A 144,179-nucleotide genomic window follows, 5' to 3' on the forward strand; every position below is an offset into this window, starting at 1 on the left:
AAATGAAACCATACAATATATGGTCTTTTATGTCTGGCTTCTTTCACTTAGCATGTTTTCAAGGTTCATGCATGTTGTAGCACATATCACTACTTCATTCCCTTCTATGTTTATCCATTCATCAGCTAATGGACATTTAGCTTTCCACTTTTTGACTATTAGGAATAAAGCTGCTATGAACATTTGTGTACAAGTTTTTGTGTAGACATATGTTTTCAGTTCTCTTGGATGTATACCAGGTAGTGGAATTTCTGGGTCATATGTTTAACTTTCTGAGGAACTGCCAGACTATTTTGCAAAGAGGCTACACCATTTTACATTCCCACCAGCAACATATGAATATTCCAATTTCTTCACATCCTGGCCAATACCTGTTATTGTCTTTTTTATAATAGTCACGCTAGTGGGTGTGAAGTGGTGTCTCACTGTGGTTTTTTTGTTTTTGTTTTTGTTTTTTTTGCAGTACATGGGCCTCTCACTGTTGTGGCCTCTCCCGTTGCAGAGCACAGGCTCCAGACGCGCAGGGTCAGCGGCCATGGTTCACGGCCCCAGCCGCTCTGCGGCATGTAGGATCTTCCTGGACTGGGGCACGAACCCGCGCCCCCTGCATCGGCAGGCAGACTCTCAACCACTGCGCCACCAGGGAAGCCCCTCACTGTGGTTTTGATTTGCATTTTCCTGATGGCTAATGATGTTGAGCATCCTTTCATGTGCTTATTGGCCATTTGTATATCTTTTTGAAGAATTGTCTATTCAAATTCTTTGCCCATTTTTTAATTGGGTTATCTTTCCATTGTTGAGTTGTAAGAATTCTTTATATATTCTGGATGCTAAATCCTTATCAGATATATAATTTGCAAATATGTTCTCCCATTCTGTGAGTTGTGTCCTCACTTTCTTGATGGTATCATTTGAAGGATAAAAGTTTTAAATTTTGATGAAGTCCAATTTGCCTTCTTTTTTTTTGTCAATGACTGATTTTTGCAAAGATTCAAAAAGTAGTCCCCTTGTGTCAACTCCAGACAGTACTGAAAGGCTATCCCAGCTCCAGAGTTCCCCAGGTGATGGACTGAGGCCTCTGCTGCAACCGCATTATAGTTCAACTCTCCCTCTGCCTCTTACTGCTTCCCTCTCTCCTTCACGGGGCTTATAGCTAAGAGCACTTGCCAAAAACATTCTGCATGAATATCTCAGCATTTAGGAGTATGTTTTGGGGATAATACTTCCAATGTTTTCCCACTGACCTCAAGAAAGAGAATTACCTCCTCCCCATGGTTTCAAGTCCTTTGTGACATGGCTCCTACCCACCTCTCCAGCCCATTCTTGCGTGTTCCCCTTATGCTCTGTGATCCAGCCATACTGAACTACTTATGCTTTCTCAGAAAGGCCATCTCTGTAGCCTCTGGGCCTCTACGCTTGCTATTCCTTCTTCCTCCCTCCCCCACACTTCCATCTATCCTTTCACCTGGCTATCATCCATCACCCATTCAAAGTAGAACCTTAGCTGCCCATCACTTCCACCAGGATGATTTCCCTGACCCTTCTGGGTACATCCACAGGCCCCTTTACTCACCCCACCCTTATGCGTACCACACTGATTCTAATGCCTTCTTTATTACTTTGTCAGCATGACCAACATGAACCCCACAAGGGCAGGGACCCTCTCATTTACCCCCTGGTGTAGAGCCTAACATCCAAGAAGAGCTCAGTAGACATGCATTGAATGAATAAATACGTATTGAATACATACAAAGTACAGAAGCAGCACAGAGAATGCAGTGAGTAACTAGGGACTGTCTCATGAAGGGACAGGGAAGCTCCTGCACAGGGTTCAGAGGGCACAGGAGCCCCCAGGCCAACAGTGGGAGGGCTCCAGTGAAGCCACTCCAGAGTCTGCAGCCCACTGGGCATCCCTGTATTGTGTAGTCAGCACCACAGCAGACCCCAGTTCTCTTGCTCATCCCGCCGTCTCTACCCGGGCCTCCTGAATCCCCCCAGGGCAAGCCCTCCTGCATTCACAGGATCCCGGTGCCTAGCATTCTCACAAGTCCACACAAAAAAATTCTACTAGAAGCTTCTAGAAATCAAACCACCCTTTCTGAGACATTTATAAAACCTCCTCTGGCTGCCTGGAGAGGGTTTTATGGGTTGCCTTATCAGGGTACTGCAGAAGTCACAGGCACCAGGACAGACCATTCTTTAGTTAATCATTCAATAAGAGGCTGGGGAACATTAAAATGATGGTTCCGTGCCTGAAAAATACATTTGGAATGCTCTCTGTAGCCTCAGCCTTTCCCCCCCAGATCCCCTCCTCTCAGGTCCAGGCTGCAGCTTGAAGGTGAAGATGAGGCCCAGAACCAGAGGAAAGCCCTCAAGGGGACCACTAACTCCCAAGAGTACAGGCTCCCTCCAGACTGGGGTGCAATGCCTGTCTGTCCTTGACCTCAGAAGGCCTGCAGCTGGGCCTGGTTTTATTACCAGGGTCCCCCTGCTAGCAGTTGGTGAGCATGGGTTTAAACCCACACTGTCCAGCTCAGAGCCTTAGCTCTTAACCACTATGCTACATTGTCAAACTCTACTTTGTGACTAGATCATCCAGTTCTTCCATGGCCCTCTCCATGCTGCCACACAACCTCCTCACAGGTTCAGGGAAGGCCCAGGCCTCTCCAGCTCAGATAGGACCCCTCCCACTCCATGGCCAGGGCTGAAGCAGCAGCCTCACTTGGCGAGAACAGCCCTAGGACAGCCCCTTGGCAGCCAGACTGTGCACATCATTTTCTTGACCTCCTTTAACTTAGCACAGCTCAGACACCACTCGATGGGCCACCATTAAATGTGAGGATGTCCTGGAGTACAGGACGACAAGGGAGTTGGGGAAATGCCTCCAAAAAGCCAACACCAAATCTCACCCACCTCCACCTCCCAGTTTGCGGCTCAGAAAGACTTACGGTGCTGCACACATGGGTCATTCTTGAGATAAACGTCATAGATCTTGCAGCTGACAGGCCTCCTCAATCAGAGCTTCAGGAAAGCATCCACGGCTGTTAAAGGAGCTGTCCCTAAAGCCTCAGCGACAGGCTCCTAAAGGTCTCCATTGTTTAGAATGTCTCATTCATCCTGCAAGAGGGACATCCGCCCTTGATGCCAACACAGCAAGGAAGATGGCTGAGTGAGGCTGGAGAGGAAGACTTCCCCACCCATCCCTGTCCCAGAGCCCCACTCTGTACCTCCTCAGCAGATGCCAAGCACACAGGGAGCATCATTATCCCTCACTGACAAGGGGCCCTGCATATGGTCAGTATCCAGCCAAACTAACTGCAGGGACAGATGCTAGACTATGGACCAGAATGATGTGTACTTTGGATCCAAGAAGGCTGACCCCTGGAGAGGGAGCCACATGGCACTTGGAGTCAGAAGGCTAATAGGAGCCTTGACTGGGGCCAACATTGCTAATTACCCACCTAATGTCCATTCTCCCCTTCTTTTTCCCAGGCAGAACTCTGAGTTTGTTTGGAGCAGCAATGGGCTCAGTTAAAAGCATTCATCTCCTCTGACTCTCTCGCAGCTGGTGGCACCGCAAGGAATTCTGTTAGGAGTTTCTGGAAAGGTTTTACTTTCCTATTACAGGTAGTGCTCCTTCTGCCTCCCCCTCCCTTCTTTTTCATGCCTTTTGCAGATGTGAAAACAGCTGTGAAGCCTCTATCTTGCAACATGCTAAGGATGGAAGAGCAGAAAGACAGAAGGACCTAGGGTCCCAGTGACACCATGGAACTGCTTGTGCCAGCTCTGGAATGCTTACCTGTAGACTTGTGGTTATCTGGGTAAAAAACCCACTCTTTGGTTAAAGCCACTATTGTCATTTTGCTGTCACACGGAGCCAAACACAATCTTGGTGATAAAGTCCAAGCCCTTACTAACTGGGAATTTGAGTGAGTTGCTTCACCTATTTCTAGCCTCAGTTTCCCCATCTGTATAAAGGGAACAATGAGAGTAATAACTGCTACCACTAATAAACCACCCACTATGTGCAGGCACCATGCAGTGTTTCAAATGCCCCACCCACTGCACTGAGAAAGTGACCATCGTATATAATAGGTAGAGACACGCTGCACAAAATAATACCTGCCTTGGCTACCTCACTGAGCTTTTCTGAGAATCAAATGAGACCACGTTTGAAATTCCTTAGCAATAAAGAGTTATACAAGTGCCTACTAAATCCCACATTCTCTGCAGTCGATGGGATCAAATCCAGGGAGATGCTCTACTCCTGGAGCAGGAAGTAAACTCATGAGACAAGCCCCCATCACCACCCAGAGGAAAGGAGAAAACACAAGGGATTGAAACACAGTTGCGTCAAATAGAAAGAAGCCACATGGTTGCCGGGTGAAAGCAGGCCCCAAGTGCATGGCTTCCCTTAGGGACCTCCTTCAGAAATTAAGCCCTGGATGAATCCCCAGCGCAGACAAGACCCTGGGCAGAGAACTTGCCTCCTTTCTCATGTCTGTCTTCCCTCTGCTCATATGCCTGGTGTGGTGATCGCATGCGGTCAGGATGTTCTCTGCGCTGTCACTGCAGAGATTAGGTTTCTCATTCCAGAGGTTGTTCTGCCGGGCCCAGCCTCCCCAGGGCCCTGAGTGGCTGCCTTCTACGTTTTAGGGTCCTCTCATGCAGTCTTCTGCATACGCTCACAAAATTGAGGGCACTGTTGCTGAGAGGCAAAGAGACCGGCTCAAAACCACAAGACCGCCTGACTGAGGTCACATTTGAACCTGCATCTCCGGTCTCGGAAGCTTCTGATCTGAAGCTCTAGGCTGACCTGTCTCCTGTCACTTAAAGAAATAACACTGGCTCTGTCTGGCTTGCTCTAGGTCTCTGCCCATGTATTTCTATGAGTGGCACCTTGACTGCTACGGGTGCATCTGTGTGTGTGTGTGTGTGTGTGTGTGTGTGTGTGTCTTGCTCATTGTGTTTCTGTCTCCCTCTGATTCTGTCTCTGCGTGTCTCAGTCTCTCTCTCTTGGTCTCTGTCTCTCTTGCTTTGTGTGCATCTCACACCCTTTCCCCAGGTCTCTGTGAGCTTGTCCCTCTCTGGGTGCGTGTGTTTCTCTGTCCTCCCCACCCCCACCCCCCACCAGCACATCATACAGTACCTGCTGTTTACCAACTGTGTCCCTCATGGAACTCCAACCTCCAGGTCCACAGGGATGTTGGCAGTTACATTTCAAGTACCCACCACAATGTGCAGCGTAGATGCTGAATGTATTTCTGTTGAATGAATAACTGTTTGTTGAACATACTGTGAAGGGAGAATAAAAGGTCCCCAACCCTGGAAAGATGGGGGGAGGGTATCTCAGAGGCAGCTGGGAACTGAGAATAGGAAGGGAAGGAAAACAAAGGGAAGGAAAGAGGTCTAAAGCCAACTTTTCCAGTCCTTACAAAACTCACAGTTAGAGGACTCGTCAAACCATCTTGATCATGCGTGATTACTGGCAGGGCCCAGTGGCCTAAGAGCTTAAAAACATGTGGGGCATAGTCGTCCAAAACTACTTCCACGGAAGATGTGGGTTTGGAACCTAGCTCCCCACTGTCACTTGGCCTCCTGAGCCTCATCTCCTCCCCGGTCAGGTGGGAGCAAGAACAAGACCCTGCAAGTAGAGTAAATGCTCCCATGGATACAAGAGCCCTCTGTTTACAGATGAGGAACAGAGCTCCAGAGAGGGGGAGGGGTTCCCTGCAGGCCACACAGCTGTGAACAAGGCCTCCTCCCACCTGAGGCCGGGGTAGGACTCAGACACCTGAGGAGGGGTTGGGCCCTCCATCCACCTGGGAGTTTGGAGCAGCCCTCGAAGCCAGAGTGACCACAGGACAGGAGTCTCAGAAAGACCAGGCCCACTGCAACAGGACCACCTCTCCTCTGTCCACCCCAGAAAGGGTGGTGGCTCTCAAGCTTGTGGTCACTCCCTTTCCTCAGCCCCAGCACAACCTCAGGTGCAGGCAGGCAGACAGGCAGCTCCAGGCGGGCCCTGGAGCCTCCGCTGGCCTCCTGGGGGACCCGGCTCTGCCTCAGGTGCTCTGGCCTGTCTGCAGCTCCAAGCCCCAGTCCCCACATCTGCAAGCACAGGGGCTGGAGTGGACGATGTCGAGGGTCCCAGCCAGGTGCCCCACCCCCTGGGCCCTGATATAGAGCATTACAGGGAAAGCCGCCTGGGCAGAAAGGAATGGCCAGTGGAGAACGCAGACTGCTCATAGAAAACCTCATGAGGCAGGCAGAAACAACAGATTTCATACCAAAATAGACTAGCTAAGTAGGGTCGAAAGACCCTATTTGTAAACTGTAGAAGAATAAGTTGGTAGAAAAACCACCAAATATGATTTCACTCTGGAACTTCTGGGTAAGGTAAGGGGAAACCAGGCCAAAGGGTCAAGGGGAGGGCAGGGTGTGTGTGCTTGGGCAAGCACTCATTTGCTCATCTGTCCCTCCCCAGGGCCCTCTCAGCGGGGGTGACAAGGTCCCAGGTGGGTGGGCCCACGGCAGGGTGGCGGCGGAGCAGGTCTCCGGCCTGGCGCTGGGCTCTGCCTCGCTGCCTGTCCTGGAGGGCCAGACACTGGCAACCTCCTCACTCTAGAATGTGCCCATGAGGTACAGCCCCTCTGGGATCAGGTGTGCCACAGTTCAACAATCAGCCTCAGCAGGAGGATGGGGACTGCATCGCTTCTCAAGGTTACGTATGATGATGAGCCAGTTAATTAGGCCCTGCGATCCTGCGAATTGGGCACCACCTGCCTCTATGAGGTGTTGTGGGCATTAAAGCACAGGGCCTGGTGCGTGGTAAGTGCACAATAAACGCTAGCCACTGTGATGACGGAAACAAGTGCATCCTAAGCCCTCTTCTCAGGCTGATTCTCAAACTCAGTCGTGAGCCAAAAGAGCTAGTAATTTCCATCTGGGTCTGCTCCACTGCTCACTTATAACACACCCTCAGACAAACGGATTCACCTCTCTGGGCCTCCTCTGTCCCAGGACGGATGCAACGAATAGTGAGTGGTTACTGCTACTATCACCACGGTAACAAACGTGATTATTTGCCAATAGTGTAAGATTGGGACATTGTTGGTCCAACTGGCCTGAAAACTTGGGCTTCAGTATTCTTCTTGAGCCAAGTTTGCACTTCCCAGCGACCCTTAGGGCCTCCCTCTCCTTGGTGCTTCTCAGCATGCCCTGCTCCCATCATCACCGCCTCACTGCTGGAGTGAGACGGCTAAGGACACAGACTCTGGAGTGCAACCAATATCCTGCAGCACTGCTACCATAGGCAAGTTGCTTAACCCCTGTGCATCTCACATCTTCATCTGTAAAACAAAGATAATAATAGTAACTCAGAAGACCATGATAAGGATTAAATGTATTGATATAAGTAAAGCACTTAGAAGAATGCTGGCACATAGTAAACACTCAATAAATGAGTGTTTATTATTTCATATGTGTTGATATTTTATAAGTCAGCATATTTAATAGTTGTATATATTTAATCAATGTAATTAATATTTGCATTTTTAATGGTTCAAACATAACAACATATCTATAAAAATCTCTAGGTATTGTAACAAACTTTTATTTATTTATTTATTTATTTATTTGCGGTACGCGGGCCTCTCACTGTTGTGGCCTCTCCTGTTGCGGAGCACAGTCTCCGGACGTGCAGGCTCAGTGGCCATGGCTCACGGGCCCAGCCGCTCCGCGGCATGTGGGATCTTCCCGGACCGGGGCACGAACCCATGTCCCCTGCATCGGCAGATGGACTTTCAACCACTGCGCCACCAGGGAAGCCCTGTAACAAACTTTTAAAAGTCAATGTTTAGTTACAACCAAATCTCTACCTCCTCCTCCCATGCCGGGACCATCTCACCCACCTCACGGTGATCACCAGGCAGTTGTCCACACAACCGAACACACACTGGAGAGACTGGCCTCTCTGGGCCTCACTGAAGATCTTTGTGAGTCTGGCACTGTGTCAGATAATAGAGACCAAAGGAACCCAGACTCTGTCCAGCAGATCTCGAAGAGAAAATCTTTTGAATCTGAAGACATGCAGGAGTTAAGTCTGCCCTTTTCATGTCTGAGATTGAGTAAAGAGACTGGACTATAGAAATGAAATACTGAGAAAGGTTCTCACAGTTCAGCTTTTATTAAAGTTAAAGGAACATAAAGTATGGGAACCTAGAACACAATTCCTGTTAAAAGAATACATGTGAGGAACTGTTTCTTCAGCTAGCGCTGTAACTAATGGAGCACGTGACAAGTCTTCTTTTACAAACTCTGTGCTCCCTACTGTCCAAGCAGAGACCCCCAGATCAAGGACCCGACCTACGCAGTGTGGTGTACAGGGTGTCAGGGATCAAGTCTGCCTGCCTATGGACAACCACATGGACATGGCACCCACACAGACATATAAATTCAGTGTCTTGAATTTTCTTTCAAAGAAAGTATTTTACACATCACATATGAATTAAACAAGAAGTCCAACAAGGGTCCTTATTGCCACTAAAAAGGGGGGGAAATAATTTGAAATCTCATAACCAAAGGCAAGAACACTGCACTAGGGCACTTTGTTGCTCCAAATGCCACTGTCCCATGCATTACTGCCTTGGCAGATGCTGTAGCTACAAGTCACTGAGCCCCACGATGGAGGCTGCACAGGGGCTCTGAGGTTGTGATTATCCACTACAGAAGAGGCCTCAGGCACTCCCAAACGTCAGAAGTGCTGCTGGCTCTCCTGCTTGGTCAGTAGATACGCAGCACAGCTGAATATGAGGGGCTTAGGACTCTAAATAGTGCAAACACTTAAAAAAAAAAAAAAAACACATTCCAACCTCCTCGCTTCTCCAGGCAAACAGAGAACCTCCAGCTAACTGGATTATGAATTTGCTCAACTTCCCAATTTGATCTGTCAAGGTGCAAATGGGGAGCGAGCGTGGAGGCAATTCAAATGGTACCTGTCCCAATAATAATAAAAATAAAGATTTTTAAAAATGAGACTAATTGGCAGATAAATACACAAAACAGAGCCTGGAGTGTAGACACAGCTCAAGAAACAAGTAAGCTGTAAGTGTAGGTATGAACATCTGCAAAGCACATGCCGATCACATTCTTAGTGGGAATCACGAGGAGTGACGCCTCTTTTAAAGTTCATCGACAAGATGCTTCCAAAAGGGACATCATCCAGCAGCAAAAGCCTTAAGCCTGAAGCTCCGAAGAACAAGGAGACAGAAAAGAATGAAGACTAGTCAGCTCGATCTAGGAAAACTCCCGGGACTATGCCCTGAAGGGCAGGCCTTTCCCTGGGCTTCTCCATGCCACAGCATGCCAGGCTCCATGCCAGGCCATGAGAGATGCCAGGAGATGGGCCAACCAGACTCCCCCCTGCCTCACCCTACCAAAAACAGACTCCAAAAAAAGCAGATAGGCAACATAGATGTGTAAGTGCTGAGTCAGGCTTAATGTTAGTCCCTAAACAATTCAATAAACACCAGTGATTGTGTTTTTTCAGCAATCTCCCTTGAATGTGGTGTAAGAAAGAAGCTTCCAAGTCAACCTGGAGCTACTGAAGTTTGGGGAGAGTGAGAAACAAAGGGAAGACAGCTACAGGCATGGACGATGTTTGAGAGTGAGTGATGCATAGAACATAACATTTCATTATCATGGACAATAAAAAGCAATTCAAATATCGTGAAAAACTACTTTATAAAAATATCTACATTAAAACTTTAGCCTGAAAGTTGTAGCTTCAGTTTTATAAAAAGGCAATCTTTGAAAGGATCTGGCTCAAGAATATACAAACATTATACAACAGATATCAAAGTAAGACAGCTCAAAAAGCATCTTAGGGGATATTGCAACTGGTCCGTCATGAAATAGAATTACGTATTCTTATTGCATAGCAGAAAATGAGGTCACTTTCATTTGCATAATACTGCAACTTATTAGATGGAGAGATGCCATTGAGTACTTATGAGAAAGAACTTTGGAATTCAGAGTCTGACTTCTCTGTTGTCCAAATCAGAATCCAAGTGGTGTCTAAGCTGCTTCTAACCTTGGGCTGCAATTCCATTTCATCGCTGTGATCAGACTTCAGATATCCCACTGGCAAAGCTGCATTCACAAGCAGGTGTGGCCACCAGAAGAGGGGATGCAGGGGGGTTCACCTACCACATGACCAGCACAGACTTGAAAATAAGTCTGTTGTGCCCACTGTGGAGAGAGAATTGTACCTGGTGATAAAGGGACAGCAGGTTTTGGATGGCATCTGTGGGCAGCTAGAGCAGATTGGCTATTTGGTGATGACGTACCAGTGTTCTAGTCCCCGTGAGAAAGGACACATGTGGCTAAAACGAACATGGCCTCAGCAGCACTACCAGCAGGGGCAGTGCTTCCTGGGAAGGGAGACGTGAGGTGGGGTCAATAGCAAAAATCCAAAAGCAGGAAAAACAGCTGGCTAGCTCTCAAGGAGGGGATCCTTTCTGGGAAGATGACACACAAATAGCCTCCCCCCACATAAGCATGATAAGCCTGGAAGTTCAGCTTCCAGGTGTTGGGGGGGAACTTCACCTTTCGTCTGAAATCAGGAGCTGTGTGATGGCACACATCAGACCCCAACCTCATCCTCCCCCCACCACACACACACACCCTGAAACAAAGTCCCAAACCTTCCTCAGAGAGGGAGGAAGAACATTTGGAACAGAAAGAGCATTCCATCAGCTTCCGATCCAGAGGCAGGCAGAGCTTTGAGACCACAGTCACCTCCATGCCAGGTAAGAGCAGAACAAACCAGCTAACAGCATGTCTTGATCCCTTTGGAGCTCTTCTTCCAGGTCCACCAAAGCTGGATATTTCAGCCTCTGCCCAAGGTTACTAAAAATTCTAGGTACCTTGGTATTCTCCAAATGTCTCACTGAAATAACATCTGCTCAACATCAGAAGATGTTTCCCCTTCAGGGGAGTTGAGTGGTTCACGCACAATAAATATACAGTAAATACACAAAGTGTCCAACTTGCTGGGGAAAATCCTGGGTTTATAACTTCAGGGTGAAGTGGGGAGAATGACAGTCTCCTATAAAATCTGCTTGGAAGTTGCCCAGTTGTATGAGAAGTCCAACATCAGAGTTCATAAAGCTCCTTGGCTCCCTAAAGGTAGACCTTGACATCAGGAAGGGTAAATTCCAGCCCCCAAGTTGTGAGACTCTTCTCCAGACACAAGACTTCCCCTCCTCATGCTGGAAATTCCAATATAAGCAACTTGCTAGTTTAGTAACAGTACAGCTTTAAGGTTCTTTTTTTTTTTTTTAATGCAAATGACTCCCTGAGCCCTCAGATACCCTCCTCCGGATGCCTGAAGTTCTGTCATTAATCATTTTTATCTGTGAATTAGCAAAGCTTTCATCAAGCTCTTCTCTCAAAATCCAAGTACTCCTGAGAGAGATCACACATTCAGGGCCCACCACCATGTCCTCCCTCACGGGGGAAGCTAGGAGGGGGATGTTCTGAGGATTGGTGAGAGGGTACAGGCCTGGAATGGGGGAAGAGCACAAGGCAAGGAAGACAAGGATGTGAGACAGACTGGACCAACTGCCGAGGGCCAGGCCCAGGGTGCCAAGTATACACGCCTTTGAAGTCATCCATGTCCGTGTAAATCACACGGGACCCCATCCAGTGCAGGGACAAACCTATCTTTGGGTTTGGAGGTATGGTGACTTTTTACTTAGCCTCCAAACCAGAACACTTTTGAGAGTAAAACGGGATGCTCTGAAAAATTAAACCTGGATAATAAGTATAAACAGGGACTGTCCTATCCCAGGAAAACTCAGAAGTAGGATCCTCTCTGGGACCACTATGGACAAGGACTGAAGCCTTACCACTTTGTTTTCTTGTGTTTTTGTTTTTCATGTATTTTTTTCCTCCAGTGTGTTACTCAGTGCTTCTCTGAAGAGCTAGTTTTCCCAGCTGAAGAGACACAAAATCTCCCAAACCTGGAATCCTTGACCTCAAAGACCAGTAGCCCAGAGACTAGGCAGTTCTGATAAGAAGTTCCAGGAGGAGAGCCCAAGGAAGAGCACCCAGCTGAGGGGCTAGAGAACCTGTGGTCCTAGTTCTAGCACACAGAGGACACGGGGCAGCTTTGAGAACACCCCACTCTTCTGCAGACAATGCCAGTAGTCTAGGTTGGTGCATGGGCCTGGTCATTTCTGGACATTCCCGGTATGTCCAACTGCACTTCCAGTAGACAGCAGCTCTAGTAGTCTCAAGGTCCTCATGGGGCAAATCCATAAGAGAGGTTTCTGTGATTTGATTTTTAGCATAGCGGAAGGATCAGTAGTATAGAAATGGAGCAGACCATCACCACCCCCCAATTTAGTGAATCACCACGTTCTGCGCACACACACACACACACACACACACACACACACACAGGTTCCAGGTTCTCTGATGTCCCTGTAGAAACACACAAAAGAACGTTCAAAGGTGCAGCCGGAGCTATCAGGAACCCACTGCTCAGGGCAGAGGACGAAACACCTTGCGGGAGCAGGAGGTGGGTCACTGTCTTCCCACCCTGACGACACTGCCAAGTTGGAGGAGGGCGACCCCCGCTCCTCTGCAGACTTTGGCAGCGAGTGGCCCCCAGCCAGCGTGGTCCCACTGTGCCGAGTCACAGGCAGCACCCCTCCCTTCCTCCACCTCCTGGCAGCGGGAGTTGGGGTCACAAGGGCTTGTGAATCACAGCAACACCTAAGATGAAAGGGGGAGAAAGTTACCATCTTAGCTTCTCCGAACTTATTCAGAGTCACAAGGAGTTCATGACCCACAACATCCCAAGCCATAGCCAAGGGAAATGGGCATGATTTGTACCCAAATACTGAAGGGCCTGTGGACTCAGGCTGCCAGCAGCTGGCTGTTTCCCGCTCTAACAGCCAAGTCTCCACAAGATGTTTAAACACAGAGCACAGTCCCTCAACACCACAGGTGAGTGATCTCACCCCGCATCATCACACCGACTCACATCATATCGTAGTGACTCCCCTTCCCAACCCCAGCACTCACTGTAATTGACACTCAGCACCCACACTGGAAACCTCACAGCTCTAAATCTGTATCACTTTAAGAGAAGTGATGAGTGATACATGTCTCCTTTTAGAAGACACTGAAATGAAGTAGAAAGAACAATAGACTGACTTCATGGCAGCAAGAACAACTGAACTCCCATCCTAGCTCTGCCACCAGTCAAGCTGCACTGTGGCTTCAGGCAAGTCCATGTACCTCTTCAGGCTCCATTCCCATATATTCAATGTCATCTAACTGAAAGACCCCTCCAATGCTAAATCCTATACTTGGATAAACATTCTCGACATGTCTGTATGTGTTACTGTTTTGGCCAGGTTGAACCATACTCAACAGCTAACTTATGAGCCTAAAATCTTGCTTGTAATGGGTTACAGTTATGCAGCAGATACTATAGGCTGATTCATCCAACATCCCTTCTACTTGCTGTCCTCTGCTATAGAGACCAGCAAGTTATAGCTCAGCTTCCCAGACTACTTCGCAGCTGGAGGTGCTATGTGACCCAATCCTGGCCCATGAGATTGTAACTACAAGTCTGCCAGTGCTGCAACTTTGGTTTTCTTCCTCGTCCTGCCTGGAAGAACCTCACGCAAGGTGCAAGGGGCAGCAGCAGCAGCTATTCATAAAGCTGGCAGAACAGAAAACACAAGAGAAAACTGATTCTTCAGTGACACTCTGAGGCACCAGGCCAGCCCTGGACTCCTTTCTGCCTGGGACAAATACATACATACAAAAAAAGATACTTCCTTACCTAAGCAAGTATTTGTCAGTTTTTCTGGTACCTGCAGCTGAACCAAATTCTAACTTATAGTTAAGGTGTAACTAGGAGCCTTATTTTAACATATTACCACCACTATCAAATCTTCTGGTTGAAGATGAGATTGAGAGAACATTGCTAAGAGAAAGCCCAGGACACCCCAATGATGACATTCTGCTAAGACATGCATTTCATGTTAATTCCTGGATAAAGCCACAGACATAAAAGATTAGAAGTGGAGAGAACCCAAGTCCTCAGACCCAGATGTGCTGCCTGACCTTGAGAACATCTTGCCTGCACCTGAGGCTCCTCTTTCTCAAGGGTGCCTGTCTTTAAAAAGCAGGCTCCTGTATTGCTTTTTATATAAACTTTCTCTTCTGATTCTAAAAATAAAATATTCTCATTATGGAAATTTTGGAAAACACAGAAGAACACTAAGAAAAAGAACTTTAATCCCTACATAAAAAGAGAATCACCATTATCTTTTCTGGAATATTTCCTGGCTTACTAATAATAACCACAATCATTGACTGAGTGGTTTCTACGTGCCAGGCAGGCACTGTGCTAAGTGCTTTCCATGTATTATCACGTTTCATTCTCACAACAGCCCTAAGAGGCTTGATATGATTTTATTCTCATTTTACAAATGAGAAAACAGAGGTTTAGTCAGACTGACTACCTTGCCCAGAGTTCCAGGGCTAGTGGTAGAGCTGGGACTCAAATTCAGATGTGACTCCATTATCCATTTCTGTAAGCAGGAGCTACTCTAACCCCCATGACCCAGGACTGCTCGACTGAGCTCACGCGGTACATACATTTTGCATCATCCTTTTCTCAACCAGTCTGTCACAAACATCTTCTCATATTAAAAACACGTCCACTGTATAAATATTCCACAACTTATTTAGCTATTTCCCTCATGTCAGACATTAATTCTCAGTTTTTTGCTCCAGTAAATAACTTTGTCCATAAATCTTTGCATTTTAGGCCATATCCATAGATTCTAAGATAAGAGATTCACTCAGTCAATGGGTTTGAACACAAATCACACCTCTGTTCATCTCTTTCCCACCTACTTATGGGGTGGGCAAACAGTAAAGAAATGGACATGAAATATTCAGCACTTACACAAAATTCTAACTACTCACACCTGCACCTTCCCCTCTCATTAAGGCTCATGTGGAGCCAAGGTGGGATCGCTCACTGGCCTCACTGCCTCATACAGGAAAATGCCCTGTACTTCCCACTTCAGCTTTGGAGAAAAAATGACAGTGCTGGTTTTTAATAATTAACCATGAGAACGGAATCACTCTAGGACCAAAATGCCTCTAAACTCTTTTCTATTTAGTTGAGAAAAATCCTAAATGAGAAAAAAAAATTTTTTTTTTTTTGAGAAAAAAAATTTTAAATAAGTTCATTAATTGAAGCCTTGGGCAGACAGAATGCAATACAAACCCCTTTAAGCCTGCATGGTATAATCTTCCTTCGCACTGAAATCCAAACAAGATGGAAAACAGAATAAGAATACCATTGGAGTTATGATGGAGATTATACATGATAATGGTCATAAATACTTAGGATGATGCCTGCCACATTGTCCATGCTCAATAAATATATGTTAGCTCTAATTCTTCCAGTTTCTGGAGAACCAAATACAAGGAGCTGAGTTCTTGGGTTGGCCAAAGAGTTCCTTCAGTTTCCAAGTTAAATAAAAGATACATTTTTCATTTTTACCAAGAACTTTATTGAACAACGTATTCACCATTTTGTTCCACTACCTTCTGACATTTTTCAGACAACTTCATAATTCCACCTTCTCAAAACCTTGTATCTTTTGAGCAAAAAACTATTCCAGGTGCCTTTTACAGTCTTCCAGGAAATTGAATTTTTTTCCATTAAGAGAATTTTGTAAAGACCTAAATAAATGGAAATCCGAAGGTGCAATGTCTGGTGAATATAGCGGATGAATCGGAATTTCCCAGCCAAGCTGTAACAGTTTTTGCCTGGTCACCAAAGAAACATGCAGTCTTGCGTTATCCTCATGGAAGGTTATGCATTTTGTGTTGACTAATTCCGGACACTTTTCATCGAGTGCTGCTTTCAGTTGGTCTAATTGGGAGCAGTACTTGTGGGAATTAATTGTTCGGTTTTCCAGAGGAGCTCATAATATAGGACTCCCTTCCAATCCCACCATATACACAACATCACCTTCTTCGGATGAAGACCGGCCTTTGGTGTGGTAGGTGGTGTTCATTTCGCTTGCCCCACAATCTCTTCCGTTCCACATTATTGTACAGTATCCACTTTTCATCACCCATCACTATTTGTTTTAAAAACAGAATGTTTTTGTTATGTTTAAGTAGAGAATCGCACGCGGAAATACGATCAAGAAGGGTTTTTTTCCGCTTAATTTATGTGGAACCCAAACATCAAAGCGATTTACATAACCAAGCTGGTGCAAATGATTTTCAGCGCTTGATTTGGGTATTTTGAGTATGTCAGCTATCTCCCACGTGGTATAACATTGCTTGTTCTCAGTTAATGTCTCAATTTGATTGCTATCTGCTTCAACTGGTCTACCCGGTCATGGAGCATTGTCCAGTGAGAAATCCCCAGCACAAAACTTCGCAAACCACTTTTGACACATTCGATGAGTCACAGCACCTTCTCCATACACTGCACAAATCTTTTTTTGCGTTTCAGTTGTGTTTTTACCTTTCTTGAAATAATAAAGCATAACATGCCAAAAATGTTGTTTTTCTTCCATCAATATTATAAAATGGCTACACAAAAATTCACCAATTTTGATAAGTTTTTTTAAAACTACACGCTGATACGACAGCTGTCACAATACAATCTAACAAAATTGTTTCAAATGATATTAAAGACAATTAAGCGCTACTAGAGCCATCTTACGGGGAAAAAACGAACAAACTTTTTGGCCAAACCAATACCTCATAGATATCTATGTTTGCTTGTCTCCCTATAGATCCTCAACCTCAGCCCCACTGACTCTGATCCTGTCCCCCACACCTCATCAAAACCATCACACACCCCACCAGGAATAAGCCTCTACAGCCACCTCATTCCTCCCTCTTCCCTCCAGCCTCTTGCTTGGAATGCTTTTTCCCCCAACCCTGAGCTAGAGTAGCACAAAAGGCATGGGCCTGGGACTCAGACCTGGGTTTGAATGCTGACTTTGACATTTTTTTTAGCCACATGGTCTTGGGCAGATTACTTAAACATTCCAAACCTCCGTTTCATCATCTATAAAATGGAATGGAGTCTCATTCAACCAGAGGGTTGTTGAAAAGACAAGAGTGTATGTATACACTGTACCTAACAGACTGCTTTGTGGCCCAGGGAGTGGGCACCTGGCAAAGGGCAGCTACCTCTATGACTGTGACCCACCCTCAAAGTTTAATCAGGCTCCACCTCTTCCAGGAAGTGTTCCCTGACTCTGCCAGTTCTCGCATGTCATGTCCTAAAGCCTGTGCAGTACATTTCATTTAGAACTTACATGTACATCATCTTGTATTTCCTATTTTTGTAGGCAGGTCTTATCTTTCCAATTTAATTTCTGGAAAGCAAGAACTGTATCTTATTCAACCTAGGGGCCCAGCACAGAACAAATCAGGAGGGGCAATGAAATTCTAAAACCTCTTAGGACAATTCAGATCAGTCGGAAGTGGCTCCCTGGAACACTGTGTCAAGAAGAATTCTACGGCTACATTCAGCTTCGCTGGGGAAGAGTGCTAATTATGGGTATCTGTCGTGGGCGCAGAATGAAGGAGTGGTGACATGTGACAATCATCTGCCATGCCTGAAGGAGGCACTCAGCCCCAAGTTAAGCAAGCTAACCTAGCCCCCACCTGCCCCACCCCACCTGGGCCCCAGGATGGGGGTGGAGCACACTGACCTGCGTAGCTCCGCCCTGTGCTCATGTTGCTTGGCAGCAGCGTCCACTTGTCAGCGACAGGATTGTAGTACTCCACCGAAGCCAGGTTACAGGATCCATCATCCCCTCCAACCACATATAGGAGCCCATTCACTGCACAGACCCCTGGGAATCAAACAGAGGCCAGAGAAGGCATGACAGCAGGAGCAGCAAGGGGATGGACCAGAGACAAGTCTGGATTGCCCTGGAGGCGCTCTTCCTCCCCTTCCTGCTAGAATAACAGACAATTGGCTCCTAGGGTTTAAGTTTGCTCAAGGGACGAACACACAACAGCCACTGGGATCTGAGGATCCTCCTTCCTAACAAGGTCATGTCTCTGACGAGGGAGCTTTCACGACGACATAGCCCCACAGATATTCCCTGCCCTTGACCCTATAAATAGGCAGAGCACTGTAGGTACAGACCCCATTCTACTGCAGCATTGCCCACTGGTGCATGCAGGCCTCCCACGCCCAGTCTGAGCTACGTGTGGAAGGAGACAACTCAGGGGATCTCACGTACACTACTTCTACTCTGCTTGTTAGCTGTTCCCTAATAAACCATTTTATCCACACTGTGGGGCACTAATGGTTGTGTCTGTGATCCCTTTACACAATTGGGGTCTGAATCCACATACAGTTCCCAGGGAAAAGGTTTCCTACCCACCCTGATCTCAGAGTGAGCTGGTTTGGAGGCATGGTCTCATGTAGCAGGGACTCAAGAGTAGGAAAATGTAAGTACTGCTCATCAAGATTTAAAAGGCTGTAGTCCAATATACTGTGTATTTTTTCAAAATTAGACTCAGGGATTAACGATGCTCAAAAAGTAGTAATTATCAGTGTTGGTGAACATACTCTCAAATACTGGTGAGTATAAAATGCATCACCTTCCTGGGTGGTGTCAAAAGTACATATACTCCCTCTGATTCAAAAGTTTCACTTCTGGCCTTTTATTCTAAAGAAATAATTTTAAATGTGTGCATTAATTAGCTATAAAGACTATTTATAATAACCAAAGCATTACTTAGAGAAAAGATGGAAATGACCTAAAAGTCCAATAGTAGCTTGGTTATTTAAATTATGTTATAGCCATTTAGAATAATATTATGTAAATATGTTTAGTGTTATAATAAGATATTCATAAAAGATTGTAAAGTGGATTAAAAAGGCAGGTTATAAACCAGTATTACAGTATGATTCCATTTTTGTTATAAAAAATAGAAATATCTATATGTGAATGTGTATATACACATGCATTTACATCTAAACCTAATTCTTGAATTAGCTGCTTGAAGGCTCTATAATTCCTCACTCGTGTGGCTCAAGGTCAAATGCCAGGTTATATCACAGCAGGCTTAGACAATGAGCAAATTAATAAACTCCCCTCTTTTTCTTGTTTACGCTTTCAACAGTCAGCTGCAAATGGGTTTAGCAAGCAGGTAATTTGAGTATAAAGGAAATAAGTCTGCCTGAAAGTCACCTGCTTGTATTTCCAGCCTGGGAAATTGGGCTAAGTCAACACTATTACAGAGTAAGAAGGCATAAAGCAAGATATACCAACATAGGACACACCCATAGGGCAAAGTTCTAAAAGGAAATGGTTTAATAGGGGTGTCAGGCTCCAGGCATAAAAAACCTAAACACTCTAAGGAAAATCATTCCTACAGGAAGGAAAAGGGGAAGGGAAGGGAAGGAGAGACAGAAAATACAAAGAAGGGAATAAGGAAAGTGGTCCTATTGGAGAATGGATCACGAATCCTTCCATGGATACCCCTGAAAGGAGGGAAATTGGTTTCTGGTGGGAGGTGAGAGGTTCTCATAGCCAGACACTGGCAAAGAAAAGACAGAACCAAGTGTGATTGTCTGACACTGTCCACACAGTCCTATGTTTAGCTACCCAACAAAGCCACTGGGCCGGGGGCACAGATGGCAACCAGAGGCTCTTCTGGGTCTGTGTCCATCTATGTGCAGTGAAAGTCATCATCCTTCACTGGGAGGGAAGGAACCCTCTGCATCTAAGAGGGGGCCCTGTGAGGTGCCCCGTGGCTAGCTTTGTGTGTTCCAAGCGCTCCCTTGCCCAGCAAATGGACACTCCCTACTCAGTGTACAAGCTCAGCCCCAGGCCCTGGGAGCCTCTCCTCTCTGCCTCTCTTTTAGAGCTAGTGTTTGCAGGGAGAAAACACCCACAACCTCCCCCGGAAGGAGAGAAGGAGGGAGCAGTCATATTACCTGCATTGCGCCGGCACATGTTCATGTCTGCCACCTGCTTCCAGGTGTTTGTTCCAGGATCGTAAACCTCGACACTCTTCCTCACCAAGGGCCCATCGTGCCCACCTGTGGCATACAGCTGCCCGCTGAGGACCCCAACCCCTGAAAGGCAGAGCACAGAGTCCCAGCCTCAGGCTGGCTGCAGCAACCAGAAACCAGGAGGCCTAGTGTCCAGTCCTGGACAGCCATCACCAGCAGGGTGATGGGGGAGTGCTGTTTTGTCTCCCTGGAACTCAGGTTCCTCGTCTATAAAACAAATATAATGACACCTACCTGCCTCATAAAATCAACTTGAAAACCGCCAAATATAAAGCAAATATAACCTCATTTCTATTCAGACACATAAAAATAAATATATATATAATATATATAGGTGTGTGTTTGTGTGTGCGTGTAGTAAAAAGGGTTGAAATGGAAACTACACAGCAGGTGTGCTGAGATCATTATTGCTGAGGCCTCCCTGCTTGTCTTGAAGCAGAAGCTGTTCTTTCTGCCCCCGTGCTCTCCTCCCTAGATGGCAGAGGGGCACTGAATCACTCACGATGGTGGTAAGCCTGAGCTGAGGGCCAGGACTGCATCATTTACAGGTTTTAGCATAACCTTTTAACATCCTCTAATACAAGTCAAGGAAATAAAATCCAGAAAGCCTGAGTGCCTAAAAAGAGCAGCTGACGTGGTGGCCGGGACACCTGGGTTCTGGACCTGTGTCTCTAACCTGCCCGCCAGGTGGTGCTTCCCTTTTGGGGCCTCAGTATTCCAACTGCATAGTGAGGGAGCTGGACTAGATCGGTAGTTCCAGTGGACCACAGACTACTCCACTGCGTGGACAGCTCAATTAGCTGGGGAATTTTTGAAAACACAGATTCCACAACCTCACTCCCAGAGACACTGGTCAGGTATCAGCAAAAGTACCTCAGGTGATTGGAATGTGCAGCCAGGTTTCAGACCCAAGGACTAGATTTCCAGAATATAAACTTCATATGGACAAGAAGCATGTTTGTCTTATCATGACTGTTTCCCTGTGCGTGACGGTACGTAGTAGGTTCTCAACAAATACTGTCTGAATGACAAGATGTGTAAAATCCCACCAGCAATTATGCAGGTGTGCAAATGGCTCCTCGCAGTTGCCCTAAACTGACAGCAGATGGTGGTGGTGTATCGACAGTGGCTATCTTACGGACTTGAGTTAAATAAAATTCAGTGTGTTCCCAAGCTGCCTCACCTTCCTCACCTCCATGAGCAGGAGGAACTAGCACATGCTGGGACCCAGAAATGGCCTCTTTTCCTCACAGCCATCCGCTAGCACTGCCCACACCCTGCTGAGGAAGTGAGCAGCCTTCCAGGCATTCGGGGGCACCAGTGCCCTTCTGCGGCCTCCTCTCCCAATGCTCACACTGAGCTTTCCTGGACCTAGAGCCACAGGGGCCCCTGCTGCCAGGGTCTCTGGGCCTTTAGCCACCAAAGAACACCTACCAGGACGAGTATGTGGGTTCCCAACTCCAGATGTGAGGCTTCTCCAAATCCTAGGGATGTGAAGCACTAAAAAGCTGCCCTGGGAGCCTGAGGCCAGAGCACTGACAGTGACCTGAGGAAAGAACCCACCTCCGGGAGAGATACCACCCCTTAAATCAAGGTCACTGTGCCTCGTGAGAGGCATGAGCAGCCCCAGTGATCTCCACGCAGTGATAACCCCTGGGCAGCCTGACAGAGAGCAGCAAGGCCTCCGAAGTCAGCTCCGTCCACAAGGTGAGCCTGAACTTTCTAAGGTGGGTCTGTGCTCGTGGCTCTGTCCGGAGCTGGCCCTCCACGCTTTCTGCTGGAGGCACTCCTAGAAACAGCCACAGACCTCAGTGTGCTGCTCCACTCCCGCTGAGCTGTCCCTGCCTCCTTGGGCTTTGAACACTTTCTTGCACACCTCAAGTCACACACAGGGTTTCCAGGAAATACAAAGAAGACTCTACCAGTACCGTAAACCAAAACTACTAAAAGAGCCCTATGATGGCAGGAGAACCAGAGGATCTGTGAATTGAACTGGGCCCTAGGGAACACCTATTGCAACCCACTCATTTCACATCTGAGGAATCAGAGGCCAAGACCACAGGGACATTCGAGCAGACCCAGAACCAAGATCCAGCCCTCCTGACTTCCATGCATTTGCTGCACGTTCAGGAAGGGCCAACCTGTTGGGATCAGCAGAGACGAGCTCCCTAAAAATAGCCTTCCAAACACAAATGTTTCTTAAATGGAATCATACAGCATTTTCTTTTCTAACCAGTGAGCATACAGTGGTTCTTGAAAAATATTAAAATAGCATAATTTTTCAGGAATACTAAGGAAGTGGTCATGTGTTTGGTTGTATAAAATGAGATCACAACTCAATCTTCAAAAATACAAAAAAAAAAAAAAAAAGATAAAGTAATAACATGGTGGGGAAAAGCTCCCAGTTGTGGCTTCCCTTCCCTTCCCAGAAGTCACATGGCCTCCCTGCCAGCCAGGTTGGTCATCAGTCACCACTCCCACAGGAACCGGGAGCAGAGCCAGTGCCCAGCCTCCAGCACCTCCATCTGCCCTCCCAGACCCTTTCCTCTGGGCCCCTAGATGATGGGGCAGACAAAGCAGGGAAGAAGGGGCTGTTGCTCCACTTCCTGGAAAATCCCAAAGGACCACACAGCTCCTGGCCTTCCCACAGGAGGCGGAAGTGGGCCCCATGTGGGGATTTATTCCCCTCCCATGCGGGGGAGGGGGCTGAAGTGAAGAAAAGTTGGGGGGAGACATAAGTTTATCTCCAAATATTAACACTAATAGCTTGGCTTTCAGCCCCCAAGACAGAGACAGGCAAGTTCAGCTCTTCCAAGGACGACTGGGACAGCCATGCTTGTCACACTACTTCATGAGAATGAGACTCTGATAATCTGGGGTCCAAAAAATCTAACTTCAAAACGCAACAAACCTGAGTAGGAATCCCAACTCTGCCAGTGACTAATGATACGACCTTGGGCTAATTATTCAACCCCTGGTTGACTTACTCTCTAAATCTGTTAAGTGGAGTTACATCGTGTCTACCTTGCAGGGCTGTGAAGAGGATTAAATAAAATGAGGCATAGAAAGTGCTTATTCGGACAGCACCTGGCACATAGCAAGCTTCACTTTTCAAGAGGTGCAGACACCTCCAAAGAAATGGAAGAGATGACGATGAAGGGAATATGATCTCATCTGTTCTCTACCAAAGGGATCCCCCCGAGAAGGGTTAACTCCTAAGTGCTTGTGTCAGCTGCAAAGATGCAAGTGGGATTATATACACTGGAAGGAGAGAAGAGGGAGGGAAAATAAGGTAGGATGTTAAGCTCTTGGCCTCCAGACCCACCTGTGAGATCAGACACAGCCTGCCCCCTGGCCTTCCCCCTTCCCCCGTACCTGCACCGCTGCGACGAGTGCTCATGTCTGCCACGTATGTCCACTCATTGGTCGCTGGGTTGTACTGCTCCACGGTGCTCAGGCACTGGCGGGAAGCCCCATCATAACCCCCAACGGCATATAGCTTCCCTGGAACAGACAAAGTGGCTGAGGGTGGTGCTTCAGACTCGCATAGAACTGGAGCATGGCTGAAACTCCACTTGTAACCCACTGGGGCACCCTCACCTCCATCAGGGTTCAGGACCCCCTCCCCCAGGAAGACCACAACTTCCTCCCCAACCAGGGTAAGCATGCTTCACGACTCTGTCTCCTACTTCCTCTTAAGCCCTGAGTTCTTCCTCAAAGCAGTACTGACTGAACCTCTTTCTCAAAAAGCACCCCAAACACCCAGTGCAAAGCGATGGCCTGCTGTCACTGGGGCTCAACATATTCTTCCTAGTGAACTCATTAGATCTTCTCCAGTACAAGGCACCAGAGAGATGGAAAGCTTGAGGGCCCCAGGTGCAGCCAGGCAGGCAGACTTTCTGGGTAAAAGCTCACAACAGCAGACAGAACAAATAAGGAACAATATTCTCCAACAAGAACCCAAACATTGTCTCCTCCATGTTTTGTACTCTGTCCACAACCCGGGTAGGCAGAACGTGTGAATGGAGTGCTCTGTGTGCACTGTGGGCTGGGCTGGCTGGAATTTATCTGCAGACCCCCTTGCAATCTCTGAGCCATGCACAAGACCCCTGAAACACCATCACCTATTTTAAAAATAAAATACCATAAACGGCTACCAAAGAGCAACAGTTTGTTCTGAGGATGGCGGTGAGGGTGGGCAAGGGGGCAGGAAATTGGTATCTGAATGACCTCAGAGAGAGATTCAAACATTTGGGTTTAACATGTAGTCTTAGAATACAGTGGGAAGGTCTCGTGTGTGTGTGGTGTGTGGGGTGTGTGTGTGTGTGTGTGTGTGTTGGGTGTGAGTCTATGGGGTCCCACCTGGGGGTCTCAGTCCTATGGGGGACCCTGGAATTATAATAAGGATCTTAAACACTAGCTACAGACTAAATAAACACCACCAGATGCAAATCTACTTAACAGGGTTACTCAATCAAAAGATTTTTTTGGTCACTATGTGCTTTCTTAATGGAGAGATACCAAGAGTACAACCAGTATGTGAAAAATCTACAATCATTTTAAGCTAGAAAGAGATTCTCAGGCTCAGAACTATGTTGTACCATCAGGACGTTTGCTGCATCAGATGTAAAATTATTTCTTCTTCTATCATTGAGCCTGGGTTTGTGTTCTGCCCCCACAGCCCTCTCAACCAGTCCTTTTAGAAGAAAAGGACACCTCCTCCTGACTCTGCCCTCACCTAAGCCGGAGGGCAAAATCCTGACTCAGAGCTCCTCCAGGACCCAGGCTACTCTCGTGGTGTGTGCTGGCTCAGAGGTAACCACCTGCCCAGCCAGTTGTCCATCACTAAGGATGAGACAGGCCTGGGGTGTGGAAGAGAAGAGAAGCTCCTGAGGGCAACCCCAGTCTCTGTAACACACGATCTCCGCTCTGCGGGGAGCTTCTGCCTAATCTCCCAGCCTCACTGTCCCTCTTCCTACGTAGAGATTCTTCAAGGCGGCCAGTAGCAGATGATCCTGATTTTCTTTCTTTTTTCCCCAGTGTTATTTAGGCTATGTAGCCATGGTAAGGAGACGATGAGAGGGAGACGGGTTCTGTGCAGACAGTGCGGAGAGCTGTATCTTCAGGGCCACGGGGAAGGAGTGTCCACTTAAGATCCTCCCTGGACATTCTCACCAAAGCTGTCCATTGGACTCTGCTGCCCCAGGGTGACTCTCAGCCGAAAGAGCTTCAGATTCAGGTTGGACAAGATCAATAAATCCCCAGTCTGTCCTCCGGGTCAACAGGGCGTGCTACCACACAGCACTTCTGCCACACAGAACATGCTCGCAGAAGGCTCTGTCAAGGGGAGTATTTCAAATGAGTACCAGGAAGGTATCTCCTCTAACCCCCATCAACCATTCCAACTCTGCATCAGCTGAAAAAATACCCACTCAAGGTTTCTCCTTTCAGGGATACGCTATTTTTAACCCCAACTCTATTGTTTGATATTCCTGGCTAAGGAAAAAGGGGGGAAATGGGAAGGTGGCTAGACAAAGCACTTGCATTTGGCAGACAAATCAACTTCTGTTCCAACGGGAGGATGAGATTGCAAGAAACAATTTTATCTCGGTAGGAGGACAAAAATCCTTGCACTCACTAAGGTGACTCATTCAGTATGTTAGAACAATATACTTTTAAATTAAAATTTAAACTACATAATACTGGTATGGACCAAGAAATGCAGCGAGAGAAAAGAATCCTTATATTAATGTCTAACTCACCGCACGTTACACTCTCCCCGAAGCACGTGTATGTGTTGTGTGTGCACGTGACATAGAAAATGCCTGTGTACATGTGTGAATGCACAGATTTCCAGCTAAATTCCCACTTCAGGACAGGCTAATGAATCAGTGTTGTCCTGCAAAGTATAGCGTTTTAGTCCAAATAATACTCTATGCTTTAATACATTGAATTCATACATATTTCTAAAATGTCTCTCTATTAGCATTTGCTAATGGTCTGAGTTGGGAGTTAGAAGACCTGGGTTCAAGGAGTGGCTGTGCTATTTATTAGCATGGGGCACAATAATTACCCCTCTGGGACCAGTTTCCCCTTCTGGAGAAAGGAGAAAATCTAAGTCCTGCCCATCTCCTTCAGGAGAGTTTTAGGAACAAAATGAGAAGTTGGAGATGAAAAGCATTTAAAAACTACAGTGCACTGTCTAAACAGGCCCCAGACCTCACCATTCGCTCCTGTCTGACCGCACACACCTTTCCTGACTAGAGCAGGACCCACCAACCTGCCTTGCAGTGACTAATCAGAACTGGGGAAAGGTGCCCACCTCACTCGGGGCTCTGTTAATAATGCTTAACATGTGAACATGAGGACAAAATTAAACAAACAATTGATTCTCACCCCCTCCACATTATAGTCCTGGGTTATATTTTGACTCTGGATTCCCCAACTCGTAATAGAGACAAGTGGCCAAAGCAACAGGCCAGCATCTCCCCTCTAGGCTCCTCCCACGCCCCCCAACCCAGCTCACCCACTTTCTAGCCTTGGGCCAGTAGCTTTACCTTTCTGAGTCTCCATTTTTCTCATCCACTCATCAGGATACTAGTACCAGACTCAGCAGTAACGGGAGGAATAGAGTCAGGACACCAGGAGAAGGCCCAGGGGCCAGGTCAGGAACGGGCCACCACCCACTGCCGCTCCTTACCCTCTACGACACCCACACCCACACTGCTCCGCCGTGTGTTCATTGGGGCCACGAAGAACCACTCGTTGGTCTTGTAGCTATAGGCTTCCACTGATGCCAGGCCTGGGAGACAAGAGACTCGTGAGGTTTCTATGGTGCCAGGCCTCACCCTGCTGTGCGAACAGTGAGGATGGGGGAACAGTGCAGACCTGGGGGCTGGAAACCTGGGTGTATGACTCAGCACCACCTCTGCCTCACTGTGCAGCCCGTGGCACCTCCCTAAACACATTTGCACTGTGTCTGCCTGAGGGGACCACTAAGACCTGACCTAGAGGGTGGGCTGTGAGAGGCCCAGGGGTGTAACGTAAATCATAAAACCGACAGAATGGAATAAATACCTGAGGGTGCCTCGCTGAACACCTATTCTATCCCTCTTTTCCCTTGTCTTCCTCTATTTTAGAGGCTGGAAAGCTGAAAACTTGCCTTTCCAGAATCCCTTGGAGCTGTGGGTGACCAAGTCAATGCAATCTAAGCAGGATTTCTGAAACAGCCTTTGCTTTTCTGATAAGCCCCCACCCCCCTTCCTGCTTCTTGCTACCTGGAACACAAATGTGTTGGCTGGATATAACAGCCACCTTGTGACCATGAGGATAAGTCCAAAAGACTCTTCAGGAACTTGGCCCCAGTATCCTTGAGCAACTGGACGAAGGTGGCAACTGCCAACCTCTGAATTTCTTGTTTCACGGACAAAACAAAAGCTCTCATTTGTTTAAGCCACAGTTTAATCAGGTTTTCTACTAGCAGCCAAAAGCAATGCCTAAAAGAAACAATGCCCCACTATCCTTTGTTCTCTTTATTCCCAGTTCCCACTCACTAGAAGCAGCCTCTGGAGGGGCTACAGATCTTGGAATTAATGAAACAGGCAAAGAGAAGGCTGAAAAAGGTTACCAATTGGTGAAGACAGAAATGAAATTTCAGAGAGGTAAAATATATTGTTTTTCATGTCACTGGGGGCTAAAAGATATCACTTTAGTTTAACAGAGTTGCTGTCAACAGAGACATCCACCTGGAGATAATCTCTCCAAGTCCATGTCCACTAGTAGTTTCTGCTTCTCACTTTGGAGCTAGATGAAAGCCAGGAGCAAGGGGACGCTTCTGCAGTGGCACAACCTTGCACAGCTTTGGTGGGGCAGTAGAAAGGGCAATGGGCAAAGACTGTGTGACCTGAGCCAGGTCTCTTCCCATAGCTGAACCTTAGCTCCCTCATCTGTTCAGAGGAGGGTTCAGACCACAGTTCTGAGACACCCGCCAGCTGAACTTACTCTAAGTCTCATCTCCAGAATAAATGGGTTAACAGACACTGGAAAGGAGAAAAGGGCCTCTTCTGAGGGTGGGGTCCTTCTTCGAGCCCTAGAAATGACAGCACGTAGGCAGTTACATATTCTGTGTGTAGGAAGGTGTGCCTCTGACACACAAGCTGGGAGAGGAGGAAGGATGGGTATGTTCTTAGGGCAGTAGCTACAGAGGGACCAGCAGTTGGCCCAAGAAGTGGCTGACCAAACCAGGGTTGCATGGAAGGTGTGTCCTAGGCTGGATGGGGACTGAGTCCGGGACCTACCAGTACTGCCATCAAAGCCCCCGACGGCGTAGAGCAGGTCGTTGAGCACAGCTGCTCCCAGCGTGCTCCGGCGCTCCTGCATGCTGGCGATGGACGTCCACTGGTCCTTCACCCCGTCGTACACGTCCACTGTCCGCACACGCAGTGAGCCATTGAACCCGCCCACGGCGTACACGTGGCCAGCCATGAACACCACACCTGAGGCACAGGAAACCAAGGCATCAAGGTGATCTCAGACAGCTGATGACTCACGTTAATGAGTGACAATGGGGGAACGAGGCAGGCATGTAAATAATTCACCACAGAAGGTGATCTCCAACTTTAGATATTTGGAAGTCACTATGGGACTCACTGGATTTCTTCTCACATTTGCATTTCTAGTTTTGTTTGATTCAAGCAAGTACTTGGATTAGCCTGAAGTCCCTAAGCACATGAGAACTGACCCCAGAAGGTGCAGCTAGAAACTGTGCAGGTGGGGAAGGGAAAGGAAGGGAGTGTGGAATGCACAGATGTTTTTGGAAACAAGGAGCAGGACTGTGGCACCCAGTAGAGACCTGCGGTGGCAGCAGTGGTGGGGCGGAGTGGAAAGGCAGCCTGCACACCGGGAGGCAGTGCGGCTCACCTGCTCTGCATCTCCTGGAGGGGAGCTCAGCAATCTGATCCCACCGGTCCTCCTCAAAATCATAGCACTCCACACTGCGGATGGCCTTGGGTGCCTGGCCGCCAACCACGATCATGACCTCCAGAAAGACAAGTGGACATTAGCTGGGTCTCCCCAACATCCAGATTCACGGGTCATCAATCCTTGTTACGTCCACATGCTCACTGCCCAGGGTCCGTGGATGATCTGAGATGCCAGTTTACAGAGCTACATACATGAAGGTGCTGCCCCTAATCACCAACAGGTCTGAACATTCAAGAAAAGTCTAACGAGCATCTTCCCACAGAAAAACAACCATAAAGTCTACGTTTCCCAAGTGCCCCTGCTCAGGGCTGTGTTGGGGGTATAGCCACTTGGGGCATCTTCTGCAATCTGAGTGTCCTTAAGCACTGGGGGCAAGGGGACTAAATTTTAAATCAAAATAAAATATTCCCATATATATATCAAACTATGAATATATTTTGGAATAGAATACAGAATTTGGATGCATTTTTAAGATAAAATTAATTCAAAAATATTTCTGAATGCGTAGATTATAGGGAGCACTTATTCACTGCAGTATGGGGAAAAATTTGCAAAACACCACTTTGTGGTGGTCACCACAAAAATGCATGTAACTGATGATGTTCTGAAAAAACAGTGTTATAGTATTATTTCCACAAGTAAGGTAGTAGCTACCACTGCCAGTCATCTTGTGAAGTATGTTGTCATCTGTTTGTCACCACAACACTGCAAGGTAGATATTATCATCCACATTGACAGGTCAGGAAAGTAAAGCTCAGAGAACATAGGTAAATTGCCCAAGGTCACACAGCTAAGAGCAGCAGAAGAGAGACTGAGAGCCAAGTGCACCTAACACGGGGGTGAGTGCAGCCCCACCTCTCTCCTGCTCCAGAGACAGGGTCTATGCCAGGACAGCTCACTACACAGTGTTTTTCAAACTGCAGGTCACATTTCATTGGTGGGTCACTAGATCAATTTAACAGGTTTCAACCAGCATACTTTTTAATAGTACAGCACAGAAAATATAGTAAGGATGTTATTTCATGAAATATTTGTTCTGGTTATACACACATATATATATCTCCTAGAGAGCAATTTAAACATATTTCTTAGCGTAGGATGTAGTATTTAAAAAAAAACAATGACAGCCACTGTTCTGGCTGCAGCAACAGAACTTCAGCAGTTCACTGTGGTATCCCCATTGCTGTGACTTTTGTCATGTGTTATTAATAAATAAAAATTAAAGCACCAAAGTTAACGATAGTTTACATATGTCAGTAAGTCTACAAATTCATGGCTGTCCCCACAATGACTTCACTCTCACTCACTCATTCCAAGTTGCCTTTAGTGGAGAGAAAGGGATAAAGTCACAGGCAGACAATCAATATAAGTCACAGGATCTTCTCATTATCTGTGGCTTGTCTATTTACCACAATGTTTCTCAAAGTTCAGTGCGCATCAGAATCCCCTTGAGGGCTTGTTGAGACACAAATTGCTGGGCCCTACCCCACAGAGTTTCTGATTCAGTAGGTCTGAAGCGGGACTGAAAATACGCATTCTAACAAGTTCCCAGTTGATGCTGATGCTGCATTTCCAAGAGTCATACTTTGACAACCCCTGTTTTAACCCACAAACATAGAGAGATTTCCTGATGATGTGCCATCAACCATTTCTGCCGTTATAATTATCATAGTGCTCTTTGCTTCCCTGCAAAGCATATTTGGGGAGAAAAGTGATCATCAAATCTGTGAGCGTGGGCTTCCCTGGTGGCGCAGTGGTTGAGAGTCCGCCTGCAGATGCAGGGGACACGGGTTCGTGCCCTGGTCCGGGAAGATCCCACATGCCGCGGAGCGGCTAGGCCCGTGAGCCATGGCCGCTGAGCCTGTGCGTCCGAAGCCTGTGCTCCGCAACGGGTGAGGCCACAACAGTGAGAGGCCCGCGTTCCGCAAAAAAAAAAAAAAAAAAAATCTGTGAGTGCATAGGAGTACACCCCTCAGCTGAACATTATCCATCATATAGGGAGACAGGTATAGGGCTGACAATCATTGCTCAAGATCAATTACTTATGACCCAAAATTCTAGATTCAGCCTCACCTACTGCCCATGTGGGTGGTAACTGGTCATCAGAGTTATGGGCGGTCACTGGTCATCAGAGTTAGTCTACAGCGCTTCTGTGACCGAATGTAAGTGACCAATGTTTAAAAACTCAGAATTCCGTTCTGACTTCTGGAACATGCCAAAGGAACCCAGGACACATAGTCCAGACTTAGAGCTGTTGTTGCCTCCATAAATAAATGTTCTGCATTTGACTTTCCTCTGCTCAGAAGGTCCACTGCTCTGTGTCAAGAGCAGCCCTTTTCAGAGAGATGCAGAATTCTACATTCCCTCCCATTTGTAATTCTTTGCTTAGATAGGCATCCATGAACAGTTCAAGGGGGATGTTAATGAACACAGCCTCTTGGCAAACTTCAGACAATGCCCAACTTATTCCTCCAGGGCTGAATGACCCGCTTTCATAAACATACCTAGAACTTGTACTGTCTTTCTGGTTTTGAGTTGGTAAAGTTGAAATGAAGTCAAACCATTACAAGGATTTTCTTTGAAATCTGATTTTGGGGTTAACTGAGAATAAAACTAGTTTTTAGTTTTCTTTCTGCGGTGACATCAAGTACCCGACACCCTCTCCTTGAAACACTCTTCCCCCATCTGATCCACGCCCTCCCAACACCTGCTTATCTTTCAGGTCTCAGTTTACACGTCACTTCCTCCAAGAGGACCTCTCTGACCTCCAAAGCTGAGTTACAGGTCGTTCTCTGAGATCACATATGCCCTGGGGTCTCCCACTAAAAGTGCTCCACGTTGTGTTGTAACTGTCCAGTAACCTTGTCTCCCTTCTAGACAGTGAGCCCTGCCAGCGCAGAAAAATGTACCTGCCTCAATCACCAAGATAACCCTAGGGCCCTAGGGTACCAGGTAAAAGTGACGACTCAAATATTTATTTGGAATAAAGAATAAATGAATAGTAAAGACCACATGCAAAGAGTTAAATGAAAAAATACACAGTTACGGGGCTTCCCTGGTGGCACAGTGGTTAAAAATCTGCCTGCCAACGCAGGGGACTCGGGTTCAAGCCCTGGTCCAGGAAGATCCCACATGCCGTGAAGCAACTAAGCTCGTGCGCCACAACCACTGAGCCTGTGCTCTAGAGCCCATGAGCCACAACTACTGAACACATGTGCCACAACTACTGAAGCCCACGTGCCTAGAGCCCGTGCTCCTCAACAAGAGAAGCCACCGCAATGAGAAGCCTGCACACCTCAACGAGAAGCCTGCACACCTCAATGAAGAGTGGCCCCCACTCGCCGCAACTAGAGAAAGCCCACATGCAGCAACAAAGACCCAACACAGCCAAAAATAAATAAATTAAATAAATTTTTTAAATTAAAAAAAACACAGTTAAATTTAAAAAAAACACACACACACAAGCTAGAATGTCTCTTTCTTGGGTTAAAACATGTTAGACACCAGATTACAATTCCGGGGACAGAATTTGAGGAAAACAAAAAGAGAAAGAGAGAGCTTTTCCCATCTTTTGACTCAACCACCAGAAGCCTGTTTATTCTTTGCATAAGCTATCAAGGCTTCTTCTATAAACAAAAAAGGCAAAGCTTCAGGGGACTTAACCATGTCCCAGAAACCATCTTCCGCCAGGGTAGGGAGGTACATTCATATTGGAGAAAATCCAGCACTCATCTCCGAGAATTTTCATAGTAACACAGAAGCGATATTATAGAAATGCAAAAAATTTAATGTTAAAGTAAAACCTGCATAGAAAGACAAAAAAGTTACAGAACAAGGTTTTCAAAATAAACTTGCCTTTGAGCTTATAAAACCACTGGTGAGAGACGACTTTTAAAATTCCAAACTTGTACAATAATCTGGGAAGAGCAAATATGAGGTTTCGTGGGAGTAGGACCATTGGTTTCTGAAAATGTGGAGGTAGCTCAAGACAGAGGGAGGAGTAGGTATACTTTCTCATTCTCTCGTAGACATAAGAAGTCCAATTTCTATGGCAGGTCTTACAAAAAGCCATCATACAAGGAGCACTACGGTCATCACTGTGTAATTGTACAGCATAAAAAGAATAAATTTCCTATCTTGACTACTAACAGATGGTTGTTTCCATAGATACCTGATTTTAGCAACCAATCAGACAAAAACGAGTATTCCCCAAAGTCTACATGTATTACGTCTCTGAAACTGTAAACCTCCAGCTACTCAAGTCTCTTCTTGTCAGGGCAAGAAGAGACTTGAACCTTTCTTTCTTGCAAGCCCACATTTGACATTTCCAGAAAAACTCAGGCCCAGAGACTTCAATAGGCATATTTCTTTCTTCCCCTGACACCTCTAAGTCCCACTTTACTAAAGATGTGTAATGTCTTTAATAGAAATTACTGAATCAAATCAGCTTATTAAATGATCACTATGTTTAACATTTATCCTTCAAGGTAACCCTGAGTAAGAACTACCGGTGGTCATATGGGAATCATAAAATACTAAAGAACTAGTTCCAGGCTAACAATTATGCTAGACCAAACATAACCTCATCACACTCAAGGACAGCAATGTACTTGGGAGCCCTGCAGGGCACCCAGGGTCCTGACCCCAAGTCTCAGTCATCACTGTGTTAAAGGCTGCAGACCTCTTGGTGAGTGGAGAGTTCTGGGTGACACAACACTGGTGAGCCAGACTCGACTGTGCGGGGCATGGCTACTGGACCACTCCCAAGTAAAACACTCTCATTTTAGAAAGTCAAATGGCCATTTACTTTAGGGACATTAGTGAGACCATGTAAAGACTACCTGATTCCTTGGGAAGGAAATTTCACTCCCAGCATAACGAGATGGTTTTTTAAAAACATTTAACACTGTTTCTTTCACTTGGATGAGTCTGAACTCCACCAGTGTGACTGTGGCAGTGCAGGCATGTTGGTCCCTTCTCACAACATGACAATTGCTCTGTGTCTGAGAGCCATCAGGTAGCAGAGACTAGCCAGGGGAAGGGCAGGAAGTGAACAGCGCAGAGCTTTCCAGCCCATTTGTGCATCAGGAGCCTAACCCTAAGTCATTAGACTCTGCACTCAGGGGAGTGGAATGACCCAGGCTCTGCACACCTTGTTCATCAGGCAAGAGTAGAGTGTGTGTCCAAACTCTCTTCCATGACCGGTGAGCTGGGCAGAAGGCAGGCCCAGCCAGTCGGTCCCTCGGGCCAGGGCAGGAAGCGAGAGTCTCTCTTACCCTGGTGCGTGGGGCCGCAGGGCTAACACCAAAAATTCATCCGAAGGAGCATGTCGAGGTCGAGGCAGAAGACTTGTCCCAGCAGGTTCTGAGCAACAGGTGCTCCAGGCAAGGACTGACAGCCAAGGTGTATGGACCATGAGGGGTGAAGAAGCAGCAGTGCGGGAGCAAGACCCAGGGAGGAGAGCGGGAGTGGGAAACGGACTTTGGAGTCAGACACACCTGCGCTCAAATACCAGCCCCGTCACTAACTAGCTGTGTGAACCTGGGCAGGCACTTAACCTTGCCAAGCTCGCATCCATCACCTAAAATATCAGGATAATAGGATGTTTCTCCCATGGGTGTCAGGAGACTTAAATGATATAAAGCATTTAGCACAGCGTTCGGTAAACAGCACACACTAAATGTTAACTTCTATTATTAGATCAACACCAGCATCATTACTACAGTTTAAAGCAGCTGCTAAAACAGATTCCCAACAAACGGTAGAAAAGGACGCTTATGATCTGTGAACAGGAAAGTGAGCACCAGTAATTCCAGGTATAATGACGGGGTTTTTTCAGGACCCCAAGGTGTTTCCCAGGGTCTTGCCTGGGTCCATTTAAAGGACCGAGATGTGGGAGGAGCAGTGTCCATCCACGGGCCTGGCCCAGGTGAGAAGTCATCCTACCCACCCTGCCAACAGCCTTGTTTCCAACACTGTCTTCTGAAAGCAGGACAGACCAACTCAGGAGGAAGCCACCCACTTCCAGCCCAAATGGCTTTTTGGTGTCATTTTAAAGAGTTGAATAAAGATGTCAACTGCACTGAAATGACAGTGAAAAGTGCCAGATTCAGTACCTCTCCAAAGGGTTTATTTGCATCTTCCTGGAACCTCATTTCTCTGCTGCCATCTGCAGCACAAGGTAACGCAGGAGTATCGTGAGTGGCTGGGAGACAGCCCCTGGTTGTCCATGGCAACCCAGCCTCAGGGAAAGTGCTGGGTGGTGAATGTGTGGGAGCCCAGATGATGCTATTAGCTGTTCTGGCTTGAATATGTCAGTATGATCAATGCATATATGGCACAAGAAAAAAACACCCTTCTTAGCCTCTGCAGCTATCTCAAGGTAGAGTCTTGTTTCTTTCAGGGAGGAGGTTTGGCTGGCAAACAGATTCTCTGCTGAGAATTGCTGAGAACAATGTGCAAATCTCTCCCCACCCCTTTGTTTCTCAAAGTCAGCTCTGTCAGAAAGCCAACTTGGACTGAATTCATGAAAGCACAAGCCAGCTGGCCCTTGGAATTCCTGTGGCCACTCCTCCAAGTAGCCCCATTGTCTCTCTCAACTTCTCTTCTTCCTCCTTTTATTTGACCACTTGTATATTTCTACCTTACTTTCTCAGGGGGACTTCTTAAAAGTCCTCAGAGGGTAGGAATCAGGTTTCTTTCTACCCAGTACTCAGCTAAAATGCTTTTGTGAAATGTGGAGGCAAGGTCTGAAGTCAGTCAGCCTGGACTTAAAACTCAGCTTAGCTATTTACTAGCTGTGCTTCCAGATACATCGCAAATTCTTTGATATTCCTCCACTCAAGACATGGAACTTAATAACCACCCCCTCCCTTGAGTGTGGGGTAGACTTGCTGACTCGCACCCAGGAAATAAAATACAGCAGATGTGATGGGACATCACTTTGAGAGAAGGTTATTTAAAGACTACAGCTTCTGTCATGGGCGTGCTCTCTCATTCTTTTGCTGTAGAATCACTCACTCTGGGGAAGCCAGCTGCCATGTCATGAGGACACCCGAGCAGCTTATGGAAAGGCCTGTGGGGTGGGGAACTGATACCTTACAAGCAACCACAAGAGTAAGCTTAGAATCAGATCCTCCCCAAAGAAGCCTGGGGGTGACTGCAGTCACAACCAGCAGCTCGACTACAACCCCACGAGAGGCCCTGGGCCAGGACGACCCAGCTAAGCCTCTCCAGGATCCCTGCCCACAGAAACTAAGATAAGAAACGTTTGCTGTGTTAAGCCACCAAGGTTAGGGTAATCTGAAATGCAGAAATTGATAACTAATACACAGCGAGTAGATGACATAACCTGAGATCCAATTTCCCCACGTGTAAAAGGGGGATAATGACAATTTTGAAAATCCTATTAGATAATAAATGTAAATCACTCAGCTTAGCACTTGGCACGTGCTCAGCAATTAGACCTGCTACTATCATCTTTGTGGGGTTAGTATCATGTCATGGTCAAAAGCAAAGACTTTGAGTTGGCCAGACCTATAAAGAACTCTTACAACTCAATAATTAGAAAATAATTTTTTAAATGGGGAAAGATTTGAACAAAGACTTCACCAAAGAAGACAAACAAATGGCAAATAAGCACACGAAAAGATACTCAACATCATTAATCATTAGAGAAATGCACATTAAAACCACAGTGAGATACAACCACATACCTACTAGAATGGCCAAATATTTTTTGAATAGATAATACAAGGAGTGGTGAGACAGTGGAGTAACAAGAACTCTCATACATTGCTGATGGGAAAGCACAATGGCACAGTCATCTTGAAAGACAGTTTAGCAATTTCTTAAAAAGTTAAACTTACAGTTACCATTCAGCCCAACAATCCTACTCCCAAGAGAATTTAAAGTATTTACCCAAGAGAAATTAAAATACATGTCCACACAAAAATCTGTAAGTGAATGTTCAAAGCAGCTTTATTTGTAATAGCCAAAAACTGAACACCCAAACGTCCATCAGCTAGTAAATGGATAAACAAATTACAGTAAATCCATACAATGGAATATTCCTTAGCAATATAAAGGAATTAACTCTCAATACATGCAACAACATGGATAAATCTCAAAAACATGATGTTAAGAGAAATAAGGCAAGCTCAAAAGGCTACATGTGGCATAATTACAATACATTTATGACATTCTAGAAAAGAGAAGACTGTAAGGACAGAAATCAGATCAGTAGCTGTCAGGAGCTGGGGGTGGGAGAAGGCGCTTGACTACAAAGCAGCACAAGGGAACTTTTTGGAGTGATTAAAATATTCTATATTTTGATGAGGATGGTGGATATATGACTGCATGCATTTGTCAAAATTCATCAAACTGCATCCCTTTTTAAAAAGAGCAAATTTTACTGTGAATAAATTATTGTACCTCAATAAACAGGAATTTAAAAAAATATGGGATGTTGATAATGAGGAAAGCTACGCATATGCGGGGGCAGAAGGTATATGGGGAATCTCTGTACCTTCCCCTCAATTTTTAAAAAAATATTTATTTATTTACTTATTTATTTGGCTGTGCCGGGTCTTAGTTGCAGCCCACGGGATCTTTGTTGCTGCATGCAGGATCTTCATTGTGGCACAGGAGATCTTTAGTTGCAGCATGTAGGCTCTTAGTTGCGGCATGCGGGACCTAGTTCCCTGACCAGGGATTGAACCCAGGCCCCCTGCACTGGGAGCGTAGAGTCTTAACCACGGGACCACCAGGGAAGTCCCCCCCTCAAATTTGCTATGAATCTAAAACTGCTCTAAAAATATAAAGTCCTAACTTAAAAAAAAAGAAGTAAATGTATTAGAAATGCATCTCAATGAGATGAATGAGATATTATAGAGCTTTAATTAAAGAATATTTTGATGCGAAAGAAAAAAAAAGAAAGATGAAGGGAAGGAAGGGAGGGAGGGAGGGAGGGAGGAAGGAAAAATAGGGGGAGGGAAGGGAAAAGGAAAAGAGAAAAGAAAAGGAAGAGAAAGAAAAGAATCTTTTTTTATCTGCCACCAAAACGTGAAAACCTGTCCCTGAAGGCAGTTTGGTACAAGACTTTGGAGTGGAACAGACCTTGTTCAAACCCCAGCTCTGCACTTACTAGCTGTATTACTGGGCAAGTTACTTAACCTCTCTGATTAAACTCTGTAAAGTAGGGATATGACTAGCACTGACCTATTATTATCATGATTTAATGAGATAAGGCACTGTCCATAATCCTCAAAGTGACACTTCCCCTCAGCACACCCCACTCCTCAAACCCACAGTGGAGATCTTGTTAATTCAAGTGCCCACAGAATGGTGACAGGAGTAGAGTTTGAGAAGCAGCGTGGACAATATAACCTTAAATCATTTAAGGATTAAAGCTGGGGGAACAATGAGGCAGAGAGCAGCAACGCCTTTTTTTAAATTCCTTCAACAGATTCAAAGGAAATCATGGTTCCAGTCGCCTGCAGAAGGCCATGTGCTCAGAAACCTAAACATTTTCATTTGGGAAATAAATGGTCCCTAAGGAGTAGAGGCAACAGGGGGACAGCTTTGGCCTCCTGAAACAGGGGGTGGACTCTTCTCAATTATAGACTCAATATCTGGGAAGGGACACAAGGTATGTTGCAGAGGTGGGGAGCGGGGGGGTGGGGGGGTGGGGGAGGGTTGTCTCAAGCATGCTTAGTCCAGGCTCGGATACAAACTTGGCTTTGATTTTCAAAACTGTCTTTTCTTGGGTGTATGCGGTAAAAGCCAGACATGGAGCCTAGAAAAGGAGAGGCCACTGGGTAGGGTCACCACACAAAGAAAATGGGCCAGCTCTGCACCATTCCCTTAGCTCCAGAATACACTCCCCAGGAAAAGACGTCATTAACCTGATATTAGATAGGATGAGAACCTCAGTTTTCAAAGAGAAAAGTCACAGACAAGCAATAAGGCCAGCTGAAAACCCGGGATATAAAAAAACCGCCTGCACACAAAACAACAGTGCACCTTAGAATCAATATTCTCCAGACACAAAGTTGGTAGAAATTTAGATCATAATGAAGGTGATATTCAAGTCCATGGGAGAGAGAGATTATTTAATAAGATAACTTTGAGGCAACAGCCTCATGACCTGCAATACAAATAAACCTGAATTCCTACCCTCACTCTTTACACCAAAACAAATTCTAAGTGCATCAAAGATTCAAACATAAAACAGAAATCATAAAAGTACTTGAAGAAAACACAGAGTATTTTTTTTTTAAATCTCAGAGCAGGGAAAACATTTCTAAGTAAAACCTAAGCTATAAAGCAGAAGATAGATTAATTTGACTACTTATTATTTTTCGGGATTCAAAATGTTACAAACAAGTTTAGAGACAAACTACAAACTAAGAAAAAAATATGTAAAACACATACAAGGGCCTAAACTCTTTAAAAAGAGCATGTAAAAACCATTAATAAAAAAATACAGTCTAACAGAAAAATGGGCAAAGGACATGAACAGGGAATTTCCACACACCCCAAATATACAAATGCCAATAATCCTTTGAAACCAAGATTAATCTTACTCACAATTAAAGAAATGCAAACCAAAACAAGATGCCATCTTTTAAAGGATATTTGACACATATATGTTTAGATATTTTTAAAAATGGAAATTATTGCAAGGCCCATCAATAGATGACAGTTACATAAATAATAGCACATAAATATAATTAAATGCCATGCACCTATTAACAATTTAAATGCTGTTTTTACCCACAGTGATAACATTGAATGCAGTCTGTAGCATCTGGTTGAGTAGGAGAAAAAGATTTCAATCTGCGTAGCAAAAGTCCATTTATCTAAAAGTGTGCAGTTTGACCTATTTGTGAATAAGTGCACAGAGATATGTCTGGAAGAAAATTCATCGAAATGATAGCAGTGACTGTCCCTGGGTGGAGGGATTTCAGGTGATTTTTACTTTATTTTGAAATCCTTTTAATAATCTATAATGAGCATACATTTCTATAATCAAAGAAAGCTAAGTTATTTTCATTTTGAAAAATATGAAGAAGTTTTGATGCAATGTTCCAACAAAACAAAACGCATCAACATGCAATAAGGCAAATGGTCCCAAGGCTGAGACCCATGCCCTGTGGCTGCCCCTCCTAGCTGGCACTGTGCAACAGGAGGCAGACAGGTAGGTAAAAATCAGGTTTACAGGGCCTCCCTGGTGGCGCAGTGGTTGATAGTCCGCCTGCCGATGCAGGGGATACGGGTTCGTGCCCCGGTCCGGGAGGATCCCATGTGCCGCGGAGTGGCTGGGCCCGTGAGCCATGGCCGCTGGGCCTGCGCGTCCGGAGCCTGTGCTCCGCAACGGGAGAGGCCACAGCGGTGAGAGGCCCGCGTACCGCAAAAAAAAAAAAAAAAAAAATCAGGTTTACAAAGGTGGAGCAGGTACAGGATGGTAAGGGTTCAAGACCAGGTTTGGAGCGGGAGAAAGACTCAATTCAAAACCTGGTTCCAGGGAGCTTCCCTGGTAGCACACTGGGTAAGAATCCGCCTGCCAATGTAGGGGACAGTGGTTCGAGCCCTGGTCTGGGAAGATCCCACATGCCATGGAGCAACTAAGCCCATGTGCCACAACTACTGAGCCCACGTGCCACAACTACTGAAGCACGTGCACCTAGAGCCCATGCTCTGCAACAAGAAAAGCCACCACAATGAGAAGCTCACGCACCATAACAAAGAGTAGCCCCCGCTCACCGCAACTAGAGAAAGCCCGCACGCAGCAGTGAAGACCCAACGCAGCCAAAAATAAATAAATAAAATAAATAAATTTATTAAAACAAAACAAAAAAAACCCTGGTTCCACCACATTAGCTGTGTTGACTTTGGGCAAGTCAGTTAATCTCTCTGACCCTCAGTTTCCTCCTTCCTGAACTAGGATAACTGCCTCTACTTTCTATGCGATATCTTCAGCTCACTGCTTGGTACACAGTAAGTACTCAATAAATGTCAGCTGCTTATATTATTATCTGGGACATTTGTAACCTTTGTTCACATTGCAACCACTATGTTCTCCATGATCTGGGGTCACAGAGCAGAGTGGAGAGAAGCAAACCTCGGAAAATCCAAATATCTGGTCTTGGGCAACATGCTTCTCCAGCCCCGTGAAACCCTTCCTGGAAGCAGCAGGCGAGGAGTAAGGCAGCCAACCACAAAGAGCAAGAGAAGGACAAGGCAAGGACCTAGGTAATTCCTGGGTGCTGCCTACTTGTAGTGGATGAGCCAACACGACTCATTCCTCTCCTCTACCCTTCCTCCTGGGTTGGCTGGGACCTCCCCCTAGACTTCATGTTAGGATCCTGGAAAGATGACTCGAATGCCAAGGTAGAAAGGCCTTTAGAGACCATCTAGTGCAGCATCCTTCATTCTACATGTGAGGAACCTGAGGACCACGGAGGGGAGGGGACTTGCAGGGAACCAGAGAGCCAGTACCCAGCACAGACCTTCCATCATGGTGTTGCCTCCTACGCTCATCCTTCCCTCCCCCTGCATGCCCCCTCACACGCTCTCATTTCCCCCATATCTTTCCCCCACTTCCTTACCTGTAGGACTCCTTAAGGTCCCCTTTCTCCTCTGGCAGCCCTAATTGTCCCTTATGGCTCTGTGGTGAGGGGAGAAACCAGACTAGGACTGTTCTGACTCAAAGAATGGCCTAGAAAGAGGACTGCTGTGGCCATCACTACATCAAGACCCACCCAGCTACTCCTCTGCTTCCAAAAGAAACAGAGCCCAAACCATGGTGTAAAACAGGAAGGGAAGAAGAAAGAGACCTGAGTTATTCACAAACCTCCCTGGTGACAGTGAAGGTTACCTTGAAACTCTTAGGAAAGGAAGACCCCAGAAGAGAGGGGTACCAGCAGATTCATGAGGAACCAGCAGACTCCATCTCCTAGGTGGTAAATACAACCGAGATGCAGGGCAGCCATGGGTGAGGAGAGACGTGGAGACAGGAGTACAAGGCCATTTTCCCAGATCACAGTTCTAACTCTTGGCAGTGACTGGGCTGGGGCTTACCTTGGGCAGGCTAACTGGAGTCCTGGGCTTCGTCCTTGGGTTTTTAATCAAGAGCCTCTGATCCAGAGGGAGCAGATGATATTTCATGGCCTCGATGAGGAAGTCCTTACAGGTGTTGTTATTCTTTATCAAAGCTTCTTCTTCAACTGTCTAGAGGTAATAACCCATAGGTGATCCTGGTGCAGAACTCGGCCCCATTTCCCAAGCCATCTCCCTGGGCTGAGTCATTCCTGTACTCTCACACTCATTCGTTCCCACACCGCACCATCTCAGACCCTAAGACAAAGGTCCACAGAGTTACAGCTTAGTGCCCACCTCCTGCATCTCAAGAGCACAATGGAGTAAGTGATTAAGCTCTGGCATCAAGCAGATAGGGATACAAATCCCAGCTCTACCATTTAACTCCTCTGATCCTCAGTTTCCTCATCTGTAAGATGTAAGATGGGTGTATTAAAGTCCCCCACAACCTCACAGGTTGTGTTTGTTTGTTTGTTTACAGGCTTAATGAGATTATGCAAAACAAAGACAACTGATTGTCCCTAAAGCTTCTTTCCACATGCCTTCTGGTTGGAACATATTATAATGTTTAAGGCAAATGGTCAGATATTTGAGAGAAGGAGAGGGAGGGAAAGAGGAAAATGGTGGGATGCATCAGCCAACCCTTGGAGGCACTGGGTATAATAAGGTGATATTCAAGAAGAGGAATTCATATTCATTATCTTACAGTGCAAGCCTCAGAGAGAAGTGTCCAGTGAGGCACCCTCCAACAGAGCAGTGGTATCAGAGCAGAAAGAATGTCCTGCACAAAAGTCCCACCAACTGACCTCCACTTGGACCCCATCTAAGCTGGGGCTGTGGCTTCTTCATGCCTTATTCTAGAGCCAAGGACTTAAGCAGGTGCTCAGCAAGTGTGGGCCTAAATATTTCACAAGCAAAGCTAAGGGTGAACCATGCTGGTATCTCCACGCTTGGGCACAGGTCAGATTGCTACGTGGCATATCGTAAGGGGTAGTGTGGTCTTTGGAGGCTACTTCATGTCTTCTTTGCTGGAGTGTTTGGGAGCTGTTGGCAAGGTCACTTCCATTCAGCAGCTAACAGTGATTGAATGTCTCCTGGTTGGGCAGCTCTGTGCTGGACCCCGGGGAGAAAATGATGCACAAGGCAAAGGTTCTGACCCAGAGGCCCTCAGGTCCAGTCAGAGAATGAGAAGGGCCTCCCCACCTCAATTATCTCAGCCCTCAAGCTGTCATGCACAGGCCTGGCTGAGCTGCTCCTGGGTCTCCCACCTGTAACTAGGAATGGGAATGTGGCCAGGGCCATCACCTGCTGGGCAGTGTTGGAGATGGCAGGAAAAGAAGGATCAGTGAGGGCGCCTCTGTTATCTCTGTACACCTCCTTCCCCACAGACTATCCCCAGGGACACTCCGTTTTCTTGGAACGTTTTTCTCTCTCCTACTGAGGGATTGAGGCAGGTAGGGACAAATCATGAACGTTTGGGGTCAGTTAAAAATGAAAAAGGGTGGGAGAGAATCTCTTTAAAAGCTTGGGAAGAAGGAAAAATGCATGAATAGCTACTTCTCCCAAAGAACTCATTTGGCTTGAATGAAAAGCTCCCTGAGAGAGTTAGTACTTCATGGGTACAGAGTTTCAATTTGGGATGATGAAAAAGTTTTAGAAATGGATATGGTGATGGTTGTACAGCACAGTGAATGCAATTAATGCCACTGAACTGTACATTTAAAATGGTTACAATGATGAAGTTTATATTGTACATATTTTATCACAAGGACAAATTTTTTTTTTTTTTGCGGTACGCGGGCCTCTCACTGCTGTGGCCTCTCCCGGCTCGGAGCACAGGCTCCGGACGCTCAGGCTCAGCAGCCATGGCTCACGGGCCCAGCCGCTCCGCGGCATGTGGGATCCTCCCGGACCGGGGCACGAACCCGTGTCCCCTGCATCGGCAGGCAGACTCTCAACCACTGCACCACCAGGGAAGCCCACAAGGACAAATTTTTAAATAAGATATGGCATGTTATACACTTGGTACAAGATTTGTAAATATTTAATAAAAGCCTAATAAATGTTAGCTATTAAAAGAAAACAACAACAAAACAACTCCCCCAGAAGTCAGTGTTGGTACAGGTCTGCCCAGAGCTTTCCTTTCTCTCAGCCTCCTCCTCTACCATCAGCCATCCCCAGTGGTTAGACTAGTTTGACGTTTCAAGGTCAAATGAGTGTTTTTTTTGGGGGGAGGGGGGTTGTTGGTTTTTTTTGGGTTTTTTTAACATCTTTATTGGAGAAAATGAGTGTTAATGAAACATCTCCTTCCAGAGGTGTTCTGAAAAAAAAAAAAAAAAAGGGCTTCCCTGGTGGTGCAGTAGTTCAGAGTCCGCCTGCCGATGCAGGGGACACAGGTTCGTGCCCCGGTCCGGGAAGATCCCACATGCCGCAGAGCGGCTGGGCCCGTGAGCCATGGCCGCTGAGCCTGCGCGTCCAGAGCCTGTACTCCGCAACGGGAGAGGCCACAACAGTGAGAGGCCCACGTACCACAAAAAAAAAAAAAAAGTCCCACACAACAGTTCTCATGCACATTGTCTCTGACCTCCTTCTTCTCCAGATCTAAACCTGACCTTGCCCTAATAACCCAGGAACTATTTCCTAAAGTCTTCATTAAATTTCCATTGTGGGCACCTGATGGAGGTTGTGCGTAGGGGTATCTAAAGCCCCTTTAGCTTTCTCCAGAACCCAAGTCCACAAGCCGCCCTTCCTCCTTGTGAAAGTGAGACTGTGCTGGAGGCCAGGTGTCTGCCTTCACCGGTGGTCAGGCACCACTCAGGATAGTGGGAGGTTTGGCTCTGACATGGGGAGCTCAGGTGGGTTCGGTGCCTCTGCTTAGGGGGCCTCTCCTACACAAAGGATGTGCGGCCACCAGGTGGCAGTGGTGCCATCCAAAGTGTAAAACGCAGGGCACATATGAAGGCTTGAGAATATACGCCCTGGCCCCTGAGAAGAGGGCTACGGTTCAGAGATTCAGAAAACATTCCACTGACTCCTAAGGCCTGTGATCAACAGCATCACAAGCTGAGGGCTTTATAAGTGCTGGTAAGGATACTCTCTCCCGCTACTACCAATGGTAGCAGTGGTCGTGAAGACAATAGAGATATCACCGAACACAGGGTTGTAGGCTTTACATGGTTTATCTCATTCTACCCCCAGATGACCCTATAAGGGCAGGGGCTATTTTCTCCAGATGAGAAGACAGAGGCTTAGCAAGGTTGAGGATTCGCCCCGTGTCTTACGGTCAAGAAGTGACAGAGCTCGGCTGCTGGGCTGCTGAACCTACTCTTATCCTGGCTTCACATCTGCCATTCCTCCCAGAGACTTCTTGAGGACGGCTGAGGGCTGGCCTACTGCCTTGGTACTTGTTATTTATCTATTTAAGTTTTATCCTCTACCTGCCTGGAAAACACCTAATGCCATTGACACTACAAAGTCAAGTCATGTAAAATATACAAACAGAAGAGAAAGTACTAAAGGTGGCGCCTGCTTAGGGAAGGTGGGTGGTCTAGAGCCAGATAGACTTGGATTTGAATCCTAACCCTGCCACCTACTAGCTGGTGACTCCAGATAAATCCCAACCTCCATAAGCCTCAAAACCCACATTTGTAAAAAGGGGATTTTAACCTCTGCTCACAGGGTTGTTACAAGGATTCAATGAGAAAATATGTGGCACCATGCTTTAGAGGAAGCAGATGCAGTATGTATTCCAGGCACTTGTGAAGAGCTGGTTTTTACAGTCCTGAATTGGGTCCCAAGTTGCCCAACACGAAGGCAAAAAGGGAGCATAGAAACATGATGGAAATGACCCTTCTTGCTTCAGTCCTGTACAACAAAAGCAGCTAATAACTTCTGTTGAACATGTGCTATCCCCAGCTCCATGCTAACACCTGAACCGCATCCTTACAACTCCTCTGGTCCTCACAACAACCCTGCTGGGCTCTAGTATAATTTCCCTTCTAGAGAAAAAGAAACTGAGGCTTAAAGCTAAGTAGAAGAGGAGGAACTAAACCTAAGTGTCTCATTCTCAAACCTATGCTCTTAAACCTTACACTACCATGCCTCACACTGAACCCAGTGGGTTGGTGCCCTCACTCCACAGAAAAGACCCATGAAACTCTCCACACCATACAACCGGGGTTGCCCGCTGCTACTCCTAGGAGGCCTGGGTGAGTAGGGAAGCGCTTGGTTCTTCACATAGCACTCACCTGGACAAGGTAATCCCTCGGTAAGAGAGGGAGACGGACGTGTTCCATCAGCTTTGCCATGTGCTCTAAACGGGTTTCTTTCTCGTAATTGATCCATGAAATCACAGCTTCAAATACCTGTAAGGAAAATCAACACAGGTAACTTTTGCAAACAGACAATAACTTTAAACAGCTTTCAAACAACTTCCTCAACCTGAAAAAAGAAAGAAAAGTTACAAGTCATCCACAAAGGTGTTTAAGCTAATTTAAACACCTTTAAATTTAATACTTAAAATAAAACAAAAACACCAAGTCTCTACTCTCTGACGTCAGAGAGTGCTCTCTCTCTCTCACACACACACACAGGTACGCTAAGAAAAACCTGCAACCCCAAACACAGAATCATCAAGGTTCATCGCAAAACAAAAATCAATTCCAATAGTTACCTCAGGGTAGAAATACAGAGCAGTAACTCTGAACCAAATTTTACAAAGACTGTCCAAGAGGACCAGAAGCCCTGGGGGCAATGTCATCATCCCCATCACACACCCCCGTCTCTTCATCTATCTCCTATGTTCATTTAATGCAGAATAAAAACAATAAAGATATCCTCTGCAAAAGCTGGCTGTAATGGTGAATGTGACACTGAATGACAGAAAATGGCAAAAATTTCTCCTTGTGTCAGACCTCTCCTTTGAGGAGAGATTTCATTTCTATACAAATCAAAATGGGGCTTGGAACCAAAGAGGGGAATCTACGGTTTGGATGTTTGCCTTACTCAAGGTTAAGTTCAAATTCAAATTCTGCACCACCAGATACACAGAGACACATAAACTTCAATGTTGGTAAGACAGTGGGGAAACCACCACTGTTAATGGTGGCACAGTGTTTGAGAGTCCGCCTGCCGATGCAGGGGACACGGGTTCGTGCCCCAGTCCAGGAAGATCCCACACGCTGCGGAGCGGCTGGGCCCGTGAGCCATGGCCGCTGAGCCTGCGCGTCCGGAGCCTGTGCTCCGCAACGGGAGAGGCCACAACAGTGAGAGGCCCACTTACCACAATAAAAAAAAAAAAGAAGGGAAGGAAGAATTTGGCAATATCAATCAAAAATTCAAATGTGCATATCTTTGATGTAGAAATATCACTTCTAGAGCTCTAGTCAACAAAAACATTCACAAAAGTGGTGCAAGAATACGTGTTCCAAGATGTTTGCTGCAGCGTTTTTGTAACAGGATAAAAAAGGAAACAATCCAAAATCCACTAGTGGAGAAATTATTAAACTAGTATCAATACCATGGGATATTTTCAGCTGTTAAAAAACAATAATAACAATAACAACTAGTAATAAGACAAAACACTTTTTGCGCCAGAAAGCAAGAAAGTGCTCAAAGATTAAGGGGGACACAACGAACAGACACAGAGCGAGCTAGATGGTGCTTTTTCATTGCTGACGTTTGGGACAATTTAAACATCAAAAATAATAATGAAGAAATCAGTTCTGCGCTGACTGGGAAGGGGCCAAAGGAAACTTCTTCTGGTAATGGATATGTTCTTTATCTTGATAGGGCGGGAGCTATGTAAGCATATGCATTTGTCAAAATGAATCTAATTTTACACTTAATATCTAAACATTTCACTGTGTGTAAATTGTACCTCAATTTAAAATACTTTTAGTTAAAAGAAAAGGATAGTAATGAATCATAATCCAAAGAATAAAAAAAGAATCCATGAGTCCGTAAGGACACTTTAAAAAGTGTGGGAAGGGCTGCTCTTCCCAGAAAAATGTTTTCTAATAAGGTAAAAAGGATGACAGAATAAGAATAACATTGTTTTGCAACCACCAATGTAATAACTGATTCAGCAAAGATCGTCCATAGATGCTGAAATCATTGGGTGAAAAGTTGTTGGGAAAAAAGATATTCAAGGTTCTCAAATTGTCACCTGACAGATTACTTATTCACTACATGGGGAGAGTGGGGGAGCTTCAAACGGGTATATCTGACAGATATCACCTTTAACAAGTGGTCAAAGTCAGCACCACTAATAAATAGGACAAATTTATATTATTGTGTTAGCCAAAAAGTGCCTTCGGTTTTTAAGTAAAAATAAAAGACACATTTTTCATTTTCACCAACAACTTTATTGAACAACATATTCACCATTTTGTTCCACTACCTTCTGACATTTTCCAGGCAACTTCATAATTGTATCTTCCCAAAACTTTGTATCTTTTTGAGCACAGAACTGTTCCAGGTGCCTTTTACAGTCTTCCAGGGAATTGAATTTTTTTCCATTAAGAGAATTTTGTAAAGACCTAAATAAATGGAAATCCGAAGGTGCACTGTCTGGTGAATACGGCTGATGAATCAGAACTTGCCAGCCAAGCTGTGACAGGTTTTGCCTGGTCATCAAAGAAACATGTGGTCCTGCGTTATCCTGATGGGAGATTATGCATTTTCTGTTGACTAATTCTGGAGGCTTTTCGTTGAATGCTGTTTTCAGTTGGTCTAATTGGGAGCAGTACTTGTGGGAATTAATTGTTTGGTTCTTCCGGAAGGAGCTCATAATAGAGGACTCCCTTCCAGTCCCACCATATACACAACATCACCTTCTTTGGATGAAGACCGGCCTTTGGTGTGGTTGGTGGTGGTTCATTTCGCTTGCCCCACGATCACTTCCATTCCACGTTATTGTACAGTACCCACTTTTCATCGCCCATCACAATTTGCTTTAAAAACAGAAAGTTTTCATTACGTTGAAGTGGAGAATCACATGCAGAAATGTGGTCAAGAAGGTTTTTTTCGCTTATGTGGAACCCAAACATCAAAGCGATGAACACAACCAAGCTCATGCAAATGATTTTCAACACTTGATTTGGGTATTTGAATAAGTCAGCTCTCTCCCACGTAATACAATGTTGATTGTTCTCAATTAATGTCTCAATTTGATCACTATCAACTTCAACTGGTCTACCCAACCGTGGAGCATCGTCCAGCGAGAAATCTCCAGCACAAAACTTCACAAGCCACTTTTGACATGTTCGATCAGTCATAACACCTTCTCCATACACTGCACAAACCTTTTCTTGAATTTCAGTTGGATTTTACCTTTCTTGAAATAAGAAAGCATAATATGCCGAAAATGTTGCTTTTTTCCTTCCATCTTCAATATTAAAATGACTACACAAAAATTCACCAATTTTTTTTTTTTTTTTTTTTTTTTTTTTTTTTTTGCGGTACGCGGGCCTCTCACTGTTGTGGCCTCTCCCGTTGCGGAGCAGAGGCTCCGGATGCGCAGGCTCAGCGGCCGTGGCTCATGGGCCCAGCCGCTCCGCGGCATGTAGGATCCTCCCAGACTGGGTCACGAACCCGTGTCCCCTGCATCGGCAGGCGGACTCCCAACCACTGCGCCACCAGGGAAGCCCAATTCACCAATTTTGATGTCTTTTTTTTTAATGCATGCAAATATGCATGCTGTCACAATACAATCTAACAAAATTGTTTCAAATGAAGTTAAAGACAACTAAGTGGGACTTCCCTGGTGGTCCAGTGGTAAAGAATCCGCCTTCCAATGCAGGGAATGTGGGTTCAATCCCTGGTCAGGGAACTAAGATTCCACATGCCGCAGGGCAACTAAGCCTGCGTGTCACAATTACTGAGCTTGCGCGCCTCAACTGGAGAGCCTGCGTGCCACAAACTACAGAGCCCACATGCTCTGGAGCCCGAACGCCACAACTACAGAGCCCATGCACCTTGGAGCCCATGCACCACAACTAGAGAGAGAAAAAAATCCACATGCCACAACTAGAGAGAAGCCCACGCGCTGCAGCAAAGAGCCCTCATGCTGCAACGAAAGATCCTGCATGCCTCAACAAACATGCCATGGGCCGCTACCAAGATCCAATGCAGCCAAAAATAAATTTTAAAAATAAACAAATAATAAATCTTAAAAAAAAAGAAAAACAAAAAACTAAGTGCTACTAGAACCATCTTATGGAAAAAAACAAAAGAACCTTTTGGCCAACCCAATACATTCCTGAATGTGATTTAATGAGAGGGAAACAGCATCCCCTAGGTAGTATTCTTTCTAAAATGTTTAACCTGAATCTTATAGTGAGGAAACAATCAGACAATTCCATGTGTGGGACACTCTACAACACAGGTGTCCTGGATTCTTCAAAACTGTTAGCATTATGAAAAACACTTAAAAAAGAAAGAGGCAGGGAGACAGTTCTAGATTAAGGGGATTTAGAGACATGAGAACTAAATGGGAGGCATGATCCTTGTTTGAATCATGTATTAAAAAGAAACAACCATGAAAGACTTCTTCTGAGACTGTTAGGAAATCTGAATGCTGACTAGATATTTCTTTGGTATGATAATGGTTTATGGCTAGAAAAGGGAATTTCCTTGTTCTTAGGTGGTGCAAGCTAAAATACTTAGGGGTAAAGTGTCATGATGTCTGCAATTTACTGTCAAATGGTTCAGCAAAATAAAAGATTAAATAGAGAGAGAGAGAAAGAGAAAGCAAGTGAAGCACAACGTTAACAAATGGTGAATCTAGGGAAAGAGTATATGAATGTTCATTCTTTCCAACTTTAGTATAGGTTTGGAATTTTTCAAAATAAAAAGTGGAAGGGAGTAGAAAAGAACACAACCAAACTGGTGTAAATGATTTTCAGTGCTTGATTTGGATATTTTGAGTATGTCAGCTATCTCCCACGTGGTATAACGTTGATTGTTCTCAATTAATTTCTCGATTTGATCTCAATCCTACAACAAAATTTACAATTTCAAAATTCAAAGTTGAAAGCTGTATCTCCCGGGGTGGGTAAAAAAACTCCAATTTTTCTTACCCTAACTATATTTTTGTGTGTATTGATATGTTAATAATGCTTTGGCCCTATTTCCTAAACATATACTTAAGTCAGGCTAAGCATACTCAGATTGAACAAGATATCAGGAAGGAATCTATCAGAAAGGAAAGGGAAGGGAAGGGAAGAGAGATGAGTGGAATGGAACAGAAGGGAAAGAGCAGTATGTATGTATAGTTTGCTACCATTTCTAAATAAAATAACCTATATGTGTACAAACATAGACACACACACACAACATGGAAATTCTCCTTGTCTAGTTCATTTTTTTTTAATTATTAACTGTCACAGACCTATGCGTCTCACCCTTATCACATTATTTTGTAAACAGTTGTGTGTTTCTTCAAGTAGCCCTTAAGATCCCTGAGAACAGGGACCTTGTCTTACTTGCTGGCGCATAACACACACTCAAGTATGTTTTAATGAATGAATGGACAAATGAGTTCAGAATAAGCATGTAAGCAGGCTGGAACAGACAGCAGGATTGGGGAAGCAGAGGCTGGTACCTTGGTGGGGAGGGCAGAGCCAGGCCACAGACCAAAGGATGCTGGAGACTCCTTGCTTTTGCTGTGTTAGGAGGTGGGCAGCCATGGTCCTGTTCTGCCCTGCACTGTGGTTACCCACACTTCCTTCCACTTCCCTTTACTGGACTGTAACGCCTGCAGGGTGAGAAGTGTACCAGCTCTGTCTCTGCACTTCCTGCCACTGAGCACAATGCCAGGCACAGAGCTGGTGACTGGTTCAGAAAGCTTTCACGAAGAATGAGCTGCAAGGCCTTGAGTAGGTGGGATTTACTGATCACGCCCTTCCCTGTCAACCAGCTTAGTCTTTGTTATAAAAGCTGCAAAGCAGGCTGAGTCTAATGACGTTGATATTTAACCTTATCTTTATTTTTGGCTTGACTTGTCTAACTGGTTCCACTCAGTTGCACTGTTTACCTACTCAGCTGTGAAAGCCACAGCACTCGGCAGCAACGGTGACCTTCTCAGCAGCTAGAGAAGGCCGCCTATTTTTTTCATTTAGACATCATGCTTGGAAAATAAGCAAATAAACTTCCAAATAGCCTATGTGCCTAAAATCTCTCCCAACGGCCCCTGCCATCAAAGGACTGGCCAAGGCAAAGGGGCAACAGGTAGCAGCAGCAGCAGTTCATGTCCATGCTGTGTCAGGCCCTGTGCCACACTCCCCAGAGACACCGTAACCATGGACTCTCCTGACGGCCACTGAGTAGACACTCCTGCCCCTTACTGACTGACTCATCCAAGTCCAGAGCCAGAAAGCAGCAGGGCTGGGCCCACACAAGCCCATCTCCAGTGCTCAGGCTCTTACCCGTTATTCTTAGCAGCTACCCAGCTGGCAAACCTCAGCCAACAGGCCACATGCACCTGTTTTTGTAAATAAAATTTCCTTGGAACACAACCACACTCATGCATGACAAACTGTCTATGGCTGCTTTCACACTTCAACAGCAGAGCTGAATTGAGACTCTGTGGCCCACAAAGCCTAAAATATTTACTATCTGGCCCTTTAAAGGAAAACTGTGTCAACCCCTGGTCTGTAAAATCTAAGCAGAGACCCTGTGGCCTCAATCATGGGACAGGGTGATGTCTACTCAGATGAAAATACTTTTCATGGGTCCCGCGATGAAATACTTGGCTGCCCACATGGCACGCTTAGGGTTTCACTTTTAGACAAAGAAATAGCATCATTTCCTCACTGCTTCATGTTCCAGAACCAATTTCTTGAGTGCTACGAGGTTGCTATGTGGAGAGGAGATGGAGGAAATTGGATTTCATCGTCCTCGGCTCACACCTCCAACATAAGCACAAGCCTTGGCCAGAAAATACCAGATGAACCCGATCCTTCTACCCCACCCACTAAGTTACTGAGGCAGCCAAGCCAGATGTTCCTGCACACTGAGTAAAGGGGGGAGCCCTTTACTGGCAAGGGGAAAGGTCCAACAGCTCGCAGGATCCCAACCAGGGATTCAACCTGGGCCATGGCAGTGAAAGCCTGGAGTCCTAACCACTAGGCCACCAGGGAACTCCCAACAAGCTCTTGAATAGTAATGAGTAAGGGTCTCCCCATCGGGGTGGGGGTTCATTAATAAAGACCAGGGGCCTGGGTGGCAGGCACAGTCAGCTTCAAATCACAGAGCTGTCTATTGTCAATAAGCCTTAGTCTCCTCCTCTCCAAATGGCCTTGAGAGCTGTTGTAAGCGTTAGAAATGATATGCAGAACAGTATGCTGGGTAAAAGAAGTCAGGCACAAAAGCATGAACACACCAGGATTCCATTTACACAAAGTTCAAAAACTGGCAAAACTGATCTACTGAGAAGTCAGAATAGTAGTTTGGCTTCTCGGGATGGGGGGCAGTGACTGGAAGGAAGGCCTGGAGGTCTGTTTCTTGATAGGGATGCTGGCTTTGTGGGTGTTGCACTTTGTAAAAAGTTGAACCGTGCACTTTGTATTTGCTCATGTCTCTGAGTTGACTCCAAGCTCACTTACTCTGAGCTTTTTTTTTTCAACGATGTGTGAAATAGTCACAGTGAGCAGCCAAGATAGATCTTTGGTCCTAGTGGGGTGGTACTCCCGTCACAGGCACTTACTGAACTGCACTCTCCAAAGGAGAGCAGTAAGAAGAGTAACACTGACTCAGGGGCCCAGGCCACATCATTGTGTGCAGGCTGAGGATTTGGCAACTCGAATGCTGACCTAAGAGTGTGGCGGGGCTACCAACAGCTCGGCCTAAGCACAGGATGTACTTCTTTGAGCGCTGGATGATGCCTCAGCAGCAAGCACTAAAGCCCAGCCTACTGGCTGAGGAGCTCCTGCCCACACCCCAGACCGACCACCGGTGCTGGCGGGAGAGGCTAGGAATTCAGACAGGAGAGCCTGTAACACTAATGATCCCAGGTGACAAGGTCCAATCCCTTCCAGGAGATAAAATATCAGAATTTGTCCCCTGATGAGAGTTTTAGGAGATAAAAGTACATAAAAATGTGATCATGCAGAGAGAAACTAACCTGTTCTTCTCATTATAACACATACTTGGCACTAATTTAATTTTTTGAAGAAACTCAACCAATTTCTTCCTGACCTGTATCTAACATGTGGCCATTTCCCCGTTAGTTCTTACTCTGAGAAGCCTCAATAGTGTTTCATAGGAAGGCATGGAATCCTTGAGAAGTAGAAAGATATTTACCAGCTAGGAAAGCAAAGATTCCGAAAAGTCCAATAACCAGCAACTCAGTGGCAAAACTGCAGTAGAACTCAGGAGTCATATCTCTTCTCCTTGCAGTGTGTTTGTCCTGGAAGGTTGCTTACCCTGCCCCTGGGTCAATGAGGCTGCCCGTGGTGACAGCTGAACTTCGTGTCTCAAAGGGTATGCAAAAAACAGGCTTTCTGCTCACAGGGTTAGCTCTAACCCTGCGACACCTCCCATAGGAAAGAATCAGGTGCCTGGGAGGGGCTTGCTTCTCTGTGTTTTCCCTCTCACTGGGCAGGGGTAAGCAGGGGAGAGGGGAGGAAAGTCCTAACCAAAGAACTAGTGATTTTGTGATTCCTACCACACCCACTTGTCCTCTCTCAAATAACAGGAATTTTAAAACAAAAACCACACGGAGGAAAAACAGGAGAGAAAATGGCAAAGATCCATGCCTCCCTCTGACCTCTAGTTCCCAAATTTCTCCTTATTCTCTGGAAAAATATTAAAATTATCCCCATAATATCGGCTGGCTCAGGGCAGAGTCCAGCCCCAGTCTGCCTCTTCACTCCCTTGGGGGACATCTGCTGAGCACCTCCTAGTGCTTCCCAGGGCTCTGGGTCAGGACTGTGTGTGACACAGAGATGGCTAAGGTACCCTTACAGCCCTTGAGGAGCTTGAGCGTAGTGAAGGGGATGAGTCGTGGGCAAAAGCAAGTGCTCTTGGAGGAAGAACAGCACCTGAGCCCTCAGAGAGGCCCAGATGGTGCTGGGGGGGCTGGCGACCCAGAGACAGCTATCACCCTCAGCTCCTGCCTGGCACAGAGCCGCAGGTCACGCCAACCACCCAGACCCATATGGGGCCCGGGAAGAGCTTCCCCTTGAGAAAGGCCCCAGTCAATGGTTACACGTATCACCTCATTTCATCCTCAGAGCAGCTCTATAAGATAGATACTAGACTATCATTACCCGCCTTCACAGATGAGAAAACTGAGACTTAGGTTCTTTTATTTATTCCTTCAACAAATATTTTTTGGTATCTACTATGCACCTGACACCACTCTAGAAGCCACCATAAGATAGTCAAAATTCCTGACTATACATGGTGTATACATTCTGGTAGGAGATAAATAACTGGCCCAAGATCACTCAGCTTGTTAAAGTAGTGAAGCCAGGATTGAATTCAGTTATTCTGGCTGCAGAACCTATACTTTCAAACTTCCAACAAGCAAGCTGCCTGGGCCCAGCCACAGACACTTAAAATCATCATTAATAGTAAGATATCACATTTCCTCTATTTTAAGATGCATAGTTTTAAGATGCATCTGAAACCTGGCTGCATTTTATAATATATGTTGAAAGAAACCTGTGAGCTGCTGGTAGAGAAGTAAGTCATAATATAACAGATACTGTGGTTCAAGTGTCAATTTTGCTGAATACAGGTCATTTGACTGCCGACGCAATTGAATTTTCTGCAAATGTTAACATTAAATCAGTTGGATTTTAACTTAAATGAAATTGGATTTTAACTTAAATCAGTTGGATTTTAACTTAAATGAAGATCCCTGATACTACTTCAAAAAATTTCACTATATCGCAAGAAAAAGCTATTGTGCATGCAAGCGATTATGCCTATCACACGCAATGTAATTAAAGGGAGTAGAAATCACCAAACCTCTTGGAACAGATCACAGAATTTTCAAAGCCTTAAGGGCTAGCGTTCAAATGACAAACATCTAATTGTCAAAAGCTTCCAGCTATTTAACTTCCAGCAATATGTGAGCAATTAAGGGGAAAAAAAAATATATGGGTTTTGCCAAAGAGAAAATGCAGGCCAAACCCCACTATTCATTAATAAGACTCAAAATTACATAGCTAACCTTAAACATACCAAAGGGCTCAAGATCATGAGTAATATACTTTCTGAAAAGCATCACATAACTCTGAAGTTACACATAACTTCTGAGAACCACATATGATACACAACATCAATAATGTGAAAAATACCTACACTCCAAACTGATTCTACAGAAAGAGGAACCCATATGTAAGCAAATGAATAAATGAAAGTCACTATAGACAAGTTTTAAGAGTGTATATCTATTGTCATGTTTCTTTGTTTCTGGAAAGATGCAATTAACACCACGCTTTGTTTCACCATTACCAATGGCAAATCAATACCATTACCATTATCACTGGTACCTCCAAATAGAGAACTGTGATAATTACAATGATAGCTGCCATTTATTGAGCACCTATCAAACACCGTATTTGACTACTTTTCACCCATTATCTCTAATCCTCGTGACAACTCTATAAGGGAGGCACTCTTAGTATTTCAGTTTTACATGTAAGTAAATTATGGTTCAAAGAAACCAGTGACTTCTCAAGGTCATACAGTCAGTAAGCATCAAGCTGAGCGTGGTACCAGTTCTGTCCAAGTCCAAAACCCAAGTGGTTTCCAGGGCACTATAATGTCCCTCCCTACTAACAACCCACCTCCACCCCTGTCCTGGCATAGCACGCATAGATAAGCCCTCACCTAAAACTTACTATGATCTCAGAGAAGGATGGGCCAGGATGAATTTAAGATAGAAGGGTCTCCCTCTCAATCCAACACCCTAAGTTGATTCAAATCCTGCTACTTATGTGCCTGCTTCCATTTTCTCAAACTACACTTGAGGACATGATCAAGCAGACCCTAAACTGGCCAACAGCCCAACATTCACAGAGCCAAATGACTGGTTCATTCCATCAAATTGTGCCAATTTGGTAGCACAGTCCAGAGAAGAAAGTACACAAGCTTAGCAAGAAGCGAGGAAAGCCTCTCCATTTCTGAGGCTGGGGGAGGAAGGGGCCTGTGGCCTGGCCAGAAGCATTCCTTCCCCTGGAGGTGCTGTTTCACATCAGCTAATGGAAGCAGAGACCTCCCTAAGCCTACGGGAGAGTCCAGCTTGTGCCACTCACCTTCTGGGGATCCCCCTGAAGTCTTAGGACAGCCCATAGTTCCAACTGACAACTGCTTTTCTTCTTGATCAAACTTTTGCAGGACAACAGGCAGGGGCTTGTGAATTTCACACCCATTCTCTGGACATGTACCTTTGGATGCAGTCTCATCTCCAACATAAAATCCTTCTCAAGGGCTTTTCCTTGAATATTCCCTCAGGAAAGGGCCTCAAGCTTGGATGCTAAGATTGGACTAGGACAATTCAAGAAACATTTACTGAGCATCTCTGAGGCTGCAGAGGTGAGTAAGGTGTGGTCCCTACCATCAGGGAACTCACAAGTGAGTGGAGGAGGTAAGACCAGCTCCGAACTAACTACAATATAAAGCAGAACAAGGTTAAGTGTTATCCCAGAGGAAAAAGGGATTAATTCCAGATGCACAGTCAATAATCAATTCAGCTAACACTGACTAGGCACCCACTAGGTAGCATGTACTATACTAGGCATTTTATATACCTTATCCCATTCAATCCCCACAACCACCCTGTGGAACATGTTCTATTACTACCCACACTTTACAAATGAGGAAATAGATGGAGAAGCAAAATATCTTGCCCAAGGTCACATAACTGATTTGTAAATACTAGAGATGAGATTTGGACCCCAGTGGCCAACATGGAAGTGTATGTTATTTCCAGTATAGTAGACTGAATATCCTGGAGTAAAGATATTCTTCCTGGTAGAAGAAAAATCTGAAATGTTTGGGAATTCAACCAGGTGAAGAGGGAAGTAGAGAATATTCCTAGCATAAGGTCAAAGATAAGGAAGGCTGGGAAGTAGGACAGATCAGCAGTCACAGGTCAGCTAAAGCAGGGGCAGAAGCCAAGCTTCTAGCACAGAGGAAGACGTGTGTGGTCAATGAGTCAGGGGACTAGGGTCAGGAGACCTGGGTTCTAGTCCTGGCTTGGCCACCGAAAAACTGTGTGTGACCTTCAGCAGTTTCTATCCCCTCTCTGGGGCTCGGTTTCCTCATCAGTAAAAATTCCAATTCCCTATTGGAGTAGATGTTCCCCAAAGGTCTGCTCTGGCTTAAATGCTCAGTGATACACAAAAGAGGCTGTGTGGGACTGTGGTTAAGACCAGATGACATGCAAACCAGCTGAGTGACCTTGAACAAGCTAATTAAATCCTCTGAGTCTGTTTCCTCATCTGTAATGTGAGGACAACAGCGATGCCTGCTTCACAGGGCTGAGGTGAAGGCTGAGTGAACTGAAGAACATCCAGCACTTAGCACAGGGCTTGGCAAACTATAAACGTTTAAGAAACGGAAGCAAAAAAAAAAAAAAAAAAAAAGGGAGGCAGCTTTGTCGCCATCATCATCATCACCATCACTCCTTCTTTAAAGGGTCCATAAAGTGAATGTAGTGGTCGTGGGCCAGAAAGCTGTTTTTTTTTTTTTAAAAAAAAAAAAAAAAAGGGGACAAAAAAATAAGATCTTTTTTTTATTTGAAAAAGAAAAGGTCTCATTGAACCACAAGTCCTTCCCATGACGAGAGAGGCTCCTGTTTCAAAGAAGGGCCATGTCATACCTTCTCTTCTGAAGAAACGGTCAGCTTGTCACTGGATATCAAGCTGCACACCTGGTCCAGACTTAGGCTAAGAAATTCTTCCCCCAGCATCACCTCTGGAAAGTGCTGCTCTGTTCCAAAAAAAAGCAGAAGTTCAGAAAACAAAGTTATAACACACTCCTGCCCTTCCATGAACCAAGGCCATGACAATCTGTGGGATTCAGAGCAGAGTCCTGGGAGCTCTGGGGGAGGTAAGAGGCAGAGAGAAAGGCAGACATCCTGGCTGGAGGGAAACCAGCCTCTTAATGCAGCACCAAAGGCATCCCCCTGTGTGACCCTCTGTCCTGAACATCATCACAGAGGAAAATGGGGCAGAGAGATGCGAGGTTATATTTTTTTCCATGCTCCATGAGATTAATAATGGTGTTGCAGAGAAGCCTCACAGGGGCCTGCCTACTTAATTGAGCTCATTTCCCCTCAAGGCACAGGCTGGCAGAGTTGCAGACGGTGCCCCCTGCAGCTCAGCCAAACAAAAGTGGGTCAGAACTGCTGTGTGGCTCAGAGTCTCTGGGGGTTCTGGTAGGAAGTCAACATTAGAAGGCTGGCAGAAGGGTTCATCCCATCTTGCCCAAGTCAAGCCTGCTATAGTGAGAATCTGGTTCACAAGAAGGCTCAACTAAGCTTTTGTCCAGGTGTGGCGCCAACACAGCTGGCACCACCACCACTGGGAACAGTCCACAGCGGCTGAGCCTATAGAGGCTCTAAGGTGGAGGGGAGTTCGGGGACAACTAGAACAAGATAAAACTCACAGGCCCAAGGACCACACAAGGGAAATGCCAAGGACAATTCCTACCCTGACATTTGCCCAGGCCACCATCCTGCTATTACAGAGGCATTTGCCAGTGAAAGAGCATGCACTTCAGAAAGAAGGACCTAGATTCACGTCCCGGCTTTGTCATTTATGAGTTGTGTCTTTGAGCCAATGGCATCACCTCCCTGGGTCTCATTATCCCCATCTGTACAATGGAGGTAAAAACCACGTCTCACTCCCTCCCATGCTCTGATGAGAGAGGAATTGAGAACGTGTTTTGCAAGCTCCTTCAAGGTGAACCAGCCCAAGGGCTGACAATTCCTGGTGTAGCAGGCTCTGGAGGTCACAGCGTCCTTTGTCATTTGCCCCAGACTTTGCTCCTTCCTCGGTTCTCATAACCCTGCACCATCGCCCCAGGAGCATCTGTGCTCCTTGCCCTCCAGGCCTCTCCCCTTCCTTCTGTGGTGGCCCCGCTCTGCCCTGAGAGCTTCTTGGATAATTCCAGAAGCTCCCCACCCCCCACTTGGCCTGGCTGGCCCCTGGAGTGAGATTCTGAGTCCCTCCAGCCTGGGAGGCTGCTGAAACATCAACTCTGCCGCAGCTGCACAATGAAAAGGAAAATCAGAGCATGCTAATCACACTCATCAACTTCTTAAAAACCAAACAAATGAAGAACTTAAGGTTTAAATAATTTCTTGCAAAACTCATCTTTAACTTTTTATGTTGTAAGAATTTCAGATCCAAAGAATTCCCGTATGCCTTCATCCATATTCCCTAAATGTTAATACTTTACTCTCAATGACTGAGTTATAAATAATCTTTTCCATCTTTCACCGGACAAAAAGGGCTCCCCATTTGCTCCCCACCAGCCTAATGATATAACTGAAACCACAGTTAAAGCTCACCCATCCTGAGGCTCAGGGATGCTTGTACAAGACAAGACAAATTTAAAAGTCAGATCTTTTACAAATGGAAGCAGCTGTCAAAACGTAAGAAGCTGGTCTTACTTCTCTATATGTCAACAGAAAAAAGCCTTTAGTTAAAGCATAGATTTTAAGTATGACATTCAAAACACCTCCCTAGCTATGGGAATATTTAAGACTAGATAGTCATTTTTAAAGTGTCCGTTCCTAAAGATTTTTAAATAAAAGCAAGTAAACAATTTTCTTTGGACAATGGGAATTCATTCTTGGCCCGGAGGCTTGGAAAGTAACAGGATTCTCCCTATACACTCTTTCTAGTCCAAGAAGTCTTAGGACCAGAGTCTCCCAATGTGTTGGCAACACCCAAGAAACAGCAGAGAGAAAACTGACAAAGTATAGGACAGGGAGGCTCTGTGGACCAGCCTTGGCTGAGCTCAGCAGGTGAGTCAGGCAAACCAGTGCCTACATCCCGGTGGCCCAGAGCCATACCTGGTCTTCCCACCTTTATCTTTGGTTGACTGAAAAACCTAGCATTTGGAAGAGTGAAAAGAACAGGAGGAGGTGAGAAAGTAAAATTCTGAGCTGTAAGGAATTCTTCCTCAGAGCTCAGAAAGCCAAAAGTAGAAGAGCTTGGGTTTTGAAAAGGAGGAAAATAGAAGTGCAGTGATGTGTATCCTAGGTGACTTGGTGAACAAACCAGAAGTCCTCAAACATAAACCAAGGCAGGAAGTAGTCAGCCCCCCCACACCTCCCCATCTCTCACACTCTGGGGCATTGCAGGATGTGAATCTGGGTCCCTTCTCTCTGAAGTCAGCTGCTTATTTGCCCATCAGGAACCTCCCACTGAAAACCTTCAGAAATCCTCCCAGGAAGGAGCATCTGGTGGGGAGGAGGCAACAAGGGAGGTATTGGGCAGGAGCTTCTCACCCAGGGCTGGCACCCCGAGATCCAGGAGGTTTGCGAGGCATGAGCAGGAGGACACAAAGAAGGGGCCCAGACAAAAACTCCTTCCCTTTCCCCTTTGGTCTGAGGACACAGGGCCCAGAGTCTGGGGACCAGAGCCCCCTTTCTGTTAGCAACACTCAAGACACAACAGGATAGAAAAAACAGGAACAGGATGCTCTGGCTAACTCAATTTCCTGGGAGACAGGAGTTCCCCAGAAGACTTTGTACTCAAGTCAGCATTCTTCCCACCCTCTTCCTGGAAAGAACCCACTATGCTACCAGAAGATACCGCCCTGAGAATCAGCTTCTACCTTTAACACTTGTTTGTTTGTTTGTTTGGAGATTTTTTAAAATTTGTTTTGCTTTGCTGTGAATGTATTAAGGGAGAATGTAGTGACAAACTAACAATCAGAAGACCTGGGTTCAAGTCCCAGCTCCACCTCTTACTGTCACTTCTTTCCAGGCTTTGGCTTCATGAATCATAAAATGGGATGGTAATGCCTGACCTCAGTCTCCAGGTTGTTTTGAAGTTCAAAAATGAGAATACGTATTAGCCCATTTTGAGATCTCTAAGAAACTCTTTAGAAATGAAGGAGGAATATTATGCGCCCATGTTCCTGAGTCATGAAGTCCAGTTCTGTGGGCAGCACTGCTCTCCAACAGAGAAGCGTTTCCACAGCATCAGAGTCATCCTTTGAGACTGCAGGTCCTGCAGGCAAGGCTGTGGACCTCAAAGGTCTGAAGAGACCCACTTTATTCCAATGAGTTCCACAAACTTTCTAGTGATATAAGTTACTCAATTTCTTCAGATGAGAATACTGAAGGCTTCAGTATTCTCATCTATTAAATAGAGCGAATAATAGCACCTATTTCATAGAGGTGTTATGGGCATTAGATAAGCAAATATACGTAACTCACATTTCCTGAGACCACTGTAAGTGCTCAATAACTGTTCATACATGATGTGCCAAATACAGTGTTTCTTCAAAAATGAAGAAAGCAGAGCCGATGCCTACAAGGAGGCCACTGGCTTACAAAAGGGTAAAACGAGGCACCAGCAACTTCAACCCAAAGTCCACAGGGCCATGACTGGGAGAGGCACTCCAAGTTAAATAAAAGCAGGCAAATTCAGAGCATGACTAGAGAACAGCAATAGCTCAGTCTATCTAGAGGCTAGGCTGTGTCTTCATTCATCTAACACATATGTATAGAGCATCCTGTGCCAGGCTCCCAGAGATGCAGGAGAGGCAGGCAAGGCTCAATCTTGGGGGATGGGTGAAATATGCAGGGCATAGTATCTTTCAACCATGGGCTAGCCGCTTGAAGGGGGACTCTCCAAAATAAACTCTAACTTTTCTTGTCTTTTTGCTTTATTTTCCTTTAGGGAGGAGTGTGAACAGGAAAAAAAAAAAAAGTCAATTAATTAACCATTCTGACTGAGAGTCCCAATTAACCAGGCTTCACTATAAGTAGCAAACACTGTTTAGGATCCAAATTTTGGAATGGAAATAGTGCGTTGTTTAAGTTATTGGGTATTTAATTTTTCTCTTCATTTGACTAATTTTTTGCTTATGGAATATAAAGAGGGAAAACATGATTTAAGAGATTATAATAATAACAAAAAATCATAACATTAAGAGAAAATGCAGAATACAAATTTATAGATACTGTTTGATCACAAATATGTAAGTCTAGAATTTCAGGATTAAAAGATGGTTCTTTACTTCCCCTCTGTACTCAAATAAAAAGTATTATTATAAATATTTTAAAAATCCAAGTTTTGGAAACACTGCTTTGGGAAAGATTTCCAGGGTTCTCCCTACTTGCTGCAAATAATAATAAAGCCTTCCTTCTCCAAAAAAAAAAAAAAAATCCAAGTTTTGATTAATGAAACATTAATGGATCTGTTCCTGTCCATTTGGATGAGAAATTTTGGAGAAGGGGAGGGGCACCAGACAACTGCAAATCCTTTCCCTGGCAAGCAACACACACATATGGTGAAAGGATGAGGAAATTGGGTGGCACATTCCTAGGAAAGGGGGCATAATTGGGTCTTTTCAAGGAAGTAGGCCTGGAGAAAGTTAATGCCTTTTCCTAAAAACAGCTAACACTGTACTAAGTATTTTACATATATTATGTCACTTATATCTTCCAAAAGCCCAGCTGAAGTGAATATCAATATCTCCATTTTACAGATGGAGAAATGGAGGCTTGGAAAGCCTAAGTTATGAGCTTAGTATCATACGGCAGTAAAGTGGTAGAGCCAGGTTTTGAAATTAAGGCTGTCTGAATATAATAACAAACATTCTGTTAAGTATTATAGTCCTCAAGATAATAAAAACTTGTCCTGAGCAAGCCATTTTGGTAAAATTCAATATAGACATCAGAGTACCCTAAGAATCCCTCTTAGGGATACTGCAGAGAAAGAAAGAAACAGGAATCTAAAGATATTTCTTTAAAAAAAAATCTTAGAGTAGTAGTGTTCTAAACATTTTGGCATCAGACCTGGATTCAAATCTCAGACCCAACCCTTGGATTGAAATCTTTCTCTAATCCACCTGTCTTCCAGGCTAGATGCTGTGATATTCTTCTGTGTTCCCAAAGCCACCCAAATAGGAAATTAAAATTTTCATACTGCTAGTCAACCTGTCTTACCACCTGAGGTCTTCCTCTCATACTGGGACTATGAGTCCCATTAGGGTAGGGTCTGTCTTATTTGAGTCTGTCTGTGTGAATGTGAATCCTCAGTGTCCAGGACAATGTCTGCAGATATTGAGCTCTGCAGTTACTGTGCTTCCTTGTCCATTCTTCAGGACTGCCTAGGGCTCAGGCAACCTCTCAAGCAAGTCCCAAGTCCATTCCTCCCTCTTGATGGGATGAAATAAACCTAAGCCTTTGATCAGGTTCATCTAAACTACAAGCCCAGACAATAACCCATCTATGACTTCTTTGACCTGCAGAGACGAAATGAATCCAGTTATTCCAGGGCCAGTGGCCCCAGAAAAAAAGGTATGAGTGCCTCTGAATGGAACCACTGATCATGCCCCCAGGAAAGAATGGCTGACACAGGTGGACACACAAACAGAATCAAAACACTTTAGCAGGGTAAAAAAGAGAAAACAGCTGATTTAAATTTCTCTCTCCATTATCCTATTTTGGGAGGGCAGAGGTAAGCTTTCTTGAATCAATATTTGGCTTTCAGGGCCCACAGTTTCCTTGCTCCAGGGAGAAGGCTCAGCTCCCACAGAGAAGTAACACAGATCTACCTTGACCTCTTCCCACAAGGGGTCATGACCACCAGCCCTCAGACTCTAAATTTCACTGACTCCACTCTCCCTGGGATGGTGGGATACAATCTCTCTTTCCATGTCCACCTAATTCCAGAAGTATATATGTTGTACCTCCCCTTTCTCTCTATCACACACACACAGAGCAAAGGGCTATATCAAAACTACCCAGTTATCAGTGCTACTGATTCAACACAAAAAAGTTTCCTGTTCTCCAGAGTATGGAAGGAACAGGGAAGTTTCCTAAAATTCCAACAAGGAGAACAACTAACAACAAAAAATACCTGTGTCTGCACTAATGCTTCACTTGCCACCTTCAAGGTAGAAGCAGAGGTAGGAGTGAGGCAACCACCATGGACAGAGAGGCTGAACTGGCCTGGGAAGATGTGAAAATAAACAGTGGGCTCAGAGCACAGGCCCTGGAGACAGACAGCCTCATCATGAATCTTGGCATTGCCACTCACAAACTATGTGATCTGGAGCAAGTTACTAAACTTCTCTGGGGTTTCCATTTCTTCATCTATAAGTTGGGAAAGTAATAACTACTTCTGATAGTTATGTGGCCACTTATAGTTATGAAGTGTGTAGCACCATGCCTGGCACCTTGCAAGTGTTCAGAAACGGTAGAAACTCCCACCATGATCATCACCACCATTATTACTTTAGGATGCCAAGTTGGAGGCAGCAATTTCACAAGATGACCCTCAGTGAGTCAGAGGTTCATGTGTTTTAAAATGCTTTGTCAAAATTTTTTGCTGCCCTTAGTTTAATTACTTCATTCCATGGTCTCAAATGACTCCATCAATCGAAAAAAAAGGCCATTTCTCTCCACAAACACGTGAAATTCGATGGCTTTTCCATCCCATGGCTGGAGGGTTTCAGCTCAGCTTTGGCAGACTGATGTGAACAAAATGTCCAAAGAATTTTAATTGCCATTTCATTAACAGGGTCCCATTAATATCCCTCCCAACCAGCTCTGCTGATGGTCCAGTGCATGGCCATCCAATTACCAAACAACAAAGTCCCCATAAACCCGGGCCCAAGCCTCTGAAGTTAAATATTAAGCAGTCCCTGGAAAGAATAACAGTGAGATATAAGAAGTCGCAGGATACAAAATACACAGAAATCTCCTGCATTCTTATACAATAACAACAAAAGATCAGAAACACAAATTAAGGAAACAATCCCATTTACCACTGCAACAAAAAGACTAAAATACCTAGGAATAAACCTACCTAGGGAGACAAAAGACCTGTATGCAGAAAACTATAAGATACTGATAAAAGAAATCAAAGATGACACAAACAGACGGCGAGATATACCATGTTCTTGAATTGGAAGAATCAATACTGTGAAAATGACTACACCACCCAAAGCAATCTTCAGATTCAATGCAATCCCTATCAAATTACCAATGGCATTTTTCACAGAACTAGAACAAAAAATTTTACAATTTGTATGGAAACACAAAAGACTCTGAATAGCCAAAGCAATCTTGAGAAAGGAAAACAGAGCTGGAAGAATCAGGCTCCCTGACTTCAGACTATACTACAAAGCTACAGTAATCAAGACAATATGGTACTGGCACAAAAACAAAAATATAGATCAATGGAACAGGACAGAAAGTCCAGAGATAAACCCACACACATATGGTCACCTAATTTATGACAAAGGAGGCCAGAATATACAATGCAGCAAAGACAGCCTCTTCAATAAGTGGCACTGGGAAAACTGAACAGCTACATGTAAAAGAATGAAATTAGAACACTCCCTAACACCACACACAAAAATAAACTCAAAATGGATTAAAGACCTAAATGGAAGGCCAGACACTATAAAACTCTTAGAGGAAAACACAGGCAGAACACTCTTTGACATAAATTGCAGCAAGATCTTTTTTGACCCACCTCCTAGAGGAATGAGAATAAAAACAAAAATAAACAAATGCAAAAAAAAATTAAACTTAAAAGCTTTTGCACAGCAAAGGAAACCATAAACAAGATGAAAAGACAACCTTCAGAATGGGAGAAAATATTTGCAAATGAAGCAAGTGACAAAGGATTAATCTCCAAAAATATACAAACAGCTCATGCAGTTCAATATCAAAAAAACAAGCAACCCAATCAAAACATGGGCATACGATCCAAATAGACATTTTTCCAAAGAAGACATACAGATGGCCAAGAGGCACATGAAAAGATGCTCAACATCACTAATTATTAGAGAAATGCAAATCAAAACTACAATGAGATATCACCTCACACTGGTCAGAATGGCCATCATCACAAAATCTACAAACAATAAATGCTGGAGAGGGTGTGGAGAAAAAGGAACCTTCTTTCACTGTTGGTGGGAATGTAAACTGATACAGCCATTGTGGCAAACAGTATGGAGCTTCCTTAAAAAGCTAAAAATAGAATTACCATACGACCCAGCAATCCCACAACTGGGCATATACCCAGAGAAAACCATAATTCAAAAAGACACATGCACCCCAGTGTTCATTGCAGTACTATTTATAATAGCCAGGACATGGAAACAACCTAAATGTCCACTGACAGAGAAATGGATAAAGAAGATGTGGTACATATATATACAATGCAATATCACGCAACCATAAAAAAGGAACGAAATTGGGTCATTTGTAGAGATGTGGATGGACCTAGAGACTGTCATACAGAATGAAGTCAGTCAGAAAGAGAAAAACAAATATTGTATATTAATGCATACTTGGAATCTGAAAAAATTGGTATAGACAATCTTATTTACAAATCAGAAATAGAGACACAGACGTAGAGAACAAACGTATGGATACCAAGGGGGAGGGGGTGGGATGAATTGGGAGATTGGGATTGACATATATACACTATTGATACTATGTATAAAATAGATAACTAATGAGAACCTGCTGTATAGCACAGGGACCTCTACTCAATGCTCTGTGGTGACCTAAGTAGGAAGGAAATCCAAAAAAGAGGGGATATGAGTATACATATACCTGATTCACTTTGCTATACAGTAGAAACACAACATTGTAAAGCAACTATACTCCATAAAAATTTTTTTAAAAAGAAAAAGAAACAGGCTGTGCAAAACACTAGGGTCCTTTTCCCAGTTACCCAGGAGAACTATGATACCATCAGCTGGGGGCAAGGGTCTAAGCAGTCAGCTTCTAACTATGGGGCTCACCCTCCCCCAGCCCAGAATAATATATATCACAGCAAAAATCTGGGGGCATAACCCTGAAGGGGAAACTGGACCCAGAGGAAGCAGAAGGGACTGCCACAGCAGGAAGAAAAAGGCCCATTCCAAACAGGAAATCAAATAGAGTGGAAAGAGGTCATGCTCCAGCCTGGCAGAGCCATGCTGTGTCCACCTTCGCCAGGGGTATGAAGACTTATCAGAAGGCCATCATCGACCTTAAAAGTAGTTCCTCTTTTAGAGAGCAATTTGGCAGTATCTTTTTTTAATGCTCACTCTCTTTCAGGTACTTTATGCTGCTAAGATGGTACTCTACAGGTACAAGCTCACTATTACTTACAAAGCAGCAAGTTTACTCCAAAATATTACATAAAATAATTCTTGCTAAAGTATTTTATGTAAAAGAAAAAAGCTGGTAACATTAATGTTCATCAAGAGAGGACTAGTTAAATAAATTGTAGTTCATTACAGTTCATCCCTATGATGCAGTAGACAAAAACAGTAAGATGTAGCCATACACAAGGGTCTGCGAAGAACTCCAAGATATTGTATTAAGTAAAAAAAAAAAAAAAATTTTAAGTATAATGAGTACAGAAGGCTTCTATTTGTGTAAGTTAAAAAGCATAATATATACATATTTTGTAGGGATACCCAAGAGAGTCCCCTGCTCCCTTAAGAGGGGCTGGGAGAAGATCAGCTGAGCATTTTATACTTTGTGTCCTGTTTGAAACTTTTATCATGGGTACAAGTTGCTTTTATTGAATGCATTCTCTAAAGTTTTAAAATAATGGTATAGAAATATGTCTGCTAATATGGAAAGTTGTTCAGAATATACTGCTAAGATTTTTTTAGGCTGGAAAACATACACGTGGAATGAAAAAGACTGGGAAAGCTATATACCAGGGCGCTGCCCGTGACTCCCTCTGGGTAGGATTGTGGCGCTTTTCCTGCTCTTTCTGCCTGTCGGCTGCTTCTGTAATAATCACAGGTGGTTTTGTATTAAGATAGCAATAACAATAGCAATAATAATAAAAACAGAAAAAGAAAGCTCATCTTAGAGAAGGAAGAGGAACAGAATTGAGGCGCAGCTTGGGGCTATGGACAGGTGAAGGCAGAGGCCAGCTGGCCAGAGACTAGGGAAGAGGGGGAGGCAGGACATACCCAGCTGTGTATCTGCATACAGAGGAACCACAATCAGAAGCTCTGGAAATGGTCCTCCTCCCCCAAAGTACACGCAGTCTGCAGCAGGGACAGTGGTGGTGACCCGAGGAGTCCCATCTCTCCACCAGGTCCCAGCTCTGAGGCTCTCTTCCTACAGACGGCGTGAGTGGCAAGGAGGATCCAGAGCACGGCCCTGGGTGGCACCTACTTCTGCAGGGGGCTCTCCTCCCTGTCCCCCCAACCCCAAAACCATCCTGGAAACAAGGCAGGATGAACTACCCCCATCAGAGAGAGAAGAAAACAGGCCCAGGGCCACTCAGCTCCAAAGTGTTGGCTGGTGTGACCCCTGGTTCTGATCTGTGGGCTAAAATACCTCCTAACTCGAGGCATCGGCGGGCCAGGGAAGCCTGTGACCGCAGGGCCTGACACTGCCCCTTGTGTGTGACTCTGGCCAGTACCCACACCCCCACAGTTAAAATGGGACGAGGTGGTTGCTCTGTCTCAGCAGGTAGCAATGGCAGAGCCACCAGGTTCCATCTCAAGTCAATAGGTGCAAGATCAAAGACACAGAGCAGGCCCACAGCAGTGGGTGGGTGCAAGGGAGTGAGCACAGATAATAATTTTTTTTTTTTTTTCGGTACGCGGGCCTCTCACTGCTGTGGCCTCTCCCGCTGCGGAGCACAGGTTCCGGACGCGCAGGCTCAGCGGCCATGGCTCACGGGCCCAGCCGCTCCGCGGCATGTGGGATCTTCCTGGACCAGGGCACGAACCCGTGTCCCCTGCATCAGCAGGCGGACTCTCAACCACTGCGCCACCAGGGAAGCCCAGATAATCATTTTTTATTTCCTTCTCTAAGCACTGCACCGTGTGAAGTCTTACCTTCACACTGCTTCTTCTGTCTTCTCATCATGGTCTTATCAACCTCTGCGTTACCACACTACCTTAAAAATATGATTTTTATTTTCCCTGCTGCGCACAGCTGACGGCTGCAAAGAAAACTATCCAGGAGCTGGTCCCAGGCTCCACAGAAGGCCTGAACAACAGGCAGAAGGCTCTCAGCCCTAGGTCATGCTGACCGAGACAGGGAAAGGAGGAGGACTCACACAGGCAGTGAGGGGGCTGCCTCCACGTGCTCCTGGGAGGCAGCCTCCCAAGGGGGAAGAGAAGATATCCACGTCTCACTTCTCCACCCCAAGATGACTAAACACCCCACATCTAGCAGAGACAGCTGGCCGTCTGTCTACACTGCTTGGTTGTTGGGATTTGGTAACTGCATGGCACAGACTTCGAGGCTCACACTTCCAATGGAAAATGCCAGCTCTAGCCACCAACACTCCACAGTTACTGATTCACAGAGCCACCCTACGTCCAAACTGGGCCTGGAAGCCACAGAATGCAGCAATTAAAAACGTGGCTCTGGGGCTTCCCTGGTGGCGCAGTGGTTGAGAGTCCGCCTGCTGATGCAGGGGACGCGGGTTCGTGCCCTGGTCCAGGAAGATCCCACATGCTGCGGAGCAGCTGGGCCCATGAGCCATGGCTTCTGAGCCTATGCGTCCGGAGCCTGTGCTCCGCAACGGGAGAGGCCACAACAGTGAGACGCCCGCGTACTGAAAAAAAAAAACATGGCTCTGGAGTAAACACTGTCTGGGTTTGAATCCTGTCTCTGTCTCTTCCAGATGACCTCAACAAATTACTTTGCCCCTCTGTGCCTTAGTTTCCTCAGCTGTTGTATGCATTAAATGCACATAAAATGCTTAGCCTAGAACGTGACCCGAAGTAGAGCTCAGTAAACGCTAGCTAAAAGTAATTCACCAGGACACTGCCTACACACACCCACAATGCTGCAGACCCCAATCACCATGCCCAGATCAGGACCCAGGAGCACCAAGACCACGATATGTTCCCAACTGCATCCTCCCCACTCTCCCACAGGTGAGTCTCACCATCAGACAGTGAAAAGGGCAAAGGGAGAAAACACATATTTTGAAAGTAGGGGAGAGCCAAGTCAGAAGAACCTGGGAGGCTTTGTTAAAGGTGGGGTTCGGTACATGGCCCAAACCTCAGATGACCTTGTAAGCCAACTACAAAAGGATGTGATACCTGCTGTGTGCATGTAAGCACGTGCACTCTATAGAAGGAGAGGGCTGGGGAGGGGAGATCAGGAAGAGAGACAGAGACCTTCTGGCGTCTAAGCACTCTCCCTTTGCCACTGCACCAGCAGATGTCCACACGCTGACCTGGGCCTGGGCCACGCTCTCAGCTCCTGCTGAAGCAAAGTCTGAACACATCCCTCAAGAAAGTGGCTGGACTAGAGAGGGCTGGACTAGCGACGGCTCCCTGAGAACAGAAAGGAAGTGGGGTACAACGCTGGGAAAGGCAGACACAGGAGGGACAGCAGAGAAACAGGAGAGTCAAGGATTAGGGCCAGGAAGAGTCAGAGGAATTCAGAATTGGGGTGACTGGGGAATATCCTTCACAAAAATCATCATCACTGACATCATCCTAACAGCTGGTCCCGTTTGTGTCCTCAGAAACAGACCTCGGGAAGAAATGAGAGTCTGTGTAGGCTCCTGGGGTCTGGGGCTTGATGAGAGCAAAAAAGGATGCTGAAGAACAGAAGAAATGCTTGTTGACTTGTGGATCAAGGGGCTAACACAGCACAGGGAGCTGGCCGGTGGGCAGCCAGCAGGTTCTCAGTTAACTTCCAGACATTAGCTGGACAAGAGACACAGAACAGACAGCAGCGACGCTGGCAGTTGTTTGGGCAGGGGGAAGAATGAGAGGCTTTACTGCAAGGGAAGGAGGTGGCCGTGACTGAATCTATTGATTCATATGACCAGATCTGTTTCCTAGGTCACTCATGACCTTCATCCTCAAGTTGAAATAAATACCAATGAAGACTTCTTTCCAGCTAAACATGGTGGGCTGAACATTCATGTTCACCACTACTCCCTCCAAAAACCCCATTAAAATAGCAAGATGACAAGCTCTAGCAGGGAGAATGTCGCCAAGAAAAATAAAATGGACTCAACAGATTATCTGATATACTGAGAAGACTGTTCAGTGTATCTGTCTTACAAGAGTTAGCGGTTGTAGCAGTGACTGTGTAAAAGAAAAAGCATTTTATTAACTGCCTTACTGAATAAAAAGTTTTCTGATAAAAAACTAATTATAACTTATCTCAGCTGTAGAAATGATGTTAGAAGAATAAAGAGAGGGGAACAGTGTATGTATATGAGGGGGACGTCTATGAAAGCACAATTATTCTCCTGTGAGAAGTCAACAGATAACATCTAAAACTAGTAAATCCAAAAATAGTGGTACAAACATTTTATTTAGGTAAATAGAGGTAAATATCAGACAAATCAGCTTTTAGCTAAATCAGCACATGTATTTTAATTCTTTTAGAATTGCAAGTGAGTGGCTCTAGAGAGCAAGACTTCATGTGGAAAAGCAGAGCAGGAGACTCTTACTTATCATTATAAGCCTTGCAATAGTATTTGACTTTTCCAAATCGTGGTCATAGAACACATTGATCAAAATAGAAATTTTCCTAAATGACAAAGATTTATTTCAAGACCTAGCTCAAATTACTCTTCCCTACGAAGTCTTCTCAGATCTCCTTCCTCTTCTCTCGTGAAAATCACTGTCTGTACCATTCATCTGACAATTAATCACATTCCACTTGGCAATGAGCTGAACTGTTCTATTGTTAATTATCCTTCCACCTGTGTCTTGTCTCCCTGACTAAATTATAACTTGTTCATAGCAGAGCGCACTTCTCATCAACTTTGAGGAGTCCACCACAGACCAGGTTATTAAATCCACAAGCCCAGAGAGGTACAGCCACCCCGCTCCCCATTACCTGCATAAGCGTTGGCCTGCTGCAGGAGGTCAGTACAGGTGTGCACGTCTGCAAACGCGCGGATACCCAGGCAATTGGTGGGATGCAATTGAGATTGCAGGAAGTCACAGCAGTTCTGGCGAACATCCATGAGCTGCAGCAAGCTGGCTGCTGGGAGCAGCACCTGGAAGAGAAGGTGACATTCTGACTTGCAGGATCCCACCGCCAGGGTCTCATCTCCCCAAAGCAGTGTTCTAATCAGACCACACCCAAGCTCAAGGTCTTTGCACAGCTCTCCACTACCTGCCCAAGTAAGTCCAAACTTCTCGGCCTAGACTTTGAGGCAAGCCCACCCTTAGTCCCCACTACTCTCCACTTCATGGACCCTAAGCACCAACAGATTCTCTGTCTCCCTACAGCCCAGCAGTGCCTCCCAGTGGCTAATGTGTATATGAATTCACCTTGGGATCTTATTAACATGCAGATTCTGACTCAGTAGCTTTAGGGTGGGGCCCAAGAGCCTCCATTTTGAATGAGTACCCAGGATATGCTTGCAGCTGCTTGTCCATAAACCACACTTTGAGTAACAAGATCCTTATAGGCTGAGTGTTTGTGTCCCCCGCAAAAGTTTATACGTTGAATCCCTAACCCCAAATTTGGGCAGTATTTGAAGATAGGTTAAACGCGGTCAGAAGGGTGGGGCCCTAATCCAGCAGGGCTGGTGCCCTTATAAGAAGAGAAATAGATAACCAGAATTCTTTCTCTCTCTACCATGCAAGGACACAAGGAGAAGGTGGCCTTCTGCAAGCAAGTAAGAAAGTCCTCACTAGAAACTCAATCAGCTGGAACCTTGATCTTGTACTTCTAACTTCTAACACTGTGAGAAAATTAATTTCTGCTGTGTAAGCCATCCACTCTGTGGTATTTTGTTACAGCAGCCCAAGTTAAGACAAATTGGTCCTCCTACCTGGAGAATCACCTGGAGAACTTTAAAAATACTGATGCCTGGGTCTCACCCCCAAAGATTCAACTTAATAGGAATGGGGTGTAGCCTGGACAGTGAGATATTGCTAAAGTTCCCCAGGTGCTTCTAATGTATAGCCAAGTTTGAGAACCACTGCCCTACAGCCTTTAGCTACTGTCTTCACTCAGAGGTCTTTATTGACTTGTTCACAAGCTCATTCACCATTTAATTACTGAACACCTGTGGGCCAGCCTTTGTGATTCAGTGGTAGGTAAGCAAGAGAAATCAGACCTCCGATCTTACAGAGTTTATCATCTACTGGAACAAGAGCATCATCCCCAAATCCACTGGGACTCAAAAGACACACTCTACTCTCCCATCCAACAGATAAATAATAAAGAACATTTCTGAGTAGATTCTCAGCAAAAGGAGAGCTAACTTTCCTTTTAAAAGGTCATGAGACACATGGGTATTTATACCATATCCTGGAAGACAGAAATAGTTCCTGCTCAGGTGTGTGTACATGTGTTTTTCCTAAAAGCCAGGGAAGACTAGCTTGAACAGGCCAGATGGGTGCTCAGACTGTCAACCCTGGTCAAGCTCTCTAGGACTTTGCCACAGCTGCCGAAGCCTGCCCTCGGATCAAAAACCATGATCATTGCCAGAGTCCTTCTTGACACCAGCTCTGCTACCCCTCCCTCCCCAACCCTGTGGGAGGGGTAGATGTTCTGAGAGTGACTTAACAAAAAGAAATTCAGAAAAAAAAAAATCAGAGCAGAACAGTTTGACTTGAGACTGCATCACTCAGGGACCCCCAGCATCCATTTCACCCCAAAACAACCCCCGTGTCCTGGGCCTTTGCTCTCAGCTGCCCCCCTGACTCTCAGGGAGAGTGTCTGGGCCAGCCAGACTCCAGGTATTCCTATCCACACAGGCTTGCCCAGGAAGACAAGGGCTGCTAATGCATTTGATTTCTTGACTCAGGGCACTACAGAAGTTTTTTGTTTGTTTGTTTGTTTGTTTGAGTGATTTAAATTCTGGAGGTTGATTGTCTCCCAAAACAGCTCTGAGCCTCATCTCTAGCTCTCCTCACCTCCATGGGCTAAGGCCAAAATCTCTGCCCCGCTGCCCATTCTTGGGCCTTGTCCCACCACTAGGGTAACCAGCCATCCAGGTTTGCCCCAGACCGAAGAGTTTCCCAGGACACAGGACTTTCAGTGCAAAAACTGGGGCAGCTAGCCACCCTTCCTCATTCCTGACCACACACAGATGCCACCAAGAGCCTCCACTAACAGTGGTCCTGCTCCCAAGCTTAAAAGCCTGCTCTCAAAGGGAAGCTCTTCCTACCTACAGGCTTAAACCTCTCCCTCACGATAGCCAAATTCTAGAAAACATCTCCTCTCTCCTTCCTCTGCCCTCTCTCTTCCACTACCCTATGTCCCCAGCAATACAGCAGTAAATTACCATCCTGTCCTTGGTATTTTCTGAACCACTGATTCATTCCAGAGAAGGAAAAAGATAAGATCACCCGTTCTGGAGACTTTGAGACCATAAGTGAACATAGCCAGGCTCCAAATCTGACCACCTGAGCTCCATCCCCACTAGACAGCCACATCCCCACTGAGCAGCCATAAACTGGGGAACTCAATTAACCTGTGAGCTTGCTCAGCCTAGCCAAACAGATTCCAGGACCAGATTAGTCTCTCCCTGAGAGTTAAGTGGAGAACCATTAACCATTCTTGCTGAATACATACCAGGAATGGAAAGTCGTGTTCCAAACCCCCAAATGACCTCCATGACACCTGCCCCGACCAGCACCAGCTATAAAGCCTAGAGTTAGGGCCATAGGTTGACCAACCATCCTGGTTTGCTGAAACTTTGCCAGTTTTAGCACTCAAAGTCCTGTGTCCCAGGAGAGCCCTCACTCCTGGGCAAACTGGGCTGGTTGTTCACCCCAGAGACCAGAAACTTGTATCCAGTTACACTAAGAAACCCTGGTGGAGAGGAGTAATCCTATGCTGTCCAGCACACACCCTACTTCGGGCGTGGCAAGCCCCCAAAGGTCAGGTGTGATTAGAGGCCGAAATGGACAGCAGTCTTTTAGGTCTGCAGAGGAGGAATTTCTGAGAGTCCAATCCGCCCCCAGATTGCATCCCCGCCAAGCCAAGATGCCATCACGCCAGGGACACACGCCTCCTCCGCCTCCCTGCCCTCTTCTTCCCCACAAAGACAGTCGCACAGTTTGGGGCTTAATTTTTCAAGCTCATGACAACCATCCAAAGAAACGAAATAATAAATACTTTCTGAACACATTCCTTAGGTTATACTTTCAGTTTTTAGAACCTCCCTGGATAGAGCTACCCACACAGCTTTCAACTTCCCTACTGTTCACAAAACCCACTTAGCAGACAAAAATGATCAGGCTTTCCACATCTCCACACACCCTCCTCCCATCCTCTTTGGGTCCACTTCTGCCTGAAAGCATTCCCAAGGTGACTTCCCAAAATGAGCGGGGCTGGTGGTTTCTCTAATTGGCCTTTCCCTCCCTTCTCTTTGATCTTATGCTGCAATCCACTTGCTTCATACAGGAAGGCATGAAGAAAAGCAAAGGGATTCAGAATGCTGAGGAGGGTTTAGAGGCTCCAGCCTCTAAACTGTATGTATCACTGCTCAAATGCTGAGTCTCAGGGATAAACGGGGGCCTGATCCAGTAGGGCTCTGGAGGCTGCACACAAGGCGAGTCAACACAAATCCCCAGAGGCTGCAAAAGAAAAGAGAGCGGGAAAAACTTCCAGGAGGTGGTCTTTGCTTCCCTCTCCCACAACAAGGGCTAAAAGAGGATTTCCTCTTCTCTTATCTTGCCTGCAACTCGACTCCCTCAAGCGGCAGCAGTAACAAGATTAGGAACAAGAGGCCAAGCTCAGGTCCTCAGCTTGGAAACAAGACTGTCCTGGTGGAATCACTAGGGCCGTGCTGCTTGGCCCCTGGAAGGAGGTTGAGACCTGAGAAGGAGCAGTTTGGCTGGAATAGCTGCAGGAAGAGAAGACGACCCTGGGTTAAAAGCTTTCAGCTTGCCTCTCGCCGTCTCAGCATTTTGATTCTGGGAAAACAGTCCCTGGAATGACCCTCAGCAGAGTTTACAGGTTCCCCTCCAGCTTGCAAATGGCTTCCCTCCATTTTTCAAATGCAGGCACTGTTTTGTTTTTTTTCCTCTCCCTCAGATAACATGAAAACACAGCAGAGGATATCCCGTCACAGAGTTTGTTTCCTTTAACAAAAACAAAAGGAAATGCCCTGCCTCAGAATGCACCTACTCCTGGAATTTCAGAGAGGCAGGGCCATGCACAGAGGGAGGGTACCAGCCAGAGGGCCAGGTGGCAAGGCTGCCCAGGGCCTCTGCCCACACCACACAGCAGGGGGTCTGCCTCTGCCAGCACCAGGCATGAGGCCTGGCACAGAAATAGTGCTAAATAAAAACCTACTGAGAGAAAGAAGAAAGGGAGAGGGAGAGAGAGAGAGAGAGAGAGAGGTGTACAGATAGATGAACAGGAGAGCTAGCAAAACAGTACTGTGATTAAATGTGTCACTTAGAATACTTCTTAAATTTTTTTATTGAAGTATAGTGTCACTTAGAATATTGACTTCTCCACTTACCAGCCATGTGACTAAAGGCAAATTACTTAACCTCTCTGTACCTCTGACTCCTCAACGGTAAAATGAAAATAATAGTACTACCTTAAAGGCTTGTTGTTGGGCTCAAATGAGATAATACATTTAAAGCAGCTAACCCAGTGTTTGCTGCATAGGAATTCGTCAGTTAAACTGGTTTTTATTATTATTAATTATTACGAGCTGAAGTCAAGATTCTGATCATTCATTTAACAAGAAACTCGAGTTGACCACATCAACAGGGCACAGTGAGCTGGAGAGAGCTGGATTCAAACCCCAACTCCACCACTTACTACCTGTGTGACCGTGGGTACTACCCACTTAACCCCTTGGAGCATCAGTTCCTTCGACTGTAAGAGAAGAATCATAGTAGAACCTTCCAGTGGTGGTTACGATAATTAAATGAAATAATGCATGTGAAATAATCAACACATGCTTGGCTTACAATGAGTATCAATAAGTAACAGTTACGACTTGTTACCTCCACCACAGGCGGGCAGCTCAGACTCTCCAAGGTATGTGTGGCTGGGAAGAGATTTAGGGCATCATCTTCCAGTCACTTAACCAAGCCCCAAGTCTCTGACCCTTGTTTCCCCAGATGCCTCCATGCTCACCACCTCAGTGCACCAAATCCTCAACACACACTTCCTCATAAACAGCTTGTGAGCAACTCTCAGCAGGTACATCACAGCAGTAAGAAGCAACCACATTTTGATCTAAACTTTCTCAACTTTCTTTATTTTGTTTTCCCCCAAGGTCACCCCTGACCAAACCATAGTTTAAAGTGAGGGAGAAAAAAGAAAATAGTTCATATATCTGACTGATTCCAAACAATGCAGTTTCCTGAAGGTTCCACATTGTGCTTCTCAGGGGAGCCCCTGCACATGCAGCCCCCTCCCTACTCCCACATACAAATGAATGCAACAGGCCCCTCCAGGGGCTCACACACCAGTAGGGACACAGACAGGTGGAAGAGGAAGCAGGCCTGACCTCCCAGACCTTCTTTCAAGACCCAGCACACACAACACTTCCTCAGTGAGGCCTGCCCTGACCATCCTCATCAAGGGGGTGATGACCATTGCCTGCTTCCTGGGTACCTCCACCCTGGCCCCTACCACACTGGAGGGCACGCATTTGCCTGGACACCTGTCTCCACCTTCAGACTATGTGCTCCTTGATGAAAAAGCTTCTGTGTTCACAGTGCTCTCTGTGCCCATACTGTCTGTTGGCACAGGGTGGCACTCCTCTAAGTGCTTTACCTATAGTAATTCACTTAACCCTCACGCCAACCCTATGAGGTTAAGTACGATTATTATGCCCATAATACAGACAAGAATACTGAGGCACAGAGAGGTTAAGGACCTTCTTGGGGTCACACAGCTAGAAAATGGTGGAGTCAAGGTTTGAAGGCAGACAGTCTAACTCATGACCACCCAACAGAATGGGTACTATTATGATTCCTGTTTTACAGATGAGAAAACTTATCCTTGAGGCAGGATGTCAGGGAGGGTATCAGAGAAGCTCTAGTAGGAAGGAAGCAGAACAAACCAGAGGCTGGCAGAGTAAGAGTCTTCTCTGATCAGAGGTCACTGAGTCCCATGACCTCACTTTACAGTCAGAAGACTGACCCCCTGCAGTGGGAAAAGGCAAGAATAAGAGTACTGTGTAAATGAACGTCAAAACTGAGGCCTGGGGCTTCCCTGGTGGCTCAGTGGTTGGGAGTCCGCCTGCCGATGCAGGGGACGCGGGTTCATGCCCCGGTCCGGGGGAGTCCCGCGTGCCGCGGAGCGGCTTGGCCCGTGAGCCATGGCTGCTGAGCCGGCGCGTCCGGAGCCTGTGCTCCGCGACGGGAGAGGCCGCAGCAGTGAGAGGCCCGTGTACTGCAAAAAAAAAAAAAAAACTGAGGCCTGGACCCAGGGCTCCATTCAGACTTGATTCCTGCCTCATCTTTAGTTCTGCATGCCCTCTGAAGCTGCACGTCTTCACGCTGGCTCCCTCCCCCCGACCCCTACAAAGTAGTTTTTAAAAGTAATGGTGACTCCATTTTCTCCAGAGTCCTCCGATTACGCTATCTGTTGCTACCTGCCTTAAGGTAACTGGTGCTGTAGAGACCACCACTGGGTTAGACCAAAGTTGCAAAGATAAATACCCAGCCAGGCAAAAAGGATCCAGAATGGAACATCTTCTAACTATCTAAGCTTGTAAACACTTTGTACTTTACAGGGAAAAAAAGGTTATTAAATAAACACATGTAGAAAAGGGAGAAAAAAGCTGGGTCCAATTATACAATTCTACAATCTCCCCTAAACAGTGCTTTAAGTTTGTTTGTTTTTGTTTTGTTTTAGTGACCTAAAACAACAAACAAATTTATTTTCTTACATCTGGAAGTCAGAAGTCCTAAATGGGTTTCACCAGGCTAAAATCAAGGTGTCAGCAGAGGTGAGTTCCTTCTGGAGGTTCTGAGGGAGAATACGTTTCCTTGCCCTTCAGGCTTCTAGAGGCACCCACATTCCTTATCTTCAAGGCCAGAAACATCAAACTGAATCCTTGCCAGGTCACATCGCTCTAGTTCTCTCATTCCACCTCCCTCTTCAATTTAAATACCCCTAGCTATTACACTGAGCCCACCTGGATAATCCAAGCTAATCTCCCATCACATGTTCAGCTGATTAGCAACATTAATTCCATCTGCAATATTAATTCCTCTGACATTCAACCTAACATATCCACAAAATTCCAGGGGTTAGGACACGAACATCTTTGGGGGCTACTATTCTGCCTACCACACTGTATGATTAATGAGTTACTGATATACCCTAATGCAAGATTTTTAAAAATTATTTACCCCTGCATATTTTTAGGTTGACATCTAGCATTATTCATTAGAGTTGAAAGGATGTAATTTCTGGCATTTTGTGAATCTCAGTATTTATATCAGTCTCAAAAGTACCTAAATGAATTTAAATGTCATGGTGATTTGAAATCACTATCACCCATTAAAAAATTTTTTTTCCATACATGCCCTATACATATTTTATACTAAATTACTTTGCACTTACTGTTACTGCCCAAAAGTCATTCAGCTGTTTAAATTCTGCTGCTAGACCTAGTATGTAACCATGACCTCACCCACTCCACTCTGGATGGGAAAGACCAGAAATAATGGAATGGCTATGCATTTTACTGTGTATAAAATAAACCTCAATTTTAAAAGGGCAGGGGAGAATTATACCAGATCACTGTAGAAACTATGCCACCCAAAAGTCTGTCTAGGGGCCTGAGACAAAAGCAGTCTGTACCTTGGGGCAGGCTCTGCAGGCCCAAATGCAGGGTGCCTCAGACCCTCAGTCTGCCTGGGCCCTGACACCCCCAGCAGAGTACCCTTCACCACACCAAGCTAACTTCCACTCATCCTGCAGTCCTCAGCTTAAATCTTATCTCCTGAAAGAGCCCTTCCTAGATTCCCTCCTTCATCCAAATTGTTCCTTTCCTTCAAAGGACTTATCACAATTTGTGCATAAACATTACTTGTGTGCTTATTTGATGAGTGTCCATCTTCACCCCTAGACCACAAATTCCATGAAAGCAGACAATGGAATGACCTCTGCTCACTGGTACAAACACAGTGCCCAATAAAGTGTCTGGTATGTAAGAGGCACTCAAACATCCGGGCCAAATGGAATCAATACACGATTATCAATTTGGCCTCCCAAATACCTCATTCTTAGAAAAGGGGATGGTGGTCTGGATAAGGGAAATAGGTATTTTTGGTCACCAGAGAGATATTGGCCTATTCACCTAAATAAGGTGAAATTTTGCTTTAAAAAAAAAAAAAGGAAGAAAAAACCTCCATACCCCATACAATTTCCATTACTTTAATTAAATAGTAAAATCCTTAATGACAAGAAATAGTGTATCCCACGTCTGTGTTTGGCCTGGTGATTCATAGGGTTCCACCATGGGCCACACCCTCAACCATCTTCCCTTCTGAAGCATGACGCTGATGTCTCACATCCCCACAGTAAAGATCCACACCTTTGGGTGAAGCAGTGTCTTCGCTGGCTCCTCTTTCAAGCCTCCAGATGGCTTGGGATGAGGGCAGGGCAGCGAAAGGAGGAAAAGGCACAGACAACATGTCTCAACGCAACATGCCCCTACTGACACTCAAGCCTGGTGCTTGGCACCTCCACAGGCTCAGAGGCATTTCGCTGATGAACAGTGAGACAAGAAAAACTTTTAACAGCCTCACAAGCCAATACTCAAAATCCCTGAGATGAGATAATGACTGAGGAGAAGAGAGGTCACCCAGGCTTCTAATTCTTCCTTCATCAACACTTTAAACCAGCATGAGTTAAAGACTTTCTGCTCTGGAGCCCAAGCTCATTCAGAGGGATTTTGGCCTAGTGGTTAAGAAAGTGGGTCCCATGGTCAGGCAGGCAGGAGTTTGACGGTCGTTCACCCTGGCCATGTAACCCAGGGCAAGTCACCTACTCTCTCTGGAGCTTCAGTTTCCTCTCCAGTTACCAACTGAGTTGTTGTGAGGGTTAAATGAAGTGATGATGTAAAACAGTGGGCCCAGGGGCTTCCCTGGTGGCGCAGGGGTTGAGAGTCCGCCTGCCGATGCAGGGGACACGGGTTCGTGCCCTGGTCCGGGAAGATCCCACATGCCGTGGAGCGGCTGGGCCCGTGAGCCATGGCTGCTGAGCCTGCGCGTCCAGAGCCTGTGCTCCGCAATGGGAGAGGCCACAACAGTGAGAGGCCCGCGTACCACAAAAAAAAAACAAAACAGTGGGCCCTGAATATACAATACACTGAGCTATTAGTTGGAGCTGAGTTTACCTGGACGTTCTCTTCAGTCACCTCAATCTCGGCTGTATAGATGTAGTCAATCAGCTTACTCAGGGTCTGCCCATCCACATCCTTGATTTCTATCTTCTTGGCTTTACTCTCAGACATGTCACCTACAGTTCAAAACAGAAACAAAATGGACATGAACTTGGTGCCTAGGGTGTGCTTAACTTTCACATGGCCTCCTGCCGTCTTGGCAACATAAAAGCACTGTCTGTGCTCCCGGAGGCAGCAGAAGGGCTCAGGCACAGAGGAAGATAGACCAGCTGACATCAAGGTCACAACAACTCTGGGTCTGTGATCATCCACAAACCCAATTTCAAGCATTCCCCCACTCTATCTGTTATCCATTTCCACTCTGAAAGGAAATCTACACGTGATAAAGCATTCAACCAAGTTACTGCAAACTTGTTCACAGGGGCCAGGGAAAGTGAATGAGATATGCACCTGTCCTCAAGAAGGAGTACCTGTTCTAGTAGGGCAGATATATAAAAATATATGAGATGATAAGAGCTTAATAGAGGTATATGCAAAGTACCAGTAGAACAACAATTTCTTAAAAAAACAATTATTGAGTGCTAACTATGGCCAAACACTGTGCTAAGCACTTTAAACTGTTGCCTATTTTAATCAACAACCTATGAGTGTTATTAGTATCACCCCCATATTACAGATGAAGAAACTGAGGCACAAGAGTGTAGGTAATTCATTTTGCCTACAGTCACACATCTAGGAAGGGGCCAGACTGGGACTGAAAGCAGGGAGTCTGACTCTAGAGCCCCACACTTGTAATCACTATGGTGTACTGAATCCCAAGTATGCAGATGATAGAGCAACAAACCCTGTCTGGGGAATCCAGGAAGGCATCCTAATAGGAGGTCACATTTGAGCTGGGTATTCCACATGCAGCAGAGGTGAGGAAGGACGAGCTGGATGCAGGAATCATCAGTGCAAAGATAGAAAAGTGCCAAAAGAATAAATGTGGGGAACAGTGAGAGGGCAGCACGGCTGGTACGTGGAGTGACAGTGAGAGGAAGGAGGCTGGAGAGGCAGATAGGGGCCAGGACTTGCAGAGCCCAGCAAACCATGCAAATGAGTTTGCACTTTATCCTAAGAGTAGCACCCCTGAAAGGTTTTAAACGAGGGAATGACATCAACAGATGGGTGTCTTTGAATGAAATTTTGGATGTACTGGTGGAAGCTGGATCAGAGGCAGGGAGAACAGATGGGAGGCCCTGACAATAATCCAAAAAAGAGAAGACAGAGACCTGTGAACTAGGGCAGCAGTGGCACCAAATGTGCAGTCCTGAGGTCTCTGACTTCAGCCTGTCCTCTCCATACAGCACACAGCTCTATCTAGAGCCAGGCTCCTTCAACAAGGGCTGCTTATTTCAGAAGGAAAAGACAGGCAAGACGTGTCTTTGTAGACTGAAATGAAGGGCAACATGACTACAAGAACCAAGAGACTCAGAAGCCCTTAGTGAGTGTGAAATCAGAGCCTGGCCTGATTGCTTTCTCTCTATGGAATTAGAGCTTGGGAGTCAGCTTAGGGTTTTATAACTTGGGGGTAAACAAATGGAAACTCCTGAAATTGCATGAAAACATTTGTATATGTGGGCAAAAGTTTGATTTTCTGAGGGGATGAACAAATCATTTTCATCAGTCTCAAATGTCCAAAAAACATTAAGACACAGTTTTCTAGATGGTGGGACTTTGGGAGATTTTTTTTCTTGCTTCTTTATGTGAATCAAAAGTTTCTAATTTCTACATTAAGTACTTAAAACTCCAACAAGCAAGGAAAAAATGAAAAAAAAAAAGAAAACCTAGGGTCTCAAAGACATGTATTTTCTGAGAAATTTACCTTATAGGAAATTGGAGACCTATATAAATCATAAGGACTCATAAAATGCAATTTAATATCTCTATGAACCAGTAGAAATCACTGCACCAAACTAAGACATCAGTTTAAACAAACCCTGAAAGTGGCAGTAATAATAGTTGCTACTACATGCAGGCCCTCAGGGTTTACACACATTATTTCATTTAGTCCTTGCAACGACCCCAGGAGGTACTAGATATTACTTCCATTTTATAAATTATAGAACTGGCATATCAAGAGGCAGTTGCACAGAGCTAGTAAGAGGCAGGGCTGGGATCTGAACTGTGGCCTAACTCTAGACCTCATGTCATTTCTAATAAATCCCTCTATAATTTAAACCTGACCCTAACTGATGGCTTTGATAAAAGTATTCCCAAACAAAGCCTATGTCCAAATTCTGAGCCAACTTATACTTATTACCCAGTAAGCAAGAACGAAGAGAGATGGGATCTTGTCCTCAACACCTAACAAAGTGCGTGACATATAACAAGCACTGAAATAATATTTGTTGGTACAGGGAAAGAAAGAAAGAAGAGAGGCTTTCTTTTGACATCTCATAAATCCACAGACTCTGATAATTCTAAAGAGGGAGAAATCATCAAAGGCTTGGTCATTCTTACTCCTTCACTCACCTCCGCTACTTTGACAAATATTTCTAGAGAACAGAACATAAGCCCAATAAGTCCTTCTCTATTCAAGGTCAACCCAAGAGACCTGTTCTGCTGTTTTTTCTCAAGAGGCCCAGCCCAGCCACTTCAGACTCTGAACTTTCAGAAAAGAGGAAATGCAGATGGCCAACAGGCACATGAAAAGATGTTCAACATCACTAATCATCAGCGAAATGCAAATCAAAACCACAATGAGGTATCATCTCACACCTGTCAGGTTGGCTATCATCAAAAAGAACACAAATAACAAATGCTGGCGAGAATGTGGAGAAAAGGGAACCCTCCTACTACTGTTGGTGGGAATGTAAATTGGTACAACCACTGTGGAAAACAGTATGGAGGTTTCTCAAAACACTAAAAATAGAACTACCATATGACCCAGGAATTCCATTCCTTGGTATACATTAAAAAAAAAAAAAAAACCAAAACACTAATTTGAAAAGATACATGCATCCCAATGTTCACAGCAACATTATTTACAATTGCCAAGATATGGAAGCAACCAAAGCGCCAATCAACAGATGAGTGGATAAAGAAGATGTGGTTTATATACACAATGGAATACTACTCAGCCATTAAAAAGAATGAAATTTGCAGCAACATGGATGGACTTGGAGGGTATTATACTAAGCAAAATAAGTCAGACAAAGACAAATTCTGTTTGACATCACTTATATGTGAAATCTAAAACATACAACAAATTAGTGAATACAACAAAAAAGAAGGAGACTCACAGATATAGAGAACAAACTAGTGGTTACTACTGGGGAGAAGGAAGTGGGGACGGGCAATATAGGGTAGGAGATGAAGAGGTACAAACTATTAGGTATAAAATAAGCTACAAGGATATATTGTACAACACAGGGAATACAGCCAATATTTTATTTATTTGTTTGTTTGTTTGTTTTGGCTGCATTGGGTCTTTGCTGCTGTGCGCAGGCTTTCTCTAGTTGCAACAAGCAGGGGCTACTTTCGGTGTGGTGTGCGGGCTTCTCATTGCAGTGGCTTCTCTTGTTGCGGAGCATGGGCTCTAGGCATGTGGGCTCCAGTAGTTGTAGCATGCAGGCTCTAGAGCACAGGCTCAGTGGTTGTGGCGCATGGGCTTAGTTGCTCCGTAGCATATGGGATCTTCCCGGACCAGGGCTCGAACCCATGTCCCCTGCACTGGCAGGTGTATGCTTAACCACCGCGCCACCAGGGAAGCCCAGTCAATATTTTATAATAACTATAAAAGGAGTATAACCTTTAAAAATTGTGAATCACTATATTGTACACCTGTAACTTATATAATATTGTACAGCAACTATACTTGAATTAAAGAAAAAAAAAGAAAATGTCTGTTTGTTGCACATCTTTTGTCCTCTGTTAACACCATATCCTGTTCTTCCAGATAGATCATGATCTACTCAAGGGCAGATATTTGTTCATTCATTCACTCAACAAACATGTATCAAACAGTCCCCATGGGCAAGGCCCAGAGGACACAGTGGTGAACAGGTCATGTTCCCTGCCCTCATGGAGCTCAGTCTAGTAGAAAGAGGGATAAGTAAACCAACAATTACAAAGTATGTTAAATGCTAGAAAAGGAGTTTCAGCTTAAAAGGTTCTTAAGCAGGGAAGCCTATACCCTGAATTGTATGCAAAATGATGAGCACACAGGAGCACACATTTACTATTTTTTGTGGAACGAATCCATTGTTCTCATCAGAGTGATTCATAATGGTTAAGAACCACTGATCTAACATGAGATCTGGAGGAGTCATGGTTGTTCAGAAGAGCAGTGAGTATGAGGGAAGAATATTCCAGGCAGATAGAATAGTGTATGTAAAGGTCCAGAGGTAAGAAAGAACATGACCTATTCTGGGACCATAAGAAGTTGAGTCTGGCAGAAGCACAGCATGAAAAGGGAGGAAGGGGGAGAGGAGGCTGGAGATACAAGCAGGGTCTGGACCACTTGAGGGCCTTGTGGGCCATACTGAGAAGTTTAGACTTCATCCTAAGGGCAATGGGGAGCCCTTGACAGACTTTAAGCAAGTAAGGGATGCATTAGATTTTTTATTTTGGAAAGATCGCTAAAGCTACAGCATAGAAAATGGGTTGGGGGTGAGGGAACAAAATAGGAGGAGGTTGACCAATTAAAAGGCTGCTGCAGTAAATTAGGTGAAAGATGATGGCAGCCTGGACTAAGGGTCTGTGTCTTTTTTTTTTTTTTTTTGATTTTTGCGGTATGCAGGCCTCTCACTGTTGTGGCCTCTCCCGTTGTGGAGCACAGGCTCCGGACGCACAGGCTCAGTGGCCATGGCTCACGGGCCCAGCCGCTCCGCGGCATGTGGGATTCTCCCAGACCGGGGCACGAACCCGCGTCCCCTGCATTGGCAGGCGGACTCTCAACCACTGCGCCACCAGGGAAGCCCCAGGGTCTGTGTCTTGAACTTCTTTAAATCCTCAGGCTCTACTTTAAGACTTCGCACCTAGAAGTCTCCAAGAACCATAAAGAGCCCAGGAAAGCAAGTCATGGTTCTTGACGTAGCAAACACACCACATGCACAACAGAGCTCTTTTTAGGTGGAAGATTGCCCAAGGGGGAACAGGAGGGAGGAGGTGCATCTTGAGGAGCCAGGAGGGAAAACCTTTCACCATCACAGAAGACTTAGGAAGGCTATGGAATCACTGGCTCATCCTCTAGATCACTGGTATAAACCCAACCCTATTATTCAGCCAAAGAAGCCTCAAGAGTGAGAAAGGAATGGTAGAGTGGCTACGAAGTCTTTCTGAAGGACCAGACATAGACCACCAACCACCCCTACAAAGTTGTATGGCAAAGGGAAGAAAAAGTGCATTCAGGAAGCCTTGTGTTATGGAACTCTTCCTCACTCCTCAGCTGAATCCTTACTGTTTTAATTTCATGATCTGGGTAAAAAGAAAACAGAAGGTCCTTATCCTTTGCACAGTGATCCTGCATGGGTGTTAAGATGGTTATTAAACTCCCTTACCACTAACCTTCATCTGTCTAAGTCCTAATATCTGGGTTGCCAACTCATTTGGCTAAAGCTGAGACCTATGTCACATGTTAACATCACATGAGAAAAAGAAATACCCTGTCACGTCCCTGAATCCCAGCTAAACCTCCTGCAGGTGAGCAGCCTATGCCATTTAACTGCAAAAGGCTGACCTCTGTCTCCTGTAAAGTAAGGACATTCCCGGCCCTGCCTTTAAGCCAAGGTTATGTGAGAGTCAAAGGAGATAATGAGAGTCTGAGAACTGTGGCAGCAGGATTCAGCAGAGCTGCAATGATGGATTTCACCCCAGCACCCAACCTCCCTGGAATCTCGTCCTTCCTCCACTTGGAAAGGTCTTTCTGCTCAGCTAGAGGCACATGGAGCACCAAGTCAGGAAGGAAATGCCTTCCTGATATGAAACAGAGATGTTTCATATCAACCCTAACCACCATCAGGGCAGCTGGTATCAGAGCCACCCCACACATCCACATGAGCTCTGTAAACTATGATGTGCTCTACACATAATAAGAGTAAACTTTATTAAGTAGTACCTATTCTGTATTGGGTGCCTTATTTCCCTTACTTGTATCTGTTCCCTGGTTATTGTTATTATTGTTTTATTGTTGTTATTCCAGTCTCATAAACAAGCAAACAGGATCATAGAGGTTAAGTGAATTCCCTACAAACCTATCAGGTGCTGGAGTCAGGTCACGATGGCTCCAAAGCCCTTTCCAAGACACCACACCATCTCCCAATACAAGGTGGCATTACCACCCCTGTGTTTAATCCTTAGCAAAGAGGCCTCTGCACCAATAACTCCAAACCTCCTCTATGAACATTCATAAAACATTTCTTACCAGTGATCCTCTCCAATGATGATCTAAATTTCAAGGCTGAGCTACTCCAAGTCCAGACAAGTCTACCGCAGATAATCTTGGTCAAATCAGTTGCACCTTAATGGGTGCTGGTGTGTGTCTGAATAGTGGTCTCTTTTCCTAGACACTACAAAGGCCTATGTTGAACTACATCCAAATCAATTCTTGAAAAACTCACCATTTCCTTAGAGGCAAAACCCTCAGAAGCCAGACCTTATCTACTCCGACTAATCTCTCAAGGCCCTCTTTATACAAAGAAAGGATTCTACTCCCTAGTGCTCCCTCCCTCCCTGCCCCACTGCCTTGGATTAAGTCTTGCTAAACTGCATGTTATGCAAAGATCTTCAAAAACATCAATACATCATACAAACACTCAGAACACAGACATAGGCCAGGGCCTGGCAGAGTCAGGCATAAAGAAAGGGTGAAACAATGGTTCTATGGGATGAGTGCATGCCTGGAGGTAAGAGAGCCAGGCCCTAATTTTTCTGCTTGAGGCTAGTTGGCGCTCACATTCCAAGCCCCTTGCCTCTTACCTCCAGCACATTCCTGACTCTCCTCCCTATTTCTGTTCACCATATATTTGAAGACACTAGTTGAATATCAGCCTACATCTAATAAAAACTGGACAGTAACTTTTCCTTAAAAAAACAAAGCCGGGGCTTCCCTGGTAGTCCAGTGGGTAAGACCCTGCACTCCCAATGCAAGGGGCCCAGGTTCAATCCCTAGTCGGGGAACTAGATGCCACATGCATGCCACAACTAAGAGTCCGCATTCTGCAACTAAGAAGTCCCCATGCCACAACTAAAAGTCTGCATGCCACAACTAAAAGATCCATATGCCACAAAGAAGATCGCACGTGCCGTGACGAAGACCCAGTGGAGCCTAAATAAATAGAAAAATAAAAACAAATAAAAAATTAAAAAACAAAGCCAATTTAATCAGCCTCTGCATGTAGCACAACAGAGCCAGAAGATGGGACAGCTCACTCCCAGGGCTTCTTTTGGGATGGAGTTCAAATGTCTTTTAGCCATGGTGATGAGCCTAAGACACTTAGTCCACATATTCTTTAGAACTTGGTTCTTTTAACACCATAAAATGGGATTGTTTTCAAAGTTTTGGATGACATGAAGGGATCCACATGGAGTACAAATACTATAGTACACAGAACACATAGAAAATGGCATGATAAAAAGAGGGAAAAAAAACTGACTGGGCTATTTTGGGAAAATTATTTTCCCCTGGGATGGAGGTGCTAGATGGGGGGATGGGGTCAAGGGGAATCTTAAGTATTCCATACTCACAGGGAAAAGAAGGACAAGACCAGCCCTTCTGGCCTCTCCAATCACACTATGCTGAAGGAGTGGAGAGCAACTCACGTGACTGCCCATCCCAGACCTTCTCACAGGTTGGCTGCCTTTGGACACTCTCCTGTGGGCACGCAGACCTCAGTTTCACACTTATTACAAGTTATTCTGGGAAGGATATGGTCAAGGAGTGGAGCTGGTATTTGGAACCATCACAGGACATTTGGGCAATATGAACTGAGAGGACAAAAAAGTAAAAACACTTTAAGCCTCAGTAAAAGATCTTAATCATACCACTCAAGTCAGAAGAAAGTCACATGTATTTCCTTTTCTTTGGGGCCTTAAACATGCTGATAGAAATGGACTCAACGAGAGTCAGCTGGGCCTTTTCATTACTAATTTTATGCATTTTGAAGCTGAACCTGATAATTAGAACAAAATTTTGCAATGTTACTCTTTTTTTTGTACCTGTTTACCAAGGTTTAAGCAAAACCAAGGGGCCTCAGAAAATACACGAATCTGATGTACTGCCCATGGAAGCATAAGCTGGTACAACTGTTCTAAGTGTTGTGGAATTGAGGCACGTGTCTCACAAGAATTCAAAATGTGCACACACTTTAACCAAGTATTTTTTATTCTAGGGATCTAAGGAAATAATCAGGAATGTAAGTAAAGACTAAGTGCAAGGATGCCCATTTTAGCATTATTTACAATAGCAAAATATTAGAAAGAACTATAATTTCCAACCAATAAGGAAATGGATTTTCAATTCAGATACATATGATGGAATCTTATGAGGCCATTAAAATAATGATGTAGATGTGATTTCATTGCCATGAAAATATGTTGACAATATAGCGCTAAGTTCAATTAAGCAAATTTTCATTGAGCACCTGCTGTATGTAAGATCACGCTAGGCAGAAGGGACATAGCAGTGAATTTAAAAGGTACAGTTTTTACCCTCATAAAGTTTATGACTGACCAGGCAAATCAGACAGTAAGGAAGTAATGAGATAAGTAGTAATACTAAAGAGAAGCATAAGCTATCACAAGAGTAGATGTATTACATGTATTTTTTTTGCTTGCCCACGTTTTCTAATTTTTATTCTGCAATGAACATATGTGAATAGTGTTTGGATGAGTAGATGGATAGGTAGGTGGGTGGGTGGATGGATGCACAGACAGACAGATGATGGATGAATGGATGGATGGATGGATGGAAGGAAGGATGGAAGAATGGATGGTAACCAGATTCAGTGGAAAGCTTGGGCTGGGCAACACATTAGACTGCTTTCTTCTCTTGATTCCCTCTTCCCTTCAATTACTAGAATCCAAGACCTGATCCAGAAGCACCTTTTCTCTCCCTTTCTAAAATCACCTTGTTTTGCTTAGGCACTTCCACTACCCCCAGAGGCAAGTTCATTAGCAAAAAGTGGAGCCAACAGTACAATTTATTGTAATTCCAAATAGACTCCTCTCACAACACTAGACTTTCCAAAGCACACAAACAGAGAAGAATGACCGGCAGAACTATTTACTGAAGTTGCAGCTAAATAACTATTGTAGACAAGATAAATTATTTTAAAAGAAAGAGATGGATGAAGGACAAGGACAAAAAAATAAATAAAAACCTTACTACTAGAGTTTGAGGCTACTCCAAAGAGAATGTGGCTCAAAATTTCCAGGTAGTGAAATTAGCTGGTTTTCCAGGCTGCACTGTGGAATTCCTGGCCCAAGGCTCAAAGTGAGGTAAGTGTGGCTTGGTCCACTTAGCAAAAGCACTGCCCCAAGTTGAGGCCAGGTCCTTCACATGATGAGCCAAGGGGGACATACATGTGAGGAACTCTCCAAACGCCAAGTGCTACGTACTCCCCGCCCCACCAAGAACCACTCCTGCCCAGCACAGGCTTTGTACTATATTAGGAGAAGGGCAAGAGCCTATTCAGCAAAGATGTGCCTGCACTCACCCATCCTTAGCAACACCACATTCATTCATTCAACCTTCACTTATTCAGTCTCCTAAACATCAGGCCTTGGGGTGGGCGCTAAGGATTCAACAGTGACAAGACATAATCCGCAAGCATCCAAAGCTCACAATCAAGGGTAGGAGACATTTTGTTCATTAAAACAATACTTTAGTCCTATTATGTAGCAGGTACTCAGGGTACAGAAACAAACAAATCTAACAAGATCCCTGTCTTCATGGAACTGATACTCCAGTAAAGAGACACAGGTAAAAAATATATAAACAACCAACCAATGTGATTTTCAGACAGTGATAAAGGTTATGAAAAAAACAGAGTCAAGTTATGGAATAGAAAGAGACCTAGTGGGGAACTACGGCTCAGGTGGTCAGAGAGGAGGCAACATTTGATATGTAAACTACAGGGTGAGAAGCAGCAGGTACATGAGACCCCAGAGCATGACCACCGCAAACCCCAGGAAACAGATGAGAGTACAGAGTGACAGTGACCACGCTCAGAGGAAGCACAGGGTACAGATGAGTGTGTCGAAGAGACACCTGACCTCATCCAGCTGGCTTTCAGTCAGCAGTGATGGCTACAGCACTGCCTGCTCCTGGCTCAGGGGAGGTGCTGCGAGGTACTGAAGACAAGAAGCTCAGCCCATGGGTTTCAGGGAATTCAGTCTCAGAAATAATACACGTGCAATAGTTGGACAAGGCTATTTGGCATGTTCAGGACACAGGGACTCCCTGGAAAGTTGGCAAAGGTACTGAAACTGAATGGAGATGGTGAATATACCTCTGTCTTACTCTCCCCACCTCAAGCCCCACCATCACTTCTGCCAACTCTACCGCATTCCTATAAAGGCTAGAGGAGACTCAAGGTTCCTGCCTGGAAAGAACAGCTAAGGAATAATAAGACGTGGGACAGTCAGCCCACCCAGCCCTGGGCTAGGCATCCGGAAGCCAAGTTCCACTCGTTCACTGTGTGACCTCAGGCAAGTCCCTTCCTTTTTCTCAGCCTCAGGGTCCCCCATTTGCAAAATGACAGCTCAGAAGCCTGGGGATGAAGCCAAGAGTCTACATTTCTAACCAGCTCCCTGACATGATTATGACGCATGACAAAGTCTGAGAATTCATGGACTATATGATTCTACATTTTTTCCTCAGAGTTAACTGTAATAGGGGCTGCATGCTTGACTGGCCTGGCTGAGGGCCTGTCATGGTGCTTTGCATCTCCATGGTGCAAAGCAAAGAATCTGGCACACAGGAACTCCTCAGGGTGGGCGTCACAGCCTTCTTTCCTCCCCGCCTCGTGCCACCACCCTCAATATTCTCCCAGTGGGGCTGCAGCCCCACAACCATGGGTTATTGTTTGCCCCTCACCATACCTGTGAACATCGCACAGAAGTAGGGGCTGCAGGCTGCCAGGACCACACGGTGGGCTTCTATCTCAACATCTTCTGCCACAATCACCACGTCACACAATAGCTGTTTGCTGCAAGACACCAGTGGGAGAAAGGATGGGTCACAGCACCAACTCCCACCCCCAGCCACACAAGGGTATTTTTTCTCCCCCACCCTCCGCGTTCCATACTATCACCACAGTTGTCATACAGACCTACCATATCTTAAGTTAGGCAGGGAGATGGACTCATCAACTTTTCCAAGTCCCTAATAAGCCCCACATTCACGCTTTCCTAAGGCACTCAACTCTGTAGAGATCTAACTACTATGTAGCTGCAAATTCAGGGCTCCTTCATTTGTCCTCACATCTCTGCTCCGCAACTCTCTACAAGCTATGACTGAGAAAGGAGGACAGCAGTTCAAGGAGCAGTGGGAAAAGCTTTGGGCTGTTAGCTGAGTAACTGAATGAATGCCAAGGAGCCTGAGCATGCCACTGAGGTGTGCCACCAGCTAGAACAGGTATTAACTCTTCCGCAAGGAATCCACTGCCTGTGAAACACTGGTAAGAGGCCAGCCAGATCTGGAGGACTCAAGTATGTTTCTTCCCACCCAGGTTTAACACTAACATCAAAAAGACTCCACCAGTACACACAGTGCTCCCTAAAGACCCTGGGCAAACTCCAATTACTGCAATTATTAAGAAAACTGTAACTACATTTTTACTTGTTTGTCACCCCCATACACTATGAACTTTTAAAAGGACTTGTTTACTGTTATATCCTAGACACCCGGTTGCATGCATAGCACACAGGAGGCCAAACTTTTACTAAATAAATTAATAAAGGAATGAAATTTTAAATAGGATCAATCCACACTCAGAAACAGAATGAATATTTGACTACTTTGAAGACTGAAAGGGTACCACAAGCCCTATGAATCCAAGAATTTTTCCTCTACCAGCCTTTCAAGTTCTTATCATGGCTATTATCAATACAATAGTCAACATTTTTTGAGTTACATGTGCCAGGCACTGTTCTAAGCACTTTTTTTTTAATACATATTATTTCATTTAACCCTCTCTACAACCCTACGAAGTATGAATACTGTTATGCCCCATATTACTAAAAAAGGAAACTGAGGCCCAGAGAAGTTAAGTAACTTTCCCAAGGTCACACAGAAAGGGAGCAGTGGATTCAGGATTTGAATATAAGCAGCTGAACCCAAGAACCCATGCTCCTAACTTCTATAGTTATCCTGGTCACCACTAGTCCTTGCTTTAGATTGAAGCACTAGAAGTGGGAGGGAAGACAGGGAGGATAAACACATTTCAACTGTGATCAACTGGTAGTGGTTACTTAGCACACTATACTGGATTGAGAAGTCTGAGGTCATGACTGGGTTCCACGTGACAGTGATGAGATAAATATAATGAGTATGTCATCGTTAATAGATGGAAGAGAAGCTACATATTTGCTCTCCCTGGTATAGCATATTAAACCATTGCCAACTATTCAGACATTAGTCCAGGTTCACTTTTCAGAGAAATAGAGTCATAAAGCCTGGGAAGGCTAGAACCACAAATGCCCTTAGAGATCACCCTATGTATGAAGCTCAGAGAGGTGGCCCAAAGCCACAGAAGCCTTAGTCTTGAATCTAGTTCTGACTCCAGGTACAGTACCATAATGCCTCATGATTGGTTGACACTTAGAATGGGAAAAAACAGTAGCTAGGTTATCTCCCATGGGGAAAGGTGATCAGGAAAGGTTCAGCACATGGAATAAGGTACCAGTGAGGGGGCTTCTGGGAAGGGTGAGACCCCTGAGCAACAAGAGGCAAAACCTGGGGGTGGGACCTCATCCTGCAGTGAACAGCACACCTTACACACGAACTTTATCAGAATAAACCAGCTCAACTGGGAACAGAACTGGCTCTGCCCCAACAGGCTACAAGAACATGGACAAATTAACCCCATCAATTTTCTCATCTTTTTTAGCTGCCTTGGGACATATACCGTGGGGACCAAATGAGATTGCAGATGCCACTTGAGAACAGGCTTGTTTAAATATGGATAAAATATATTGTAAAAATGTACTCCCAACAGTATAGACTCAGCTTGGACATTTTCACTTCTATTAAAGATGTTGGGGAGAAAATAGAGTTATTACTGCTATTTAAAAGTACAAGTAATTTTTTTTGGTAACCAGTATTTTAATAAGGAAAGTGTTGACACAGATGGGTCAGAAATGCTGAGCAAATTTTCAGTGCCAGGTGATGGGCAAGCAAATGTCAAAGTGGGATATCTTATACAAACCCAGAAGAGCTGATAATTCTTGAACAAATGGGAAAGAGACAAGAAGGAATGAGGAATAAAGATGGAGAATCCAGTCAAGCAAATAAATGAGAGCAGTCCTGATAGGTGGGAAGTGTATCTCAAGGCCAGAGAAACTCTAACCTGGGAGAGTGACCAAGAAAAAGTTGGTCACAAAGTCAGGGTAGGCTTTCCCAGGTGGTGGGAAAGCCTGTCTACACACTGGAGACATCTCAGTCTCCACTATGCAGGGAAAAGGAAAGAGGCAGCTCTACAAGCACTGCCTGGCTCACGAGCACTTCTAATTCCAATTACCAGAGACCCTGTGAGATCCTTTTTTCTGAAGTATCATACAGTACTCCAAAGGACAGTCTTGAGGAGAGAAAAGTAGGACTATACACACTGTGATTTGTAGGAAATAGAGTAGAGCTGTTAGGAAGGAGCTCAGGCCCTGGAATCAAACTGACCAGGGTTCATGTCCCTTGAGTATCACAGAATTGACATGTGTTGTAAACAAGATAATGAATAGCACTAATAGTAAACATTCAGTAAATATTTATTTCTTTTCTTCCTTTTTTCCACAAAATACTTCAATCAAGATTAGAGTAAGTTTTGGACATGGTAAATTTGAGCTGCCTTTTGGACATCTAAGTGGGGCTGTCAAGTAGGCAAGTGGATACTAGGGTCTGGAGTTCAGAGGTGGGAAATGGTTAAGAAGTTGGGGGAAAGGGGAAGAACCAACAAAAGAGATGAGAAAACAGCCAGTGGGATAGGAGGAAAACCAAAAGAGTGTGGTGTCCAAGAAGCCAAGTAAAGCCAGGGCTACAAAAAGAAAGGAATGATCAATTGTACCAAATACTGCTGATAAGTAAGATAACATTAGGGTGGCTAGCCAGGGCAATTAGGCAAGGAAATGAAATAAAAGGCATCCAAATTGGAAAGAAAGAAATAAAACTATCTCTATTCACAAATGACATGATCTTGTACATATAAAATCCCAAGGAATCCACTAAAAAACTACTAAAATAAATAAATGAGTATAAGGAGGTTGCAGAATACAAGATCAATATACAAAAATCAACTGTGTTTCTGTATACTTCAGTGAACAATCCAAAAATGATATTTTTAAAATTCCATTTACAATAGCATCAAAAAGAATAAAATACTTTAGGAATAAATTTAACAAAAAAATTCAAAACCTATACCCTAAAACTATAAAACACAATTGAAGAAAATTAAAGACTTAAATAAGTGGAAAGACCTCCAGTGTTCATGAATTGGAAGATTAATACTGTTAAGATGGCAATTCTCCCCCAAAATATTCTACAGATTCAATACAATTTCTATCAAACTCCCAGCTGGCTTCTTTGCATAAAGTGACAAGCTGAGCCTAAAATTCAAATGTAAATGCAAGGGACCTAGAATGGCCAAAACAATCTTGAAAAAGAACAGAGTTGAACAACTCAGGTTTCCCAATTTCAAATCACTACAAAGCTAAAGACAGTGCAGTAATAGCACAAGGATAGATACATAGATCAACAGAATAGAATTGAGAGTTTAAAATAAACCCTCACATTCACAGTTAATTGATTTCTGAAAAGGATGCTAAAACCATTCAACTGGGAGAGAATAATCTTTTCAACAAATGCTGCTAGGAAACTGGATATCCACATGCAAAAGAATGAAGTTGGACCCCTACCTCACACCATACACAAAAATTAACTCAAAATGGATCAAAGACCTAAATGTAAGAGCTAAAACTATGAAACTCTTAGAAGAGACATTGGCGTAAACCTTCATGACTTTGGATTAGGCAGTTGTTTGTTAGATAGGACACCAAAAGCACAAACAAAAAAAAAGATACATTAGACATCAAAGTTTACAACTTCTGTGCTTCAGGACATCAGGAAAATGAGAAGAAAACCTACATAATGAAAGAAAAACTTTGTAAATCGTATGTCTGATAAGAAGCTTGTATCCAGAATACATAAAGAACTTGAAACTTTACAACTCATAATAAGTAGACATATAACCCAATTTAAAATAGGCAAAGTATCTTAATAGACATTCTCCAAATAAGATACAGAAATGGCCAATGATCACATGAAAAGGTGCTCAACATCATTAGTCATCAGAGAAATGTAAATCAAAACCACAATGAGATAACTCCTCACACACACTAGGATGGTTATAATCAAAACCACAGAAAATAACAAGTGTTGATGAGGATATGGAGAAATTGGAAGCTTCATACACTGCTGATAGAAATGTAAAGTGGTACAGCTGCTGTGGAAAACAGTCTGACAGTTCCTCAAAAGGTTAAACACAGAGTTGTTATCTGACCCAGGAATCCCACTCCCAAGAGAAATAAAACATACATCCACACAAAAACTTGTACCTGAATGTTCACAGCAGCATTATTTATAATAGCCAAATGGCCTCAAATCTGTATATCCATACAATGAAACATTATTCAGCAATAAAAAGGAATGAAATACTGAGACATGCTACAGCATGAATGAACCTTGAAAACATTATGCTAAGTAAAAAAAGTTAGTCACAAAAGACACATTATATGATTCCAAAATAGGCAAATCATAAAGACAGAAAGTAGATTAGTGGTTGTCTAGTACTGGGAGGTGAGTGAATAGGGATAACAGGGGGATTACTGCTAAAGTATACAGTGTGATGAAAATATTCTAAAATTGATTGATGGTTGCCCAATTCTGTGAATATAATAAAAACCATTAAATTGTACACTTTAAATGGGTGAATTGTATCGTATATGAATTATATCTTGATGAAGGTGTTACCAAAAAAAGAAAAACAGCATATACATCTGCAAAAAATGAAAATTCTAAATCAAAAAGATATATGCACCCCAATGTTCATAGCAGCAGTATTCACAATAGCCAAGACATGGAAGCAACCCAAGTGTCCAGATGATTGGGTTAAGAAGATGTGATACACACACACACACACACACACACACACACACACACAATGGAATATTACCCAGCAATAAAAAAGAATGAAAAATCTCCATTTGCAGCAACATGGATGGACCTAGAGAATACTATGCTTAGTGAAATAAGTCAGATAGAGAAAGACAAATACTATATCACTTACATATGAAATCTAAAAAATAATACAAATGAATGTATATACAAAACAGAAACAGACTCACAGACATAGAAAACAAATTTATGGTTACCAAAGGGGAGGGGGGAGGGGCAAATTAGGAGTATGGTATTAAAAGATATAAACTACTATACATAAAAGAGATAAGCAACAAAGATTTACTGTACAGCACAGGAAATTATACTCAATATCCTGTAATAACCTATAATGGAATATAATCTGAAAAAAAATGAATCAGTATGCTGTACACTTGAAACTAACACAATATTGTAAATCAACTATGCTTCAATTTTTTAAAGTTATACTAAAAGCAAGAAGGAATAAAAATTTTAAAGGCTAAAAAAATGATACACTTCAAAAGAAAAGAAATACAAAAAGCAGTGTGCTAAAATGGCTCGTTACTAGTAATAAAGCCATACTGGAAAACAATCTAAAAAAAAAAGATGAAGCAGAGAACTTTTTGCAATGGAGAAATGAGAGATTCAAACTGTAAAGATAAGATAGAAGATTGTCGTTCCTTTTCAGGCCTGATGAGGGGGTGCTATTCCAACAAGGACCACGTGCCCACTTGCTGGTTGGCTGGGTAAGTCAGGAGACAAAGAGCCATTAGGGCTCTGCTGCCCAGAAGCAGCTGTTGGTCTGACCAGAGCAGAGCGAGGAAGTACAAAAGGAGGAGGAAAGCTGGTTGGTTACCACGTCAGCAGCCCATTTTCTACAATGCAAGTATAAAGAACAGGAAACACGTGAATTGTGTGATTCATAAATTGCAAAGAACATGTGTGCTTGAACTAAAATAGCTTAAAATTGAGGGAGGGGAATGTGAAAATGCAAGAAATAACTCTAGGTCCCTGGAATATCAGGTAACATTTCATTAGCCTGACCCCTTGAATGGCAAGGTGCTTCACCCTGGCCTTCATCAAAACAAAGTATGCCTCTCTCCAGTTCCCATTAAACTCACCCAAATCAATAAAGTGTCTATTCAGGCCCCCTTTCTCTCACTGCCTCCCCCATTCCACTCTAGTTTTTTAAGTTAGCCATTTAAATACCTTAGAATTTGATATAGTCTTTGAACACCACTAGAATGCAAGCAAGATTGAGGGCAAGACTTTGTCTCACCTACTGTCATATTCCTGAAGCAAAAAATCGCCATCAGGGGACTTCCCTGGTGGTCCAGTGGTAAAGAATCTGCCTGGCTATGCAGGGGACACAGGGTCGATCCCTGGTCAGGGAACTAGGATCCCACATGCCGCAAGGCAACTAGGCCTGCGCGTCACAACTACTGAGCTCGCGCACCTCAACTAGAGCCAGCGTTCCACAAACTACAGAGCCCAGGCGTCGTGGAGCCTGCGTGCCACAACTAGAGAAGAGAAAACTTGCCTACCACAACTAGAGGGAAGCCCACGCACCACAACCGCAACGAAAGATCCCGCGTGCCGCAACTAAGATCCGACACAGCCAAAAATAAATTAAATAAATAAAGACTTTTTTAAAAAATCGCCATCATAATACCAGCTAATACAGAATGTTCACTATGTTGCAAGGACTCATAAAATATCTAAGGAATAGCTATTGTTATTATTATTATGCAACATGCTGTTTAAATTAGCAATTCTACTTCTAGGAATTAGTTCTATAGAAATAATTGTAAATATGCACAAGTACTTAACAACAGTAATATATGTGCTGTCACTGTTCTAAGCACTTATTAATCCTCTTAACAAGCCAGCAAGACTGGAACTATTATTAGCCTCATTTTATGGTTGACAAAAGTGAGGTTGGGGATATTAATGAACTTGCCCAGGTTCACAGTTAGTCAGCACTGGAGCCAAGATTTGAAACCAGGCTGCCTGGCTCCAGAGTCTATGCTTGTGACCACTGTGCTATCCTGCTTCACACATAACCACTGCAGGTATTATTTATTTGAGGGATTGGAAAACCTAGACATCCAACAACAGGGAACTGTTTTAAAAAAAACAAAAATAGAATATCATTCATCCACTTAAAATGAAGTTGTAGAACAGTAACATAAAAAATTTGTTCAACATAATGTTAAGAATAAAAATCAGGTTGAACACATACACTACTATATATAAGACAGATAAACAAGGACCTACTGTATAGCACAGGGCACTCTACCTAATATTCTGTGATAACCTATATGAGAAAAGAATCTAAAAAGAATGAATATATGTATAACTGAATCACTTCGCTGTATACCTGAAACTAACACAACATTGTGAATCAACTGTATGCCAATAAAATTAAAATATTTTTTAAAAAAATAAAAATAAAATAAAAATCACCCATAGGAAAAAAATCTGGTTGAGACATATTTTAAACAAAAAAAAGATCTCCTAAGGGGTAACAATGGTTAGCACTGTGACTTTTTGCTCACCTGTATTTTCTAAATGTTCTATAATATATTTTCACAAAAAATTTATAAAATTTACAAATTTTTAAAGAAAAATTTAAAGGTTTTAATTTAAAAATGAAAGGGAAATCCATGCCTAAACCTGCACTAAAATTTTCCCAACCAAAACATAAACAGATTGGGGTGCATTTGAAAAAATCAAAATCAATTTGAAAAAATCAAAAGGAAGAACAAGACTGTGATGGTTAATATTATATGTCAACTTAACCAGGCTAAGTGATGCCCAGATAGCTGATAAAATATTATTTGTGGGTGTGTCTGCAAAGGTTTCTCTAGAAGAGATTAGCCTTTGAACTGGTAGACTGAGAAAAGAAGATCTCTTTCACCAATGTAGGTGGGCATCATCCAATCCACAGAGGGCTTGAATAGAACAAAAAGGTGGAGGAAGGGTGAATTCTCTCTTTCTCTTCTTGAGCTATACTGGCCATCTTCTCCTGCCCTCAGACATCGAAGCTCTTGGTTCTTGGGCCTTTAGACGGCAAGACATACTCCACTGGCTCTTGTTTCTCAGGCCTTCAGATTTGGACTGAATTATACCACTGGCTTTCCTGGTTCTCCAGCTTGTAGACAGCAGATTGTGGCAATTCTCGTCCTCCACAATCATGTGAGTAAACTCCTATAATAAATCTCCTCTTACATATCTGTGTCTATATATCTGGTTTTCCAGAGAAACAGAAGCAATACATATATATAAATAATATAATAATAATAGATATATAAATAGATGTATTATTGGTTCTGTTTCTCTGAAAAATCCTGACTCATACAAAGATTATTCACTTAAATTTCAGCAAAGGACCAGTGTTTTCCAAAATAAGTTTCACAGAACACTCGGTCTATACATAACAACAACAACCAAAGAGGATTCAAAAACATGTGGGAAACCCTCAGTTAGACAAGTTTATTGTATGTCTTCTCAGAGATTTTAATATGCCTATATATATTATGAATCTCGGGGGGTGGGTATAGCAGTTTTATATAGCATTTTTCAAACTCATTTTGTTACAGATCTCTTTTTTCCCCACAGAGCATCTTGAGGAAATGTTCCTCAGAACAGCCTTGGCAAATGCTGACTTATACAAAAGAGAAGCAGCAGGACTGTTGGAGGAGGTTAAATCCAAGTTGATGCTTTTGAGGAAAGATGCAAAAATATGGCAACTTGCAAAAGAAGGAACAGACATAACAGGATTTTTTTTAGGTATTTAAGAAAAAGAAAAAATGCTAATAATATAAAGTGAGGGTTGGGGGAATTCTGTGTGCATGTCTATTTCCTGAGCTCTACCTTTAAGCAGTTACTACAGTTGGCTAAACCAGGCAGTCTTTTTCCCCCAGTTTTATTGAGCTATAATTGACATACAACATTGTGTAAGTTTAAAGCGTATAATGTGATGATTTGATATATATTGTGAAATAATTACCACAATAAGGTAATACATCTATCATCTCACATAGTTACCATTTACTTTTTGTGGTGAGAACATTTAAGATCTACTCTCTTAGCAACTTTCAAGTATGCAATACAGTACTGCTAACTATAGTCACCACATCGTACATTAGATTCCCAGAACTTATTCCTCTTAAAACTGGAGGTTTGTACCCTCTGACCAACATCTCCCATTTCCCACAACCCCCAGTCCCTGACAACCACTAACCTATTCTCTTTCTGTGAGTTTGGCTTTTTTAGATTTCACATATAAATGAGATCATACAGTCTTTGTCTTTCTCTGTCTGACTTACTTCACTGGATACAATGCCCTCGAGGTTCATCCATGTTGTTGCAAATGATAGGATTTCCTCTTTTTTATGGCTGAATAATATTCTAGTGTGTATATATACCACATCTTCTTTATCCATTCATCCACTGACCAACAGTTAGGTTGTGTTCATGTCTTAGCTACTGTGAATAATGCTGCAATGAACATGGAAGCGCAAATATCTCTTCGAGATGGTGATTTCATTTCCTTCAGATGTATGCCCAGAAGTGTGATTGCTACATTGTATAGCAGATCAATTTTTGTTTTGTTTTGTTTATTTAATTTTTGGCTGCATTGGGTCTTTGCTGCTGCATGTGGGTTTCCTCTAGTTGCTGAGAGCAGGGGCTACTCTTTATTGCGGTGTGCAGGCTTCTCACTGTGGTGGCTTCTCTTGTTGCAGAGCACAGGCTCTAGGCACACGGGCTTCAGTAGTTGTGGCTCGTGGGCTCTAGAGCGCAGGCTCAGTAGTTGTGGTACACAGGCTCAGTTGCTCCGCAGCATGTGGGGTCTTCCCAGACCAGGGCTCAAACCCATGTCCCCTGCAGTAGCAGGCAGATTCTTAACCACTGCGCCACCAGGGAAGCCCACAGATCAATTTTTAATTTTTTGAGGAACCTCCATATTGTTTTCTATAGTGGCTGTACCAATTTACTTTCCTACCAATAGCGCACAAGGGTTCCCTTTTCTCCACAGCCTCATAAGCACTTGTTATCTCTTGTGTTTTTTATTTGTTTGTCTGTTTTTGTTTGTTTGATAATAGCCATTCTAACAGGTGTGAGGTGATATCTCATTGTGATTTTGATTTGAATTTCCCTGATGATTAGTGATGTTGATCCCCTTTCCATGCACCTGTTGGCCATTTGGGTATCTTCTTTGCAAAAATGTTTATTGAGGTCCTTTGCCCATTTTTAATCATTTTTTTCTACTGAGTTCTAAGCATTCCTTATATGTTTTGGATATTAACCCTTCATAAGATTTATGGTTTGCCAGTATTTTCTCCCTTTCATAGGTTGCCTTTTCATTTTGTTGATGATTTCCTTTGCTGTGAAGGAGCTTTTCAGTTTGATGAAGTCCCACTTGTTTACTTTTTTCCCCTGTTTTCTTCCAGGAGTTTTATGGTTTCAGGTCTTAACATTTAGGTCTTTAATCCATTTTGAGTTAATTTTTGTGAGTGGTGTAAGATAGGAGTCCAATGTCATTCTTTCACATGTGGATGTCCAGTTATCCTAACACCATGTGATGAAAGACTACCCTTTCCCCATTAAGTATTCTTGGCTCCTCTGTCAAATAGTAGTTGACCAAATACATGTGGGTTTATTTCTGGGCTCTCAATTCTGTTCCACTGGTCTACATGTCTATACCATACTGTTCTGATTACCATAGTTTTGTCATATACAGTTGACCCTTGAACAACATGGGGGTTAGGGGAGCAAACTCCTCCTTCCCTATGCAGTCAAAAATCCACGTATAACTTTTCCATATCCACAATTCCACATCCAGAATTCAACCAACCACAGATAGTGTAGTACAATAGCAGTTAATGAAAAAAATCCAGGTGAGTGGACCCTTGCAGTTCAAACCCATGTTGTTCAAGGGCCAACTGTAGTTTGAAATCAGAGAGTGTGATGTCTCCAAACTTTGCTCTTCTTTTACAAGATTGCTTTGGCTGTTTAGGGTCTTTTGTGGTTCCATACAAATTTTAGGATTGTTTCTTCTATTTCTGTGAAAAATGCCATTGGAATTTTGATAGGGATTGCACTGAATCTACAGATGGCTTTGGGGAGTATGGACATTTTAACAATATTAATTCTCTCAATCCACAAGTATGGGATATCTTTCCATTTATCTGTGTCTCTTCTTCAATCTCTTTCATCAATGTCTTATGGTTTTCAGTGTACAGATCTTTCACCTTCTTGGTTAAATTTATTCCTAATATTTTATTGCTTTGACACTATTGTAAACGAGATTGTTTTATTTCTTTTTCAGATAGTTTGTTATTGTATAGAAATGAAACTGACTTTTGTATGTTGATTTTGTATCCTGCAACTTTACCAAATTTGCTTTTAAGTTCTAACAGATTTTGGTGGAGTCTTTTAGGGTTTTTTATATATAGGATCACGTTATCTGCAAACAGAGATGATTTTACTTCTTCCTTTCTAATTTGGATGCCTTTTATTTCTTTTTCTTGCCTAACTGCTCTGGTGAGAACTTCCAGTACTATGTTCAAAAAGAATGGTGAAAGTGGGCACCCTTGTCTTTTTCCTGACCTCAGAGAAAAAGCTTTCAAACTTTCACCATTATGATGTTAGCTGTGGGTTTGTCATACAGGGCTTTTAACATGTTGAGGTATGATCCTTCTATAACCAATTTGTTGGGAGTCTTTTATTATGAAAGGATGTTGAATTTTGCCAAACAGCTTTTCTGCATCTATTGAAAGGATCTTATGATTTTTATCCTTCATTCTATGAATGTGGTGTATCACATTTATTGATTTCATTATCTTGAACCACCCTTGCATCCCAGAGATAAATCTCACTTGATCATGGTACATGATCCTTTTATCAGATCATATTTTACCAGATCACACATATACTGTTTGCTAGAATTTTGTTGAGAATTTTTGTATCAATATTTATCAGGGATATTGGCCTACAGTTTTCTTTTCTTGTAGTGTGCTTAGCTGGCTTTGGTATCAGGGTAATGCTGGTAATGAGTTTGGGAGTATTCCCTCCTCCTCAAGTTCTGGGAAGAGTATGAGAAGGACTAGTGTTAATTATTCTTTGAAAGTTTGGTAGAATTCACCAGTGAAACCATCTGGTCATGCTTTTCTTTGTTGAGAGATTTTTGATTACCAATCCAATCTCCTTAATCATTACTGGTTTGTTCAGATTTTCTACTTCTTGATCCAGTCTTCATAGTTTTTATGTTTCAAGGAATTTATCCATTTCTTCTAGGTTATCCAATTTGTTGGTATATAATTCTTCATAGTAGCCTCTTGTAATGATTTATATTTCTGTGATAACAGTTGTAACGTCTCCTTTTTCATTAATAATTGTGAGTCCTCTCTCTTTTTATCTTGGTTAGTTTAGCTAAAGATTTGTCAATTTTGTTTATCTTTTCAAAGAAACAGCTCTTAGTTTCATTGATTTTTTTCCTATTGTCTTTCTAGTCTCTATTTCATTTTATCTAATCTTTATGATTTCTTTCCTTCTGCTAAATTTGAGCTTAGATTGAACTTCTTTTTCTAATTCCTTGAGGTGTAAAGTTAGGTTGTTTATTTGGAGACCTGAAGTCTTAAATCAGACAAAGGACACAAGCCATACTCAAGGGAACTAAATGAGGAACTTCAACAGTGTCTAGGGAACACAACACAAATTCTTTAGTGACAAAAGAGAATTAGGATTGAATGTTAGCACTGCCCACTGCCTAAAACAACTATGGATGGAGCTTCTAGGAAATCTGGCAGGAAGCCTAATAAAAATTGATCAATAGGGCTTCCCTGGTGGCGCGGTGGTTAAGAATCCGCCTGCCAATGCAGGGGACACGGGTTCGAGCCCTGGTCCGGGAAGATCCCACATGCCGCACAGCAACTAAGCCCTGAGCCACAACTACTGAGCCTGTGCTCTAGAGTCCATGCTCCGCAACAAGAGAAGCCACCACAAGGAGAAGCCTGTGCACCACAACGAAGAGCAGCCCCCGCTTGCCGCAACTAGAGAAAGCCCGTGCGCAGCAACGAAGACCCAATACAGCCAAAAATAAATAAGTTAAAAAATTTTTGATCAGTAGGGCATAAGACAAATCTAATTTAACTTGGTTTTTAATGCCAAAGCCTAGGCCTTGCAGAAAGGAGAAATGAGTAAATGAATATAGAATTTTTGTTTACAAGTAGTTTAAGCCCCTACCCAAAACACACATCTTCAGCTATCTGTGCTTTTGTTCATGCCATTTTCTCTGGCTGGAAGACTTCCCCCTAACCTTACCACTTTTCATTTCTCTAACTCTTACTTGTTCTTCAGAATTTAGCTCAAGCATCTTCCCCTTTAGGAAGTGTTCTCCAAAGTTGTGGTTTGACATGCTTGCTTTAACGACATCCTTTAAGAAACTAGCAATTATTGCATACCTACTATCTGGTAGGCACCTGATGCAGTTTTCCTTCATAACACCTATTTGCACTGTAGAAAGACCATCTTCATTGACTTATTATCATTTTTTACCTTGTACCCTCACCCACGCATCCCAGAGCCTAGCCAGTATGTCTGGGCAGCTTTGGTGGATAACTCAGAACTCCTATGAAGTACAAGGTGCTAGAGATTAAAATGATTCAGAAGTTGCCCCTGCCCTCAGGGAGAGCATGAACTACAAAGAGGGTATAAACAGTTACAACTCACAACAGGATGAAATATGCAGTAAATAATGGCATGGGCACAAGAGAAACATGAAAAGATGCTCAACATCATTAATTATTAGAGAAATGCAAATCAAAACTACAATGAGGCATCACCTCACACCAGTCAAAATGGCCATCATCAAGAAATCTACAAATAATAAATGCTGGAGAGGGTGTGGAGAAAAGGGAACCCTCCTACACTGTTGGTGGTAATGTAAATTGGTGCAGCCACTATGGAGAACAGTATGAAATTTCCTTAAAAAAATAAAAATAGAACTACCATATGATCCAGCAATCCCACTCCTGGGCAAATATCTGGAAAAAATGAAAACTCTAATTCAAAAAGATACATGCACCCCAATGTTCACTGCAGCACTATTTACAATAGCCAAGATATGGAAGCAACCTAAATGTCCACTGACAGATGAAGGGATAAAGAAGATATGGTGTATATATATACAATATATAAATGATATATATATATACACCATCGTTTTTTACATATATATATATAATGGAACACTACTCAACCATAAAAAAGAATGAAATAATGCCATTTGAAGCAACATGGATGGACCTAGAGATTATCATACTAAGTTAAATAAGTCAGACAGAGAAAGATAAATATCACATGATATCACTTATATGTGGAATCTAAACTAATGATTCACATGAACTTATTTACAAAAGAGAAATAGACTCACAGGCATAGAAAACAAACTTATGCTTACCAAAGGGCAAAGGGTGGGGGAGAGACAAATTAGGAGTTTGGGATTAACAGATACATACTACTATATACAAAATAGATAAACAAGATGTACTGTACAGCACATGGAACTATATTCAATATCTTGTAATAATCTATAATGGAAAAGAATCTGAAAAAGAATGTATATATATATATAACTGCATCACTTTGCTGTACACCTGAAACTATCACAACATTGTAAATCAACTGTATTTCAATAAAAAAGATAACAAATAATGCCATGGGCAAAGGAAGCTTCTGAGCTCTCTGATAAAGAAGAGATTGTATGCACAGCCTCCATACAGAAAAACATGTTCAGTGCCCTGAACCTGTCTTGCAAAAAAGCTCAGCAAACATGCACATTGGCCTTACAAATAGCCTGCGCACCCCTCACTGTTTAGCTCAGTGAGAATGAGTGCTTCTGCATTTCATTTCTTTCTTTATAGAGTTATACTGCATTTTAGAAGCTAGGTATTCTTCCGTTCATGTGGTTGTCTTGACAAAGACAAAAGTTCAGACCAAAGCATGAGAGAGGGAGGCCCAAAGAAAATGCCTGGCATCCACAATCGTTAATCTGCAATTGTATGTAGGTGTTGCAATCATTCTATTACTGGCCTTCATGCAGCTGGTTCGGTTGGAAGTCAAGTTTATGAACAGAACTGCTGTAACCATAATGGATTTTTTTCCCCAGTGATTAAGCACTGAAACAATAGTTGTTAAATAAACACAAAGGAAAGAGAGAGATTTGAGGAAGCCATTCTGTCTCTATCAGAGTTTGAAAGGGAAAGCCAAGTGACTAGTGTGGGTGAGGAAGAGTCAGACTTCACTAGTTGGTGGTGTTCTGACCTCTGTTCTCAGTCCCTGATGACGCTCACCCAGCAAGTTCCTTCCAAAAGGGCACGAGCAAAATAGGAAAAGTACCTCCGCAGTTCATTCATAACCTTGAACGCCTTCCCCATGTGGGCAGGGTTGACAGTGATCGTCCTCTGGTTCTTTTCATCATCCCCAGCCTGTATTGGGGGCTGGGAGTTCAGCTTGATGCTGTGAACAGGAAGGGAGTGGGAAGGGAAAGAGAGGATCACATGTTGGTAAACTCGTTCATCCAACTGCCACAAACCCATGCATTTGCCCACCCACCAGGAGCATCTCTGTCAGCCTGTTCTCTTCACCACAGACCCAGCAGGGAAGGAAATCACTGGGTCAGGAATTTCTGCAGGATCTTCCAGTGCAAAATGCACCCCTCAGAAAATGCACCCCTCAGATCCGAGCTCAGCTTCTTCCATCAAGCACAGGTGTAACTTTGTGGGAGGTCCTTATCCTCCATCTCTCCATCCTAAAAGGGTAGGGGGTGAGGGGAGTTTAAGCACTATACCACTCACTTCACAGGGATGTTGGTTCATTCAACGAACATTTAAAGGAGTTTACTATGTGCCAAGCACTGTATTTAAATTCAAGAGAAACACAACAATAAGGAAATCACAGACCTTGCTTTCACAAAGCTTAGAGTTCAGTGACGGAGAAAGCCAGGTAAACATTTCTCAGAAGCACAAAGGATAGGCAACTATCCCAGTGCTGGCAGGTTGAGGAAAAACTTACTAGAAGTTGAGGAAAAACAGAAGTCTTAAAGGAGAGCAGAAATTAGCCAGGTAAAAAGGAAGATGGGAAACAGCAGAGGAAACAATATGAACAAAGACCCAGAGAAAAGGAGTCAAGTATGTTCAAAGCACTGGAAGTTCAGTAAAACTAAAGGAGAGTATCAAGAGAAAAGCCTAGAAGACTGAGCGGTCTTTTAAGTGTCATAAACAAAGCTAAGGAGTTTGGATTTCATTCTAAACAATGAGAAGCCATCAGAGTTTTAAGAAAAGAAGTGGAGCAGGAAGTAGGTGAACACATTTGTGCTTTAAAAAGGTCACATTGGCTACAGCGTGGAGAACAGTGGCACAAGAGTGAAAGCTTTGGCGAAACCATAATCCCATAGAAAGATAAGGGATTGTAATTGTTATAAAAAGACTAGCTATGTGGCCTAAATGAGCAGGTGGTGACTAGCAAGAGCCACCCATAATCTCAAAGCCCTCTATAACAAAGACAAAACACTCAAATTCCTATGGGATGCCAGCTAGATGCCCAATCACTCCTGAGCAACAAGTCTCAACTTGATGGTGGGGTGGGAAAGAAGAATCCAAAAAATGAGCAAGGAAAGGAACTTCTCCCCAAACTGATAAAACTATTCAGCTCCAAGTCAAGTCCAGGACATTGGAGTTATGTCTCTTTGGACCAGGTTAAGCTCTGCTTTGCTAGTAGAAAAACAGAACCTTCTCCACTTGTGTAGATTTGGGGACCCACAGTTCACTCCAACTCTAAGACACTGAGAGTAGCTTCCTTTGCCTTCCCTTAGTGGGCCTCCGCTGATGCTACCACCTAGTCTTGCAAACTGGCTCAAGATAGGCGTTGCTATGGTTAAGAGACCTGAGAGTCTCTCTCGATTTCACACTGGGATTGGTAACCACTGGAACATTCCAATATAACCAGCATGCCAGACCCACAGCTTGTCTGACCAGGACAGATGCCTCTTCTGGCTTCCTTCCCACTTTCACTTCAGCATGAAAATGTAAGCTACAGACCTCTGAACTTGGGGACTGCCTGCATTCAGGGTGCAAAGAAGTTAGCTGAGCATAGTATGATAAATATCAAGACAGATGACTAGAATCATGTGTTTAAAAAGGTGAAGAAAATCTCAAAACAGAGAATGTTATCAAGGAAGGGGAGAACACAGTAAAGATAAAAACCTTCCTATTAAAAATCCCACAAGGGCTTCCCTGGTGGCGCAGTGGTTGAGAGTCCGCCTGCCGATGCAGGGGACACGGGTTCGTGCCCCGGTCTGGGAAGATCCCACATGCCGCAGAGCGGCTGGGCCCGTGAGCCATGGCTGCTGAGCCTGCGCATCCGGAGCCTGTGCTCTGCAAGGGGAGAGGCCACAACAGTGAGAGGCCCGCCTACCGCAAAAAAAAAAAAAAAAAAAAAAAAAAAAAAATCCCACAAGTATAATTTATTTTGTAGTTAGTGTCCTTCCCTACTCCATGCCAGACAGATATAAATTTCTATTTTATATCAAAGGTTTAATATTTTTGCTTTTGATATTTAAGCCCTTATTTTATCTGATGTTGATTTTTATGTCAGTATATTAAATATGGATCTAATTTTTTCCTGTAAGTTCCATTTATTGAATACTTCTTTTTCCCACTCACCTGTTATGCCACCTTTAGTCATATATCACAGAATGTTGAACATAAAGTGTGCTAATGAATATTCTTGTCATCTTCCTGATTTTAAAAAAGATGTTTGTAGTGTTTCCTCACTGTGTGTTAATTTTAGGATTTCTGCAGATGGCCTTTATCAAATTAAGAAAACTCCCTTGTGTCTTATTTTTTAATCATAAAGTTAAACTGAATTTTATCAAATGTTTTTGTGAATCTAATGAGATGATTATACAGATTTTTCCCTTTAATCTTTCAATGTCGTATATGACATATATTTTCTAATACTACACTATACTTGCATTCCTAGAGTAAATTTACAAACTGTAAAACACTGCACATATATTCATTATAAATGTTGTCTTCAAACTGTAGAGAGACTTAAAAAGACAGGAAGAGAAGACATAATCTGGTACTGATCAGGAACAACTGAAGGTTTCTGACAGAGAACTAAAAAGATTAGAGCTCATAAAAGCCCAGGGGACAGAAATTATTCGTTCTATTTTACATATATGGAAGAGACGTAGACCAAATAGAGCCATTTTGGAAGCACTGACAACATCCTCCACTGTGACTAGTAACTGGGAAGCTTGCTCTCCTTTGTTGTGTTGTACTTTGCACTTTCCAGACTTCCAGAATGGTCCAGTGAGTTAAGTTTTGCCTCCTCTATGAAGCCCTTTGAATACTTCAGTCCTAAGTGATCTCTGCCTTCCCTAAACCACTGTAGTATTTCTGGCCTGTAACTCAGTTGGCACATAGAATACTGACTTGTGTTTGAGTACCTTTTCATAGCACATAGTTAGCCACCCAGCCCCCTCATGCTAGATTCGACATTCCTGCTGAGCAAGGACTACGTGTCCAAGGACTCTCATACGGCCTAGCCTTCCCAGCATAGGGCCATGCCCACAGCAGGTCTTCATTACATCGTTCTCATCAATGAACTCTGATCTGAAGACCTCTCACTGCCCCCAGAGTGGTAGAGAGCACAGCAGAAAGGGATGGTCTGCCCCAACCATTGCCCCCAACCCAACAATTTAAAAAAATGAAAGTAGAGCTGGTCTTCAGAGTTAAACTACGAATCAATACACATAAACTATTAATTATAGAAGTTATACATAAAAATACATAAACTCTAAACATCAGGCCCTCTTCATGGTATGCCACCTCCCACAGCCTTTTCTCCCACCCTCCCCTCCCCTCTAAAGTCCAGAGCCATGTATCCCGTGTCTGAATTGACTCCCCTACTTAGATTATTCACAGTAACTTACACTCAACTCATGCTCCCCACCCTCCCTCAAGCCTACTCTTCTATCTATATTCTCGATCCCAGAGGTATAACCAACTACCCACTCACCTATCCAAGAAACTGGGATATCCAAATCCTTGATATCTTCTTCCCTCCCTCTCTCTCTCTCACTTCACATATAACCACAAGTCCCATCAGTCCTAGGTCCTTTACTATCTCTCCACTCCATTCCCTTCTCATGGTCACTGCTACCACGACTTCAGTCCAGGCCATCAAGATCTCTCACCTGGCTTACGACGGTAACTTCCACACAGACTCCAGAATGATCTTTACAGAATGTCATTGTGCGCATGGCACGTTCTACGTGAAAGCTCTCACTGATTCCTCACTGCATCCAGAATAAGTCTCAGAGACCCAGCCTGGCCCTGCATAATCTCATCGTTGTTCTGAAGACTTCTTGTTACTGAGGTACTAAAATACTCACAATTGCCTTCATAAACCAGGCTCTTTTGCCCTATCCCCACCCACTGTCCCCTATGTCTAGCTCATTCCCATCAGCGCTTCAGACTTCTTGCTGAAGGTCTTCTCTATCATCCTCCACTACACTGGACTAACTTCCCCTCTTCTGTGTTCCCGCAGTACTCTGTGCTTCTCTCTGTATTATACTGTAGTGACCTCTTACTTCTCTGTCTCCTCTTACTCCTCTTACTTCTTCTCTCCCCCACAGAGTGTGTGCTGGTAAATGTGTAACAGCTGGTTACAAAGAAGGGGGCCCTGATTTGTAATATTTGCCAATTTCCTTGGTGTAAATACCTCCACCATGGCAGATTTCAAGCCACCAATGGGATCTCACTGAACACACGGATTGGGAAGAGATGTGCATTATAACACCATATAGTACTTCCACTACACAAGTATAATAGACATAATCTAAAGGGCATAGATATTAGCAAAATAATTAGAAAGTGATGAGTCTTTACTACACTTGTTTTTAATATAATTTATTAGTAAGTTACATAATATAATTGTTAATAAGGGCTGTATTTAACAACTGACTCACAAAATTCTTAAAATTTAACAAGCAGCTCTGGCAAGTGGGTGAGTGCTGGCTCTTGCACACCACTGCCCACCCTAGATTTTGAGCTCCATGAGAACCAGGATGGTGCCTTATTTCCCTCTATAGTCTTAGCCTCTAGCACATGGCATGTGCTCAATAAATGATTACTGAGTAACTGAATGGGTGGATAAGTAAATGAGGTATAACGGTCAATTATTCCATCTTTCCTCACATCCCCTCATTAAAATAATGATAGCTTTATCCCTCTCAACTTCCCCCACCCTCCTCCCCATAGGAGGTACTGGGGGGAGGGGAGGGGCATTCTTAGCCAGTCTAGTCCCCTGCATTGGTGATACAGTATCAGGAGGATGTGGAGGTGGGTGGAGAAGAGAAAGCCAGACTCAACTAGAGTAGAAGGAAGAAAGCAAGAAGGGTTGCTGCTTACTGTGTCAGTTCTTAGGCTCTTTCCATCACTAAGGAAAATCCAGGCAATAAATGGAAAGGAAAGCACAGTAGAAGGCATGTCAGCAAAGCAGGACACATAAAAACCTCTGAGCATCCAATTGTGCAGAAGTGTTGGGGGGTTGTGTGAAACGAGGAGCTCCAGAGCATCCAGGGTGTGAGAGAATGGGGAGGAGAGGAAATGGGAGTCTAAGAAACGCTGCTGAGGGTTAAAGACTGCATCCCCACTACAAGTCTTCAAGAGATGCAAATAAAGTTCAGGCAGCGTGGGCCACACACACAGAGCCCAAGCACATTATGGTCAGGCTATAGATGAGACAGAATAAAGAGAGTCAAAGTCACCTAAAGAGGGCAGCAAAACTCTGAGTCGGAGTTAAGACTATGTCGAATGCATTAAAATCCCTCAACAAAAGTGTCCTTTAGAAAGGGAAATCGAAAAAAAAGAATCAGACTGAGAAAGCCCTTGGTCCAGCTCATCCAACACTATCTATGAAAGATATGATTTAATCATCAGACAATCATTTGGTTCAGCCTCAGGTCAGATACCTGTTGTGGAACTTGAAACCTATAAACACTCAAACGCCCTAACTCAGTCCCCAGCTCGCAATGGAGCCTCTTGATCAAGTTGGCCTCCCCCATGGTTCTCCTTCAGGAAGCAAGAAAGTGGTAGCAGGCCCTCAGGAACATTGTGCCAGTAATACTTTTCATCGCAAATTAATAAAGGGACACTCTGACTGCTGTACCTCAGTCATGATGAGTTCATCAGCATGACTCCACTTCCCCAAGTCTGGGCAGCAAAGGAAACTGACAAGAGAGGATTTCAGAACCTACCAGGCTCTGGGCAAACTGCAGATCTAGCTTATTTCTCAATCCTAAAGTTCAAGGCCAAAATGACCAAATTTAGATTTCTGCATCTGGATGAATGAAGGACCTGGCACTTGAAGATACCCAGGCTGCAGGATTCAGGGTGTGATGGTGCAGTCCTGTCATCAAGAAACACCCCCTACACACAGGCTGCTATAGAGCTCCATATTCTCCTACACTTTCACAGTGCCACCTCAGTTCACAGCATCAGCTGATTCCCGGCAACAGGACACATGGACACAGGGAAGATATGTTTCAGTAGGCTACAGCTCCTGGGTAACAGTAACAGTTAACATTTACTGAAAGCTTACTTTACCTCTACTATCTCATTTTATCTTCAGAACAACCCTATGAGGTATTATCTCCTGAGACACTGAGATAAAACTTGTCCAAAAGTCCCACATAACTACTAAGTAGAGAACTGACACTCAAACCCAGGTCTGACTCCAGGGCCTATGCTCTTAATAGCAACGTCCACTGACTTGGGATAATGTCCACAGCCCATCGGCCAATGGGAGCTCAATCCTTATGATCCACTCTCTGAGGTTCTTCATGGTATGGCCAAACCAGGCTAAATGAAAGTCTGAATCCCCTAGGACCTGTGACATAGCACTGTTTCACTCCACTGATTGTGGGGAACTGCATTATGTACGGGAGTTGATATTGTTAATTATACAGAACTTAGAATTTCCACACAAGCCCATCATGATGCATCAAAGCTGGCCAGCAGCTGCTGCCATTCTTATAATGTGCTCCTTCATAAACAAGCTCAAGAGCAGGTATGTTACTAATCACATTCCTAACAGTCCAATTCACAGATAGCTTCCTTCAAAACCAAGGGGGAAATCTCTTAAGCGGGCTGCATAAAAAATGTAAAACATAAGAGAAATACTTGAGTTCGGACAGATAGAATGAGACAAGGAGAGAGAAAGGCTAAAAGAAAACACAGCCTCATTATGTGGCATTTTTGGAAGCTAAGCTTCTATTTGGTTTGACTAGGAGAGCCGAGCTCTTCCATGTGTGTGGTTTTGATACAGACTACAATAGACTTTCACAAGTTAAAAAGAAAAGTCCAGGAAAGTTGGGCTGAGAGTCTGAAAATCCTTTTAAATTATAAAAAGTTACAGATTTCTAACTTGACAACCATTGAACTTATTTGATAGGGAAAATAATATCTAAGAACAAAACATGTTCTAGTTATTTTTTACATAGTGCATTAATGCTTTTTTAAGTCTAACCTAGTTTTAGGGTTTACCCAGAATTTGAAAAAAATTAGGTCATTCTACAATGGCAAATTTCATCAAATAAAACACTTGCTTTAGAAAACTTACCCCAAAATGTTCTTGTCTGGATGTGTCTTAACAATCTAAAACGTAGCAAGAAGCAGAAGCCTAAAAACCCAAATCTGGGTGTGGGGAAATCAAGAGGTTTCTTTCAACTGACTTTGTTTTCTTGCAGTTGAAAACCTTGCTTCACCAAAAGGTATTTCCAAAATGGAAAATTTGGTTTCATTTATCATGGTTGAAATGCACATATGCTTCAGGCAGCAGTGATGCCGAAAAATTTCTACAGAAGTTTCCACCCATGCCTTCTAGGGGTGGGAGAGGGCTGAGAGGAAAAGAGAAAGGCTAGGATACTGAACATTTGCTCTTCCCTAGGTCTTGCCAGTGTTACACCTGGCACTGCAAAACTCAGCGTTTGGAGAGCATTGGCTGTGTATGTCATGTTCTTTCAAAAAATATGCTCTATCTGCTCCTGATCAAGAATGGAAAGATAAGTTCTTGGAGTTCCAGGAGCAGGCTCTCCTCCATAAGGACGAGCCATTCTCCCTCTGAGGACTGCTCACACAAGTTCACGGCACACTGCTGGGCACACAATGCCCCTCACGATCAGGGGCATCCCGATGCTTCTGATGAAGAAAACCACCACAATTTTAAGAAAAATAGACAACCAACTTCCCCTTTTTGTGATGCTTCTTCCAAAAGATGTGGTTCTCTGCAATTCTTGTGGATATGCCAGAGACTTTGCCTGTAAATTTTTGTAACTGTGGTAAAATATATGTAACTTGAAATTTACCATTTTAACCATTTTAAAGAGTGTAATTCAGAGGCTTTAAGTACATTTATGTTCTTGTGCAACCATGCATTTCCAGAACTTTTTCATTTCCCCAAATTGAAACTCCATGCCCATTAAGCAATAACTCCCCATTTTTCTCTCTCCCCAGCCCCTGGCAACCACCATTCTACTTTCTGCCTCTATGAATCTGACCATTCTAGATACCTCATATAAGTCGGGAATTTATTGTAATCCATCCACAAGGCTGATTTCCAGAACTTAAATTAAGTCCCAGTAGCCAGAGTTACTGTCACTTTCCATGTCTATCTGCTCTATACACATACACACACACACACACACACACACACACACACACACGATTTATCACTGTAGTGGCTGAGAGCTGGAGACCCTTTTCCTATGCAAAATAGAAGACAAAGTCATCTTCCTCTGACTGATCAAGGCACAATGATTCTTCACAGAGGGAGATGGGAAACTTGGCATCAGAAGGTCCTGTAGAGAGCTGGAGCGCTTAGGGGATACTGCAAAGGTGAGTGTAAATTCACAGTTTCTTCTTAAGATTTTGGCCTGAACAAAGGAGTATCCAGTTCATGGTTCCAAACCACAAAAGCATCCAGATGCCTCAGGGTGTCTATAAAAAGGAGGACTAAGGTAGGTGCTGGTGAATCCTACAAGAGGAAGTGCCACGCCCTGTGTGGTATCTTACTGTGAGGAGACAAGTTTAGGCAGATGGGAGATGATGACCTGATAAGATCTCTCTAATTTTCTCATGGGAATGGTCCCACAAAATCTTCTTTGGATTATAAATATAGGAAGGCCCTAAAATAAGCCCTGGGTACTATCCAAGCACAAACCATGGAGTACAACAGGGCAATAGATGAACACCAACAATAACAGCAGCTACCATTTACTGAGTACTCACACTGTGCCTGAAAAACTTACTAGGTGCTTTATCTAAATTGCCTCCTTTGATCTTCACAACAACTCTATGAGATATGGAAACTGTCCCTCTACACTGAAAAGAAAAATTAATTCTGAAAAAATGTGACACACTCAAGGTCATACAGTTTATGAAATAGATTTACTGCAGGCTTATGTTACCCCAAAGCCCATGATTTTCGTACCCTCTTGACAAAGAAAGAAAATTGTTCATTAGAAATCTCTAGGCTGAACATTTTTAATGCTTAAAAACAGCCCCAATTAAGCTTCAGCGGGTTAAGTGTGGAAGAACCAGACTCAGGATCCCTCCAGTCCCCAGAGGTCTGACATGTGATCCTAGGCCAGTCACTCAGCTTCTCTGGCCCTGAGTTTCCCAGGGTACTTGTGAAACAAGGCTACTTCCCCCTCTTCTGCCCCCACCTCAAAGCATTCCATGGGGTCAATTACCCATGCTGAGATAATAAGGCTGATATCCAAGGATGAACCTATTGGCCAGAGGTTTCAATCGCCTCTCTCATGAGCTTCCTTTTTAGTTATCAGAGCATCCCACAAAAGTTATCAGCTAATCAGCAAATAATTATCTAACACCTACTATGTGTGCAGCCACACAGTAGTTAATGTGGAGAATTCAGAGATATAGGCAGCATCCTTGCCCTTGAGGACCTATCTCCCAGTTTGGGGACTTATATGAAACAAAAGCACAGAAACAACTTGTGGGTGGGCCTATTATTCAGTACCCAACTATGGAACTGGAATTAGGAAGAACATCTGCCAGAACCAGAAAAGCTTAGGTTTCCAAGACAAAGTGGAATTTTAAAACAGCCTTGATAGATGAATAACTTTTGGAAAGGTAGAAGCAAAAGGCATTCCAGGCAAAAACAAACTCTGGAAGCTAAGGATCTGAGACTGGATGAAGTACTGTACAGGATGGGTGATCACAAAAGAGACCCACAGACCTCTTGGTAGCGGTATGGGTGAGCAGTGGGAATGGAGACTGGAGCCAGATTTCACAAGACTTGAATGCCTGGCAGGGTAAGCTGGTCTTGGAGTGGGAACAAAAGGTAGTGAGCTTGGTGACCTGGTGAACACTGGAAGCTGCAAGGTTTCGATTTCTCTGCCTTTGATAGGAAAAACTAAAAGAACATGTGTAAAAACTAGGTGTCGTAATGCCAAAGACGTCAGCCATCCCAGTTGAGAGGCACCAGAGTGTTGAAGAACAAGAGAGCTCCTGGGGGCAAGGACTCATTACATTTCTGAACACAGAACTGAGAACACAATAAGTACCCCAAAATGCTTGGGAAGCAGTACTTTGATCTGCTGCTGCTAGTTTGAAATGGACCTTTCAGCCCCAATATGTAAGCAAATCTAGAATCTCTAAACCTCCATTCACATCACTGCTGCCCTCTGTTGGCTACCAGACCAATAAGAGAAGGTAGGGACACTGTGCACCTCTGTCCCAAGGAAGCAGGCTTTCAGATGCTCTGTCGGCCAGTGGCCACACAGAGTCCAACGCTAAGCTCCTGTTGCAAAGGGCACTCAAGGAGAGGCTGTACCAGCACCACACTCAGTCTAAAATGTCCCAATCTCTTCCTGGGAGTCACATCAAGAAACACAATCCCTGGGGGCCTCTTCAGACAAGAGGACACCAAACAATCATGCCAATTCTAATGGGGTCTAGAGATGTTTAATGACATCATTCTGCCCCATGAGATGGGGCAAGATTTGGGACAATCCATGCAAAAGAAAGTGTACTGAGGTGCTCTCCAGACAGTGCTGACTTAGTGGAACCTGTTATCATTTAACCAGCTGGTTACCATCTGAATCAACCTGGCAACTCAGAGCAGCAGCCCTCCCTCCTCTGCTGTCCACTGCCATGGCCTGACCGCTCTTGCAGTCTTCTCACCTCAAGGAAAATGCCAAGCCTTGTTCTCTACCAGCCGCAGACCCACAGAATGAAGAGGGGACGTTTTAGCATACAGAGGAATGACCCGCCCCTGCACCACACTGAGCACCTTCACGATGAAAGAATCAGATCCTCAGATAACAGCTTAAAATTTATTAAAATGCATGTGCCTGCCAGGAAACAATCCCTCGCTAGTTAGATCCAGCTCAACAGAAATACTTAAATTCCCATCTGTTAATTTCTATTTCATAAAGAAACCCCTGATGGAAGGAGCAAGTTTCTCTAAAGAATATAACTTCCAGTATAATTTGTAAACTTTTCAATGCAAATGGAAGTCAGTTCAGAGCAAGTGTCACCTGAATGGATTTCTCTCCTTCTCACTTGAACTTGTGTGTGTATACAGGTACATGCACACACACACACACACACACACACACACAGAGTTAGGAAAGACATCAGCCTGGCGTGCGTGTTGACGACTTGAGCACTTCAGAGTGAAAATGCAAGTACTCTGTGTCAGACCAGCCCTGCTATGATATCAAAAACCCCCCACCAAAGAAAAACCACCCTGGGAAAGTAGCCAGGAAAGGGAGACGCCTCCTTGAAACAGCCTGATTCTGCCCATGCTGAAACTATTCCCGAACACCGGCCAGGAAGTCCCTTCTTTCAGGGTGCTCCGCTGCCCAGCAAACCCAGACCTGCCTCTGTGGAAGCCAGATCTCTGGGGAAAGGGGCTTTCCTGCTCTGACTCTGCTGCCCGCTGGGATCCATCAGTGACCAAGTCTTCCAACCCTGTCTAACCAATGCCAACGCAAAGCTGGTGGCTGCACCGAGAGCGCACACACACACACACACACACACACACGTACACACTCAGGCGCGCGCACGCGCGTGCGTGCACGCACACACTTATACATAACATACCTTTCACCGTCCATTGTGTGAGGCCCAGCCAGGGTGGCAGCCGCTGAGCTGTGCATGCACTGGAGGATCCTAGCCCTGTTCTCGGTTCTCCCAGCCAACCAGCGGGAGATCTGATCAGCAACAGTGATTCAGCATGGCTGCAAATGAAGCCTCCTCCCCTCTTGATCCTCCTTCCTCTGACTTACTCGCAGCAGCTTCTACCGCAGAAGCAGCAGCAGCAGAAAATGTCTTACCCAGAGCTCCCTGCAGCCCTTTCAGCTGCTAAAAGCAGCAACCCACTTGCTCCCCCTCCCCCACAGGCTTGCTGCTTCTCCGTCTCCTAGGAACAGCGCAGCGCCAGCAACCCAAGTACAGTGCCACCTTTCCAGCCGCTTCCACATCTGCCCAGGCAACCCCAGCCCAGGCGACTAGCCCACCCCAGTGCCTCCTGCCTCCTCTGCCTAGACTGCAAAGACTCAGGCAGTTCCTCACTAGCCCAAGAAATACGGGCCCCCACCTCCTCCCCTGCCCCCATACACTACGAGTCCGTCTGCCTGGTCAGATTGCTGGAATGAGGAGGCCCCTCTGTGGTTTACAGAGGACTTTATCCACCTGGGGAAATTGACTTGTAGGTCACAGCTCATTTTCCAATTCCTCCTCCCAAAATCTACAGCAGCTCTGAGAGTCTGATAGATGGAGAGAAGTTAGGGCAAAAGAGCCTGATAGAACTGAGAAGAATGCAGAGAGAAATTAGAAAAAGGGAACTGAAACAAATGCTATTTTACTACAAGAGGCTAAACTGCAGTAAAACCACCACAATGGTACCACGTATATTCCCCAGGCCATACCAAAAGACCACAAGTTCTATAGCACAACCCTAAAATACCTTCTTAAAGTCTGTCATGTTGAAATTTGACTTAAGCTGTGGCTCCAACCAGTAAGTCTCCCACTGAATCCCTATCTGCAGCCAAAGATCTCTCGCACCCTGTAATCTCTAGTTGCTGAGCCTCAATTTTGACCCACCTAATGCAAACACATAATCCTGGGGCATGCTGGAGGCCAGTCTGTACCTCATAGCCACAGTCAAGGGACATAGAGGAAACGGGGGCAATCAGCCACTGGTGTTTGTTTAGCCACAAAAATGGGTTAAGAAGCTTCCTTGATGCCTCAGAAAAATCATACATGAGCATCTATATTCTGGGAATTTTCTGGGTCACATCTGTGCTTTTCAGGACCCTTACTACCACTAGCTGGTTGAGTGACTTTCAGTAAGTCTCTTCTCCACTCTGGACCTCAGCCCCTCATCCATAACATAGGGTCAGACTCTAGAGTCCCTTTTGGCTCTAAAATCACATGATGCTAAAAATGTCTTAAATGTTCCATTTTTCTCCTCATTAGAGTAATCTGTAAGATTGTTTAAGAAGAAATTTTTACCAGACTCCAATGTTTTGAGGGGGCTTCAGGGAGGATAATGTTATGTATGTGAAACTATGTGGGATGCTTAATAGACCTATTATAGTTATAATTTTGACCTGATAAATGTCTTCACTGCCAGAAAGCCCTGAAACCACAGGGAGGGAGGCTGGACACTGAGGTAACAGAAACTAAGAGTAATTTAAACTTTATACAGCCTCCTGAACTCAAAGTGGCTAACGTGTTACTCTTAAAAATAACCCCCCACCCTTGACACCGCAGTGTCCTCTTAGATGAGGCCATTGGGCCACTACCCAAACTCATTCTTTCTCAAGTGAGAAGAGGCTCAGGTGATTTTATTTACAACGTACAGCCCTGTATCACAACTGCTTCCTTTCACAACAATACCACTCCTATCTTTCTCCCTCTGCCCCTTCCTCTTCTAATCAGCCTTGTGGCGCTGCTCCAGATATTTCCTCTTGAGGTGAATCACAGGGACCAGAAGCTGAACATCACAAATAAGGAAAGTGAATCCCAGAATCCGTGCCAGAGTGCAGACATCCACCAGGAAGATGAGTGGGTGATTCATAAAAGGGACACGAGAATGAGTCTCTCACAACTTCATACCCTCATTCACAACTTCAACATATAGGAAAGGAGGCGGGGGGGAGACTCCCCTGGTGTCCAGTGGTAAAGAATCCACCTTCCAATGCAGGGGATGTGGGTTCAATCCCTAGTCAGGGAACAAAGATCCCACATGCTGCAGGGCAACTAAGCCCACATGCCACAACTACTGAGTTCGCGCACCTCAACAAGAGAGCCCATGTGCCCTGGAGCCTGCGCGCCACAACTAGAGAGAGAAAACCCTCACACCATAACTAGAGAGAAGCCTGTGCACCACAACTAGAGAGACACCCAAGCAGACTGCGGGCTATAAGGAAGAAAAGATCCCACATGCCTCAGTAAAGATCCCATGTGCGGCAACTAAGACCCAACGCAGCCAAAAAAAAGTAATAATAAGGAAAATAAATAAATTAAATAAATAAATATTTTTAAATAAATAAATAAATAATCCTGTTTATTTAAAAAAAAGCAGGGTGGTGGGGGGAGAACTGTTACATCTAACAAACCAGAGAGAAAATTTTTAAAGATCAGAAAATACTGAAGGGCTGAGCATATTCAGGTTTCAACATACAACTACTGAGAGCCAGTATAAAATTTTTACACAATTTCCTTTGCAACCTACTTTTGCCAAGCTAACCAACGTCACTACAACGTATACGTTGAAACCATAGTGCTACCACCTGCTCACTTTATTCCCCATTCTATCCATGAGAGGTAAGCTGAACAGAGACTACCTAGAGAAGGACATTGAGAAAAGAAAGGCAAAACCAGGGCCAGAGCTGAACCAAGAATCAAAGTCTCCAGACTCCTGGCGCAAAGCTGCCACCCAAATCTTCTCTACTATCAGAGCTACACTTTACACTTCCTACATTATTATCCAAGTGTTCTCTGGGCCACAGCCTGAACCTGCTTGCTATAGGCTAACTTTCCTAACTGGACTTCAGATTAAGGAGAGTTACTATTGGATTCTTGCAGTAGAGGAAAGTCAAAGGAACCAAAGTAATCTCTACCTGGAGGAAGAGGTCCCATCCTTGGAATTCCCAACTGTAGTGTCTCACCTCCTTGCTAGCCCTCCTCCCCATACCCAAAGCTTCTCCCACAGCTTACCAATAGTACTCACCTCTCCATCCCAGAGCAATTTACCCAGCCATGTACACCAACTTTGTTCAGCATCCTCCAGCTCTATGTGGCTGAGGAAGAAACCATGTGAGGAGAAAAAACGTTTAAGTGGGTTTGGTCTACAGTTCTCTTCTCCACACCCCATCTCTCCACAAGGAGCCTGTACAGCACAACTTATCTGGAGGTAGCAAGGCCCATCATTCTTCCTTCTAAGTGCCTTTTTCTTCTTTTCTTGCTTTTATCCTGCTTCTCTAGAGCCTCAGTTCCTCACATGCACAGGCACCATAACACATACAGTAGCCCCACACCTAGCTGTGCATCAGAACCATCTGCCCAGAGGGTTAAAATTGTAGGCATCAGAGGATCAAAAGATGCAAGGAAACTTTTCAGGGTAATGGAAGTGTTCCATATCTTGACTGTGATGATACTTACACAATTGTATACAACTACTACATTTTATCAAACTAGACACTTAAGTGGGTGAATTTTATCTTATGTAAATTATACCTCAATAAATCTGGGAGAAAGAAAATACTACAGTACCAGGCTCTACCACACATCTACAGAATTGGGGCCCAAGGAGCAGGAATTTTAGTGAACTTCATAGGTGACTTTAATGCACAGCTAAATGGAAAGATCACAAAGAAAAGAGCTCAGACCAATAGAATCAGACAGACCAGGGTCTGAATATACTTACCAGAAACATGACCCTTAGCAATGTACTTTACAAGTCTCAATTTCCTCATCTGTAAAAAGAAGATAATAATAGTACCTACCTCGCAGTGTTGTTAGGTTTCAAGACTATAAAGCACTTAGCAGAGAGCCTGGCCTGTAATAGGCACTGAGTAACCATTAGCAGCTATTATTTGCATTGCTTATGCCAATGCTATCAAACTATAGCTCTGTGAGTCCTTAGTTTCAAAGTCAAGAAGAAAGTCAACCAGGGTAACTTGTGCCAGGAAGCCCAGCCCTGGGCCTCTCATGGAGCCATTCAGTGGTCACTATTACCAACAGGTCACCAAGAACCAGGCAAGATCAAAGCTAAATCAAGACCCACCCACACCTGTAACACCAAAACTTTCCCTCAGATTCTGGACCACCTGATGAGAGTAGACTCTTCCTGTAGCTGCTTAGCATGCCCCCAGCACAGGAAGCCAGGCAGAAAATGAAAAGGAATTTGAGGTCCAAAAAAGTCAAAAGGTAAAGAGAACAGCATATTATCCAGAGAGATGCTTGGCTTCCCTCAGGACTCCTCCTGTGAGGTAGAAGAACCCATGCCCTGAACACATTCAAGACAATAATTACCCATGGCATCTGTGTTGCACTTTAAAGCTTACAAAGTTCTTCATGTCCCTCATCTCCTTGGACTTAAGATAACATCCCCCGAATAGTAATAACAGCTCCCATCCCTTAACCTTTTACTCTGGGCCAGACTCTGTACTCAAGACTTTACATACACCCCTCTCATTTAATCCTCACAACAACCCTGTGAGAAGGGACTATTATCCCTGTTTTTAAATGCAAGGTGTACAGAAATGCAACAGATTTTTGTATATTGATTTTTTATCCTGCAACTTCACCGAATTTTATTAGTTGTGACAAGTTTTTGATAGAGTCTTTAGGGTTTTCTATATATAATATCATGTCATCTGCAAATAATGATAGTTTTAATTCTTCCTTTCCAGTTTGGATGCTTTTTACTTTTTTCTTGCCTAATTGCTTTGGCTAGGACTTCCAATACTATGTTGAATAAAAGTGGTGAGAGTGGGCATCCTTGTCTCGTTCCTGATCTTAGAGGAAAAACTTCCAGCTTTCCACCTTTGAATATGAAAATATATGGCCTTTATTATATTGAGGTACGTTCTCTCTATACCCACTCTGTTAAAAGTTATTATCATAAATGGATGCTGAATTTTGTCAAATGCTTTTTCTGCTTCTATTGAAATGATCATATGATTTTTGTGCTTCGTGTTGTTAATGTGGTGTTCCACAATGATTGATTTGCAGATGTTGAACCATCCTTGCAATCCTGGAATAAATCCCACTTGATTATGGTGCATGATCCTTTAAATATATTGCTGCATTCAATGTGTTATTATTTTGCTGAGAATTTTTACATCTATGTTCATCAGGAATATTGGCCTATAATATTTTTCTTGTGGTGTCCTTCTCTGGTTTTGGTAAGAGGTTAATGCTGGCCTCTTAAAATGAGTTTAGTAGAGTTCCCTCCTCTGTTAGAATTAATAAATTCAGTAAAGTTGCAGGATACAAAATCAGTACACAAAACTCTATTGCATTTCTATACACTAATAACGAAGTATCAGAAAGAGAAATATGGAAAAATACCACATTTACAGTTGCATCCAAAAAAACCCAAAATATCTAGGAATGAATTTAACCAAGGAGGTGAAAGACCTGTATATTGAAAACTACAAGACATTAATGAAAGAAATTGGAGAGGACACAAATGAATGGAAAGATATTCCATGCTCATAGATTGGAGGAACCAATATTGTTAAAATGTTCATACTACCCAAAGCAATCCACAGATTTTATGCACTCTCTATCAAAATTTCAATGGCATTTTTCACAGAAATAGAACAAATTATCCTAAAATTTGTATGGAACTACAAAAAATCCCCAAATATCCAAAGCTATCTTGAGAAGGAAGAACAAAGCCAAGCCATCACACTCCTTGATTTCAAACTATATTACAAAGCTATACTAATTAAAACAGTATGGTTTTGGCATAGAAACAGACACATAAATCAATGGCACAGAATAGAGAGCCCAGAAATAAACCCACAGGTATCTGATCAATTAACCTACAACAAAGAAATCAAGAATATATGCTGGGGAAAAAGCAAAGGTAACAAAAGCAAAAATAAACAAGTGAGATGGCATCAAACTAAAAAGCTTCTGCATAGCAAACAACCAACAAAATGAAACAGCAACCTACAAAATAGGAGAAAATATTTGAATACTTAAAAAATCATATATCTAATAAAGGTTTAATATGAAAAATATATAAAGAACTCATACAACTCAATAGCAAAAAGAAATCTGATTTAAAAAATGGGCAGGGGCTTCCCTGGTGGCGCAGTGGTTGAGAGTCCACCTGCCGATGCAGGGCACACGGGTTCGTGCCCTGGTCCGGGAGGATCCCACATGCCGTAGAGTGGCTGGGCCCGTGAGCCACGGCCGCTGAGCCTGCACATCTGGAGCCTGTGCTCCGCAACGGGAGAGGCCACAACAGTGAGAAGCCCGCGTACCGGAAAAAAAAAAAAAAAATGGGCAGAACATATGAATAGATGTTTTTTTTTGTTTGTTTGTTTTGTTTTTTTTGTTTTTTGTTTTTTTGCGGTACGCAGGCCTCTCACTGTTGTGGCCTCTTCCATTGCGGAGCACGGGCTCCGGACGTGCAGGCTCAGCGGCCATGGCTCACGGGCCCAGCCGCTCCGAGGCATGTGGGATCTTCCCGGACCGGGGCATGAACCCATGTCCCCTGCATCTGCAGGCGGACTCTCAACCACTGTGCCACCAGGGAAGCCCTGAATAGATGTTTTGAGAAAACATACAGATGACCAACAGGCACATGAAAAGATACTCAACATCGTGGAAATCAGGCATCATCGTGAAAATGCAAATCAAAGCCACAATGAGATACCACCTCACACCGATCAGAAAGGCTGTATCAAAAAGATAAGAATGGTACTGATGAACCTAGTTGCAGGGCAGGAATAAAGAGGTAGACATAGAGAATGGACCTGAGGACATGGGGTGGGAGGGCGAAGGGTGAAGTGAGAGTAGCATCGACATATATACACTACCGAATGTAAAATAGTTGGCTGGTGGGAAGCAGCAGCATAGCACAGGGAGATCAGCTCGGTGCTTTGCGATGGCCTAGAGGGGTGGGATAGGGAGGGTGGGAGGGAGGCTCAACAGGGAGGGGATATGGGGACATGTGTATGCATATGGCTGATTTGCTTTGTTGTGCAACATCAACTAACAGAGTATTGTGAAGCAATTATACTCCAATAAAGATCTATTAAAAAAAATTTTTTTAAAGATAAGAAGCAAGTGTTGGTGAGGAGGTGGAAAAAAGAGAACACTTGTACACCGATGGTGGGAATTTAAACTGGTGCAGCCAATATGGAAAACAGTATGGAGGTTTATCAAAAAATTAAAAATAGAACTACCACATGATCCAGTAATTCCACTTCTGGGTATATATCTGAAGAAAACGAGGCATTTCCCTGGTGGCGCAGTAGTTAAGAATCCGCCTGTCAATACAGGGGACACGGGTTCGAACTCTGGTCTGGGAAGATCCCACATGCCGCGGAGCAACTAAGCCCATGCGCCACAACTACTGAGCCTGCGCTCTAGACCCCACGAGCCACAACTACTGAGCCCACGTGCCACAACTACTGAAGCCCGTGCACCTAGAGCCCGTGCTCCACAACAAGAGAAGCGCACACACCTCAACGAAGAGTAGCCCCTGCTCGCCGCAACTAGAGAAAGCCCGCGCGCAGCAACGAAGACCCAATGCAACCAAAAATAAAATTGATTCTTTAAAAAAAAATAAAAAGAAAAATGAAAACACTAACTCAAAAAGATGTATGTACCCCCATGATCATTGCAGCATTATTTACAATAGCCCAGATATGGAAACAACTTAAGTGTCCATCCATGGATAAATGGATAAAGATGATACACACACACACACACATACACACCCAGAGTGATATTATATAGCCATAAAGAACATTAAAATGCTGCCATTTGTGACAACATGGATGGATATCGAGGGCATTATGCTAAGTGTAATAAGTTAGAGAAAGACAAATACTGTATGATCTCTCATATGTGGAATCTAGAAAATTTTTTTAATTAAAAAAATCTCACAGATACAGAAAAAATATTGGTGGTTCCTAGAGGCAGGGGGTTGGGGGAGGGAGAAATGGGTGAAGGGGGTCAAAAGGTAAAAAGAAAAAATGTCTTTCTTTTCAAAAGTAATGCAGTAAATATAAGCTCGACTGGAACATAAATAAACAAATAAATGTGAAGAAACTGAGGTTCTGAGACTTATAAGGACTTGACCACAGCCCCATAGGTTTGAGCCCAGGTCTCCCTGACCTCAGAGACCACTACTAACTACTGTGCTTGGCAGGCACTACCCCTATCTTTTTTTTTTTTTTTTTTTTTTTTTTGCGGTATGCGGGCCTCTCACCACTGTGGCCTCTCCTGTTGCGGAGCACAGGCTCCGGACGCACAGGCTCAGTGGCCATGGCTCACAGGCCCAGCCGCTCCGCGGCATGTGGGATCCTCCCGGACCGGGGCACGAACCCGCGTCCCCTGCATCGGCAGGCGGACTCTCAACCACTACACCACCAGGGAAGCCCACTACCCCTATCTTACTACCTCCATTTTAGAGAAAAGCCAGCTGAGGCTGAGAGAGAGAAAGCAACTGGCTCAAGATCATTCAGTGAGTTGGTGGCCAAGTGGGGTGTGGGACCAAATCCTCAGATGCCTGGCCTAATGCCTTCTCCACCTCACCTGAAGATGGGGAACAACAGCATTTGAACCTCTAAAGATATTAACACAAGCTGGCATCCAAGGCTCCCAACACCTACTATTATAGTCCTTAACCCTGGATTCCTCTGGTCCCTTACCTTACCAAGCAGGCCTAGCCAAAGATTGCTCTTGGGGAAAGTTGGAGGCACATCACTGGACCCCGGGTGAGTCAAAGAAAAGCCAGACCAACTATAGCAGTAAGCAGGGTGCTTCACACAGGCCAGCACATTGCAAACACTTGTCTTTCGGGGTCCCCCTAAGAATTCCATCCTCTAATTGTCAACCTGCAACTGGTGCCCTCTGCTGGTATATATGTGCATATCTTTATGAGAAAAGCAAAACCTAATGACCACATCAATGGCTTAGGGAAGGTTCAAAAATCTGCTTCCTTCAAGAATAAGTATTAATTCCTACTTCAACTTTTTCATAGGTACTTGTAACTTTAAATTGACTGCATCGGTCCTCTATCTGCTGCCCCTGTCTCATCTCTCTAGTCCTTTCCATTCTGGTTACAAAGAAAGCTGAGCTGTTTTTTACATGAAGAGGTAAAATACAGATGAGACATAGCCCCAAAGTCAAGAATACAGGGATGCGTATGTGGGTGAAGTCAGGTCTGCCCATCTAGCAGGTACAGAGAACTAAGGCAGGCACATGGTTAAAGTAATGTAAAACCCATGAGAAAGCATGCTCAGACATTCTGGTCACTCTCTGCCCTCATACGACTGCATGCTTATAATTCAGTCTCACTGAATATCTTACTCTATGTGATGGGTTGTACCTGGAAGCTGCCACATAAATTCTACAAGAATAGAATGCCAGAGAGCTTATAAACTGATTGGGGAAACTGCACATGGACATATAAATAATGGTAGGAAACAAGAGACTCAAGAGAAATGAAGAAAAGGTACTATGGGAACTCAGTGGAGTAAGAGACAGCTTCCAGTTTGAGGAAGGAGGGAGTAGGACACAAGGAGTAGATATAAAGTTGTGAATTTAGTAAATAATTCCATGGGGCTTTAAAAAGACTATTCATAAGTGTAAATAGCTGCAATTGGATAATTTCAATTTCTCATGATTTCGCTTAAAATTTTAAAAAATAATTTTAAAGGGTTAATTGTTTAATCTCACTACTTTAATACACTGACATACTATATTACACTAAATACATATTATTACTGCATATTTTATTATAATTTTTATTGTGGTAGAATATACATAAAATTTACCATGTCAACCATTTTTTGCCAACAAGATTATTTATTTTTTGCAGGTATTTTAAATTAATTTTTATTGGAGTATAGTTGCTTACATCAACATTTTTAAGGGCACAATTCAGTGGCATTAAGTACATTCGCAATGTTATGCAACCATTACCACTATCCATCTCCAGAACTTCTTCATCATCCCCAAAGAAACTCTGTACCCAGTGAACAGTAACTTTCCATTCCCTCCTTCCCCAAGCCCCAGGTAATCTCTATTTTACTGTCTCTATGAATTTGCCTATTCTAGATCCCTCAGATAAGTGCAGTCATACTTGTCCTTTTGTGTCTGGCTTATTTCACTTAGCATAATGTTTTCTTCAAGGTTCATCCATGTTGTAGCATGTATCAGAATTTCATTCCTTTTTATGGCCGAATAATATTTCACTGTATGTAGATACCACATTTTGTTTATCCATTCACCTGTTGATGGCCAATGGATTTTTAATATCCCACAGAGCACAATTTAGTAAACATTTCCCTAATGTTTGACATGTACATCAGTTTCCAATCTCTTGCTATATATGTTATAATGACCATCTTTGTGCAATGACTGTTTTTCTTTCACTGAATTGTTTTCTTAGGTTAAATTCCTAGTACTGGAGGACTAGAGAAAAGATATGGATACTTTAGTGGTTCCTACCAAATAAATCCATATTTACCCTCCTCACTCATCATCTTTTCCAGCCTGATGGAGAAGTTACTGTCTGCAATTTCAGTTATAAAAGTACAAAACTGTGATTAGACTCAACTGAAGACAAGCAAACAAATAGTTCCACCAAATGAAAATAAAAGCTTTCAAGCTCATGAATATATGGATCCAGAGATTTGAAGGGAACTGGTTGTGACTCTGAAGTCAGCAATAAATAGAAATTCAGAAGAGGTAGGTCAAATGGGCATTTTTGCCACAATCTCCCTTCTGTGACCCACGTTTCATATTCTCCATACCAAAATCTTACTTCATGATGAGAACAGAATAACTTCCTTCCAAGGGGAGTAATACAAAGCAGTTAAATCAGACCATCTTGTTACACATTTCATTGCAGTGTATACAGGCAGACAAAGTGTGATCCTTCTAACATACTGACATACCTACACCTGTTGTCAGATGCTGTTGCTTCTAGTAGTTGTACTTCCTACCTCCCTAAGGAATTATTTATGGTGCCTATGTCAACAACTGCCTTCACTAAGATTATTTTAAAGATCTTTACAAGGCAGTCCTTTTTATAAACTTGCTTACAAAGGATTTACATGGTGGCAGTGAGTCTACACATGCTCAAAACTGCTAGAAGCTGCAATAACGAAAAGACCTAGAGCTTTTGGAAAAACGAAAGGAATTAACAAAGCAGAAACTGCTCAAAAGAGCTCTCCACTAGACACAGAGCTGACTGACCTATGTGATAGGTTTTCCAAAACTGCAACTTCTACCCACAACCTGATGTTTTCCACTTAACTTGGTTACACACACACACACACACACACGCACCAAAAAAAAAAAAATTAGCTGTTTCAGGGGTTCCCAAGTACAACATCAGGTTCAGAGATGAACTAAAATGAACTCACAGAACTCAGTACTGCTAAGTCTTACACTCACAGATAAAGTTTATTACAGACACACAGTGAAGATACACAGTAGGGTCATTTGGAGAAAAGACACAGACAGTCTGGAGGAACCCAAGTGCAGGCCTCTTTATGGTCTCTCTGACCATGAAGGGTCACACAGAATACACTTGTGTGTCATGTTTCTGCCCAAGGACTAAGTACTCCCAAGTTTTATAGGTACCCGCTGCCTAGCACCTATCAAAACTCTAGAATCCCAGAAGGACGGCGGTATTTAGCATAAATCATACTGCTTGCACAGTCTAGACACCGTGAACCACCTTCATCAGTTAGGGAACAGTGGGAACACTCCCTAAATCCAAGTGCCCAGGCAAGGGCCAATCTTGCAAGTAGTTCCTTCTAAAGACAGCACATCACAATTAAAGATTCATTTCAGCCAAAAAGAATAATCTCTCTCTCAAAAAAGCAGATGCCTATAATAGAATTAAAGAGATTGTGGGTCTTTTTAAACCTTAATCCTAGTTGTCCTGATTGCTTTTCTCATAAACCCTCATCGAAACCAACCATAACAACTAAAGGAATAGAAATTTTGTTCTAAGAAAATCAGAGAGAATCTTTAAAAATTCAAGGCAGATCACGATCCTCCTCTGCTCAAAACCATGAAATGGTTCACCAATCATGTGGTAAAAGCCAAAACCCTTACAACAGTTTACAAAGCCCTTTCTTTTGTGATCAGCTACTCCTTTGCTTCTCTTCCCTCAACTCCAGCCACCCTGACCAACTTGCTCTTCCTCAAAAAGTCCAGGCACAATCCTGCCTCAGGGCTTTTGCTCTTCCTAAGCCTCTCCCTGGAATGCTGTTCCCCTAAATATCTACACAGCTCACTTCCACATTTCCTTCAAGTCTCTGTTCAAATGCCACTTTCTCAGAGAGAACTACCCATACCACCCCATTTTAAATTGCACTACCTTCACAAACATCCTGCCCTGCAGCACTCCCAGCTCCTTAGCCTAATTTTTCTATACCACACATTTTCTAAATACCATATAATTTATTATGCTTCATTATCTGTCTCCCCCCACCACTAAAATATAAGCTCTACTGAGGGCAAGGATTTTTGTCTCTTGTTCATTGCTGCATTTCCAGCTGAATCACGAAGAAGAGAAGTCATACATTTAACCTGACATAGTAGGAGACAGGGAGACACTGAATTTCAAACCATGTGGGAAAACTCATGACCAGTGGGGAGAGTAACTTAGTGCAAACAGCTACATCTTCCAGTTTGGTGGTGCCTGGGAGATAAGTCACTAGAAAACGTGGAAGGGATTAAATTTTTTTCACTGAAAGGATGACAACAGATGGCACATTCAAACAGGGTTATTAAAGAGTTTTAATAAAAGGAACTATTTACAAGGATGTGGGCACAGTTAAGGAAAACCAACAAGGCTTGGGGAACCATCTTGGGGCTAGAAAAAGGGAGCCTGAAGTAGCAATAGGATGGAGTGGTTACCAGAAGCCAGAAAAGACCCAGAGCTGTAAGGGAGGGCCACTGGAGCAGACCTGTAGCCCCCCATAACCTGTTTGCTGAGTATGTGTACTTGGGGGACAGGGGGAACAAATATCTTGACCTCACCTTTCTGTCACTCTCCAGACCTCCTGTGGGTTTCTCCCACTGTCCAAACTCAACATGAAGCTGAAGAAGAGAGTATACAGTTCTTTAAGAATCAACCTTCCAAGAACACAAAGCGAGGAATAGAAAGGTATGGAGTGAATCAGGAAGGGCAAAAAGAGAATATCCAGGGCCTCCCTGGTGGCGCAGTGGTTGAGAGTCCGCCTGCCGATGCAGGGGATATGGGTTCGTGCCCCGGTCCGGGAAGATCCCACGTGCTGCGGAGCGGCTGGGCCCGTGAGCCATGGCCGCTGAGCCTGTGCGTCCGGAGCCTGTGCTCTGCAACGGGAGAGGCCACAACAGTGAGAGGCCCGCATACCGCAAAAAAAAAAAAAAAAAAAAAAAAAAAAAGAATATCCAGCAGAGATAACCATTTTGTAAGGCTATCTGTAAAAGACACAATGCTTCAATGTGTTTACCAGCATCTTCAACTTGCTATGTTCAAACCTTCCTTCTAAATCTCCTCTTCCCGTTTTCGGTGACATCACCATCCTCCTACTCACACAGTAATTCTGATTCAACTACTCCCTCTTCCTTATTCCCTGCCATATCCGATCATTTGCCAATTATACTTTCACAACTTCCATCAAATTCCCTTTCAGTCTATTGCCAGTACTACTTCTTTGTTCATGCTCTCATTTTCTTACCTGGTTAACATCAGCTGTCTTAAAGGTCATACCACCTGAAACATCACTCAAATGACATCTATTATATTGTTATTAATCTTTCTAAATTACAGTCCTACTACCACTGTTTCTCAAAAACCCTTAGTGACTTCCACCGACCGCCAGATAGACTACTCAAAGACCTCAGGAATATGGTCCCAACTTTTCCCAATTTATTTCCCACAACTCACCTTTACCCTTAATACAAATTAGCCACTTGTATTTGGAAGCTTCAATTGTAAAGGAAGTTTTGTGCAGATTATGGCCATTGGAATCAGACTTGGATTCAACTCCCAGCTCAATCATTTCACCAGCTGGGTGGCCTTGGGAAAGTTTCTTAACCTTTCTGAGATGAGCTTCAGCTACCTTACCTGTGAAGCAGGTTACTGAATGGATCCAGTGAGAACATTTGCAAATGTACTTAGTATAATGTTTAGCACAGAGTAGGCATGCCCATATCTCTATTTGTCCCTCTACCTGAAATTACCTCTTTCTCCCTTCACCTTCTCTATGTGGCCAATTTTTTAAGTGAAATACCGCATCTTCCACAATGCTTTTCTTGATCTTTCTTTCTACCTGGAAGTCACTCTCAACACATTATTTATCTCTTTCTTATAATAACAAATAAACACACATAGCTAACACGGTTCATCTCTCTCCTACTAGAGTTGAAGCAGCAGAGGTATAGAGGGTTCCCACATCCAAGCTCACCCAGCAAATCAAGTGCAAGGCCTAGGTTAAAAACCAAACCTCAGATACTGAGCGCTCTACGGACTACATATGCATGTCTCTACTTTTTTTAAGATAGCTATTCATTCACTTTGTTAACTGTGCAAATACCTTGTGGTTGAGGTGGGGGTGAAAAAAGGTACACCTTTTACTAGTCAGTCACATCCCTTATCAGAAGTATAATATTAAAATTACTATATACCAGAGATGACAGTATGCCCTTTACATGTATTCTTTCACTGAATCCCTTCAACAACTCTGTGAGACAGGTATTAATAGAAGTCTCTCCTTTTTAAAGACAAGGAAACTGAGGTTCAGGCCAATTAGCTCAAGATCATGGAACAAGGTGACCGGGTCAAGAAAAGAACCTGTTCTACTTGATACCAAAATTTATGTCCTTAAGGACTATGAAATACTAAATCAGATGCCTACTGAGGCAAATTACATTTGCAACATAAGCATCAAAGAAAAAAATATACCTTTTATATGGTATCCAAATAACAAGTAACCAATGGAGACAATTTTAATCAGAGGATATATACTAAATGACAATGGGACTAACTCCAATTTGTTTGTATAGTGTGAACAATCTGAGATGATGCCACGATGCTGAAAAGGATGCAAGATTTCAAAAGTAATAGAATTCCCAACAGAATGCAAGTTACATGAAGACAGGAACCGTGTTAGTCTCACAGCTGTGTTATCTCCAGATCCTAGACGTGTTTTGCACAAAGAAGGTAATCAATATCTAATGAAATTGACAGTAAACACTGGGAAATAAGCATACTGTCCAAATGGTACAAGTTCACATCAGGTAATTTTAGAGCAGGAGACGATGACACAAACCCATCACAGAATTTTTTTTTTTTTTAAAGCAAACCTTACAAAGTGTTAAAAGAATCAAAGGGGCCAAAGAAAATCTGCCTGAGTAGAGAACAGAGCACAGGAAAAAAAAAAAAAAGGAATCTTCTTGAATCCTTTTTTCCTCTCTGAAGATTCAAATCATTCAGCTCCAGGTGCAAGTTTAAAAAGTATGTGGAATAGGTCAGTACATAAGAGACTCAACTGCCCTTTTTAGCCTTGGGATTCCTTTCTCAAAAGCAGCGTTCTGATCTTTTTTATGATAAATGTTTTATCTGGTAGCATTTAACTTCTCATTTAGGAAGAATCTGAAGCTCACCCACAAGTAGGCTCCAAATGTCAAAGACTAATTTTCCCAAACCAGTTGCGTGCTCCTCTTGAAAATGAGCAGTAAGTCATATTTCCCAACGAGATACTTCTACAAATTATATTTAGTAAGAGACTATATTTAAGCACCAAGAACGTTCAGGATGTGCTAACCTCAAATTCAATTTGAAGCTAATAATTCATGCCCACTTATTATTCTTCAAACTAACCTTGCCTCCCCATGAATTATACAACTGTTAATTTTTAAAACAAAATTTACAGTACATATTAAGCTTTCAATTATAGCAAATTAAGTTTTATCAGAAATTGTTTACTGCAAAAGTTACTAACAAAACTATATTTTAAAATCAGCTAATAAGTCAAAATATAGGGAAGACATATTAAAGGAAGAAAATGGAAGAATAGTGAGAATACTGTTAACTATGGCTTAATAAAGGGGGTCTCCGAACTATGAATTACACTCCTTATGGAAATATTCATTAATATATAGTGATCATCACTTCCCATTTAAGATCTCAACTGATTTGTATTTCTATCACTGAATATGTCCCATCTCCCTTAAGCTGATTCTATTAATGCTTAGCAAAAATCGTCATAAAATAATGCAAAATAAAAATGGACGATGTGCTTCTAAAGTCTTCGTGGTCCAGCAATCTAGGAAAAAACTGTAAGGAGCCCAATACATCGTGCACTGTGATCGTGCACTGTGTTTTGGCATAAGTTGTGGAACACCCTTTGCCAACTCACCTACCTAGTCCTAATGTCAAGACTAGTCCAAATGTTAACATTTTTCTTGACCCACAAAAAGTCATCACTACTGCTCATACCTATCTCTGACTAAAATGTTCACACTCTATCATGATTATTTAAATTCCCCCTACTCAAACAAAACCTATGGGTACCTTGTGAGCATGGGTTGATCCTCTTTGGTACATTGCAAATTGCAACACAAGCCCTGCGAAAGTAGTTTTAAATTATAATCAGAGGAAATATGGAAACATGCTAATCAATAAATTATAGTGCCTCTCTACTATAGAATACCAGTTATATGAGACAGCTGTATGTAGATATGGGTGTCTTTGAAGTTAATATATATATTTATGTATGTATATATATAAATGACTCAATTCTTGTTCCTAAAAAAAGATAAATGTACCTCCCTGCAAATAAAAAGAACTAGAAGTAGACAAACTGTTAACACAGGTTATCTGCAGGTACTGGGAGAAAACAGGAAGGAACAATACAATGGTCTTCATAGGCCATTAACTGTTTTATCATGTATAATCTAGCTTTGAAGTTTTTCAGTAAAATGTTTTAGTTGAATATACCCTAAGGCTTTAACGATGCTGCCAATGAGCATGTATCCTTCCCTGAATATACACTGAGAACTAAAATACACATGATACCAGAGAACTGCTGCATTCTCATTATCTAGTGCATTTGACTCTAAGGTAGCCATCTCATCAACTAAGTATATATGTGATGAGCAAGAACATGATGTGCAACAAGAACAATCACTGCATTATTTGTAACAGAAAGAGAAGGAAGAAGCCTCATGTCCGTCAACAGCTATGGTACAGCCATGCTATGGAACATTATACAGGCATTAAAAAGGATGAGGAAGGTCTATTTGCCCTGATATAATGTCAATGATATACATATAAACTTCAAAACTATATAATCCTACTTTTAAAAACTAAAGTAGGTACATACAAAAAAGACCTAGCTGAACATATGCCTATTAACAAGGATTATCCTTCAGAAGAGAGTTTGCTCATATTGGCAGGGTTTTCACTCATTCTTTAGTTTGGTTTACAAGCAGTTATTTAAGTATTTAATTCTACTAATTTTTGAAAATACACCAGCCTCAAGAAGATTCAGTAACATTTGTTTCTTCTATTTCCTAGTAATACTGGTATTTTCTGTGACTTGAAGTACAATCCAAATATGCAGTATTATACTTTTAAAAATAACACAGTAGAAGAAAGGGACTTTTTATTGGAAAAAAATTTACAATGTATGTTCACTTTTAATAGAAAGCATTACACAAAGGCACAGCAATGTGATCTGCAATAAGACACTAAGGAAAAGGCATTGTCTTACACTGGTTTAGAGGCAACCTTTGTTGCCCTGTTTCAGGAAAAAAATAAAGCCTCCTAAAACAGGGAAAAGAAATAATTTTTCCCAGTGACCAAAATCTTAACACTGACTCAGTAAGTTGGTTAAAATGGAAGAAAGAGACTTACCTCTTCTAAGTGCAAATACTATCTTTTGGGGAATAATCCTTACATTATCCAGATGCAATTTTGCTTAAATCAATTCAACATCCAAATGCCCACTTTCAATTAGCAAAGACATACAAAGTTTAAAATGCAAATTCTCAAATTTGAGAAAATTAAGCACACTTAAGATACATAAGCCTACAAATCAAGTAACTGACACTGCCATTTCTGGTCTTGAGAGAAATAATCATAAATAGCAAATTCTTAAGTATCCTCAATCCTTTAACCTTGCTGAAAAACAAAAATTCATTGTGAAGGTTTAAATATGAAATCTGTGTTCTAAATCACTAAGTTATAGGAGGAAACAATCAGTATATCATCCTGTTTTGTTATCACTATGAAAGTTAACCATTTGCAAGCTTTTTAATATTTGAAATTACTATCAATCTTTTAAACCACTTCCAACTAATGATTACCATTGACTTTATACTAAAAACACTGTAAATGCAAAGTTCTTCATGATAGGGAGACAAAAAAAAGGTTCATTTTTCTAATCTTTCAAATTAAATTCAAGCATAGCACAAAAATTATATTCAATACTGATTAGGTTCTGTACCACCTCCTCCCATGAAGTCTTAATTTGATGTAGTAATGTTCAGATAGTTCTTACAGGTGAAATCAAAACATAAGAATAAATAAGTCCCACATGCCAAAAATGCTTGCATAAAATTGACAAGAGGAATTCTGGGAAGACTAAATACCACTACTTTTACCTTCACTAAATACCAATCTAGATTATAAATTTGTAAAGGTATATACATGACAATGAAGTGGTAATATACCATGAACAGAACACTGTCATTTTTCTAATAGAGAAAATCCTTTAACATAATTTTTTACAAGTCACTACGCTGCAAATACAAAATGACAGTAACCTTATTACACTTTGAAAGCCCTCCAAAAGGTGGACTATTCCAATTGAACCAGAAGAAACAGATCTTCCCCTTAAAACTGAGTAAAATACAAGCAGAGTAATAATTATGATAAAAAATTTACGCAAATCATTTTCTGTATCTTAGAGGACCCCCCCAAAAGCTGGACCAAATTACCACATGAAAAAAGGCAGTATGATGCATTTTACTAAGAGTAAAAAACAGAAGTTTAAGCAAATTGTAAAACCATGTGAGTGCAAAATTTGAATATGTTGCTTATTTATTCAATAGGCAAAAATATCTATCCCATTTGTTGTGGAGGTACTTAAGTATTTGTACCAAGTATCAGCTACCCTTTGTCAAAGTGACTACTAAGCAACCTTAAGCAGCCTAGCAATCTTGACCGTTCTTCCTGTCTCCTTAAAGCAGAACCCTAGCAATTAGAAAAAAAGACTTGGCTACAATTAAATTTTAATATACAGCAACAAGAATTAAGAGGAAAAGGGTCAATATAGTTTTTTACTTTAAAGCCCAGTAATCTCCCTTCAGAAAACTTAATACAGTTAGCTTTGGGCTTTCAACCACAAAACTCCAGTCAAATACTTTACCATAACATTAAATCAAAATGTAGGTACTAGATTAATAGGTACTCTGAACCCACCCACCAGGTTATACATACTCTCACTCAATCATGTAAAGGATTGAATTCTTTATTTGTGATATCCATAAACGTTGCTATTCTATATGTCTATCCAGGAAGGCAATTTTCTCTGGTATCACTGTTCTGTTTTGCTTTTTATAAACAACAACTTGAATTCTATTGCATGAAAGGACTACAAATATACATTTGTTAACCAAGCAGAAAACACAGATATTTTGCTTTACAACTTGCACCTAAGTTACCAGTACACGAAGCTGGTTCATTAGTCGTCATAGCAATACGGGGCCACTGCCCAAGCTATGCATAGCAGTTTACATTTTCAAATCTCATGTAGAAAGGGCAATTGTGATATTGACTGTTAACTACATTCCTGTAAAACCCATCTTAGTTACAAGTAAATGTATAACCAAAGTCTGCACAGATTTTTGATGGCAAAATTTCTAAATCTGACGCAACTGTCCTAAACAAGTTTTTAAACGAATTGTTTTGCAGATATACTGCCATTCTGCCAGTAGATGGTGCCACAAAGGTTGGGGGAAGGATTTCCATAAGGACAACAGTTCAGCTAGAGGGAAAAAAAAAACGTCTAAACCTGCTCTGAAAATACAAAAATGCTTTTACTTTGAGGATAAAATATAACCCTTATTTGTAACCATTCATACAGACAAACCAGTAAGAGGGATGAAACTAGGCCATCTGAAATTTTTTAAACAGTTTATATGAATGAAAACACATGCTTAATACAAACTATTTCTTTAGAACTACACGGTACATACTTTGAGGTAAATTCTCATAGAAAGAAGTGACCAACCATGTCAAAATGATAAGCAAATTACTTAGTACAAGAGATGGATGCAAAGAAACTCAATATTTTTAAAAGCCACATCCACCACTTCAAAAGTTTTACCTGTAAGGGATAAAATTCAACACGTCACTACCAGGGCAACAGCAAGAAGAAAAAAAAACCCACAGGACCTTTTAAAAGTTTCTCGAAGTACACATCAAGAATTAAGAATTAACAAGAAAAATTTTCAACTAACATCCCTTAAAACGGTACGGAATGGATCCTAGAAAAAAATGTTAGACATGTACGGTCAAACACAATGATTTATTAAAAATAAAACGTAAAAATGATTTTTGTACATATGCTTCCAAATTTCGGGCATGGGATCCAAGGAGGTTTCATAGAAAACGCTGTAGCCAGATATCAAGTCCTTACAACAAAGTAAACTAACCCGCCCAACCCCCGCCCAGGTTTTGCTACAGAATCAGCAAGTTCACTCCCTCCCCCCCAAAAAAAACACAAATTAAAACAAGACATCTTGCTAGTATAAAAACGACCAAGGTCCAAGTAATAATAAAAAAATAGAGTCCATCAATGACTGTAACACAAAAATGTGTATGTGGGGCCAAGTCCATCTTCAGAGGGAGACAAGGGAGGTGGCAGGCAAACAGGGCAACACCCCCAAGGGTGAACAGCCTTAGAAGTGGCTTCCCCGAGGACAAAATGGGGAAGGCGGTGGGAGGGGAAAGGACTTAGGAGTCGACCCTAGTTGGGTGGTTGAAAACAGCTACCCCTATAGCCACTCCCAGGCATTAAAAAAATTTAGAAGGAGCTGCCTCCATACCCACCCCCACCGCCATAGCCACCTCTGTAAGGTCCACTGTTACTGCGACCTCCCCAGCTGCTGCCTCCTCCACCGCCGCCGCCACCGCTCTTCATGGGCCCATAGGACGACTGGTGCTGGCTGTAGCTACCGAAGCCGCCGAAGCCGTTACCGTAGTCGCTTCCACCGTAGGACGAACCGCCTCCGCCGCCTCCGTAGGCGTTGTAGCCACCGCCGCCGCCGTAACCGCCGTAGCTGTTGTAGCCGCCGCCGCCCTTAGACAGGCCGTTCTGGTCACGACCACCGCCCCGACCCCGGCCGCCCCGGCCGCCCCGGGAGGAGCGGGAGCCGCCTCCGCCCCCACCGGAGTGGATATCCTCCTTGGGGACAGCCTTCTTCACCTCCACGCGATGGCCCTGGATCGGATGGAACTTGACCACCGCGGCCTTGTCTGCCGCGTCGTGATTCTGAAAATACACGAAGCCGAAACCACGCTTCTTGCCGGACTGCTTGTCGGCAATAATCTCGGCCTTTTCCACGGTGCCAAACTGCGAGAAGTGCTCTATCAGGTCGCCCTCGGCCACGTCTCCCTTAAGGCCTCCGACAAAGAGCTTCTTCACCTTGGCGTGGGCACCGGGCCGCGCCGAATCCTCCCGGGACACCGCCCGCTTCAGCTCCACCGTGTTGCCGTCCACGGCATGGGGCGAGGCGGCCATGGCGGCATCGGCCTCCTCCACATTGGAGTAGGTCACGAAGCCAAAGCAACGGGAGCGCTTGGTCTGGGGGTTCACCACCACCACGCAGTCCGTCAGGGTCCCAAAGGCCTCAAAGTGGCCGCGCAGGCCCGACTCACTCGTCTGCACGTTGAGGCCGCCGATGAACAGCTTACACAGCTGGGAATTCTCCATCTCCACGGCCCGGGCCTTCCCCCCGCCCTGCGAGCTCCGAGGTTTCGCCGTCGCCGTTGTCGTTGGCTAAGGCTTCTTCACAGCTTGGGCCCAGCCGTCGCTGGAGCCGCCCCCGCCGGTCACCGACGGGGAAGGGAAGAAGGGAAGGGAAGGGAAAGAGGAAGAGAGGAAGGGGAAGGGAAGGGGAAAGGTGCCGGCTAGAGGGCGAGCCGAGGAGACTTGAAAGCAAGCAAGGCCGCCGCTACCGCCACCTCCGCTCCCTTATCTGGGCACCACACAAAGAGGCCGCTGAACGCGCGCGCACCCTCGCCGAGGCGTGCGTCACCGCGGACGTACGACAGCCCAGGGCTGCCCGCCAATCCCCGCCTCGCTATTATTAGTCCCGCCTACCGCGCTGCCGCGCCGCTCTAGGTCACGGACTCCCCGCCCTCCGCGGTCTATTCAAGCCTTCGGCCTGCGCTACTCCCACCACCGCCCCTACCGCCCCGCTTTCACCCCCGGGATCCTCAGTTCGCCCTGACTAGGGACTCTCCCTGCCCTTAGCTAACCTTTGCGATTCATTTGCCCCCAGCCCCGCGGCTGTTCCCGGTGATTTTCCCCCTCCCCTAGCCGTATCCCTTCGCCAAACTCCGCAGTGGCGTTCGCGCCAGCCCCTTGAGAGACGTGTCAGCTCAGCCAATCACAGCGATCCGCTCGCACCCACTTCCGTTTTCGGCAGCTGCTGGACGGGCGCGCTCCCCGGTGCGCGCTGGCACCGGCGCCCCTAGAGTGCGGAGCTCGCTTGCCACCCCCACGCCTCCTCCCGCCCTGGGCTGG

At 43.8% G+C, this 144,179-nt stretch overlaps 2 protein-coding genes across 2 annotated transcripts; both read right to left on the reverse strand.

Annotated features, from left to right (window-relative positions):
* Window positions 1-12,751: 12,751 nt before the first annotated feature.
* KLHL3 (kelch like family member 3) lies at window positions 12,752-121,310 on the reverse strand (the record flags this gene model as incomplete). Its single annotated transcript, XM_081230580.1, has 15 exons — window positions 12,752-12,780; window positions 17,787-17,930; window positions 20,033-20,173; window positions 23,486-23,614; window positions 26,811-26,912; window positions 28,408-28,605; window positions 29,030-29,147; window positions 42,176-42,325; window positions 46,441-46,557; window positions 59,031-59,140; window positions 73,203-73,365; window positions 82,654-82,775; window positions 93,745-93,851; window positions 109,451-109,570; window positions 121,255-121,310. The coding sequence occupies 15 exons, from the start codon at window positions 121,308-121,310 to the stop codon at window positions 12,752-12,754; spliced, it is 1,806 nt and encodes a 601-aa protein (XP_081086706.1).
* Window positions 121,311-140,881: 19,571 nt separating this feature from the next.
* Window positions 140,882-143,494, reverse strand: HNRNPA0 (heterogeneous nuclear ribonucleoprotein A0). The gene has a single exon (XM_081230462.1). The coding sequence runs from the start codon at window positions 143,361-143,363 to the stop codon at window positions 142,455-142,457; it is 909 nt and encodes a 302-aa protein (XP_081086588.1). The 5' UTR covers window positions 143,364-143,494; the 3' UTR covers window positions 140,882-142,454.
* Window positions 143,495-144,179: the final 685 nt, after the last annotated feature.

Source organism: Mesoplodon bidens (assembly GCF_964165515.1).
Source record: "Mesoplodon bidens genome assembly, chromosome: 4".
NCBI classification, from domain to species: Eukaryota; Metazoa; Chordata; class Mammalia; order Artiodactyla; family Ziphiidae; genus Mesoplodon; species Mesoplodon bidens.

Excerpts from the sequence above, each read along its gene's own strand:
- HNRNPA0 (XM_081230462.1), bottom strand. The coding sequence starts at position 143,363 with ATGGAGAATTCCCAGCTGTGTAAGCTGTTCATCGGCGGCCTCAACGTG.